Source organism: Heteronotia binoei, chromosome 7 (genome assembly GCF_032191835.1).
Source record: "Heteronotia binoei isolate CCM8104 ecotype False Entrance Well chromosome 7, APGP_CSIRO_Hbin_v1, whole genome shotgun sequence".
NCBI lineage: Eukaryota > Metazoa > Chordata > Lepidosauria > Squamata > Gekkonidae > Heteronotia > Heteronotia binoei.
This window is the reverse complement of record NC_083229.1, coordinates 117,966,326-118,110,504: the sequence shown is the minus strand read 5'-3', so window position 1 is coordinate 118,110,504 and position 144,179 is coordinate 117,966,326. Positions and strand designations below refer to the sequence as shown.

The following is a 144,179-nucleotide window of genomic DNA, read 5'->3' as shown; positions in this document are numbered from 1 at the left end:
AGCTCCGCCCCCGGGCCTGCTGCCTTCTTGTGAGTAGACTCGCAAATCAGTGTGGAAGAGGCAGGACAGGTGAGCGGAGGACAGGGAGGAGGTGGGATGGGCAGGAGGATGAAGGGAATCAGCGGGGAGGAGGCAGGGCAGGCAAGCGGAGGACGAGAAGGGACGGGGACGAGGCAGGGCGGGTGGGAAGGTGAAGGGAATACGTGGGAAGGAGGCAGGGCAGGCAAGCAGAGGACGAGAAGGGACAGGGAGGGGGCGGGGCGGGTGGGAGGACGAAGGGAATTGTCAGGGAGGAGGCGGGGCGGGCAAGCAGAGGACAAGAGAGATGATGAGGGGGATTGGTGAGGAGGAGGCAGGGCAGGTGAGCAGAGGATGAGAAGCAAGGAGGGGAATGGGTGGAGGAAGAGGCAAACTAGTGTTTTGTCTACGGCATGGGGGGGGGGGGAAGAGCCAAATTTGCCGCACCCACCCTGCCTAGTTTGCCTAGTGGAAGGGCCGGCTGTGAGGGTGGCAAATGTACAGGTTTGTTTGAACAGCATTTGGAAAACCAAGACCTGTGCACAAGGACCCAGAAGTGAATACGGCCACTCAGCATCTCTCCGATTAACAACAGAAACTTTATGAGCTGTAACAATCTAGAAATCTATTAATGTTTGGAAGACTTGCTAATTTGAGTTGAAGTTGGTGGGAATGATCTGACCCCAAAGAATGTTCTCTGGAGGACATCTTTTTTAGAAATTAAAAAAGAAAAGAAAAGAATTAAGCTACTTTTATTTTTTGTGTATCCCTACTAAACATAAAAGTTGAGGCTGCTGCAAGAAAGATTCATCTTAGGCACTTAATTAATGTCAGGGTATAGTGGGAATCCTCATTAGGAATTGGGCACTGGGAGTATATGAAATCTGGACCTAAACAGGAACCAGTCTTCATTCATAAGTAAGTAAACGCTACTGCAGCTGGTTTCTTCTAAACCCAGACTGTATGCAATTAGTGAACTGACATCTGGGGATGAACACAGTAAGAACAGTCTTGAAAGTTATGCTGCCACCGAAGAAGGACCCTAGCACTTCCTCGAGCTACATTTAAGTGGAGTAAAAACTAGTATTTGACTGGCACATTTGTATTCCTAAAGCCTGAATTACAGCAGCATAAAAGCCATCTCTCTTATGCAGCTGACAGAGACAAACGTGAAGGTACGCATAATGAAGACATTTACAAAACACTTCTAATACTAACTGCCTTGCTTAAATAGGATGTCCTTTGTCATGGACAGAAACACTCTCCTAAGCATTGCTCAGTGAAGAAAAAGTTCCTTCATTTCCCTTTAAGATACACAATTGCTAAAAGCATACTTCATTACTCCTACACTGAGAATTTAGGATCATACAGGTACGGTTCTGCCATCAAGGATTTCCGTATATTACATAATATAGAACTTGATTAATACAATATGAGGGAAAAACTTCACAAAAGTTACTCTATACCATCAGGAGTGGGAAAGATTAGTCAAAATATTCAGTGTTAGACAAGACCCTAAAGACTGGGCAGGAGGAAAACCCGAGTTAATCTCCAGGACTGCATTCTTAAGGGCATTTCAAATATTTATTCTCTGAAAGGGTGCTGTCCTTTCACTCAGTTTTTGGAACACCTCAGATTCAAGGGGGAGGGCTGCTCACTTAATAAGCTCCCCTACGTCAAAGCCACACGCTTAGATTACCGTTTCCCCCCCCGCCATCTCTAAAAGCCACGCTTGGCTACTTCCCCCGTAAGTTGACCGACCACAATTCACAGAAGGGGCCCACGTCCCAAGCAGCAACTGCACAATTCATTTCCTTGGGTAAGCACATTCCCCCTCCTTACAAGATCTGAGGTGGAGCAATGGTGTGGGAAGCCACAGAACACATCAGAACCAGCCCTTAGATCAGGATAGACGTCACTGAATCAGTCCTTCACCACTGCTAACAAAGGTATTAACACGCCACAGCTGAATTAACGATGGTCCAGAGTCGATTTAAAGGAGGCCACTTGAGTTCTGCTCCTTCAAAAGGCTCATTTCTAAGGCAACAATCTGCTTATTAGTTCAAAGCACAGGGGGTGGGGGTAGGAACGCAGTCTTCTTCATTCGCACTTTTGCATAACCTCATTTTCTAGTGCTATACAGTTATTTCCTTCTTTCACCACAGGGGACCCACTCCTCCTGTCATGTACACTGTCTATTCAGATGAGCCTTTTTCAGGCCAGAAAGGGAGTCCCAGTTTAGCAGCAAATCAACTTTTTAAAGCAACGCTCACATTCAGTCCATTTTTTCAGATTTCTCCTTTTGTATCATGCAGCGGCGAACTATGCTGTCAAAGCTGGCTGTATAGTACTGGCCAATGATGCGGAAAATACCTGTACAAATGACCTAGAAGTCGAGAGAGGGAGGGAAAAAAATAGCTATCTTATTCAACATGCGTTTGCCAGCGAGGTACTTAAAATGTTGTTCTTAATGTACTCAGCTATGTGATCCATCAGTTACTTTTTCAAAAGCAGATGTAAATCTACTACAGACAGAACTTAAAGAGTTGCTTTTCTATTGTTTCTAACACAGACCGAACTTGAGTTCCTTTCCTTTCTAACACTAAAATGGATAGATTTTAAGTTGCTACAATCTCATCTACCTGTTTCACTATAACTTTTTCCCACTGGTTATCAATCTGCAACAGTTTTGCAAGTGGACAATATCCATGCTCAGCTGCAAAGGTTATGGCCCAACATATTCAAGCTGGGAAGTCAGTTTCAGAGGGGCAGCCCCATCTCTATGCTCTTAAAACTAGGGGGAACAGAGGATTGCCTGTTCTTAGTTGAGCAAGTGCAACATTTTCAATTTTAACACAGTCTGAGTCCAGTGGCACCTTTCAGAACAATGAAAAACAGGTTTCCTACCTGTAACTGATGATCTTCGAGTGGTCATCTGTGCAGTCACACTGATGGGATATAGGCGCCCGCGCCGATCTCGATCGGTATTCTTGAAAGCTGCGGATTTCCACGCCCAGGGCCCAGTGCGCATGCGCAGAAGCCCCACCGCGCATGCTCACAGGGACCGTAGCGGACATCCCGCCAGTTCCTTCTGACCGCTGCATAAGCCCTAGAGATGGACCGGCAGCAGAGGGGAAGGAGGGCGGGTAGTGTGACTGCACAGATGACCACTCGAAGATCATCAGTTTCAGGTAGGAAACCTGTTTATCTTCTTCGTGGTCTCTGTGCATCACACTGATGGGAGATTAGCAAGCCAGAGTCCTACCTGGAGGAGGGTGCAACGGTCCATCAGCGAGAAGCCTCCTGAAGAACAGCACGGCCCACCGATGAACACCGACACCAGTTCAGGTCCAATGCATAGTGCTTGACAAACGTATGCGAGGAGGACCACGTAGCCGTGTCGCAAATGTCTCTTAACGGAACCCCTCTCATAAAGGCTGCCGACGCCGCTAGGGCTCTAGTAAAATGAGCTCTGATCTGCCTCGGCAGGGGTTTCTTATTCAGCAAGTAGCATAGTCTTATAGTCTCCGTTATCCATTTAGAGATCCGCTGTGATGAAACTCTAGCACCTTGCGATGCTGGGGAATACGAGACAAAGAGCCTAGAGTCCTTACGTCCTGATCTTACTCTGTGTAAGTAGAACGAGAGTGCCCTCTTCACGTCCAGGGTATGGAGTTTTCACTCCAGGTCCGTACTTGGATTTGGAAAATATATGGGTAGGCATATTTCCGAGTTTAGGTGGAAGGCAGACGTCACTTTCGGGAGAAAGGTCACATCAGGGCGCAACCACACTCCTTCAGCACTGAACTTCAAATACGGGTCATCACAACGTAACGCTGCCAACTCGCCTACCCTACGAGCGGAAGTAATAGCCACCAGAAAGGCTGTCTTCCAAGACAATAGTTGCAGGGAACACGTTGCCATGGGTTCGAAGGGTTTCCCTGTTAGGGCCTGTAACACACCCGGAAGGTCCCAGGCTGGGGCTGGGTCCCGTACCGCTGGGTACAACCTCAGAAGACCCTTGAGGAACCATTTGGTGTCAGGGTGTGAGAACACCGAGTGGCCTTCCAGCTGTTCGTGATTAGCTGATATAGCTGCTAAATACACCCTCACTGAGGATACAGCCAGACCTTTATCTAGCAATGAGAGTAGAAAGTCCATGATTAACGGGAGACCTGCTGTTCTCGGTTCTCTGCCCGTCCCAGCCACGAATTGGGCAAACCTCGTCCACTTGTACTCATAAGACTTCCTGGTGGAAGACTTTCTACTGTTCAGCATGACGTGTAGGGCTCTGACAACCTCGTCACCCCAGCTTCCAAGCGGTCAATTTCAAGTGAGGCACGTCGTGGTGAATCACTCGGCCTTCGTGGGACAGCAGAAGATCCGGGCTCATCAGGAACTGATGAAACGTTCCGCAAGACAGCGTCAACACCGGGGCAAACCATTGTTGTCTGGGCCACCACGGTGTGATGAGGATTCCTCTGGGGCGTTTGCGGTAAATTTTGTGAACTACCCTCGTTATTAGAGGGATTGGTGGAAATAGGTACACATGTCTGTGAGTCCAGGAGATCAGTAGTCCATCTCCCAGGGACAGTGTGCTGGAAGGAATGCCCTGCAGGCCTGTGAGTCCAAGATGGCTCCTATGAACTGCACCCTTTGGGAGGGTTGCAGTGCCAATTTCTTTAAGTTGACCTGTAGGCCTAAGTTCTGTAGGAGGGCTAGGGTGACCTCTATTTGACGTAATAGTAGAGGTTTGGAACTTGCCACTAGCAGCCAGTCGTCTATATAGGGAAATATGGTAATCCCTTGTAGTCGTAAATGTGCTGCTACCACCACCATAGTCTTTGTAAAAACTCTCAGTGCCGAGGAGAGGCCAAAAGGTAAGGCCTTGTACTGGTAGTGGGCGTTTCCTATGGAGAACCTGAGAAACTTCCTGTGGGACTGGTGTATGGTTATATGAAAATAGGCGTCCTGCAGGTCCAAGGTGGCCATCCAATCCTCTCGGTTGAGTAGAGGCAGGATGTTTGGTAGGGAGATCATTCTGAATTCAGGCCTCGGAGGTCCATGATGGGTCGGAGGCCCCCATCCCTTTTGGGGATGGTAAAGTATCGGGAGTAGAAGCCTTGGCCCACCTGGCTGGTTGGGACTACTTCGATTGCATCTTTTTGAAGGAGAGATTGGACCTCTGCTTGTAGAGTGGGGGATGCTGGTCCTCTTGACTAAGTCCCCATAGGATTTCAGGTCCTCAGAGGGAGATATAGGTTGTTCTTCATCCACTTTGTTTGATGGAGCTGGCTCCTCTGGGGAGGAGGTGTCCTGATCCTCCTGAAGCGAACCCTCCTCTGATCCAGGGGAACCTTCCCTCGACTCTGAGCGCTCAGAGGAATGTTTAGGAGTCTCCGGGGCTTTCGGTGACTCTGGGGTCTTACGCCGTTCCGAGCTCCGTGAGCGTGGCGAGATCTTTTGTCTCTTGGGAGATGTAGTGGTCGGCGGTTTTGACATCGACGCCGAGGGCGCGTGTCGTGGGCTCCAAGAAAGGATTCTACCGACCGTGGCGAAGATCGACTGATCCGAACGGCGGTCAGAAGAGAACTGGCGGGATGTCCGCTACGGTCCCTGTGAGCATGCGCGGTGGGGCTTCTGCGCATGTGCACTGGGCCCTGGGCGCGGAAATCCGCAGCTTTCAAGAATACCGATCGAGATCGGCACGGGCCCCTATATCCCATCAGTGTGATGCACAGAGACCACGAAGAAGATGTTTTATTCTGGCTATAAGCTTTTGTGTGTGTGCACGCTTTCATCCAGGCATTCTAAAGCTTATACACCCAGAATTAAACCTTGCTGGTCCTAAAGGGGCCACTGGCCTAAAAACGTTCCGCTTCTTTGGACCGACACGGCTACCCGCCTGTTTTCATTTTGATTACTTCACTTATACCCACCTTCTCCTCAAGGGGAGAAAGTGGCTTATGTTGTTCTCTCCTCCATTTTATCCTCACAAAGGGCCCTATGAGTAAAGTTAGGCTGAAAGTGTTTGAGAGTGCGTGACTGGCTCAAGGACACCCCAGCAATCTTCCACAGCAGAGTCCAGATTCAAACCAGGGTCACTTGGATCCTAGGTTGACAGTCTAACCACTACACCACAAATTTTAGCCATATGTAATGGCCTCTATTCCATTTGCTCTGGTGTATGGGGAACTCTATATGTGTGTGGTAAAGGTAGTCCCCTGTGCAAGCACCAGTTGTTTCCAACTCTGGTGATGTTGCTTTCATGACGTTTTCACGGCAGACTTTTTACAGGGTGGTTTGCCATTGCCTAGCAGCCTCGTGGAACAGAGTGGTAAAGCTGCAGCACTGCAGTCTGAATTCTCTGCTCACAACCTGAGTTCGATCCCCACGGAAGCTGGCTCCAGGTTGACTCAGCCTTCCATCCTCCCGAGGTGGGTAAAATGAGTCCCCAGCCTGCTGGGGGGAAAGTGTAGATGACTGGGGAAGGCAATGGCAAACCACCTCGTAAAAAGTCTGCTGTGAAAACATCATGATGCGACATCACCTCAGAGTCGGAAACGACTGGTGCTTGCACAGGTGACTACCTTTACTTTTTTTAATGACCTCTATTCCCTTTGCTCTGGTGTATGGGGAACTCTATATGACTGTGTAGAAGCAAGTAAACATAAATGCATGGATTCACCCTTCACTAAAACACACCACTGTCTACAAATAGAAGCCTGAAAGAGGGTAGGCTACTTGCCGTGCCCCACTCTCAAAGTGAGTTATTTGCATGGCTTGCTGAAAACATTGGGGGCAGGGGGGAATCAAAGAGGTAGTCAATCTTTCGGTTAAATGACTGACTGCCTCCACAAAAAAGGAAAGCACATTTGGAAGACTTTGGTTTATCCAGTAAACTTACAGGAAATAACGGCCTATATTCCTTACACCTGCATTTCACTGGACTTTCTCACCAACACAACTCTTAATGACATTGCCGCAAAGAGCTGAATATTACATTTGTATTAGAAAAATCTGATGTTTGCCTTACCGCTTCTAGGGCTTCACCAAGAGAATTCATTGGCGACATTCCGCTAGTTATGACGTTCAACATGTGGCCATCAGCACCAACAGTACTGCCAAATTTTCCTTGCTGGGTGGGGTAAAATAAATCAATTGGTTACTGACTAATTCTCCCCAAAACAGGATGTATGCAGATGCCAACAAAACCTTGACCAACATAAAACAGTGTTGCACTTACCTTTAACTGATGTTCATCGGGGTGTCTTCTGTGCAGACACACAGTGGAATTGCAGTGGTTCAGGCCAGCCACTGGAGGCTCTCTTACAGCTATTCTCGCATATTTTTAACACTCAAAGGGAGCCCCTCCTCTGCAGAGCTCTCTAGAGCAGGGATGTCAAACATGCGACTCAGGGGCCGAATCAGGCCCCCAGAGCGCTCCTATCAGCCCCCTGAGCAACTGGCTGTCATCTACTTCCTTCTCCCTATATCTTGCTTCCTTCTGAATAACAGCTTGCTTTGCAAAGCTTGCTCAATCGCACAGCAGAGCTACTGAGCCAAGCCTCTCTTCCTTCTATTGGCTGAGGCTCCTCCCCTCCCCCCAGTCCCTTTGCCCAGTTCCCTGGATCCCATGGGAGAAATATAGAGAAAGTATCTTTAAGACCAATGAGTGCTAATGTTTTAAGCATGTTTTGAAGGGTTTAAAAAAATCTTTAATTGTGTTTTGCCTGTGTCCTTTAAAAAGTTTATACCTCTGCTACCTTATCTTAAATAGATACGCACATGGCCCGGCCCAACAAGGTCTCACTTATGTCAGATCTGGCCCACATAACAAGTGAGTTCAACACCCCTGCTCTAGAGGCTGTCTTCTCACCTAACAGTCATGTGCTCTAAAGGGAGGAGCCCCTTTCCTCCTCAGTCCTCCTGAGCCGCTGCAAACACCATGAATCTTGCTACATCCGATGAACTCAAATGGGGGGGGGGGGGATGAGTGTCTGCACAGAAGACACCTCAATGAACAACAGTTACAGCGAAGTGCAACACCGTTTTCATCTTCAGTCTTCTGTGCAGTCCCACACTGGGAGACTACAGAGCCCCTTACCGTGAAAGCGGGATGAGTTTCAGTGGAACAAAGAGTGCAGCACAGCTCTGCCATCCATTGAATCTCTTCTCACATTCACGCCCACCTAATATTGCTTACTTAATGAAGGTGTTTGATAATGACCATGTTGTTGCATGGTGGATGTCCTCCAAGGGAGTGCCCATGTAGAACGTGTCTGAAGCTCCAGAGGACATAGTAGATCGGCCTGCTCATACCCTAACCAAAATAGCCAAGACTCTCCATCTGGAAATGAGCTATCAGAGTAGCAGACAAAAGGCACAAGAACTGCTTGAAACCTTTTGCTCTGTCTAGGTAAAACAATAAAGACCTTTTTTACATCTATGGTAATTTTTTTTTTTTTAAATCTCTGAAGTATAATGTCAATGGAAATTAGAAACCACCTTAGGTAAAAATGTAAACTAGGCCTCAGAACTGTACGACTAGCCTGGAACTTAATAAACAGAGCTGCCAACTCCCACTCTTCTGGCTCATGTGATTGCCACCAAAAATGCAGCCTTGAAAGACAGGAGTCACAAGCTACAGATCTGAATCAGGTTAACCTGAGTTGAGAGAAAATGACTGACAAGGACTTCTGTGGCACTACAGCTGGCTGTGGGGGAAACAGATGAGACAACCCCTTCAGAAAACTCTTGGACGCTGGGTGAGAAAACAGCATCCTGCCCTGGATCTTAGTATGATAGGCAGATATAAAGGCTAAATGTACCTAAAGGGAAGAACCTGCCAGACCAGATTCTTTGAGATACAACAGATATTCAAATACTAAGGCAATAGGGCAATTTTCTGCATGAATTCCCTGTGCCCTGGCCCAGTTAGAAAAACAGACTCATGTATCCTAGTAGAGCAGAGGTGTCAAACTCATTTGTTATGAGGGCCAAATCTGACATAAATAAGACCTTGTCAGGCAGGGCCATATTGAGCCAGGTCGGGTCATGTCGGACTGCGTCATGTGTGTACCTATTTAAGATTAGGTAGCAGAGACGTAAACTTTATAAAGAACACAGACAAAATCAATTAAAGTTTTTTTTTTAAACCCCCCCCCCCAAACCTTAAAACATGCTTAAAATATCAGCACTCACTGGTCTTAAAGGTGCTTTCTTTGTAGCTCTCCCATGGGATTCAAGGAACTGGCTCTTTCCTTCCTTCCTTCGGGGATGAGGGGGAGGAGCCTCAGCCAATAGAAGGAAAAGAGGCTTGGCTCAGTAGCTCTGCTGTGCAATTGAGAGAGCCTGGTAAAGCATGCTATCCCTCCTCCCCAAGGAAGGAGCCTCAGCCAACTGAGAAAATAGAGGATTTGCTCTGCAGTTCCTATGCGATTGAGCAAATCTTGCGAAGCAAGCTGTGATGCAGAAGGAAGCAAGAGAGAGGGAGAAGGAAGCAGATGACAGCCAGTTGCTCGAGGGCCTGATAGGAGCCCTCCGGGGGTCTGTTAAAGGAAGGTGTATGTAGACTCCCTCGGATGACTCTAGGAGGACCTGAAACCGGACTTGACTGCACCAAAAAGGAGTGATCAGGATACGCCACATGCGCTCCTCTCGGATCTTGGTCAATGCCTTGTGAATGTAATCATATATTTGATGTTCTAAGCATGTTTAGGAGGAAGGTGGTGGACAGAGACCTTGTTGTATATATCATTGGTACAGCAAACTTGCTTATCTAGTTGTTATAGCAACGGGTCCATCTCGCCTAAGAGTGTACCGTGACCTTGGGGCCTAAGAAGATGCCTCGCACCTTCCAGTACCAACTTTCATGGGAACCAACGGACCATGACGATGGGGGTAATATTAACCTGTGCTTTTTGTTGTCTATAATTGTAATCACTTTGGCTACTGGGTCATTCCTGGCAATGACTTTCTAGGAGAAGGTTTACTCTTGTATCTGACTTTTAATAAATCCTAACCATATTCACATGAGCATCGATTTGTTGGGTCAATAACTGGCAGAACCTTACAGTGACATATCTCACGCAAGGAGAGAGCCCAGAAGAAGAGAAACTTTGAGAAAAAGCTCATGATGGAAGAGAACAGGTATTCAGAACACGGTGGCAAAGAAAGGACTGAGGGAAAGGGGGGTTCTTCCCTGCAGAACATCTGACTGTTAGGTGGGAAGATGACCTCTAACAAGTTCTGCAGAGGAGCGGCTCCCCTTAGAATGTTAAAAATATACCAGAATAGGTGTGAGAGAGCCCCCGGTGGCTGGCCTCTGCAAGTGCAGTCCCAAAATGTGCCTGCACAGAAGATTGAACATGAAGCACAGCTGCCCTTGCACAATAGTGTCAAGGTTACCACTATTACTCTTCTTCTAGGAAAAACAAAGATGGCTGCTATCCACAGGGAAAAATAGTTTTAATGAAATATGACCTAATATTAGCTGGTTAAAATGACCTCCGCTTAAGATCAGTAGGATTTAGAAAATAATTGTATTAGATGTATATCCAACCCTTCACTGAGTCTCAGAGCAGCTCACAATCTCCTTTATCTTCCTCCCCCACAACAAACACTCTGTGAAGTAGGTGGGGCTGAGAGAGCTCTCTCAGAAGCTGTCCTTTTCAAGGACAAGCTCTGAGAGAACTTGTGGCTGACCCAAGACCATTCCAGCAGGTGCAAGTGGAGGAGTTGGAGAATCAAACCCTGTTCTTCCAGATAAGAGTCCACACACATAACCACTACACCAAACTGGCTCTCAGATCTGGCAAGTTAAATTATTATTTAGCAACACTCAGCCTATACCATTTTCTTGAAAGCCAGTATGGTTAAGGACAGAACTGGATTCAAATAATGCTCAGTGGGGGCATTCTCTCCCTTCTCCAGCAGCCCTGTGGGGTAAGTGAAGACAGGTGATCCACACTGACTGCCCTCAGCTCTTCAGAGGACAGGTGAGGAGGAGGGAACCTTCCCAGAGTGACTAACTCAGAGCTCTATTCCTGTTCATGAAATCTGCTCTGTAGATTTCTCTTGCTTCGGTTAAAAGTGAAAGGACTGGATCCAAAGTCTTTGTTTTGCATGTCTTTCTTTCCATCTGTCGCTGAGGCAGTTCTCCACCCCGCTCCCCCCCCCCCCCCCAAAAAAGAAAGAAAAGCAAATTGCAAATTTGCTAATTCCACTAAAAATGGAAGTACCAAATGATATGTAGTCCAGCATATTTAATTCCTGGGCCAACTGGTCCACTACGGAGATAGACTGAATTCTAACTGCCAACCCATGGCAAGAATTACACAATTCGGCTGTGAACCAATAAAGCAATTCTGGTCTAGTAACCAGTGGTTAAAAGCTGTCACTTAAAGTCAGGTTGTGAACCACTGAAATAATTGTGGTCTAGCAGTGAGTGTTAAAAGCTGTCATTAAACCTGTATAATCTCAAAACAGTAAAGAGATCCCTAGATTTTCTGGCAGAGAGAAACAGGTTTGTGAGTTAAGCACAAATTGAGACATTTCTATTATTCCACAGGCACTCTGCAATTAAGCTCCCAAACAGCTTAACTTTTGCCAGATTTTTGAGCCGGCGCACCCGTACTGCACCAGGATCCTCCCTCACTTTCTCCTTGCTGTCAGCCCCACTGATTAATTGTGGGACTTCATCAAAGAGCTAGTATCACATCAAGCCCATCCTCTAAAAAAGGTGTCATACTGTATGCAGAGATAGTTCTTCAAATGTAGATTACACTGCACATATAGAGGATACCTAAGACGTATTCTCTAGAAGACCAGGCACCATTCACGAAACAGTAAGGCCAAAAGAATACAAAGCCTAGTTCTCCCCCTGCCCTACCCCCAACACCTTCCCCCACAAGCCTCCTGTCAAAGAAGGGAAGGATAATTATGACTGCCATGGACTCTGCTTATCCAAAGAAAGAAAATAAAAAATGGATTGTTTGTTAGAAATCAAGTGAAGCAGAGAGAGTGGAGAAAGAACAATTAATTATACATACCGCTGCAATTGGACCAGTTAGAATATTTACTGCATTTCTCCACATCCAACCCTTCCCACATGTCCCTCTTGATTAATCTGCCCGTTGACTCTTAGATTGCAAGCTCATAGGAAGAAAGGACATATTTGTTACCTAGGACGTCCTGCAGGGCATTTTTGACACGAATGCTGCAACTAAAAATCAACTAAAGCTACAGTAGAAAGCGTCCAGTGTTTAATAACAGAAATAAACACAGGGTTTTATACAGGCAAAGTTTATTGCTACAAACTAGCAGAACACATTGATCGCTGTAAGAAGTATTTTACTTACTATGGCATCTTTAACAATGATTCTAGCAACATAATCAGGCTTGCAGACAGGTGATGCTTCTGAAATAAGTCTGGTCTCTAAAAGCTTGAATAAAAGCAAGTATAAATACATGGTTACATAAACATAAGAAAAACAGAATTCTATGAATTCACATAGTCTAGGATTGCCAGTATCATGCAACTGTTGCCCATTCTTTTCTATTTATTTATTTTTGTTCATTTCTAGTCCACCCTATCCCACGAGTGGGCTCAGGGTGGATCACAACAGACTTAAAAAATAACAATTGGCAATAAAATTAGAAATAAACAATTAAAACAATAAAGCAATAAAATTACTCCATGGTCTATAAAGCAAGATCTGTATTTCAAGAGCAATTCAGCATCTTACAGTTGTGATCAAATGTGAAGAAGAAGATGAAGATATTGGATTTATATCCCTCCCTCCACTCCGAAGAGTCTCAGAGTGGCTCACAATCTCCTTTACCTTCCTCCCCCACAACAGACACCCTGTGAGGTGGGTGGGGCTGCAGAGGGCTCTCACAGCAGCTGCCCTTTCAAGGACAACCTCTGCCAGAGCTATGGCTGACCCAAGGCCATGCCAGCAGGTGCAAGTGGAGGAGTGGGGAATCAAACCCGGTTCTCCCAGATAAGAGACCGCACACTTAACCACTACACCAAACCGGCTCTCCATGTGAATTCAGAGAAGGGCAGTATATAAATCTAAATTATAAATAAATAAATTATACAGTCACTCGGCATTACAGACGATTCCATGAGGACATTTTGCCTATAATTAAGGATAGGATGCCTTTGTCTTGTGGTTAAACAGTATTTATTATTCTATAAAGTTCACTTGCCTTTATGATCATGTGAGGATTTTCTGGATATGGTAGTTTACAAAACTAATGATGACACTAGAGACAGACAGGAATCCCTATTTACATTTTCATTCTTATGCTAGTCATCTCTAAAATAATTTGCCTGTGGTTGAAAAGGAACTCCACCTTCTCTATGGATTTTGTTAGTGAAAGCAATAGACTGGCTAAACAACAACAATAATAATAATAAAAAGATGTTATCCTCCACTTATCATTAGCAGTGCTGTAGAGACAGTGAGAGCAGTGGATCACAGCCATTCATTTAAACTGAAAGACACGGTCCACAGGGGATGTATTACTTGTGCATTTGTTACACTCTCTTAGTCAAAAGGAGTATTCACAAACACTGGGATATTCCAGGTTGCCAAGAAAGACTTCTTATCAGATTTAGGAAAAAGACAGGTTGCTTACCTGTAACTGTAGATCTTCGAGTGGTCATCTGTGCATTCACACTCATGGGATAGTGCGCCTGCGCCGATCCCCGAATCGGTATCTGAAAAAGCCCGGGATTTTTCCGCGCTCGGCGCCAACGAGCATGCGCAGGCGACCCACTGCGCATGCCCACCAGCGCCCGCGCGGCAATCCCGCCAGTTCCTCCCTGACCGCTGAAAGCCCCTTACTGAAGAGAGACCGTCAGCAGCGGGGAAGGAGGGCGGGTAGTGTGAATGCACAGATGACCACTCGAAGATCTACAGTTACAGGTAAGCAACCTGTCTATCTTCTTCGTGGTCTCTGTGCCTCACACTCATGGGAGATTAGCAAGCAAAGCATACCTGGAGGCGGGAAGACGGTCAGCCTGAAGAAACAGCTTGCAACACCGCAGCTCCCAACCGAGTCCTCTGCTGAGCATGCACGTCCAGCGCGTAGTGCTTCATGAAGGCATGCGGAGAAGACCAGGTAGCCGCCTTGCAGACATCGGAAAGGGACACCCCCTTCAGGAATGCCACCGACGTGGCCATCGCCCTTGTGGAGTGTCCACGAACAGGTCCAGGCAAAGGCTTCTTAGCCAACAAATAACAAAGTTTGATCGTCTCAGTAAGCCATTTGGACAGTCTCTGAGAGGAAATTTTGGACCCTAACTTTGGGGCAGAGTAGGAAACAAAAAGTTGATTGTCCTTACGAAAACCCCGTGAACGATTCAAATAAAACAGGAGGGCACGCTTAACATCTAACGCGTGCAGTCTGCGTTCCTCATCCGAGGAAGGACTAGGGTAAAAGGTGGGCAACCAAACTTCTAAGTTAAGGTGAAACTGGGAAACCACCTTCGGGAGAAAAGTAATGTCTGGAGCCAGAGAGACCCCAGCCTCCCTAAAGGCAAGGTATGGGTAGTCACAACGCATCGCTGTGAGCTCCCCCGCACGACGTGCCGAAGTTATGGCAACTAAAAATGCAGTCTTCCAAGACAAAAGTTGCAGGGAACATGTCGCCATAGGCTCAAAGGGACGACGAGTCAACTTGTCCAGAACCAGAGTCAAGTCCCACAGCTGTGGAGGGGATCTAGACGGGGGATGAAGGCGGAACAACCCCTTCATAAATCTCTTGGACTGCGGGTGAGCAAAGACGGAGTAACCCTCAACTGAACCATGAAAAGCAGAAATAGCTGCTAAATAGACCTTAATGGATGAGAATACCAGCCCCTCATCCACCAAGGACAAAAGAAACTCAAAAACTGTGGGCAGCCCCACAGTGTCAGGTGACATTGGAGAGTCAGCCACAAAGTCACTAAACCTTTTCCACTTCCTCTCGTAAGAGGCACGGGTGGAAGGTTTCCTGCTACTCTGGAGCACTTGCTGAACCCTGGTGGAAAAGTCTAGTGGTCGATGAACCACGCTGTCAGCTTCAGGTGCGGCACGTTGTGATGGAACACGTGCCCTCCCTGGGCCGACAACAGGTCCGGTTCTGCCGGGAACTGGTAAAAGGTCCCCTTCGACTGCTGGAGCAGGATCGAAAACCAGCTCTGACGGGGCCACCACGGGGTCACCAGGATGCAACGTGGCTTCTCCTGCACTAATTTGTGGACCACCCTCGTTAGCAGAGGTAAGGGCGGGAACATGTACAGGAACCAGCCCTCCCACTGAAGTAGAAGTCCGTCTCCCAAGGAAGCCGGATCCGCACCTCCCCTGGCACAGAACAATGGGCACTTCTTGTTCTGCGCTGTGGCGAAAGCGTCCAACTGTGGGTAGCCCCAAAGTTGGAACACCGGCTCTAGGAACCTCCAATGCAGTTCCCATTCGTGAGGGGAGGCTCCACCCCTGCTGAGCGAGTCCGCCTGTATGTTGAGGACCCCCGGCAGATGTGTAGCTTTTACAAAAATGTCCCACTGGAGGCACTCCTCCCAGAGGTCCATCGCCAGCGAGCATAGCCTGCGAGACACTGTCCCCCCCTGTCGGTTTATATAACACAGGGCAGTGGTGTTGTCCGTAAGCAATGCCACAGTCTGTCCCACCAGCAGCGGGCGGAACGATCGAAGGGCAAAGTGAACTGCTAGCAGTTCCAGATAGTTTATGTGGCACCGGCTCAGTTTCGGTGGCCACTTGCCCCCCACACATAGCTCTTCCAGGTGGGCTCCCCACCCCCACATGGAGGCATCGGTAGCGATGGTTACTGTAGGGGTCGGCAGATGAAAAGGGGCCCCTTGACGGATATTGCTCTCTGTTCCCCACCATTGCAGGGAGCGGAGAGTCCCGGGTGGAATGGTGAACCTCTTCCGAGGTGAGTCCCTGAGAGGTCGAAAATGGCGCAAGAACCATATCTGTAGGCCTCTCATGTGCAGTCTTGCGAAACGTAGCACGCTTGTCGTCGCGGCCATCAGCCCTAGCATCCGCTGAAGCTGCTGAGCCGTGCCCCACTGCCGCCTTTGAAGTAGCTGTACCAGAGTGATAATGTCCTTCGCTCTCTGCGAAGGGAGGAATGCTCGATGTTGTTGAGTGTCCAACAGAGCCCCTATGAATTGAACTGTCTTTGAAGGAGTGAGATGGGACTTTTCCAGGTTGACTTGCAGGCCCAGGGTGCCAAGAAGACGCAGAGTGATAGCGATGTGGGTTGCTAGACTCTCCCTCGACTTCGCCACAAGAAGCCAATCGTCGATGTATGGAAAGACAACGACTCCCTGCAGACGAAGATGGGCAGCCACCACACTCATCAGCTTCGTGAACACCCGAGGAGCAGTAGACAGTCCAAACGGCAGGGCCCTGAATTGGAAGTGACGAGCACCCACTGCAAACCGTAGAAAACGCCTGAACGCTGGATGGATGCTGACATGAAAATAAGCATCCTTGAGGTCCAGAGTCGCCATCCAGTCTCCCTGATTGATGAGGGGCAGGATTGTTTGCAGCGTAGCCATTCTGAACTTCTGGTACAGAATAAATTTGTTCAGACTCCGAAGGTCCATGATAGGCCTTAGGCCTCCGTCCCTTTTGGGGACCAGAAAATACCGGGAGTAGAAGCCTCCCGTCCTGGCCTCCGGTGGAACTACCTCTATGGCTTGTTTCTGTAGGAGGTTGTTCACCTCCGCCAGCAGAGGTGGGGAAGGGGGAGTGGTGACTACCACGGACTGGTTCGGGGTCTGAACAAACTCTATTTTGTAGCCCTCTTCTATGATGGACAGAGCCCACCTGTCTGTGGAGATCAACTCCCAGGCCGGTAGGAAAGGGCGTAGGCGGATGGATGAATTCCCAATGGGGGCGATGACGCGTGCTTGGAAGAAGTCAAACCCCCTGCTTCTGGGAGCGAGCCCCCTTCGACTTGCTGGGCGGTTGTGACCCGTAACGGTTCCTGCCGTTGCCTGAGTAGGGTGATCGTTCGGATTGGGCAGGGCGAGGACGCCACTGCTCTGGGGAGAACTTCTGGTAAGGCTTTTTGGTCCAGGGTTTGGACCATTGCTTGGATTTGGAAGCCTTAGCAGCAGATTGGACACCCAAGTTCTTAGATGTCTTAACGCTCTTGTCGAACTCCTGGAGGGCCGAGTCAGTCGTTGTACTGAAGAGCCCGTCACCCTCGAATGGCAGATCCTCAATGAAGGTCTTAGTGTCCTGGTGGAGCGTGGTAGACCTGAGCCAGGAGTGCCGTCGGATACAGACTGCAGACGTGATCTGTTTGGCTGAAGCTTCCACCATATGTTTTGCTGCGGCCAGTTGTTGTCTGGCCACAGCGAGACCTTCTTTCTGTAGCCTGGTTGCAGCAGCTCTCTTGTCCTCGGTTAACGAGGAAAGGAAGGGGGAAAGTTGTTCCCACATGGCATACTGATATCTAGCCATGCAGGCGGCATAGTTAGACACCTTTATGCCGAGTGCCCCCGCGGAGTAGACCTTGCGGCCCATTCCATCGATCTTCCGCCCTTCTTTGTCCGGTGGGGAGGAGTGGACCTTCCTTGCCTTTGAAGAGGAGGAAACTACCACCGAGTTCGGGCGCGGATGGGTGAACAAAAATTCAGCCCCGGGCTCCTGGACCCTATACATATGGTCCAGTCGTTTGGATGAGACTGGCGTCGAGGAGGGTCGTGCCCAAGGCTCCTTGACCACTTGAAGGATCACCTTGGTCACTGGCAGAGCCACCGCAGTGGATGTGTTCCGTTGCATTATATCGAACACGTTGTCGTCCACTACAGGCTCTGGTTGCGTTACAGGCAGCTTGAGGGTGGCAGCAATCCGCTTCACAAGGTCCCCATAGGACTTCAGATCCTCCGACGGTGAGATCGGAAGATCCTCGGCCGTCTGGGAACCCGGTGAAGGCTCCAGTCCCTGGACTTCACTCTCCGATTCCGACGACGAGGAGTCTCTGTGTGAAGAGTGCTCCGAGAGCATCGGGGTCGACTCTCGCGGTGGAAGGATTGGTGTTCTTCGATCCGCATCTACCGGAACCAGCTGTCGATCCGGGGGAACCGATGCCGACGCAGAAGCCTTTCGGGACCGATGGGAAACCCTCGAGACCGATGAAAATTGGGATGCCTGCTCCCAATCGGGGTAGTCGTCCGGGTACCAACGACAGGTCTCGAACCGGGAGTAGGGAGGCTGCCACCTGCGTTGCTCCCACGATGGTATCGGGAAGCGTTGAGGAGGGTAGAAAGTTTCTCGCCTGACTCGGGGCTTGAATGGTGGATCGATCACCGGTGCCGACGCGTCAACCTCCGAGGTCGATCCGCTTTCGGAGCGACGACGGGAGCCCGAAGACGAAGACCGCTGGGTCAAGTCGATTTCCGGCTCTTGTTCCGACGCCGACAGGCGCTGCTGGTCAGCTGGGCTACGGCGCGGAGGCGTCCGAGGTTTTTTCGGGGGTTTTGTCGACGTCGATGCCGACGTACCGCCCGATGGGGAAGGAGTGCGGGGTCGCTTTCGCTTCTCCTTCGACTTCGCCTTTTTCGGAGGTCGGGTCCCCGAATCCTCCTGGCGCTTTTTAGCAGGCATATCCACCGTGCCCTCGAGGGGACGTTTAGTGGAGCCCCGCTCTTCCGGCAAGTCCAGAGTCAGTATCGGAGCCGCATCGACCGATGCGAGCTCCAGTGCCGGGGTTTCGGACGACTTCGGTGCCGATGCCTCCATCGGTCGATGGGGTCTAAGCGCCGATTCGATCAGTGCCGCCGATAAACGAGCCGCCCGGTTCTTTCTCGTCTGCTTCGAAAAGCGGAGACAATGCGGGCACGCGTCTACTCGGTGGGCCTCTCCCAGGCACAGTAGGCAGAGGGAATGACCGTCTGGAGGGGCGATCTTCTTCCCACACGCACGGCAGCGTTTGAAAAACCCCCAGCGACTTTCCATAGAAAGTAGCCGCAAAAAAAAAACTCCCCAGAACAATCTGAGCGAGAAAAAGAAGAGCGGGGGAAAAGCGCGGGCGAAGCGCCCCGAAGGGCCGTAGCCTGACGAACACAAAACGCTTTTTTTTTTTTTTTTTTAACTAACTAACTAACAACTATAAACTACAACTAACTACTAAACAACAATATTAAACGGGCTAACAAGAAGAAAAGGCGAAGCCAAAAACTTCTCACCGACCGGGGAAAACGGAAAGGTAAACCTCTCAGCGCAGCGGTCAGAAAGGAACTGGCGGGATTGCCGCGCGGGCGCTGGTGGGCATGCGCAGTGGGTCGCCTGCGCATGCTCGTTGGCGCCGAGCGCGGAAAAATCCCGGGCTTTTTCAGATACCGATTCGGGGATCGGCGCAGGCGCACTATCCCATGAGTGTGAGGCACAGAGACCACGAAGAAGATCAAACAGTATTAGAAACATTATGATCAAATTTGATGTTAAGACATTGCCGATGCCAGGGTCATCTTCAATAGGACATCGTTGTTGAGGGGGCTGTACAGTATGCCCACAAGTGTGGGTCACAAACTAATTAAGTATCCCAGAAATAGGATTTGAAAAAAGGACTGTCTGCTTTTACTAACTGTGCAACAAAAAGAAGTCTATATCTTATACAACGTGAATGTAAACTGCAGCATGTTGGTCTTTCAACATGTTCTATGCATGTTAGCATAGGGGAACATCAATCACATATCAAACATCAGATTACAAAAGCCTCCCTCAGCCAGCATTGTATTGATCTTAAACATAAATTTGATTTTAGATTTTTAGTTCTTGAGAAATTTGTCGCACATCCATATGACAAACAGGATATTCATAAGTTGTTGCTTCTTAAAAAAGCATTCTAGATTCATTTTTAAAAAACATTTCTCAAAAAACTGGCGTGAACCAGTCTACAGAGCACTTATTTCCTGTGAAATGGTCTCTTTAAGGTTAAATGGGGTGATGGACATTGCAAAACTGCTTTAAATTTCACCTAAACTATTTAATACAGAAAACGGGATGTTTACACACAAGGCTGTATCATCAATAGAAGGGTTTGATTAATTCTCAGCTTCAAAATTTGGAATGGCACCCATACATGAGCATATAAGAACAGAAGCAGAATTATTTACGGTAAGAAATTTTTTGCATAATAGTTCATAAATAAGTTTCGATATTGTTTAGTGGATCATACATCATTCTTATGATTCTTTTATCAGAAAGACTATCACTCTTAATTCAGTTGGAATTTAGCTTAAATTAGTAATAATTTAAATTGGGTAAGCGGAATAGTTTTGTGGCCCTGCTAGTCCATGTTGCATTGTATATTTGCAAGGCAATAAAGTAGTTGTATATCTTTTTAGTCTCACTTGAAGAAGCTTAAATATGATAAACATGGCACATTCTGATAGATTTTGGTGTTGGTCTGATGCAGCGGAACAAATTTGATTTTACTGGTGCCTTTAAGACCAACCAAGTTTTATTCAAGGTATAAACTCCTGTGTGCATCCACCAGGAAGGAGGGAAGGAGGAAGACTGCAATTTATACCCCGCCCTTCTCTCTGAATCAGAGACTCAGAGCAGCTTACAGTCTCCTGTATCTTCTCCCCCGCCACAACAGGCACCCTGTGAGGTGGGTGGGGCTGAGAGGGCTCTCACAGCAGCTGCCCTTTTAAGGACAGCTACCAGAGCTATGGCTGACCCAAGGCCATTCCAGCAGCTGCAAGTGGAGGAGTGGGGAATCAAACCTGGTTTTCTCAGATAAGAGTCCGCGCACTTCACCACCACACCAAACTGGATTGGTGAGGAAGTGAGGAAGACAAAGTCCCCTCCCACAGCATGCCTTTCAGCCTAGAAGCCCTTTGTGGCCAGGCTTTGGTGGTAAAGCGCGGTCAAACTGAATAAGCTCCAATGTTGTGGGCCTCTCCTAAGCATAGAAGGCAAAAATTAATGCTCATCACTGTGCATCGTTTTTGTTCCATATTTCGAACATTTTTAAAACAGTGCCTTGGACCCCAAGACATGGGACCAGAAGCACAACACAACGGGGGTGGGGGTGTCCCCAGTGAAGGGGCTGGCCCCCCACAAACAATGTTCCCTCTAAGCTGCAGAGTCTTGTGAGCGAAAGCTCTACTTTGTGAGCTACTGGCATTAAAGTTGTGAGCTACTGCATAAATTAGGGTGCTCTGGGGTCATCCTTCCTGAGCAAAGAGAAAAATGTGTGAGCTGGAAGCTAAAAATCTATGAGCTAGCTCACGCTATCTCAGCTTAGAGGGAACACTGCCCACAAAGTAGTTTTTCTCATCCACAAAGATGAAGAAGTAGAAAAATCAATGGAGCGCACTAAAAAACTTTGTATCCTTGCAAAGGCGAGAAAGGAACTGAGGGAAGAGGACACTTGCTCATGGAGCATAAGGATGGGAATCCTGTGCATGAACCAGCTCTACAGTTCTTTACCAAGAAACAAAATGTCCCCAGCTGGCCTGAGCAGGTGCAGTTCCAATATGGGCTGCATGAGAAGATGGAAGATGACGCTGGTGAGAAGATGGAAGATGAAGCTGTTTGCTGCATGAAACCATCTGCTGTAAGGCATAAGCCAGGGGTGTTGGAAGTCATTTGTTATGAGGGCCAGATCTGACACAAATGAGACCTTGTTGCCTGGGCCATGAGTGCCATAAAACATAATGCCGGGTAGCAGAGATATAAATTTTATAAAGGACACTGACAAACACAATGTGTGTGTCTGTAAGCTGCAAACCAACTTTTGATTTATTGACATTCATTACAGAAATCTCATGGTCAATGCTTTGAGCCTAAGACCCAGGGGAAAACATGAAATGGCTGGGCATTGCGAGCTTTTATACATAAGTTGCTTCATGTGCTTGTCAGCCAGTGGAGAAAATAAAGGCTTTGCTCTGTAGCTCCTGTGTGAGCAAGCCTAGCAAAGCAAACTGTGATGCAGAAGGAAGCAAGAGAGAGAGAGAGAAGGAAGCAGATGACAGTGTGTTGATCGTGGGCCTAATAGGAGCCCCCTGGGGGCCTGATCTGGCCCTCAGGCCGCACGTTTGACACCCCTGGCATTAAGCAATTGTGTTGCACCTGCACGGAAGACCTCTTTATGGATAACTTTGTGCAAAACTATCAAAGTGTGAGCCAAGGAGTCTCTTAAATAAAAAAAAAATCAGCAGCTTCCCTAATTCAATACTTCAGCATGACATAGAAAAAATCAGGATGCAGTTTAGTTAAGTCAATGACAGAACTTTTGTTGATTATGATGAAGCTGAATTGTACTGCGGGTATTTTTTTAAAGGAGTCTAGTTCAAGACTGAACCACAACTATGTGAAAATCAGGTATTTACCTGTCCCATCACAAAAGAAATGAGCAAGATCTTCGCATACAAGAGTGGGACGAAGAAGCATAGTTCAACGGCAGAGCTTTCTGTGAAAAAAAAAAGACCCACAATCTCCAGCACAAAAACTAAAAGGAATCTTTTCCATTTTTTATTTCTGTACCTTTAAAATAAAATAAAAATCTTTGAAAAGAAAAAAAAAAATTAAAAGGGATCCTTGGCTGAGAAGCATAGGTTAACCTGCCTGCTCATTTGGATTATATATTCCAGGTATAATGTAAAGACCTACAGTTTGTATGGTGAATGTTGAATTTACACTCTGGGAATGTTCAGAGGCTCATCCAGTCAAAGGGTTTCCCTTCTAAATTCTGGTGTAAATGGTGTTAGATAGAATAAAGGACCCTTCCCATGGGACTCCCAGGTGCTGCGGACAGGCAATGAAGACTGGCAGAATCTCTAGGAGTAAAATTCCATTAGACACTGGGAAGAGTCTATAGGGTTATATAGAAGAATCTCTGTCCTTAAACAGAAAGGGAGATTTTGGACAGAGGCTCACAAGATAGAGGGGAAAAGATAAAGGGACATGAGCCAAATATGAAAAAAGCCTAAAACGAAGATTATTCTCCCTAACTTGAAGTTTCCAATCATAAGGGATAATTTTTAGAACCAATGCATGAAGATACTTGTATCATACATTGGGTCGGATCCCAACAGAGATCTGAAAGGTGTGAGTGCATGTTTTGTTGTTGTTCAGTCGCACAGTCAAGTCAGACTCTTTGCGACCCCATGGACAAAGTCACACCAGGCCTTCCTGTCTTCTACCGTCCTCCGAAGTTTGCTCAAATTTGTGTTAGTTACATCAGTAACGCTGTCCAGCCATCTCATCTTTTGCCGTCCCCTTCTTCCTTTGCCTTCTGTCTTTCCCAGCATCAGGGTCTTCTCCAGTGAGTGCTCCCTTCTCATTGGGTGGCCAAAGTATTTGAGCTTCAGCTTTAGCATCTGACCTTCCAGGGAACAGTCTGGGTTGATTTCCCTTAGGACTGACTGATTTGATCTTCTTGCAGTCCAAGGGACTCTCAAGAGTCTTCTCCAGCACCACAGCTCAAAAGCATCTATTCTTCTGCACTCGGCCTTCCTTATGGTCCAGCTCTCACAGCCATACATGACTATTGGGAATACCATCGCTTTGACTATACGGACTTTTGTTGGCAGTGTGATGTCTCTACTTTTTATTATCCTTGCGTGCATGTAGACGCATGCATGTGTAAAGTCTTTGCTGATTCACTGCTTCCATGGTGCCCCCAACCCCTCCTTCATGCTGCTCCAGTCCCTCAGGAGTACTTCAGGGACATGTCGGGCTGCTACGAGAAGAGCAAGGCAGAGATTATGTGCTTCTGTATTTGGAAATTGTAGACTGGTTCCAACCCATTCTATTTTTCTTTCATTAGATGTTATTAGGCAATCGCTACTCAACTAAGATGCCTTCCCTTTGCGTAACCAATGACTGCCTACGTAAGTTAAAATGACCTTGTTGAAATTAGTGTTATGGGATTGGTCTCTGTATTAAACAAAACTGTGGCTTGGAACACAATTACAAAGACACAATGGGAGGACAGGGAGATGCCTGCCAGGGGAAGGAATTGCTGTAATAAGCAAGATTTCCAAAGCTCTCCCTACATCCACAGTGTAGGCAGGGGAAATCCTTAATGGGAACAAAAGGATCTCATAGAACACACACACACAGAGGATCTGGGTTGCAGGTTACTAGACAAATGTCTCTTTAATTCATAGCTGGTGGCTATGAAAAGGAATCCTGTATGTGATACGAGTGGGAAGGGGCAGAATAAAACGGAAAGGGTGAACTTCTCACTGAGGTCTTGCAACCGTGACCAGGGCCAGGTGGGTAAATTCTGCAAGGCCTGTTTTGCTTTGGTATGCAGTGGGCAAAATAAAACCTGACATTATGAGAAGCTGCTTTTTGAGTTTGAGCCCGGCGGAAGCTGGGTTCAGGTAGCCGGCTCAAGGTTGACTCAGCCTTTCATCCTTCCGAGGTCAGTCAAATGAGTACCTAGCTTGCTGGGGGGAAAGCGTAGATGACTGGGGAAGGCAATGGCAAACCACCTCGTAAAAAGTCTGCCGTGAAAACGTCGTGATGCGACGTCACACCCCAGAGTCAGAAACGACTGGTGCTTGCACAGGGGACTACCTTTACCTTTTTACAGTTTGAGACACCAGATGCCAAAATGCTAATGCGGAAGAAGGCCGTTAGTGAAATCACTTCAGGTATGAAGGGTAATACAAGAAAGAAAGGGATGAATGGGAGATGGCTCAAGAAAAATATACAGGCTACCCCTAATCAAAGTTAAGCAAATTGCACATTTAGATCAAAGAAATGAACAAGACGAATGTGTTAACAGCAGTCTGAAGATTCTGTAAGAAGATTTTATTGGTGTTTCAGTTTTCCCTACTCAGAGCAGTGAAATGTGGAACAGAATAAACTTTAAGAATGCTCAAGGTAATACAGGGGTGTCAAACATACAGTTCGGGAGCTGAATCAGGCCCCCAGAGGGCTCCTATCAGGCCCCCGAGCAACTGGCTGTCATCTGCTTCCTTCTCCCTCTCTCTTGCTTCCTTCTGCATCACAGCTTGCTTTGCAAGGCTTGCTCAATTGCACAGGAGCTACAAAGCAAAACCTCTAATTTCTCCATTGGCTGAGGCTCCTCCTCGGGGAGGAAGGTGGGGAGGGAGAGCTTGCTTTGCCAGGCTCTCTCAATTGCACTGCAGAGCACTGAGCCAAGCCTCTCTTCCTTTATTGGCTGAGGCTCCCCCCACCCAGTCCCCTGGGGAAAAAAGGAAAGAGTCAGTGCTTCCTTTGCCCAGTTCCCTGGATGCTATGGGAGAAATACAAAGAAAGCATCTTTAAAACCAATGAGTGCTAACGTTTTAAGCATGTTTTAAGTTTTTTAAAAAAAATATTTGTGTTTGTCTGTGTTCTTTATAAAATTTATATCTCTGCTACCTGATCTTAAACAGGAACACACATGGCCCAGCCCGGCATGGCTCAGCCCAACGCAACATGGCCCGGCCCAACAAGGTCTCATTTATGTGAAATCCAGCCCTCATAACAAATCAGTTCAACACCCCTGCAGTAAGAGATTAACTGAAGAAAGACTGCACAACGCAGACACACAAACTATGAAGTAGGACCGCATACCAGTTCGAAACACGGCTTTAAAATTAAGGAGCCTGTAATTCTGCTTTAAACATGCCCTGCACCCCAACTGAGATATTCTGAAAGCCTCTCCCATAACAGCTGGGAAATTCAGGCTCAAATTTTTACTCATCCATAAAACAGCTATGGAAGTTTTTGGTGACTTTATTCTGACATTAGAGGGAAGATACTGTACACCTCACGGTTTTATGTTGCCCCTTGATCTGATCCGATAAGTCAGGAGAAAAATGTGCCAAAATGACAAAAAGGGGATTTTCCCCCTGAACTTGGGGGAACCACCTCAGGGTTACAGAAAAAAACAACATTTTAAAAATACATTTGGGGGGAGTAGTTTAACCCCCCCCCCAAAAAACCACAACCAATTAATGAACAGGCACAGAGTACTTCAAGAAGAAGATATTGGATTTATATCCCACCCTATACTCAGAGCGGTCACAATCTCCTTTATCTTCCTCCCCCACAACAGACACCCTGTGAGGTGGGTGGGGCTGAGAGAGCTCTCACAGCAGCTAACATTTCAAGGACAACTCTTATGAAAGCTATGGCTGACCCAAGGCCATTCCAGCAGCTGCAGGTGGAGGAGTGGGGAATCAAATCCGGTTCTCCCAGATAAGAGTTTGTGCACTTAGCCACTGCACCACTACCCTGCAGTCAGTGCAGGGCAAAGAGCGGTGAGAGAGAGAGGCAGACTGAGAAGGGATGGGGGGAAGAGAAGGGAGAGACACTGAAAGGGGATTGGAGTTTGAGGGGGGCCCCTTGTGAAGAAAGGAAGGATATGAAAGAAGCAAATAAATAAGGATGTGGGCAGGTAAAGGTAAATTGGTGGGTGTGAAGGAGAGAGGAAAGCAGGGAAAGGTGAGGATGTGGGAGTTACTAGAAGAAGCAATGCACGACTAAGTGAGGTGCCTCACAAGTCCTTGCAGATCACACCCAGCGCAAACGGGTCCAGCTCAGAGGGCACAGGGGCCAATGCCAATGGTTTCAGAGAGTCAGGAATACTAGTCCTTCACCATCACATCTAATGACCTGCCAATGGGGCACCAGATCCTGCAGAGCTTCCTGAAGCCAATCAGGGTCCATTTGGCTCTGCAGGCAGCCATGAATCGCTTGCTGCCTACACAGGAGGATTTGGCGTGCCCACCAGACCTTAGGCAGTCGGTACAGCAGCCAGATAGCCAAAGATGTGCTTGTGGGTCCCCCTCTAGTAAGTACAGAATGTTTGAAAGGAATTAACGTGTTACCTTCGTCTTACTTTCTTCTGTGAAGCCAGGTGTGTCTGTATCTGGAGGATAGGCAACTGTTATATAGACATTATAGGGCTTTACCTAGTTTAACAAAAAAAAATAATAAAATTGGTTCACGGACACCTAATATGAAGGTATAACATGAAAAAAATGTGTATATTAGCTATCTAGCTGTCAAGATGGATATTAACATAACACAGTTTAAAAGGTACAATACTCCAGAGTATGCATTTAACTATACACAAATCCACATTTTTGTTACTTTGTTTATATCTAATGTGCAAAGATCTTAGAGCATGTGCAGAGAGTACCTCTCCTTGGGATTCGAGTGTCACCTCTCAGCTCTAGAATTTTTTTGAAGCTATTTGGGCACCGCACATGTGGAACTACACAAAGAATGGAAACTGTTTCAGCCGCAGCTGCATCACTAACATACATTACAGCTAAGGAGAACTACTGCCACATTACCCGGAGCTGCTAATTTGAAAAAGGTCAAAATCAGTAGTAACTGATAGCTCAGCTGCTGACATTCAAACAGTGTGAAGCAGAAAACTGAACGTCAGTGCGTTGGAAAGAATGGTCGTTACATCTGATTAAACATAAGGGAGCAAACTACAAGAACAGTGGCAAATTCAAAGGTTTCCCAGCCATAAGGATGAGAAAAGGGCAGCCCAACATGGATGTATAAGACTATTTTATCTATCAGTTCAGTATTACCTTCCCTCAAGAGCACTGAATCACTTGCGTGTGTGTCATTTAAAGGTATTCTCGGTAAGAACATAAGAGAAGCCATGTAGGATCAGGCCAATGGCTCATCCAGTCCACACAGTGGTCAAAAAATCCAAGTGCCTTCAGGAGGTCCACCAGTGGGGCTAGAAGCCCTCCCACTGTGCCCCCCCCCCCCCGCAAGCACCAAGAATACAGAGTATCACTGCCCCAGAGAGTTCCAACAATACCCTGTGGCTAATAGCCATTGATGGACCTCTGCTCCATATGTCTATGCTTGCAGCCGCCCCACCTCCTGTGGCAGTGAATTCCACGTGTTAATTACCCTTTGGGTGAAGAAGTACTTCCTTTTACTTCCTGGCAGCAGAGAAGTTGAAAGCTGACAATTCTGCCTTTTGTACAAAGTTCCTAACCTATATTGCAGGCGGTGCCTCTGCTTCCAACCCAGTTCTAAAACAGCTGGCTTTTTGTTACAGTGGGGCCCCCGCTGTGAGAGAAACTTCTGAACTAAAGGCACACCAAATCTCTTCCCCCGCCCCAAAGACACAACACAAGCAGATTAACAGGTAATCGTACCTCCATTTGCAAAGCTTCCGCTAATCCTCGAAGCGCAAACTTTGTTGCAGAATATGCCGTGTAACCAAACAGCCCGACTTGCCCAGCCTGGGATGACACAAACACAATCCTTCCCATTCTTCGCTCCTTCATGGTGTTAATCACCGCACGAGCTGGGTAAACACTTCCCAGGTAGTTAACAGACATCAGTCCCTGAAGGAACAGACACATGTCTGAGACAGAGTCAACAGATTTCAGAGTAGCAAGTGATGATGACATCCAATAATCCATGCGCAGTTCGTGCAATCATCAGTTTAGATGGGTGCAACCTATACATTTTGACTAGCCCAGCTTCTGCAATTTTAATCCACTTCACCATTAAGCCTAATGGAGTGCAAAAAGTCCTGCTTGCACATAAAAACAGACGAACTGCCGATGCAATGCCTAGACAACTGGCAAGTGCTATAATGCAAGCTTCTTCCGTGAACATGTTGGAGCACATCCCCCTTGGCTGTAACTGTTAATACAAGCAGTGGAATGCTGTTGAGTAAAAGATGTCACCACTTTGTGGGATCCGTGTTAATTAGACACACCAGTCAAGGACCATGGTGATTTGAAGGAAGGTTCAGCTACCTTCTCCCCTGCCATGAGAACCTCAAGAGGGAGAGGCAGGAGAAAGAGAGGGGTCAGAAGCTAATAAGGGACGTTTCCAATCAAAACGCTACAATATGTTTCGAATGATTTCTCACACTGCACCGCTATCCCTGAACTACAGGACAGGGGAACAGAGGACAGAAAATGATCCAATTTCTCCTTTTATTATTATTATTATTGTATTTATGAACTACTTTTCTGCTTTTAAAAATTCCTCAGGAGTCCTGCAATAAGAACATGAAAAGTATATATTGGGTTTAAAACGACTGTTTGCAGTAGGTGCCTTCTGTGCTTATCACTGACTTGGGCGAAGCACATGAAAAAGCAAGTGGCAACGTTTGCTTAAGCTGTCAGGGTTTCCAGCAAATTGTGCTGCCTTCTCTCCAATGTTCCCTCGAAGCTGCCGTCTTGTGAGGAAAAAAATCTGCTTTGTGAGCTACTGGCATTAAAGTTGTGAGCTACTGCATAAATTAGTACGCTCTGGGGCCATTTTCCCTGAGCTAAGACAAAAAATGTGTGAGCTGGAAGCTAAAAATCCATGAGCTGGGTCATGCTAACTCAGCTTAGAGGGAACACTGCTTCTCTCTTGTCAGGGCAATGCATTTCTCAACTATCCGTGTGTGTGGGGAGAACAGAAGAAAGAAATTGCAAAGAGCTGAATGCTGGACAAGTTTCTCTCCCCTTCCATCAGGACAAAAATGTTTGTTTAATGGCCTTGCTTTCCAGGGCTTCTAACATTTCCCCCTGTGGGCAATCCTCGGACCCTCGCTGAGAGCCAAAACAGACACGATGGTGCCCATATGGGGGTAACTAGGCCTACAGCTCAGCAGGCTGAGGTATTCTTTCTCCCCATCCCATCTCCATAATCTTATCAAGTGCTGAAATAGCTCTTTTCCCCCCTGGTTATTTCAGCACTTGCTATTAGGATTGGGCCCTCACAACATTTTTAAATGGCTTTAAAATGGGATTTGCTGCAAGGTTGGAGCGCCACAGAGCTTGGTTGTGGGCCTGGTACTTTCCAATATTTTTATCGGTGATCTGCTCATTACATTCAGAGACGACACCAAATTGGAAGGAGCAGGGAACACACCAGAAAATACAGAATTCAACAAGATCGGAACACGCTGGGAAAGTGGATGGAAGTGAACAAGATGCAATTTAACGAGGGTAAGTGCCGAGTTCTACATCTGGGTAACAAAAATGAGGAACGTGCATACTGGATGGAGAGGGCTACACTTCTGGGTGGCAGCGTGCGTGAACAAGATCTTGGGGTACAGGTGTGCTGTAAGTTAAATATGAGCAGCCAGTGGGATGCAGTGACAAAAAAGGCTAACACAATCTTGGGGTGAAGCAACAGAAGTATAATACTCAAATTGCAAGATGCCACAGTCAGGCCACACCTGGAGTATTGTGTGCAGTTCTGAAGGCCCCACTTCCAAGAAGAATGTGGGCAGAACGAGGGTGGGTACAGAGGAGGCCAATGAGGCTGATCGGGGGTCTGGAGACCAAGCCCTGTGAGGAAAGACTGGGGGACTTGGGAATGTTCAGTTTGGAGAAGAAGAGGTTGATCGGGAACATTCCCACTTACCTCAAAATTCTTGATATCGAGATCTTCAAATTTTCCAGTAACTGATGTTCCAGCACAATTTACAAGCATATCGACTGGACCCAACTTCTCTTGAGCCTAGAAAGGGTAATCTAATAAATCCAAGGCAGATACACTTCGGCAACAATGTCGCTCATGCAAAAACAAACAAAACATAATAAAGGTCCCAAGTTTCCTTACTTGCTTCAGGACCCGTTCCACATTTGCACAGTCTTTGGAAACATCTACAGAGATGCAGTGTACAACCTAGGCAAAAGAGCCAGGGGAAGAGAAGAACAGAAAAATTAGTAATAGTGCAGTATTGCTGAAGCTACGTGGATTTGGATCTGATATTAAGGAGACCACAGGAAGCTTTTGCAAGTTTCTCAAAGTTCCATAAAGAAAAAACAGGGTACAAATAGATGGTGTTCCCTTTAAGCTGAGTTAGTGTGAGCTAGCTCACGGTTTTTTAGCCTCCAACTCACACATTTTTGTCTCAGCTCAGGAAGGGTGGCCCCAGAGCAAAGTAATTTATGCAGCAGCTCACAATTTTAACACCAGTAGCTCATGAAGCAGAATTTTTGCTCGCAAGACTCCACAGCTTAGAGTTGAGTAGGCAGACTAAGTGTATAGGAAAACAGGTCCAATTTATATTTAACTTCTGCTAACTATAACAGCACTGAACTATTACAAGCAACCTGGTTGACCATTTCTCTTTTAAATTACTGGGAGTCATTTCTGCAGCCATAAAGCCTGTGCTCAACTGCACTACTTTGTCTTACTAGGAATCCTTGCTGTTAAGACTCAAATATCGTACTACATACCACCAGGGGTGGAATTCTAGCAGGAGCTCCTTTGCGTATTAGGCCGCACCCCCTGATGTAGCCCATCCTCCAAGAGCTTACAAGGCTCTTTTTTTGTAAGCGCTTGGAGGATTGGCTACATCAGGGGGCTGTGGCCTAATACAAAGGTGCTCTTGCTAGAATTCCACCCCTGCATACCATCATCATACTTGTAATCTTCTTTTGGTCCCAATGAGAAAGATGGACTATAAAATAAATAAATATTCAGAATATTTTTTTAAAAAAGAACCATTTCTCTACTTTAGATTGTGACTTCCTGGTCAGATAAGAGAGCTCTGCTGCGGTGAAATCTTTCATCATGTTGCTGACCACCTGTGGGCCACCTATGCGACAGTTATGCATAACTGAAGCCTAGCACGATTTACAATACTGTATAACTTTCTTAAGGTATCTCTGAATTAAGTTTATAGAAACATAGAATGGAATCACAGAGTTGGAAGGGACCTCCAGGGTCATCTAGTCCAACCCCCATGCACTGGCCCATTTAGCAACTGGCCTCCGTGTTGTTATAAGGCAACAGAATATTTTCTCTTATCTGCACATACTACCTCACACCTAGGGCAGATCAACTATTACAGTTCCAGATGGTAAGCTTACCTGCTTATCGTTAACTGCGCATTTTTCAATTTCTTTCTTTGCCTCCAGCAGCCTAGCCTGAAATGAAAGACGCACAGTTGGGACATTCTAACAAAGTAATTTACCACCACAATTAAACTCCTTTTGAAGTAATATAGCAAGTCATGCCTTCGTTGCAGATCCACAGAGAAGTATTTAAAAATATAATTCAGCACTTAGTATTGCACTTGAGAAATGTTTTATTTATAACCCACCCTCCCCAAGAATGGGCTCAGGGAGGGTAACAACATATAAAACTTAACAGACAAGACATTTCAAGTTAAAACATCAGATAAAATTAATTACAATACCAGGTTGGCGACAGAGGGGGAAAAAACCCATAACTGGGCCAGGACACAGACGTCAGTAATCCTATGGACCAACAGCTAAGGACATCTGAAGCAGGGAGGCAATGTGAAATTTCATCCATGCCTCAGCCAAAAGCTTGTATAAAAACAAAAACAAAAAAAACCTGTGGAAAATTAACGAATAAATATTAAAGATGAATTTATAAATATAAATTGATTATTCAAAAATATTTCGCAAAATACATATCACTTCACAATATACAAGTCATACGTTCAAAATTCCAATGTGCGAAGAATGTGTCAATTTCCGACTTAAAGCGCTTGTAGATCATTCGCCCGCCTCCGCATAAAGCAGCATAAAGCAGGGGTGGCCAAGGGTAGCTCTCCAGATGTTTTTGCCTACAACTCCCATCAGCCCCAGCCATTGGCCATGCTGGCTGGGGCTGATGGGAGTTGTAGGCAAAAAAAACATCTGGAGAGTTACCCTTGGCCACCCCCGGCATAGAGCTTTTACCCGCGGAGGAGGGAAAAGGATCTACAAGTGCTTTAAGTTGGAATTTGACATGGTGAATGGGAAACAGCTTGGAACTTTATTCTTCGCACGTTGGAATTTTGAACTTATGACTTGTATATTGTGAAGTGATATGTATTTTGTTAAATGTATTTTTGAATAATCCATTTATATTAATCCATTTACCTTTAATATTTATTTGTTAATTTTCCAGGGGTTTTTTTACACAATCAGCCAAAAGTTTGGCAGAACAGCTTCATTTTACAGGCCCTGCAGAATTGCATCAGGCTACGCAGGGCCCTGATCTCTCTTGGGAGCTTGTTCCTCCAAACGGGGGCCAGGACAGAAAAGGCTTGGCCCTGGTCAAGGCTAAGTGGACCTTTTTTGGGCCAGGGAAAACCAGTAAATGATGACCACTGGAGCGCAAAGGGGGTATATGAAAAGAGTAATGTGTTCCTTTTTCTTCCCAACAGGGCTCTAAAACAACTTACATCATTCTCTCTTGTTTTACCCTCACAACAACCCTATGAGGTGGGCGACCCAGGGTCACCCAACAAGTTTTTATGGCAGAGTATGGATTCGAACCTGAGCTTCCCAGATTCTTATTCAGCACTTTAACCACTACACCATTATGGCTCCATTAATATACTTTTACAAATACTGGGTTGGATCTAACCATCCTCCAGTGGAAAGAAGAGTCATGTTGCAGGAAGACATCATTTCTCAATACCTACCCTCAGCTTTCTGAGGAAAAGGCTCAGTAGAAAAGACAGGACCAAAAATAATGAGAAATGATACACTGAAGCTGGAGGAAGACATTACAGAAAGGCAGCAAGATACATACATAGATTCAGGGGTGGAATTCTAACAGGAGCTCCTTTGCATATTAGGCCACACACCCCTGATGTAGCCAATCCTCCAAGAGCTTACAAAAAAAGAGTCTTGTAAGCTCTTGGCGGATTAACTACATCAGGGGTGTGTGGCCTAATATGCAAAGGAGCTCCTGCTAGAATTCCAGCCCTGCATAGATTATATTGCAGGCAACAAGATACATACATATATACACCTTGAGCAATCAGGGTTCGTCTCTAGTAACGTCCAAGAAGTGCTTGATTTAACTGATCATGTTAAAAAACATAAAACAAAAGCAGCTTTTATATTCCGTGATGTTTCAAAGTCATTTGATGGGCTTGAGACTACATTTTTGATAGAATGCATAAAAACATTTGATTTTAGCATTTACTTCACTCAATGGGCAGGAATTGCATATGCACATTCTGAAGCAAGATTAAATACACTGGGTATGCTTTCTCCCAAAATGCCCATTACTAGTTTTACTTTTTTGCTTTTGCTTTAGAACCATTAGCTAGTCTCACCAAGAACTCTCTTGAGATTGAGGGCATTGGATCATGTCAATTTAAAACAGAACTTTATGCAGCTAGTTCTTCGTTGACATGATTTTAGCTCAGCAACCAAGTGCAGCATTTAAAAAAGATGGAGCCATCCATATGCTAGGTTGGGAAAAGGGATGAGGGGGGGGGGATCGGCTTCCGATCGGCTTTCGCTGAAGAAGAAGGAAATTGTTAAGAAAACCGCCATCATAAAAGCAAACACAGCACTAGCACTCTTATTAATTAATTTTAAAAACTTAATCAGGATTTTAACTAAACTGCTGAAATGTAGTTTTATCTAATTTTGTATAATTAATGTATGAACTATGTTGTTAGCCGCCCTGAGCCTGCTCCGGCGGGGAGGGAGGGATACAAATAAAATTTGTTGTTGTTGGGATGTAAAGGAAAAATAATTTTTAAAAATCAAAAAGCTTACTCCCCCCTCCCCTTTGAAAGACAACATTGAAATTCTAACAAGAATGCAAGGTGGAATGATGGAAAACGAAAGTGAAAGGAGCTTTGCGGAGGGAAGTTCAACAAGGAATCCTAACAACATGGTGGAAAAACTGAGCGGGTGGCGCCTTCCCTCAGCTTCAGGCATGTGCACTGCCTGCCTGCTCCCCAGGGGAGAGAAAAGTGCACCAAAATATACGATGTGGAGTTTTTTTAAACTCCAAGGTTGGCTTCTGTGTGGCACAGTGCCCCAAGTGTGGGACTGCACAGAGACCACGGTAAAGATCTTCATATTCAGAACAACTAAACCTTGTTTATTTTTAGTTGAGTCATCGTAGTTTAATTCTTGCACTTTCCTACAATCCCAAATAAAGTTATTTCATTCTGCCAATCTTTCAGAATGCTGTTAGAATCATAACAGGCACATTGCATAATAAGTAATTCGTTTTTCTATCACTTTGTCACACTCACAGCACTTGTACAGCTGAGTAATAAAAATTTATGATTTTCACAGGTTAAAGTTATTTTTCACTTCAATGAAAGCCTCTTTAAAGTTGTTTCAATAAAGCTCTACATAGTTTGTACCAAGCTTAACTCCCAGGGAGGTTATAAACTGCCGCTTGATCTCCTTTTAAACGACTAGGGATGGGCACAGACCAAAAACCCTGAGGTTCATATGGGTCCACCATGCATGGGTTTCCCAGACCATGAACATTCATGAGGAAGTGAGAGATTGTATGATAAAATGGGCTCGAAATTTGGTTTACAATATTGAAATGCGGGTTTGGGAAACGTTATGGAAATCACATATAAAACTTACTAGAGCTGTTACTTCTAAAGTAAATATTTATAATGTTTTATAGATGGTAAACTGTCTAAAATGTATACTGCTGTCTCTAATAAGTGTTGGAAATGTATTTCTCAAGTGGGTATGTCTTTCCATATGTGGTAGACTTGAGGAGTTATGAAAAAAAAAGGATTATGGTGCATGAAATGCGACAAAAGATACTGAAAACACATGTCCACTTTAAACCAGAACTATTTTTATTGAATATATTACCAACGGACCTCCCAAGGCAGAGCAAACATTTGATGATACATATCATAACTGCAGCAAGACTTTTGATAGCACAACGCTGGAAACACCACGAAGCTCCAAAGAAACAAGATCTGATTGACAAAATATTAAAGACAGCAGAAATGGATATACTTGCACTACTGAAAGATGGACAAAATCTTTGGAAACCTTTTTACGAATGGCTTAATGCATGAACTTGATTTTGTATATCACTTGTTGCACTTTCCAATCTATTCCTCATTTTGATACGGTTGAATTTATAGCAGCAAATTATTTAGCATAACCTATAATAATAATAAGCTTTTATTTATATCCCGCCTATAGGCTATAGACTTGTTAAGACTAAGATTATGTAATCTAATGATTAATGTATAAATGTATGGATTATGGTGATTAATGTATGATTGATTAATGTATGATGAATGTATGGATAATATTATGTAATCTAATGATGCAGGAAAAATGATGTTGACTCTATTTAACTTTTACCCCTTTTCCCTTCCCACTTCTGTATTCCTTTATCCCTCCCCTTTCTCAAAATTTCAATTAAAATATACATATATAACAACATTCATGGGTTTTGGCCATTAAATGGACCTGTCTGGGGTCCACAGATCTGTGACTTTTGTACATGACAGAATGCCCCCCCCCCGAAGGGCTAAAGATGCCAAACTTGCGAGTCTCCAGCTGACTCTCCTCTACCTACCCTCTAAGTTGCATGCAGACTGGCTTGGGGCAGGGGGAAGATCCTAGTGTCCAATGTGCAAAAGGGAAGGTCTATCGAACACTGCCCCCCAGAACCTGGAGGCATGGAAGTCGCAGACCTCCCTGGGATGCCCCTCTACCTGGCATCCTAGTGGCATGCAAACTGGCATTGGAGGAGGGGGAAAAGATCCTAGGATTCAATGTACAAAAAGGGGAAGGAGTTTGTCAAACAGCCTCACCAAATGCTAGAGCCATGAAAGTCGCAGCAGACCTCCCTGGGATGCCCCTCTACCTGCCATCCAAGTGGCACACAGTGTGGGATTGGAGATGGGGGGAGATCTTATGGTCCAATGTGCAAAAGGGGAAGGAGTCTGTCAAATGCCCCCCCGCCCCCGCCCTTCTCCGGTTGCCTGACAGTGCCTCAGCTCCAGGTTGTCTGGCCCACAGACTGCTCCCATGGACCAAATGGATTACTTGGAAAAATTCATAGTGTGTGAGTGTTCTGTTGAAAAACGTGATTGCATGGATTAGGCAAACAATCCACAACACCCCCCATCCCCCCACCATCATGGATTGTGGTTGACATTTTGGTTCCCGCCCATCTCTATTCAAGATACATTAACAGGGATTGTCAACTCTACTGAATACCTTTTCTGCATCCAAGAAGAGAAATGACACTCTACACTTACTGCACTGGACATTATTCTCTTAGGTTTAAAACTTTTCTTATATTTGTGGGTGCAGATCATTCTGGAATGAAGCCTGTCCCTTTCAGAGATACAAATTTACTAATAACCCCTCTGTGTCTAGATGCTAGGAAAGAAGTTATAATCTTATAATTATAATTGATGAGAATAATAAGGTGATATCATCTCACATCAGAGGGATCTTTCCCTGGTTTGGGTATTATGTAGGAAATTCACAAATACCTCCCCCTCCCCAACACTCCAGTGACATCTGCTCCGAGCTCAGAAGACGGCAAAACAAATGAACAAACCCTCCAGAATCCCTGGCTAAACATTCCCCCCCAGATACCCTAGCTCAATACTCCATTATAGCCTGTGGGGACCATTGATTATAATTATAGCTTAAGGAGACCATTACACGCACAGGATATAATGGAGAACTCACTGCTTGGAGCCCACGTGCAGACTGGCTTGCAAAAAGCTGCACCAAGTGAACTCCAAAACAGCGGGAAGGCGTTTAAAAGGAAAGGCAATCCTTTTAAACCCCAGCTATCCAGAGGAATTTTTCAGGGCAGCCATTTTCAGATAGCTGAATCAGCAGCCTACTTGGTAACCAGCTGAGAAAATACCCGATAAATAATTGTTAAATAAGAATGGCAGAAATTTACCTCGTTTCTTGCAAGTAGTGTTATGAAAGCACCTTGCTTAAAGCATTCCACGGCAATACTTTTTCCAATGCCACTGGAGCCACCAGTTACCTTTAAAAGAGAAGAACTAGAGTTAATTATTATGACTAAACTGTGATTCCAAGCCTACCTTGGAGGTCAGACTAGTCAAATGCAGGAGACTTCAGTTAGCTCATATGTAGCAACCCATCATTTTTCCTCCAATGAGAACTTTGTGTTCATCATACCGTCCACGGCAGCCACAACCAGACATTCCAATAATGACAGTGGGTGCTGCAGCCAAAACCACAGTGGTTGCTGCCACCACAGAGTGACTGCAAGCAGGTTCTGTGATTGGTCTGGTCCTTTAAAGAATCGTTATGCTATAAGGGCTACAAAGAGTGGTGTGAGGATTGACTGAGGAGGGTTACTAGTGCATGGCTCATGACCTTCAAATTCTGGCTACGCTTGCACTATAACTCTGAACCGGAGAGCTATATCTATCAAATGCTCTTTGAGCTTAGCTTGTCAAATTGGTCAGTGCATATTTAGAAAAAAAAATCAAACAATGGGCTTATCTCTAGAAGCTCAGAAAGTGGAGAGGTGGGGTAACTAATAGAGATCTACAGGAAGGAAAGACCCCCCAAAGAAATGACTGTGGCACGATTTGGGAAGGAACCCCAGGAGGAAGGGGGGTGTTGGAGGGGAGTAAAAAGGAGTCCCAGGCAGTGACTATGGAACAGTGTAGGCAGCAGAACCCCAGATGGTGGTAGGGTGGGTGACAGAGATGCAGAGGAAGGAGGTAACTCTAATGCAACAACTGTGTAACAATTGAAGGAGGAAACCCAGGAAAAAGTGGGGTGTATTGAAGAAGTGTAGAACGGGAATGTCAGGCAGAAGAACACCAGAAACTGGTGGTGGGGTGGGTGTTAGAGAGGCAGAAGGAGGAGGAAACCCCAATGCAATTATGTTGGAAGTATTCAGGAGAAAGTGGGGTGCATGGGAGCACAGCAGAAAGGAAACTCCAGGCAAAACCCCAGAAAGTGGTGGGGTGAAGTGGGTGATGTAGAGGAAGGAAGGAACCCCAAGGCAATGACTGTGGAACAATGCAGGCAGGAATCTCAGGGGAGCAGAAAGGAAGCCCCAGCCAGTGATTTCCAGGAATGCCAATTGACTTGCATGGGCTCCACTGAAATACATTACAGCACAAAAAGAGTTGCAAAGAAAATGAAGAATGGATTTTCCATTAATGTCTCTGAGCCCACAAAGACTACTCTGGGAATGGACTGACAGGCCCCAGAGTGGAATGACAGCCCCTGGGAGCAGCAGAAGTGTTATGGGAATGACATTCCCCTAGAGTGGAATAACAGGTCCTTGGAGTACAGACGGTGCTTTGCAACTGGAATCACAAACTTGTACAGCAGAATTAAAATACTGTACATTTTAATTAATATTTCTGTAAGACGTGTAGCTATTGTCAAATCTGCTCCACCTCAATAATTATCTTGCCTGCCAGCTCCTCAGTTTCCTTACAAATTCATGAGGTTGAGGTGAGCCACCTCCTCTGTTCTCAGTTATAAATCTTGCCCTTGTCCCTCTTCTAGTTTCAGTGAACAGTTCTATTGCCTTCCTAACCTCCATGTCCCCATTATGTCATACTTTGCCAGAATTCCTTGCACACTTTTGCCCAGTCTGTTGACTACTGACCCACAGCAGCCCCTGCATAGTCTCTCTGTGAAAAATCCCATCCCACACTCAAGCTCAGGAGTCCCCAACATTTTTGAACCTGTGCCCCCTGTGTAATTCTGACACAGAGTGGTGGGTACAGACACAAAAGGACTGCTGCAGGAGATGCAGCCTGTAATTCCAGCCCCAGAACACTTCTGCTACTTTCAGGGGCTGTCATCCCACTCTGGGGGGCTGTCACCCCTGTCCCGGAGCATTTCTGTTACTTCCAGGAGCTGCCATTCCATTCTGGCAGCTGTCATTCCAGTCCCAGAGCGCATGTGCTACCCACAGGGAGTCATTCCGCTCTGGGGCCTGTCATTCCAATCCCACAGTAGTCTATTTGGGCCCAGGGACCTTAATGAAAAATCCATTCCACAATTTCTTTGTTAACTCTTCTTGTGCTGTAATGTATTTCAATGGAGCCCATGAAAGTCAATTGGCATTCCTGGCTCCCATTATTTCCATTGGGCCTTTAAGCCTCTCCTATTATTTCCAATGGACAATCCAGTCATTCTTTTTAGTACATCTCCCTGGAAGGTGGTGGGGTGATGGCTGCTATTCGCATAGTAAGATTCAAAAGATTCTTCTCAAAAGCACAGTTTAAACACAAAAATAACATAGCTTAACAGACTGGTTGAGTAAATGTCGGATATCTTATAGCTGCAAAGAAAACTTCCAAGAATAATTATAATTGGTTGAAGGCTATTCTCAAATAATTAGGGATTATAACGAGCCTAAATGGGCTACAGTTCAAAGCAATGGAGAAAGAAAATTTAAGAGGGAAAAGGAAGGAAAAACTGACCCCCTACAAAAATGAGGAGAGAAAAAAGGTGCAGTTATTTTACTTAAACTAGGATTGTTTCATGGAGAAGATCCCCTCCCCTTGAAAAATCAAATATTGACTTCCGAGAAGCAAAAGAGATAGTAAAAGACAACATACAAGTTGATATAGTTGACAGAATACAAGTTACATTACATTTTATGACACACATGGCCCAGCCCGACAAGGTCTCATTTACATCAGATCTGGCCCTCATAACGAATGAGTTCGACACCACTGCTTTAGAGATTGTCCAGGGTGTGTGAGCAACAGATACAAGTTGATAAGCTGCAAGGAAGGCAGGAAGGAAGACAAACAGCTGGGGAAGGAGGGGAGGGAGAGGTGAAAAGAAAGCAACTTTAACTTGAAATGCATTCTCCAAGCCACTGGCTGGCTTGGCGAAGCGATTTAAAGAGACAAAATACCTTCTTCAACCTGGCCAATGGGGACGGTGGGGGCTTCGAGAGCCACATAATATGTGTGAAAGAGCCACATGTGGCTCCCGAGCCACAGTTTGGCCACCCCTGGCCTAGGTCAAGAAGGGAGAACCCGATTCACAAAGGGTGGAACCCATAGGAAATTTGCCAGCTCCAACTGATTCTTGAAAACAGTCCTGGGGATGTTAATTTTCTCTTGGGAGTTAATTTTCTCCTGGGATTTACTGAGAAAACCCCTGAATTCATCTGACCTTTCCCATCAAATATTTTGTTCTTTTTGAATTTTAAAAACATCTCAAGTGCCATTATTAGTGGTTTCAGTTAAAGAAAGCGCCTGATCTTTCCCTTAAGTTCCTGGGCTATGCCAAAAAGCCAAAATACTGAACTGTCAACGGGTGGGACAACCAGGCTTCTTAGCTAAAGAAGATGACACATTATGTGGGCAGTTCAAGTCACAGAGAGCCAGTTTGGTATAGTGGTTAAGTGTGCGGACTCTTATCTGGGAGAACCGGGTTTGATTCCCCACTCTTCCACTTGTAGCTGCTGGAATGGCCTTGGGTTAGCCATAGCTCTCACAGGAGTTGTCCTTGAAAGGGCAGCTTCTGGGAGAGCCCTCTCAGCCCCACCAACCTCACAGGGTGTCTGTTGTGGAGGGAAAAGATATAGGAGACTGTAAGCTACTCTGAGTCTCTGATTCAGAGAGAACGGCAGGGTATAAACCTGCAGTCATCTTCTTCTTCTTTTTCTTCACAGAGGGAAACAGAAAAACAAAGTGAAAATTTTGCCTCTGAGGGAGGGAAGAGGAAGGAGTCCTTCATGCCATCCTTTATGGGGTCTTCTGAAGAAGAATCACAAGTGGGAACGGGTCCCAGAACAGTCAGATGCAATTGCACAATTAAAGCGAGATCTGGCTCAGGCTCCAGCTTTGGCATACGCTCAAACGGGGGAGCCATTTGTACTCCAACTGGCACCAACAGATCTAGCCGCTTTATAGGGGCCACTTTAATTCAGAATGAGGATGGGAAACAAAGAATGATAGCCTACGCATCCAGAGCTCTCAGCAGAGTTGAGCAAAAATTCACTCCACGTGAAAGGGAATGCCTGGCACTCTTCTGGTGTCTGCAGTAAGGGAGAATGTAGAGGGAGAAAGTGAAGTGATAGCTCAAACTATCCACTACAGTATGTGGTTAGCAGAAAAATTCAGGATGGTCATGTTGGTAATCCTAGGACAGCACAGTGGACCCTAGCCTTAGCAATCAGAGGAATTCAGATAGACAAAGGGAAAATGTTATCACCAGCTCCTCATGGAAAAATCATTTAGCGAGAGGAACATGAATGTCCATTGCCTATATGTACACATAAATCGGGCATTGACATCAGGACTGACACCGGAGGAGTCTCTGATGAAAAACTATAAAATCTAGTTTGCAGACAGGCTTTCTTATAAAGAGAAAGGGAAAGCTAAAACAGGTTACGGGATCATTAGGATTAACGATAGCCTTCAACTCAGGACAAGCTGCAGAGGTTTCAGTTATGAAAGAAATGTTTGCAGCTGAATTTAAAAGAAAATGCTGCAGTATTTACAGATGCTGATTGGACTAGGCAAACCCTGTTTGGCTTCCAATCCAGAAATCTGACGGTATATGCACATCAAACAGCAAGTCAGTAATACATTCAGATTTGTAGGCTGGGACTGCTGATCTCACATGGAAATGACAAGTAGTTATAAAGTGATGCGTGTAAAAGCTCATAAGAAAATTAAAACTAGGGAGTCACACTGGAATGTCGAGGCTGACCTATTAGCAAAAAATGTCAGCAAAAGCAGCTGAAACCCCAGAGGAAAAAGAGAAGGCAACAACAGTAGCCATGAGATCGAATAAGAAACCAAACAAAAGGATGACATGGAAATTCAGAAATTGCTTGAAAAGAGACATAACCCCTGTGGAAAATACGCAGTTCATAAAATTTGAGAGGTAGTATGGGCTGAAGGAAAAGATTCCAAACTATGGGTGGTACCTGAAATAGTCAGAAGTGACCAAAGTTCCCTCTAAGCTGCAGAGTCTTGTGAGCAAAAATTCTACTTTGTGAGCTACTGGCATTAAAGTTGTGAGCTACTGCATAAATTATTGTGCTCTGGGATTATCCTTCCTGAGCTAAGACAAAAACGAGTGAGCTGGAGGCTGAAAATCTGTGAGCTAGCTCACGCTAACACTGGAACACTGGAAGCAACTGCATTCAATTTGTCCATGAACAGGGGCATTTTGGTGGAGAAAGAATTCTAGAACAAGTCAAGAGTGTAGGATGGTAGCCTCTTATAAAACAGGATGTGAAACAGCGGTGCTATAATTGTCTGCGATGTGCTACGGTGAGCACAAATGCCAGGATTAATAAAGGAGCCACGAGGCACCAGAGATCAAATGGAATGGGTCAGATGTCTAGATAAGACTCCATAGGCCCACTGCCAAAAACTAAGAACCGACTGTTTAGTTTCGGTAGACAGCTTTTCAAAATGGGCTGAGGCCCTGCCCAACAGGATAATACAGCAAGAACCACTACCAAACCATGGTTTAACTGCATATTTTCAAGATTCAAATTGCAAAGAGTTTATCATCAGATATGGGAATGCAGTTTGCTGGTCATGTGATGCAAGAATTATCACATCAGCTAGAAATGAAGCAGACATTTCACAATACATATCAGCCAGAGTGCTCAGGATTGGTAGAGAGAAATAATAGGGTTATTAAAGAAGCCTTGAAGAAAGTGGTGAAGGCAGATGGGAAAGATTGGGATCAGAAGCTACATAACTCCGATGTCCCATCAAGCTTCCACTGCTTTTATGGGTAGTCACTATTTGAAAGGAATTAAAAATTAATCCCAAAAAACTGGATCAAGTACCAAAAAGATAAGTTAGAAGAAAAGAAGAGATTGGATTTATACCCCACCCTTCACTACCCGAAGAAGTCTCAGAGTGGCTTATAATCTCCTTTCCCTTCCCTCCCCAGAACAGACACCATGTGAGGTAGATGGGGCTGAGAGTGCTCTTTCAAGAACTGCTCTCTCCAGATAGCGTACTAGTTTTTAACTTGATAAATGTTTTATGGTTTTATATGTTTTATGGAATTGATTGTTTTTATGATACTGTAAGCCGCCCTGAGTCCGCTTGCGGAGAGGGCGGGATATAAATGTAAAGTAATAAATAAATAAATAATAAATAGAACAGCTTCTGACAGAGTTATGAGTGACCCAAAGTCACTCCAGCAGCTGCATGTGGAAGAGTGGGGAATCAAACCCGATTCTCCCAGATAAGAGTCTGCGCACTTAACTACTATATTAAGTTGGCTCTCCGAAACCAAGTAAAGGGCCAATTGCTAAAAACAATTGTACTAAATGTAATCAAAATGTAATCAAAACACATGTATTTATCAGGTGGTTAAAAACATTTATGAGCCCAACTGTAGCCTTACAGAATAAAAATACTATACATACACACATGTGGGAACTATTGCGACCTGACGCATTTCAGCCCAGATAGGCCTTCTTCAGTGGTCAGCAATATTGGTACACATAGACACGACACAATAATAAAACAATGTACAAGTTGATGTAGGACAAAAAAAAGGTTTTCTAATAAAGACTCTTCAGCATTTATGGTACAATGGCTCTGATGGTTTGTCTACACTTGTATTTTCTGGACCAAAATTGGAAGGCATACAACAGCAACATCATTCAGCATGTACGCATGTGAATATGGCACAAGGCTAGACTCTAGGAGGCCTCATAAAAGCTTTCATGCCTTGTGCAAATTGATCTTTAATAGAAAACACCTTTTTTGGCCTTACATCAATCACATTATTTCATCATGTGCCTGTATGTACAAATATTGCTGACCACTGAAGAAGACCTATCTGGGCCAAAATGCGGCTGGTTGCAATAGTTCCCACTTGCATATATGGTATTTTTTGTTCTGTAATGAGACATAAGAACATAAGAGAAGCCATGTTGGATCAGGCCAATGGCCTATCCAGTCCAACACTCTGTATCGCACAGTGGCCAAATATATATAATAGCCACTGATGGACCTCTGCTCCATATTTTTATCTAACCCCCTCTTGAAGCTGGCTATGCTTGAAGCCGCCACCACCTCCTGTGGCAGTGAATTCCACATGTTAATCACCCTTTGGCTGAAGAAGTACCTCCTTCTATCCGTTCTAACCCGACTGCTCAGCAATTTCATTGAATGCTCACGAGTTCTTGTATTGTGAGAAAGGGAGAAAAGTACTTCTTTCTCTACCTTCTCCATCCCATGCATAATCCTGTAAACCTATATCATGTCACCCACAGTCAACTATATAGAGACTATAGTTGGGTCCACAAATGTTTTTAACTATATGATAAATACATGTATTTTTAATTACATTTAGGATACAGGCCTAGGACCTATCTATCTGCGGGACCATCTTGCCCCACATGTTCCCCAGAGAGCACTTTGATCAAGTTCTCAAAATCTTTTGGGCTAAAAGAGGCTAGGCTTAAATCCACCAGAGCAAGAGCCTTCTCGGTTGCAGCCCCAATATTCTGGAACACCCTCCCAGAAGCCATCAGGGCCCCGTGGGATCGTAGTTCCACAGGGCCTGCAAGACTGAACTGTTTCGGATGGCATATAACATCTAACGGGAGAGGGCTGCCACCGCATCTAGATCTATTGCGCTCCAGTACTAACTGCCTAGGATCTGTAAACATTGAGAAAGGAAAATATTACATGATCCGCCTGAATAGATGAAGTATCACCATTGCAATTTTATCTGATTGTTTTATTGTTTTAATATTGCTTATTGTTTATTGACCAACACTGAAGTCCTCAAGAGGGCGGAGGTTACAAGCATCGAGGCACTGCTGTTGAAGACGCAGCTGCGCTGGGCAGGGCATATTTCTAGGATGGAAAACCACCGCCTTCCCAAGATTGCTCTGTATGGCGAACTTTCCACCGGCCATCGAAATAGAGGGGCACCAAAGAAGAGGTACAAGGACTCCTTGAAGAAATCCCTTGGCACCTGTCGCATCAACCATCACCAGTGGTCTGACCTAGCCTCAGATCGCAACGCATGGAGGCACACCATCCACCAGGCTGTCTCTTCCTTTGAGAACGCACGCACAGCTGGTCTTGAGGACAAAAGGAGATTGAGGAAGAATCGCACTGCTACAGCACCAACCCCAAATCAGACTTTTCCCTGCAGCCACTGTGGCCAGATCTGCCTGTCCCGCATTGGTCTTGTCAGCCACCAGCGAGCCTGCAGCAGACGTGGACTACTGCACCCCTCTTAAATCTTTGTTCGCGAAGTCAAGCCGAGAGAGAGAGAGATTTTACGTTGTTAGCTGCCTTGAGTCCGCATAGAATGGGCGGGATATAAATATAACATAAGTACATAAATAAATAAATATGTTTTACCAATTGGCCCTTTATTCACCATTCAAAGCCATGACAGGAAGGTTAATGAATATCCCCTAACAATGGTGGCTAGATACTGATAGCCCTGATGAGCGGCAACCCAAGGCGTTAACTGATCAATGGATACAGCGGCTAAGTGAAAGACTGAAGGAAATACACAGAGAGACAGCCAATCAATTGGGTGTGAACATTAAAAGGATGGACAAATACTTGGGGTGGGTGAGGAATCCCACAGAGCAGCAGATGGGAATCAGGGTGATGCACTGGGATTTTTTCTAAAAAGAAACAAACATTCTTTAACTCCAAAAGGATAAAGACCATGCTACATAGTAGATAGGCCTTCACCCACAGTGTATCTGATAGAGATAGAGAAGGGATCAGAATGAGACACACACAAAAAGTGGTTCCATTCATCCCCACCAAAAGTCTGGAAAGGGGATCAGAATGGAAACCAAAGTGTACAAAAAGAGAGAGACATATATGATACAGATAGATGGAATACTGACTGAGAACTTTATACATAGTAGTGTATGTGTAATTTGATTTTAGGAACATATTGGTAATCCTGGTAAACTGTGAGATGAATGAAGAGGAGTTTGGACCTAAGGACCTAAATTTCAAGCCATCATATTCTCCCACCCAGCCTGCTGATCTAGGGAATTCCCAAGCTCAAGATGCACACCCAACCGGAGAACCTTCTAGGGGTTCTGGATTTCTCAATGAGTACAACGTGAGACTTCAGAATGAGAGTTCCATCAATAGTGCTGGGAGCAGCCCACCCACTGGTTTGGTGATAAAATGGGTTTGGGTTTGATTAAAATTAAAGATAGAGGTTGTTCAGAAAAGATTTATAAGAAAATAGGCCCAAGAAAAAGGTGGAGAGTGCAAATGTTCACCTGAAACAGCGGCAAGCAAGTTAAACGACATGGAAAGGAACTGGCAGAAAGACAAATCATACTTTCATCTATATAATTCAAATTACTACTGTTTATCATAATTGCCTGCATTAAAGGTAAGTGATTTATTTCCACAAATACTTATATGAATATATGTGTAAGTATATATGCAAGCATATCTATAAACATGAATAAATGCATATATAGAGAGTATCACACATAATCGGCACCAAGTAATCTCTGTAATTTGTTTCCAGGAAAAATTGAACACGGTGACGGATGAGTGGCAATATGTCTGAAATGTGGGCACTGTTCTGGTTTTGTTCTGCTGTTTGTCCTGTTGTTCCTCTTCTGGGTCATTCACCCCCCCCCCCCCCGCCACCAAGACATTCCAGAAGCAACACAAGTTTCTCACTATATTTCCCATCTATCAGAATGACAACCAACAAATAATGATCTTATTGAGCCCTACCAAGTCAGATGGCCTGAAATGGTACTTGATATTGTCTGGAATTTAGGAAATATAGGACAGATTACCCCTGCAGTTCAAGTAAGAAGAATAAATTGTGGAACCCAAGAAATCATGAGGATTTCTAGAAGGTAGAGATAACTTTTGAATACCATAAAGGAATATGTTCAGCTGGTATAAGACAAAAATCAAAAAGCTGTTATTTATCCCAGTGGGTGAATCAGAATGTGTGTAGGAATCAAGGACCAAGATCCAGTTTTAATGGATGCGGTGCTTCGGGAGGATGCGGATGGGAAACATATATTGCAGTGTGCCCTAGATGGAGAAGATGAATTAAATCACTGAAGCAGGCAGGTAGAATTAGAAGGAGATCACAATTCCAGTTCTCCCAGATAAGAGCAACCCCATAGCAGCCATAAAAGTTTCAGTGGATCCACCAAATCCACATGAAAGGGAACCACCCATGAGATCTGAAACTGTGTCCATGGAGCAGGGTTGGAGAGGGAAAGTGAATCAAAGTAATTTACCTACAGGATGGGTGTGCACGTGAGATTCACTTACGGTGGTAGTAAAAGTTGATGGGTTTAACTGTACAGGAACTCGGTCTCGCCTTCCTCAGGATATGAGAGTTATTCTTTCTCAAAATGAAGTTTGCTCACTGACACTGTTGTATGGAAATGCAGAATGATAAATTATCATGCCAAAATTTGGAGCAATTTACATCTTCATAGAAAGAAGAGTGAATGGGCCTTATCTGTTGGGAATACAAACAGAGAGAGAATATTCCAGTTGGGAAACAAATCTGTCGAAATGTGAGGCTGAGATCCAAACGAGGAATTAAGGTAGAAGTGGATGGATGGGTGGGTTGAAAGAATACACGCCTCAGAAGGAGGTATGTGTTCACTCAGTGGCAAGTTACAGACACAGAGGAACTGTCCCCCACTACAGAAGTTCCAAAAGAACTGCCAATTCGACAATCAATGCAAGAATGTTCATGATCTAATGACCAAGGTATCTGTAATAGAACAAAAGGACAGGACCAGATTTACATGTTTTTTGAGGGGGGGGGGGCAAAATTAAAAAATGACACCCCCTTTTGGGCCATTCTACCTTATGGTCCCATAGAGCACAATGGACTCCATACCCAATTTGGTGCCCCCCCCCTGCATGTTGGGTCGGGCCAGCCGGAGCCCTGGCCAGCCCAGGGAAACTCTGCTCCTGTGGGCTCTGGCAGAAAAAAAAAACCCTGTGTTTTGTTCTGAAATGTGACGTTCGTTTTTACTTCTAAAGAAAGGTGAACAATACTGTTGCGTACTGCATTTTGGTCCCTGAATTTCCAACACAGTGCTGCCTAGTGCACACAGGGGAACCGTGGGCAACCACGGGTCACCTGACTAGGGAAGGACTTAACTGACCACCTATTAAGAACTGTAGTGCGAACTTTAACCGCCCACGATTGGACTGTACTTAAGAGGGGATTGTTCTGGCTGCATGCATATAAGTGGGGACCCAGCCCCACCATGTGGTGTGGATGTGAATAAAATATGTTAGCTGTTGAACGTCTCCAAACCCAGTACTTTACAAATACCTTTGAATGTAAACAGAAAAAACTAAAAAGGAATTTGTTTTAGAAAACATACAGTTTCTTCTAGAGAACTTGAAATTAATTCTCTTTATCAAGAAAAGCTTCAGTCAATGGGAAAGACAGGCATTTTCACATCCTAAATGGGCCCCCAAATCACACATGCGGGTCATTATACTTCAGTCATCAAAAGAAGACCTCTGAAGACTATTTAAACCAGAGGTGTCAAACTCATTTGTTAGGAGGGATGGATCTGACATAAATGTCACTTTGTCGGGCTGGGCCACATCTGCATAAAATGTAACACGAGGTACTGGAGATATAAACTTTATAAAGATGATTTCAGATGCCAAATGGCAATAGGCTTGATTGGATTTGGAGTGATGCAGATGGGTAGTAGGCATGGAGATACCACCATTGGTAATGAGACAGGAAACCTAGGTCTCAGTTTGGTCCAGGAGGATGCAAAGAATAAATGGACATAAATCTGAAGTGAGCAGTGACTCACAAAAACTCATACCCTGTCACAAATTTTGTTAAGTTTTCAAGGTGCTACTGGAATCTTACTCCTTCTACAGCTATAAGAAACCGCAACATTCAAAAACCTGTGGAGTTTTAACCATCCAGGATGTTCAGTTGCTGACCTAAAAGTAGCAGTGCAAAGGAATTTCCAAGGGAGATTAAAAAGAGAGACTGCTGAATTGCAACTGATAATGAAGCTCAACGCATCCTCCTGGGCTGAATTGAGACCGAGGTTTCTGCTCACGTTACCAATGGCTGCTAGTGTTGTTTGGCGTCTGAAATAATTTTGCTCTTCAAGATATAAGGACAGGTGGGCTCGCATTCTAACTGTATCTGAGGAAGTGAGCACGACACCCGAAAGCTCCTGCCCAGCCACAAATGTTGTTTGGCATTAAGGTGCTACTTGCTCCCTTCCACTAATAAAGATTGCAAGCTGTGCTGTTAGGTTTCTTTTATTATCATTTTTACCTGTTAGAACTGGAGCGCCAAGTAAAATAATGTGTTGCTTTCAACCTGGACAAACTCCACTCACTGCTAGTGATGATAATAAAAAGTTTAAAAAGCAAGGGGGGGGGAGGTTAATGTGAAGAAAGGCAGCCAGCGAGGTGGGAGAGGAGAGAGGGAGACCACCTGTTGAACTGGAATATATGGAACCAGACATGTATTTTTAAGTACTTAGCCATCATCCACTTCCAGCCATTAAACCACAGAATCCAATCAATGTTCCCTCTAAGCTACAGAGTCTCGTGAGCAAAAATTCTACTTTGTGCGCTCCTGGCATTAAAGTTGTGAGCTACTGCAGAAATCATTGTGCTCTGGGGTCACCATTCCTGAGTTAAGACAAAAATGTGCGAGTCAGAGGCTAAAAATCTGTGAGCTAGCTCATGCTAACTCAGCTTAGAGGGAACACTGAATCCAATCCAAGTGTTGTAATTCCTAAAGAGTCTTTTTGAAAGAAAATAAAATCCCAGCGATGCACATAGAAATCTATCTTTTATTTTTTTTTTTCAAAATAAGCCAAATTAACTTCCCTTTAATTCCCCTTATCCCAGATGCATCTGTTTCTTGCACTCCCCCCTTCCTTTTTTTAACAAGGGTGCATGAGCAATCAGGACTCAAAGAAAACAGCAGAGCAGGGCTTGACAGAAGAATCTCCTGCGCATGCACAGGAAAGTTTATACCTGGAATAAAACTCTGCTGTTCTTGACAGTGACTTGTATCCTTCCTTCCACTTTCCTCCCTCCCTCTCCAAACTAGGGAAGACATGCCTGGCGACACAGGAGCAGCCCCAGTGGAGGAAGAAAGAAGAGAGCAAGGGGAGCTTTTCTCTGGTGCACGTGCGTACGCTCTTTTTCCTTCCCCCTCAGAGAGGCTTTTCCACCCAGCAGCAGTAGCGGCCGGGAGGATGCAGGAGATAGCCAGTTGCTCCTGGGCTGGGTAGCAGCCCCGCAGGGGATGGTGTGGCTCATGGGCCGCACATTTGACACCCCTGATTTAAACACATAGAATCACAGCGTTGGAAGGGACCTCGACAGCCATCTAGTCCAACCCCCCGCACTATGCCGGAAATGCACAAACATCTCTCCACACCCAGAACTTGTCACAAGCAAGTATACCTTAAATACAATTATTGTTCATTGCCTTTAAAGTACAAGCAAACCCAACGATCAAAGACAGAAGGGCTGGTGCAGTTTATACCCTTTTGGCTCAGTTTGGAGAGAGACGAGCTTCCCAGAAGTCAAATTCTTTTCTACCTTGGGTAGTAAATCTAAAGAAGATGGACATCTCAGCCCCTCCTCCTTCATTCCACCCATATTATCTGCTCCGCCAAGAAGAGAGAGTTCTTGCAGTCTTGATCGCTGTCTTTCTTTATTCCTCCACTTTTTTGGGAGGGGGGATTTCTGTGCTGCTTTTCCCTCCCAAAGAGACTTTAGAAAAACATTTTAGACATACAACTTCAAACAAACAAAACAAAGAAGACACATATATGTCCTGGGCTGGTCTTGGTTGAACAAGCTGCCTAATGCAGGCCTCGGAATAAGAACTACTTTTAGAGCTTCACTTTCTGCTTGCAAGCAGAAGAGAACAACTCTTACCTGTATAAAAATTCAACTACTTCTAAAAAAACCTAGCAGATCTCTCCTCCATTCCTCTCACCCCCACTATGCATTTTTGGAACTATGCTTTTCAGAATTCCGGAGTATCTGGGGCCCCTAGAATTTACCCCTAACAAGGAAGAAAGAAAAGACGGACAATGCAAGAATTCCTTCTCTTCTGAATTTTATTCCCCTGTTGTGAGGAAAAACCCCTTACAGAACATCGTGATTACCAACTTGGTTGCCAGAGCACCCGGAGAAGTAGCTCACACACGTCTGGCCAGAGAGTGTGAGCAAACCTATCCAGGGGTGAAAGGGACTTATGCAGTACTAACAGCCACAACGCTACAAAGGCACTTAAGACCGGTACAAGAGTGCCTGCCAGGAGAACGGAGGGCCTTCCGCCGCTCTGTATGACGTCCATCTCAGCCGTGAAGCGGAGGAGACTGAGCCACCAGGAGCTATGCAGGCAAACGGTTTGAAGCACTGACCATGGAAACCACCGTGGAGGGCTAACACCACACGCAGCTATTTTCCTACCAGGCCAGACTCCATTCCAGCGAAGCGAACGGCTCATGTACTCGCCAGATGTCACTTGTGACTGTAGGCCATCAACCCACCCCAGGCGTGACTAATTGCCCAACCGTCACTGTCTTTGTCCAGCGGAATCCAAGACAAAGACTAGTACCAAGAAGAAGACAGAAGAAGAGGAAGACCATCTTCAGCCAGAGCCAAGTTCCTTTGTTTAAACCGGGTGTTACCTTAGATAACAATTTGGCTCTCTATTGTCACCTTTTTAGATAAGTGTGATAAACTCAAGCACACCTCCACCCAGTGATTTCCCCCATTCTTCTATAGACTATCCCCTTGGAGCATCCCCACCCTGGTCCATTTCAACCTGAAAGTTCACTCAGGTAACCAGGATCCAAGTCTGTTCATTGGTCAGGAATGGGCAACCAATTAGGTGCTACCAATGGACTTTCTAATGGCTCTAGCAGTAGTCCAGTCCTTATGGTCACTGCGAAGACTCCCCTTTTTGTGAGGTCATGCATCAGCTGACCACCTTCCTCCTCCCTCGTACCTCCCATCCCCTAAGGGCCTAAGATAGTCCTTATAACCTGTGGACTAGCTACCCACAGGTGTGCCTCTAGCAGTATCCCAATTCCGCTGTCTAGATCCATCCCCGATTCTAAGGCCAAGTTTCAGGTCCCCTCTCCCACTTCCTCGCTTGTCGCCATTGGAGCCTTCCTCGAAGACTACGATCGGTAAATATCACCCTGTTCACCCATGTGTTTCCCTATCTCTCTCTCTATTTTCCTTAGGACCGTATGAATGATTTTATGAGCATTTTATCTTGTCTGTAAGTCTATATTTTTCTGGAATAAATTTTAATTGTTTTACTTAATTAGAGTCCCTAATATTTTTAAGCATTAATTTCTGGACGTGGAATCCTGTATACACAGGTAAAAGATCCTGATTAAGCCAGGTGCCCACCTGACAATTCCCCAACCTCGTTTTGAGGGCATTTCGGCTTACACTGTAGTATGGCAGATAAACGGGGGTGAAAAAAATGTGAGCATCTATGATCATAAGAAGAGCCCTGCAGGATCAGATGAATAGTCCATCTAGTCCAGCACCCTGTCTCACACAATGGCCAACCAGTTCCTCTAGATGGCCAACAACAGGGCATGAGGCCTTCCCCTAGAACCCCATGGGACTCTGGATGACATCAACAGGTATGTCACGGTATTCTGAGCTCTCCAAGAGCTCTAACAAAACAAGTTTTTTCATGATTCATCCCAAGTCATTGCATTTGTTTGAGGTAGAATCAAAGGCAGGCTGGGAACAGACTGACCTGCCTCTCGTTAGAGGCCCGTATCTCCTCTTGGCATAAAGGCAGGGAAGTTACTATATATTCATGCAATGATTCAGCACCTAACAAAATATCCTCAGGAACTACATTTGCCTGGAACCATTCTCAGTCTCACTGAATTCTGTTTGTCAAACACCCCAGATGCAGGAGGAGACGACACGACTAACATTATTATTAAAAACAAAAGCATCTTTAGAAGTCTCAAGCAACTCTTGGTACTTCCAAGACCATATACTTTTATGATATCTTATGCTAAACATCCCTAGAAGAAGAGCATTCGTTTTACTACTCGAATAAAGGGGATATAATATATCCTGTTTCTATACATGAAACACGCAGTCACTTTTAACACAATTTAAAAATATGAATCCTTCATATAATCTCCCCAGCCTAGCATGGATTAGTTTGATATTCAGAAAACAAGCAAAAATCTCACTGAACAGAGAAAAAAAAATCCAAAAAGCAGAAACAAAGCTCAGAAAATGGAGAAAAGAGTGGGTTTGTTAGATATCTACCACTGTGGTACTGATAACAATGATTTGAGCCCTACAGGACAATTAGATTCTTACTGTCCCCCTTGGTAAGGTAACTTTTAAGATCTCAGCACCAATTGCTGAAATATTAACTTATCTCTGCTTTCAAAGGTTTCTGTCCCTCACTTCTGGTACTTACAGAAAACACCATTTCCTCCAGTGCAATCAGTTTGAGAAGAAACGTGCAACTAAGCTCAGTGCTGACATACAAAGACAAATCGCTGTGCATGCCTTTCACCTTACACCAAAGGTCTGCAAGGTTTTCAGATGTGAGTGGTGAACAATGTGAAGGGGGCAGGTCCTGATATCAACTAATCCACATGACATCATTTAAATCGAATTGTCATTGAAAAGTCTGTGAACTTTCTTATTCACATAAGGTCCATCTGAACCAATCATTTCACCTTACATCATGGTTGCATCCAGCCAGCTCTTCCAAGTTCAACCTGCAACTCTACCCCACTTAGGCAGATGCCATGCTGGGGAAAGCTCAGTCCAGGTGGGTGACCAAGGGAGACAGACCTAGGCAGCACAGCTGGGCTGCCAGGAGGTGCCCCACAGGTGAGTCAAGTAGCCCCACAACTGCACAAACTCTCCTTGACATTTCCCTTTGCCCCTTCCAAAGTGAGGGGGCATTCTCTCACCAGTGTTGGCCAAGAGCCTGCTTCAGACCTCCATGGGAGGGGGATTACTGGGACTCTTGCTAACTGTCAGTTGCCCAAGGATTCGTGACAGGACTTGGCCCCTTTAAGGAAGTGGACAGAGTGCCGCAGGCATGAAGCAAGCATCCCTGGCCATGCCCTTTCCTGGGCTGTCAAGTAAGAACCATGGTTTGAAATTGTTGGTAAACAATGGAAAACGGTGTTGCACAATAATACTATGTCTTCCTGGTTGAAGCAATTCCAGCTACAAAGTGTTTGCACTGTGTCTGCTTGAATGAATATAAACTGGAGCTTCCATAGCCAACAGATATTCATGATTGTAACGGCTGCAGGTGGAGCCTAAAAGTTGAAGGTGTTTTTACCAAAACCAATCCCGAGGTTCTTGATTTGGCTGCAGCGTCCATTCCTTTGTTATTCTTCAATGATCCACTTCAGGATAATTTTGGAATAGTACTTGGACCGTGCACTGATATTGTTCATGGACATTATTTGTTTAATCTTACGGACAGTGCCTACTTGTCGGCTGCATTTATTTCCTTTATTACAGTATACTAGAGGTTCCCTGGAAGGCCAGATGCTGAAGCTGAAGCTCAAACACTTTGGCCACCAAATGAGAAGGGCCTGGAGTGACTTTGTCCATGAGGTCGCAAAGAGTTGGACTCGACTGTGTGACTGAACAACAAGAGGTTGGATACAGAAATGGTTGTCATAATTGTTCCTTATTGACATAGTATTATTGTGCTACAACAGTTTTCCATTGTTTACCTTCTTGGGCTGTGACAAATGCTGAGCCAGGCCCCTCGGTCTGCCAGGTCCTGATTGACTCGCCTGTCCATCACGCTCCCGCTGTCACACCGCAATGCCCAGTTGGGACAATACGACACAGTTGCTGGGGACTCTGGCACAGTTGTGGCCCCAAAAACCAAGCTACAAACTTTCTCCTGTCGGCCGGCCCGTCACTAACAAAACCCTTCAGTAAGCAGACCAGCAACGTCAGTTAGACTGGCAGCCAACTGCTGCAGCACAAGAAACTCTTGGGATTATGCTGCCTGTAGCTTTACGTACAAGGGTTAACAGCTTTTCTTTCTTCCAAGAGATACATTGGTATATAGTAGTGTCACCGCTAAATAGTTCTCTCCTCTCAGGCATTGGCATAGAACAGTTTTAGTCAGTCATCCCATCCTAACCCATCCTGAAGTCACTATGTCTGCCAGTTTGGTGTAGTGGTTACGTGCGTGGACTCCTATCTGGGAGAACCGGGTTTGATTCCCCACTCCTCCATTTGCTGCTGCTGGAATGGCCTTGGGTCAGCCATAGCTTTCTCAAGAGTTGTCCCTCTCAGCCCTACCTACCTCACAGGGTGTCTGTTGTGGGGGGGGGGAGGTAAAGGAGATTGTGACTGCTCTGAGATTCTGAGATTCAGAGCATTGGGCAGGATATAAATCCAATATCTTATTCTAGCAGAAAACTGGTTGGCATCCACAGACAACAAAGGAGGACTGCCTAGGAGAGCCAACAAGATTTTCAGAATATAAGCTTTAGAAAGAGTCAAAGCTCCTTTCTGGGTATTCTGGCACAAGCTCTGATTCCCTAAAAGTTATATCCCAGAAATCTTGTTCGTCTGCAAGGTGCTACTGGACTCAAATCTAGCTCTTTTACTGCACACCAAAATGGCTATCCTACTGAAACTATCTACTCAGGAGTCTCGAGGTACAGAGGGAAAAAAAGAACCCTTTTTTAAAAAAACTGGTTTGATGGGAACTAAATATGCTTCAGCAGTACAGGATATGTCAACAGCATAAAGAGTGGGAGCAGCAATATGCCTGCTCAAGCCTTTGAAAGCACAGGGAATCCTGGAAGTCCTGGATCTTCAAGTTATTCTTCATCTCCCACAATTCCACACAAGCTTGTTTGCATATAACAGGGACCTCTCTTACACTGATGAGGCTGTTCCAAGAGATTATGATATGAAATGTTTTGAACGCAGCACCTAAATACAGCACAAATGTCATTACCTCCTTGAACGGGTCAGACAAGTTCCCTTTAAGAGATGCAGAGAGCTGTAGGGGTAGCACAAGCAAAATCTGCTCTCCACCAAGCTAAGGACCAGGTCTTCTGGCAGCAGCAGGATTCCTTCTAGAAATGGCACCTTTTGATCCAACCCCATATTGGGGACAGAGCACATGCAGAACCTCAAATAGTTCCCCCTAAAAAAGCTAGTACCCAACTTCTGGTTATTAGGGCAACAAACACTCCCAAGACACTGTTTCTTTGGAGACCAGCTTTCAAGCCTAAGGCCATACCGCAAGTGAAGGGCAATTTCTTACCTACCATCCTGCAGGAATTTTAAGTTATACACTAAACTTATCGTCTGCTTTGATCTGTTCAGCCTGGTCTGAAGGCTTGAAAGCTGGTCCCCAAAGGAACCCAGGGAAATAAGCTTCCTCCCTTCCACCTTGTGGTCTTTCTTTTTCATTTTTTTCTGTTGGAAATATAGATATATATATATAAAAATGAAGGAACAATGAAAAGGAATTCCTGTGAAATATTTTCTCTTTTAGAATGACTAAAATGCATCTTAAGACAAGGTGCTTCACATTAAAAATGTACAGCTTGAAAGAATCTGAGATGCCTGCAGGGATGGCACCTGGGTCCTCCTGGAAGAAAGTCTCAACTTGTCCCTTTCCTCTGAGGCTTTCCCAGTCGAGCTGAAGGAGGCAGTGGTTGGTCTGCAGTTAAAGAAACCAACACCGACTCCTGTGGTCCTGGCCAACTACCACCCAGCTTCTAATCTTCCATTTTTGGGTCAGGTAGTTGAGAGGCTGGTGGCTGAACAGTTCCTGGCCTTCCTGGATAATGCCTCCATCCATGATCCATTCCAACCCAGTTTCCACCCTGGCCATGCCCTGGAGACAGCACTGCTTGCCCTAACAAATGACCTCCAGGAATGAAGTGGGTAGGTGCTGCTGTTGCTTTTAGACCTAACGGCAGCATTCAACACGGTTGATTGTGACTTTATGACCCACCGCCTTGCCAACGTAAGAGTTCAGCAGACCACCTTACAATGGTTTTCCTCCTTTCTCCATTATTGGGGACAGAGGGTGGTGCTCAGGTCTCTCCCTGATACCCACTTGAATGTGGAGTGCCACACAGGGTGATCCTCTCGCCAAAGCTGTTTAACATCTGTATGTGACTCCTTGCCCAGTTGGTCCAGGGGGTTGGCCTGGGTTGTCGGCACTATGTTGCTGGACAGCTGCCTGGACTCTGACCCGGAGGATTTGGGCAGGGTACTGGATGCTGTGGTTGGGTGGTTGCAGCAGAGCCAGTTGAAACTTAATCCAGCAAAGATGGAGGTCCTGTACCTCCTGTACCTCATTTGGAGTACTGTGTGCAGTTCTGGTCGCCGCACCTCAAAAAGGATATTATAGCATTGGAGAAAGTCCAGAGAAGGGCAACTAGAATGATTAAAGGGCTGGAGCACTTTCCCTATGAAGAAAGGTTGAAACGCTTGGGACTCTTTAGCTTGGAGAAACGTCGACTGCGGGGTGACATGATAGAGGTTTACAAGATAATGCATGGGATGGAGAAAGTAGAGAAAGAAGTACTTTTCTCCCTTTCTCACAATACAAGAACTCGTGGGCATTCGATGAAATTGCTGAGCAGACAGGTTAAAACGGATAAAAGGAAGTACTTCTTCACCCAAAGGGTGATTAACAGGAGGTGGTGGCGGCCACAAGTATAGCCACCTTCAAGAGGGGTTTAGATAAAAATATGGAGCACAGGTCCATCACTGGCTATTAGCCACAGTGTATGTGTGTATATAAAATTTTTGCCACTGTGTGACACAGAGTGTTGGACTTGATGGGCCGTTGCCCTGATCCAACATGGCTTCTCTTATGTTCTTATGTTCTTACCTGAGACGGGAGTCGGGAACTGATTACCAACCTTGGACTGGCCCAAAAGGTGAAGCACCGAGAGGTGACCCTGGATGCCTCACTTTCCACAGACCCAGGTCACCAGTTCCCAGGTCAGCCTTTTATCATCTTCAGCAGATCAGGCAATCTCTCCCCTCAGGTCTTGACTGCAGTGACCCATGCAATGGTCACTGCCAGGCTTGAGTGCCATAGCTCGTTTTACACAGGCTTGCCCTTGAGGCTGATCCAGAAACTCCAGCTAGTGCAAAATACAGCGGTGCACCTACTGCCTGCATCACCTGCATAGGCATACATTCGGACGGCGCTACGTCGATTGGATACCAATTGTGTACCAGATCGATTTCAAGGTGTTGGTACTAACCTTTAAAGCCTTGCATGGCTTGGGATTGACAATATCTGAGGGACCGCTTCTCCCCATATATGCCCCACAGAGCCTTGCACTCAGCTGACCAACATCTGCTGGCTGTCCCTGACATAAGGGACATTTCCTTATCTTCGACTAGCGTCAGGGCTTTTTCTGCCCGGGCCCTGATGTAGTGGAACATGCTCCACCTTGAGATAAGGGCCCTGCAGGACCTCTTGCCATTTTGGAGGGCTTGTAAACCAGAGCTGTTCTGCCAGGCCTCTGGATGAGGTGGTGGCCTCCCTTGATGAAGCTGCCCATCTTTATGCAGCCCAGAGGAAGTCGATTTTCTAAGGCCCACCGGCTTCAGTTCCTGCAGTTAGACAGTGCTACCTGTTTTAACCTACACTTGTTTTTAACTGTTTTAACCACTGAATTGTTTCATCTACTTGAGGGGCGGGTGTATGTAGTTGCTGTGATCTGCCCTGAGCCTGCTTGAGGGGCGGGTGGAATAGAAATCAAAAACAAACAAACAGACTTTTCCAGTTTTTCAAATGGAAAAAATCAGACAATTCTGGGGAGCACTGAAAAATGCAGAAACCGCCTATAATGTAGACATATGATACTTTCAAGACCTTTTTTTTTGTTTATATGTACATAATTTTAGTAATAATCAATAGGTTACGTGTTAAAAATGAAAGTACTGTATTAAAGGGGCTAGTGTTTTCAATGCTTTAAAGTTTAGCTGAACATTCAAATATCCTGACAGTCCTACTTATTGGGACTTTATTAAAGAGGTTCTGCCTAAATATAATATTTTTTCATTTCCTGAATAATTTGTTTTATACCTTCAACTTTTACTTTTCCCTACTTCTCAAACTGCAAAAATTAAGGATTCATTAACGCTGGTAGCATAGGGTGCAGCAGTTTGCAACTCTTTCTAAAATATTGGATATATTTGCTATTTCTCTTAAGATATTTATACTTACAGTCCAATTTTATATACTAACTGTGTTATAAATAATTCATTTCAAAGCGTTACACCAGCTTTTCAATTTGATAGGAAAGTATCATATATTTCAATTTCCCCCAAATATTCCTTTGTTCTCCCCTCATGGTTTCCAAATTTTCAGAAATTATACATCTCAAACAATCCCCGTCGCAGGAATGAGATATATGCAAATCACACAAAAATAGGTCCCAAGATGATCATGAAAGCTACTGTAGTCTTTCGATTTTAACTTTCTCCCTAAAACTCACTTCTCACACATGCCAGGCACTTTCTTAATGATTATTATTATTATTATTATTATTATTAGTTTATTTATATTCCGGCCATTCCCCCATGGGAGCTCAGAGCAGAGTACATCAAATATATGATAATAAAACAAACAATTAAAAAGATAAAATCAGTTACAGCATTATGCTCATTACCGGGGGGGGGGGTGTTTTCCAAATAAGATATAGCACATGTCATATTTATATAGACATCTGAAACTTACAACTAGGGAGAAAAATCTTGTGTTTGATTTGGAAGAGTACTCAAACATGTTTAGCAATGCTAGAACAATGGCAAAACAGAACCATTTTAGCATGACTCAATCACCTGCTATAACAATGGCAAAACAGAACCATTTTAGCATGACTCAATCACCTGCTCCTACCAAAACAGAGATTAGCAACAATTACCTAGAAACTAATGTGGCAGAATTTCCTCCAGCACTAATATTGTTACAATCAAAGTTCAGTTAGTATGGTCAAAGTATGACTGTGGCAAAGTTTTCAGTTGATGTTCAATCTTCGCAAGGCTAAGACTAGAAAACTATTTCAGCATCTAAAGCATGAGGCTACTTTTTGCAGTTGCCTGTCCTCTACAGGGCAATAGGAAAGAGCCAAATTTACAAGGCTCCACCATCTAATTGCCCTGTTAAAACTTCTTCTGTTGTTGGGCTCAAAAGATATAGCCTTAACAATGTCACTCGTTTTTACAGGGGGCAAAAATCACTTGAGAAATTTTTAAAATATCATGAACTTGTCATGAAGTGATTCTTTCCATGACATTCCTACACACAACAGACTTTTGCCATAAAGGGTACTACTTCTGGGCTGGCCATGTAGAAGATACAGTGGGTATTCTGACCTTCAGGGTCATCTAGTCCAACCTCCTGCACAATGCAGGAGACTCACAAATACCTCCCCCTAAATTCACAAGATCTTCATTGCTGTCAGATGGCCATCTAGCCTCAGATGGCCATTCAGCCTAGTGTTTAAAAACCTCCAAGGAAGGAGACCCAACCATCTCCCAAGGAAGCCTGTTCCACTGAGGAACCGCTCTAACGGTCAGGAAGTTCTTCCTAATGTTGAGCCGGAAACTCTTTTGATTTAATTTCAACCCGTTGGTTCTGGTCCTACCTTCTGGGACCACAGAAAACAATTCCACACCATCCTCTCTATAACAGCCCTTCAAGTACTTGAAGATGGTGATATCACCTCTCAGCTGCCTCCTCTCCAAGCTAAACATGCCCAGCTCCTTCAGACTTTCCTTGTAGGATTTGGTCTCCAGAACCCTTACCGTCTTCATCTCCCTCCTCTGGACCTGTTCCAGCTTGTCTATTTACTTCTTAAAATGTGGTGCCCAAAACTGAACACAATACTCCAGGTGAAGCGATACCATCACTTCATGTGATCTGGACACTGTACTTCTGTTGATACAGATATCAGGCTAATGGATAAAACACTGTTTAGGAGCAGCCATGTGGCAACATTTCAAGACCTGAAAGCAGTGTTAAGGAATCAGCAGAAAGCTAAGAGTCTTACTTACTTGGAAAATTTATGCCACCTTCCAGAAAAACTGCTTGAGGTGACATACCACATCAAACACATAAAATAATGTCAGTTCAAAACAGCCAACTCAATAAAGCTAACTAAAAAAAACCTCAAGCCAGCAGCCATAAAAACCAATTGTTCATCAGTAATGTGAGCATTATAAAACGACTGAGGACTTGAGGCAATTGCTGAAAGTAGGTTGCTTTCACTTTCTTTGCTCCATTCCTTCCCACACAGGGATGAGAAACTGCTGCTTGTGTCTGAGGTTGACCAAGGGTGCGTTACACGCATTCTTTGGGGTGAAGGTTTATGAATTTTGTTATGAAGGATCATTTTTATAGTTATTAGTTATGTAACAGATGGGTGGGAAGCCACTAGTGATCCTGTACTAGTTCAGACTGAGAGAGATGAATAGTGAACTAGCCACAAAAGACAATGGACTGGTTGTAAGCGCAAAAACAACACAGAAGCCAGCCAAAACAAACATGAAAACAAGACAGACTGCAGCCCCTAAGGTTCACAACGTATTAAAACTACCAACTAAAGTATGTGATAAAAGGGAAGAACCATTTTTGTTTAACCCAAGGGTGGCCAAACTGTGGCTCTTTCACACATATTGTGTGGCTCTTGAAGCCCCCACAACCCCATCAGCTGGCTTGGAAAGTGTCATGAGCCCTGACGAGGAGCTGGAAGGGTTAACAGACCTGGAAGAGTTGCCAGCCAGTTCCTCAGCTGAACAAACAGCAGCTGGCCCATCAATCACTCTCCAGGCACCAGTGTCAGCTGTTGTCAATCTCCTCCAAGCTCTCCTCCTCCCATCTCAAGAGTTTGAAGCAGGCTCCGGAAAGAACTTTCAGAGCAAAGACCTGAGGCATGCTGATGCTTCAGATCTCTCAACCCTGAGTTCTAGCAGAGTCACTGCCACCCAAGGAGCAGGCTGACTGAGACTCTCATATAGCTCCCACCCAGGACCTGGTAACCTTGTGGAAGCAACAGCTCTATTCTCTGGCTTGCATCCACGCTCCTTCCTGATTCCTTTGTTACACCTCAAACAACTTTTTATTGGGGAATATTAATATTTCTTAGCTCAAAATGGTAGGCCTACGAGAGGTGAGGTGTATGGGATCTATGTCTTTGTCTACGGAGATAGACCACTGAAAATCCTTTGGTTAATGATGGATTTTATTATAGCATAGGTTTTCAAATAGTTACATCCCAATCCAACAATTTCAAGCATACAAGAGGAATACAAAGAGGTTAGCTGAATAAGCAGGATGGGGGAGGGTGATACAATACCTAGATCTTTGCAGGGTAGACTCAGTCAGAGGAAATGCAAGGATTCTGGAGGGAGATTTCTCTTGAGAGGAGGGGGGTGAGGGTAGGAAGGGGGTGGAGGGAGGAGAGGATGAAGGGATTCCCTTTTTCCTTCCTTTTTCTTCTTCTGCAACCAGCATCCACGAACCCTAAACCTGACAGGTTGGGTTGTCTGTTTTCTAGGGTAAATTACGTCACATCACTCAATTCCACTACCCAATGAGGGGGCAGAGTGTCACACCAATGGAAAGTCGGGGTGTCATATGTGTAATATCCAATCAGAGACCATTCGTATCATAGATCCATACCCCAACATAGGCATTTTAATTACACTGGCCAAATGACTTTATGGCCTTGTTTTTCCCAAAACTGGTTCCTTTGAAGCTCCCCAAAAGTGATAGATTTCTCTCTTAGTGTCAAACATGGATGGGCATCCATCAAGTGGTCAGGGGACTGAATGACTTTGATGGCCTTAGCAATTGATTAAAGAAAAATAGAAACTTTGTTAAAAGTCAGAATTGTGAGATCAGTTTACAGGTTATAACACACATTCACACCAAAAGGAGTGCTTGGCCTCTAACCTCGTGTTTCTGCCATCTTGTCCTGAGGATTACCAGATACAAGCCATTTATTTTTGTTGGAGGTTTCCTGGGTCATTCTTATTTCCTTATGCTTTGATAACAGGACTTTTAAAGGTTGCCAAAAGTGAAGGAATTTTTATGGCACTGCCCACACCACCTCTCCGAGCCCGAAACTTTTTCACTCCCAGGAGCAGAAAGATGGACGCTTCTCAACCTTTCAGCTGGCCACATGTTGTTCTGGCTTGTGTACCAGAATCACATTACAGACCTGCTTTGGGGTCAAGAAGGAACTGGATTTGTCTCCCTTATGTGCAAGAAAGACCATTCCAATTCAAATGGGCATTGCTGTATCCAATTAATATTCTAGGGTTACATTGCAATATCACATTCCAGGGGTGCATGGCTTGGGAATAAGTACAGGGGTGTCTTCCTGGGTATCACCTTATCCTGACCTGCTTGATTTCCTTGGCACCCTGACTTTTTGGCCTTTGGACATTGACTTCTGATTCCGGTTTGTGATTCTGCATTGGTGACTTGGTTCCTGCTTGGCTTCCTGGACTTTGACCTTGGACTGGCTTTGGACTCCTGCCTGCCTGCACCCTGAGAACGTGACGGAAAAAGCATTTTCTTCTTTAAATCACTTCGCCAAGCCACTGGAGAATGCATTTCAAGTTGCTTTCCCACCCCTCCCTCCATCAATCTTGTAGCTCTCAAACATTTGACATTCATGTACTGTGGCTCTTCAACACCTGACGTTTATTCTTCATGGCTCTTATATTAAGCAAGTTTGGTCACCCCCAAAGACACTTTTAAGGTGAATGGCACACGATGGCGATACAAGTTCTCGAGATTGCCAAGAAGGAGCTTCTATAGTCTTTCTATGTTCCATGAGCTCCTGGAAGCCATGCTAGATGTGGGGAAAAATCAGATGGGACTGAGGAATTTTCACAACTGAGTAGTTTTCCCCTTACATCTTGTTAGAAGTTGTAAGTCCCAGTTAGTTAATTCCGAGAAAGAAGTCAGGACATCACGTATCTTGCTCGATGGAAGAACATTCTTGACTTCCTGTGGTGAGAGTAGGGTCTTGCACCCCCTCTCCCCTAACAGAAGAGCAACCATAACCAAATATGCCCTTCTAGAAATCCCAGAACATTAATTCTCAGAGTGTTATGGTAATCTTCTCCTTTTTCTCCCACAGCAGAAAAAAATGTAACAGCAAGCATAACTGAGGTCTCATATGTGCAGTCAAGATGCAGATACCATCTTGGATTTCTTATAATGAGATTGTAACACCAATCTCTATAAACAAGAAATTCTGGGTTGTTTCAGTCACACACCTCTTACTAGTAGCAATGATATTGTGGGTGTTACTGGAAAGAGCAAAGCGTTGGAATATACCCAAACAGAAAGACAACCAACAGTGCAATCCTGAGCAGAGTTATTCCAGATGTTAACAGGCTTCAACCAGGTCAACTCTACACAGAACTGCACAGTTAGTAACAAGGATAGCTTTACCATTTTACAGAACATAGAAGCAGTTTGTTTATTACGTATGAGTTATATATAATGGAGACTAACAGCAAAGGAATGGAAAACAATTTAAGTATGTGACCTAGTTGGATTCTCCTTGGTGGTGGAAAGTGCCGCCAAGTCACAGTTGACTTCCAGTAACCCAGTAGAGTTTCCAAGGCAAGAGATGTTTAGAGGCTGTTTGCTACTGCCTGCCTCTGCATCCCAACCCTCATATACCTTGGAGGTCTTCCATCCAAATACCAGCCAGGACCGACCCTGCTTAGCTTCCAAGATCTGACAAGATTAGGCTAGATTGGGCTATCCAGGTCTTCGGAGACAGACCTGTATCTTAAGTGGAAGTCTATCTCCAAGCAGGATAGGACAAGTCATATATTGGTATTCTTTTTGGCGACTGTATCATGTATACTGTGTCAAAAGATTTCAAGGCAATTCATGTGACCAGAAATATTCAAAAGATATTGTAGGATGGATAGAATATGACCTTTGAGCAACTCAAATCTTCATACACTATTCAGACCAACAAAGAGAACTGAGGACGCCTACTTAAGTTTCTATAGACATAAAAAAGCTTTACTATCATATATCCTCCCAGAAAGCCTCGCCATTGATATAGAAAATAATCCAAACAACTTCCTCCTTGAGGCATCAGTTCTTCTACTGCAGTCTTACATAAATAAAAATCTACACTGAAAAAGAAATACGCATATGATACCTTCTACTTCTTAAGGAAAACTGAACTTACAGGTGAGAGAATTTCAAAGTGTTTAGGCCTTGGAGATATTATTTGCATTTTTAATATCTGCATAGGATAGAAAGTATAAAAATACCTCCCATCTTCTCCCAACTACCCTGGGGTATTGCAGGCACTACATATTACAGCTATGAAACTGGAGCTAAAGAGGCACAGCATAGTTCAAACACCTGTTTCAGTAGCAAAAATCTACACGGAAAAGCAAACACAGGAACACCCTCTTTATCACACAGATGTGCGACAGTTTCCATTCCACTCCCCCCCCTAAGGTGTGTGAGGGAACCAGCCCCCATTACTTTTGGCAGACACAAAGGAAATCATGAGATGGTAAATATTGCAAACTTACTCCACCACCACACATTGGATTAAAGATGGAAGGGGCGGGACTATGAAAATAAAAGTCCTGGTTAGGCTAGGACTAAGTTAAAACCAGCACAATGGGGACCTTTGGTCTAAGCCAGGTAGAACTTTAACCTAGTCGCCAGAATTCCTCTTCACCCTTCCTGGAGATAAAGTTTGTCTACATACCGGGCTGGTGTTAGATGCCAGCACCTTAGTATGCATCAAAGCACCGACATAAATAAATCTGCATCCTTTGCACATAGTACAAACCCTCACATGCCCCATTCAGATTAGCTGGTTGTACTCGCACACAATGCTTCCAGCAACATTGCAGGCCAGACTTGGTTCTTCTTCTAATCACAACTTTCTAGAAGCTCACACAAGATGCTATTTAAACCTACAGGCAATATAACATGCACCTTAATTACTTTAACACATATACTTTATAGCTACCTCAAAGAATCAAAATGATTGTTTTAATTAGAGATTTGGCCCAAAGTAAACACAATTGAGGGAGGGGGGGAGTTTTAAAGCACAAAAGAATATAACCTTTTCTATTCTCACCCGCTTCCTTCTTCCTCAAAAAGGGGGGGGGGGGAGAAATAAAGTGAATTCATTTACTTTTAGGCTAAACATAACTCTTGTTCTTTACATCTCTTATAAATTCCTGGTTAACTTTATTTGGGGGGAGAGGAAGGAAAAAAGGGGACAGTTTCCTTCTCCCAATTTAACGCGTAGTCCTTGACAGTCACAAAATGAGTTTTCTTATTTTAAAAGGATTAAAACAAACCAACAAGCAACCGGAACCAAGTAATTTGAAAGATGAAGCCAGCGAGGAAATGAAGTGGAGTTTGTTAAAAATGCTAATGACCTTTTAGCCGCTTGAAAATATAATAAGACGTTCCAAGATCATTACTGTAATGCAACTAAAATTTATGTTGTATTTAGGTTGGCAGCCTCCATTTGGGGCCTGGGGATCTCCCGCTTTTACAACTGATCTCCAGCTGGCAGAGATCAACTCCCCTGGAGCAAATGCAAACTGTGTTTACATCTCATATCTACTTTATACTGCCAATATGTGCAATATATGTACACTGTAAATGCTAAAACACACACACACACACATATATACACATTTATTTTGCAAAAGTTTTAATTGTACCTTTTCCCCACGTACGTATTTTTGAAAGTTTTAATATATTTCTTATAAAAATTAAATGATAGCTTTATAGTTGTGGGTGGGCGGGCCCCCTATGTCTCCTGGCAACCAATATTTTTAGACCCAGTCCGCCACTGCATATTGTCTAAAGTTTAAGAGGGGGGGGGGCACTTCATCAGGGGCCCACTTGTCATTGGGCAAGCTGACACCCCGCTCCCTTGCTGGACTTTTTATACAAGAAAAAGCAGTGATGTCTGCTGGGCACTCCATTACTCCCTATGGAGATCGATTCCCATGGAGTATAATGGAGTTTTGATCCATGGGTATCAGAGGGGCTGTTTTTTTTGAGGTAGGAGCACCAAAATGTCAGCAGAGCATCCTCAAAAATGCTCTCCAAGTTTCAAAAAGACTGGACCAGGAGGTTCCAATTCTATGAGTCCCCAAAGAAAGTGCCCCTATCCTCCATTATTCCCTATGGAGGGAAGGCATTTAAAGGAGCACAGTCCCTTTAAATGTGACCCCCCCCCCCGCCAGCTACACCTGGGTTGCGGTCGTCCCCCCCTCCCTTCCCCAAATCGCCCCCCCGTCCTCCTCCTCACCACGACGTGCGCGCCAGATAACGACAGAGGCTTAGGGCTCGTCACCAGCGACGCGATGTAGAGCAACATGAGGAAGGCCGAGATGAGGGCGATCCCGCCGGCAGCCAGCAGGAGAACGAGCCAGGGCATCTCTCCTGCAGCTGCCGCAGCTTCCTCCGACCAGACGCAGCGACAACGGACGGGACGGAACCGCCGCCTCTCCCGCCCTGACTGACCAGGTCAACCGACAGACAACTAACCACCACCACCACCACCACCACCCCGCAGCCGAGAAGGGGAAGAGGGCGGGGTCAGACCGGCTGCGCCCGCCATTGGCCGGCGTTCGACGAGGGGAAGACCCCATTGGCTGCCCGCGCGGGGAGGGAGAAAATAGGAATCGAGAAAAGTGACGTCTTCGCGCGTGGATTGGCCGCCCGCGGCGCCGAGGAGAGAGGCGGGTTCCGGCGGGACGGAGGGATCGTGAGGAGAATTCGCGCGCTGTCTGCCGTTGGGCCTCGCGCCGGGGGCGGTTAAAACAGCCGTTAAAACGGGGAAGGGCGGAGGGGGCTGTGGCAGGCGGCTTCCGGCCCAGCTGGCCTTCTATGGTCTCCCCCTTAAAACGAGTGTTGCGCAGTGGTTGAAGGTGTGGGGCTGCCGCTTGAGGGAACTCAAATGATGACATTTGGAACAAACACCTCCCCAAGACTGGACGGGGATATTGGTTTTTTATATCGTAACTTACCAGGACTTTTTTTTTTGTAGAAAAAGCCCAGCAGGAACTTATTTGCATATTAGGCCACACCTTCTGACAGTTCACAAGGCTTTTTGCAGGGAAACAGCCCAGCAGGAACTCATTTGCATATTAGGCCACACTCGCTGTCGTCATTATTGCACACAGGGCTTTTGTGGGGGAGAGGCCCAGCAGTAACTCATTTGCATATTAGGCCACACCCTCCGACGGCATTATTGCACACAGGGCTTTTTGTATAAAGAACCCAGCAGGAACTCATTTGCATATTAGGCCACACCTCCTGCCAACAAGCCTGTGCATTCCTGCTCAAAAAAAGCCTTATTACATATGATAAACCAACTCTCACTGAGTATAGCTGTACATCCACAGTATTCCAATGTATTTCTCTTTTAAAACTGTGTATCAGAATATTGGAGGGTTTTTTTGTATTGACATACTCAAATAAGGGGTATTGGCTGTTTATCTTATTACATATTACCCATCTTCCACTATATTATAATATATTCTTTTTTTTTCTAATGGCAAACTATAATGATGTTACAACCTCTTGGGAAACTAATGCCCTCTATTTAAACCCAGAACTAACAAAGCCAGAATGATACCGAGATTTATGACATTTCACACCTATGACATCAATTTGCTTTTTATCACCCTCCACTGTTGTTTCAGCCCAGTTAACAACACAAACACAGACCCCAATTTGTGATTCTTTTAATCTGCTAAAAACATTTCTGTGACTGCATTCCAACTCACTGCCCACTTTCTCTATATTTAGGACTGCTTGCCATTCCATTTTTGTCTGATGAACTCTGCTTAGACTTAGAGCATACGAAAGCTTACATTCTGAATAAAACTTAGTTGGTCTTAAATGTGCGCTTGTCTACTGCTTTGTTAAAATGCCCATCAATCGCGAAACAGATGGGCAACCTTGGGCATTCTCTCTGGTTCACGGACTTCAAACAGGCGTTGTAGGATTGCCAATCCCCAGGTGGGGGCAGGGGATCCCCCGGTTTGGAGGCCTTCCCCCCGCTTCAGGGTCATCAGAAAGTGGGGGCAGATGTCTGCTGGGCATCCATTACTCCCTATGGAGATTGATTTCCATAGAGTATAATGGAATATTGGTATCCGAGGCGCCACAGGGGCTGTTTTTTTAGGTAGAAGCACCAAAATGTCAGCATAGCATCCGATGCCTCTCCTCAAAATGCTCTCCAAGTTTCAAAAAGATTGAACCGGGGGTTCCAGTTCTATGAGCCCCCAAAGAAGATGCATCTATCCTCCACTATTTCCTACGGAAGGAAGGCATTTAAAGGAGCACAGTTCCTTTAAATGTGACACCCGGAACTCCTATTGGAGTTCTATCATGCTCCTGGCTCCACCCCCCAAAGTCTCCTGGTTCCACCCTCAAAGTCCGGAGATATTTCTTGAGTCAGACTTGGCAACCCTGGGATGCTGTGAGGAGAAAATGGGAGAGGGGAAGAACAACATATGCAGCCCTGAGCTCTTTGAGGAAAAGGAAGGTGAAAATTGTTCATCCGCTACTTATTTCAAAGATTAATCCAGGTGGACAGCTGTGTTGGTCTGAAGCCGTAGAACAAAGCAAGAGTCAAGGGCACCTTTAAGACCAACAAAGTTTTATTCAGAATGTCAGCTTTCATGTGCTAGAAGCACACGTCATCAGACAATAGTATGTCTGATGGAAGTGTGCTTCTAGCACATGAAAACTTACATTCTGAATAAAACTTTGTTGGTCTTAAAGGTGAACTTGACTCTTGCTTTATTTCAAAGGTTGATTCAGGTGGGTAGCCCGGTTGCAGCTTTTAAGACCAATGGAGTTCAATTCTTGGTATAAGCAGACTTCTTGAAATGGAAGTTGCCAGTCCATACATATAGGTAGAGCAGCAAATTAGCTTACAGGTTAATAAAAAAGCTTTTTTTTTTTTTTTTAGCAGGAATGCAGTTCTGGCTGGCTTGGCATCAGGGGGTGTGGCCTAATATGTAAATTAATTCCTGCTGGGCATTTTCTATAAGAAAAGCCCGTGTGAAACAATGGTGATGCCAGGGAGTGCAACCTGATATGCAAATAAGCTCCTGCTGGGCTTTTTCTACAAAAAAAGCCCTGGATGGATGCAAGGACCAAACTGAAGTAACAAGCTTAATTTATATGGTAACCATTTGTGTTTAATTGTGGGGAGAGGGGGAGACACAAGGCTGTTACCAGCAGGCTGGGAGACAACGTGAAGGAAATAAATATATCAAAGGTTGTAAACGCTTCCTTTCTACTGTACAAAAAAAATTGTTCTTCATGGTGGATAGGTCTATCACAGGGGTGAGGAACAGTGGCTCTCCAGATGTTTTTCGCCTACAACTCCCATGAGCCCCAGCCAGCATGGCCAATGGCTGGGGCTGGTGGGAGTTGTAGGCAAAAAAAACATCTGGAGAGCCACTGTTCCCCACCCCTGGGCTATCAGTACCTACTAGCCATGGCAAGTAAAGTAAGTAAAGTAAAATTTTATTTGTATCCCGCCCTCCCCGCCAAGGCAGGCTCAGGGCGGCTAACAACATCTTATACAATACAGAAGGAAAAATCAACTATGCTCAATTGTTGCACCTCCAGAAGAACTGGTTGGCCACTGTGAGAGACAGGGTGCTGGACTAGCACTGCAGTGATCCAGCAGAGCTCTTGCATTCTTATAAGGCCTTCAATTATATTGAACACAGGGCCGACCCTGCCATTAGGCAAAATAGGTGATTGCCTAGGTCACTGGCCTTCTAAAGGGCACCAAATTGGACATCCCCATGTGACTCAGTGATGTTATCAGTGCAGGGGGGCGCCAGAAGTTAGCCTTGCCGAGGGCGCCAGGCAATCTAGGGCTAGCCCTGATTGAATAAAACTACTAAAGCTGCAGATTCGAGCAGAACAGCACAAAACAAAAAGGTATAATTCAATTTAATTCTCAGTCAACAACCCGCACAAATCTCATATGCAAATCTCGATTTATAAAAGTTAGAATGACATTGAAAATATTCGAATAAGTATACAGATGATCAGTATGAGATCAATGTAAATTATTAGGGATAAAAAAAAATTAAAATTGTGATAGTTAAGATAATTTAAAATCCAATAACTTATTAATGTTTTGCTTTAGTACATATCTGTGGATTTTACAAATGGCTGAAAAAAAATTGCACATGAAGCTATAATCTGTGGATTGGGTCCCATGAGAAACTTCCTAGTGATCTCAAAATCAGAGTGACCTGGGAATCTACTGATCTACTGGGAATCTACTGGCCTGGGCCGATTTTTGGCCTACCACAGCCTCATGCTTATGATGGGCATTCGTTGTGTCTCGCCCATATACATAGGCAGAACAGGTTCCTCAAACTCGCATCTTTTATAGTCGCAAACATTTGCCATAAGTTAATGTTTCCATTCATGACCTCATTTTGAAGACAGGCATGAGAGGTGGGTTGTCAATACAAACACCTTCATCGTATTCAATCTAGACCTATTTGTAAACTTCATCACAGAATTATGGAGGGGGGAGCGGGGGAAAAGGATATAATGCAAATTAGCAACAAAAGTTATGTAGGGAAGGTATCAGTCAGTTAACGCCTGATTCCTATATGCAGTTCCTGCAGTATTATTCCAAGTTCCTTTAATACGGGATAAAACAAGCACATAAACATGCATGCTGCTTAAAATAAAAGGAAACTTTTATTTTATATAAATATGTGATATTTATATTTTATATAAATAAAAGGAAACGTGGCGCAGAGATTAAAGCTGCAGTACTGCAGTCCTAAGCTCTGCTCATGACCTGAGTTCGATCCCCGGATTTTCAGGTAGCCGGCTCAGGTTGACTCAGCCTTCCATCCTTCCGAGGTCGGTGAAAGGAGTACCCAGCTTGCTGGCGGGCGGGGGGGAGTGTAAATGACTGGGGAAGGCAATGGCAAACCACCCTGTAAAAAAAGTCTGCTGTGAAAATGTTGTGAAAGTGACGTTATCCCAGAGTTGGAAATGACTGGTGCTTGCACAGGGGACCTTTCCTTTCCTGCTTAAAATAAAAGCAAACTTGCCTGAAACACAGCAAAAAAGGCCAGATGAATGGCTAACATTTAGCTTAATATATGTGACCTTGTTCTATGAAGGTTATCTTCATACTGTAGTATTTTTAACCTGCAATTTGTCTTTACATACTACACATTTTGCCCTCAAGCAGTATGAATTAATAAACTGTTTATCTGAAATCCAGCAGCCTAATCTTAAACTACACATCTTGCTAACATCTTTCAGATTACATTTAAACAAAACCTGCAAATTCTCAATGTACTATTGAAAGCCCGTCTCACAGTAGTATAATTTCTAGGTTTGCACATGTGGGATATTTTCAACCATCTTTAAGCTGACATGATGGGAACACAACGTTCTATCACATAGTCACTTATGGAAATTGTTTTAATGGATGTAAGTTAAGAACTCAAGGACAACCTGCAGGGGCATATCTGAGCAATGAATTCATGTTCACTTTATATTACTCATACTGTAATGGCTCTTCCTTCCCCAAATCCTATGAACTATTGTTCAGTATGTTACTGAAACACATCATAAGATCCTCACAAAAGTACAGCTCCCAGGAGCCCCTGCAGACAATGAAAACGAAACCAAGTTTTGGAACTATATAGCTCCAAACTACAGCTGAAGGGCCTGGATGCAGCAAGTTTACACTGTGAACTAATAAGTATGCTTATTAGTTAACCTGGGGTCAGGTCAAATTACTCGCCTCCGTCATTGGTGTTATGCAATGCCAGGTCCATCAATAATAAGACCTCAGTCCTTCGGGACTTCCTGTGTGAACAGGAAATGGACCTGGCTTGTGTGACTGAGACCAGGAGAGAGACAGGGAGACAATAGCTGTCTTCCAGGTGGCTCCCACAGGATACTCAGTCTTTCACCAATTGTGGACTAGCGGGCATGGGGGAGAGTGGCCCTATTCATACAGGAGGCTTACTCCTTCCAGGCCCTCCCATCTCCAAAGATCAATGGCATTGAATGTGCTGGTCTGGCGTGGGATGTTGGGGAGGGTTTGGCGATCTGGCTGGTGTACCGACCGCCTAATGCCCCAGCCAGCGCCTTACCATCCCTGATGAAGGCCATAACAGGCTGGGCATTGGAACACCCAAGGCTTTTGATCCTGGATGATTTCAATGTCCATGCCGATGATACAAACTCTAGTCAGGCAGTGGATCTGGTGTCATCCATGGCGACACTAGGACTCTCCCAATTTGTTACAACACCCACGCATCAGGCCGGACACATGCTGGATTTGATCTTTGTGACGGGAATCTCAGTGGACCGGATCACTGTGGAAGCAGTGCCATGGTCAGACCACTACATCCTGAAGACTCGTATGGATGTGCCACCCCAAATCTGTTTAGGCGGCGAGCATATTTTAGCTCACCCACGGAGCCTGATGGACCCAGTGTGGTTTCAAATGGCCCTGTGGGACCCCTGGCGATTCTCTAGATGACCTGGTTGAGACCTGGCAAGGCCAGCTCACCAGGCCATTGATGAGATCGCTCCACGGCGCCCTCTGCACCCTCGTTCTAAGCTGGCGCCATGATACAACCCGGAGCTGCGGCTGAAGAAACGAATGCTCAGACAGCTAGAGTGGTGGTGACGGCATACTTGAGACGAAGCGACCAAAACATCTTATACAGAGTTTATGAGATGGCAGTCAAAGCCACAAAGAAAGCTTACTTCGCAGCTAAGATTGCATCTGCAAATTTGCGCACAATTATTTAGTATCATTCGGAATCTTACAACTCTGCTAGAAGGCAGACCAAACTGTAGGGAATTGGATATTGGCTGTGAGGCTTTTGCGACTTTTTTCAAATATAAGATCTTGACACTCCATAACGACCTCCCTGCCACTGTTGAAACAGTAAAGGAATGCGAGGCTCTGTGCCTTTTTTCCGAAACAGCTTTGGATCGTATTACAACACTCAGCCTGGAATTAGTTGACAGAATCCTCTCTACTGTGCGCCCAACTACATGTGATCTGGACCCTTGCCCATGCTGGCTGATTAAAGCTTGCCGGTTGAAGCTACGATATCCTGTACGGGATATTGTAAATAGATCCCTCTCTGAGGGGCTCTTCCCAGGGCCCCTCAAGGAGGCAGTGGTCCGCCCTCTCCTGAAAAAAACAACACTAGACCCAGCTGAATTGGCACACTATCGGCTGGTCTCGAATTTGCCCTTTCTGTGCAAAATTATTGAGAAGGTAGTAGCACTATAGTTACAGAGTTTTCTGGAGGACGTTTCTGTCTTGAACCCCCATCCGGTTTTTACCCAGGTCAGGGTGTGGAGACAGTACTGGTCGTCCTGGTGGATGATCTCCAGTGGCATCTGAATCGAGGTGGTTCAGCAATACTGATGTTGTGGGACCTGTCGGCTGCGTTCAACACAATCGACCTTCAGTCGCTGATCCTCCACCTCGCCAACGCAGGGATTCAGAGATTGGCCTTACAATGGCTCTCCTCTTTTCTCCATGGTCGGGACAAAGGGTGGCGATCGGGGGACAGTCATTCCAGAGGCACCCACTTAATTGTGGTGTGCCTCAGGGGGCGGTGCTCTCCCCGATGTTGTTCAACCCCCTTGCCCAGATTGCCAGGAGGTATGGGTTGCCAACAGTATTTATTTATTTTATTTATTTATTTATTTAGGATTTATATCCCGCCCTTCCCACGAATGGCTCAGGGCGGCTTCCAACAATTAATCAACTTAAAATTAAACAATTTCAAATATAAAACAGTTAAATAGTTAAACAGTTAAAACATTAAAACGGAGTAATTCAGTTTCCTGTAAAAAGATGGCTGGCCAGTTTCCTCAGTTGTTATACTAGCTAAATGTAGGCTAGGTATAGGCCAGCCGGAAGAGGGTCGTCTTACAGGCCCTGCGGAACTGCGCCAAGTCCCGCAGGGCCCTCACCTCTTCCGGCAGCTGATTCCACCATACGGGGGCCATAACGGAGAAAGCCCTTTCCCTGGTGGCTTTCAGACGGGCTTCTTTTGGCCCGGGGATAGTGAGGAGATTTTGTGTTCCTGACCTCAGTGCTCTCTGGGGAACATGTGGGGAGAGACGGTCCTTCAGGTAGGCAGGTCCCAGGCCATATAGGGCTTTAAAGGTAATAACCAGCACCTTGTACCGGACTCGGCATATCACTGGAAGCCAGTGCAGAGTCTGGAGACCCGGCTGGATGTGTTCCCACTTTGGGAGACCCAATAACAGCCAGGCCGCGGCATTCTACACCAGCTGCAGTTTCCGGGTCCGAGACAAGGGCAGCCCCATGTAGAGGGCGTTGCAGTAGTCCAACCTTGAGGTGACCGTAGCATGGATCACTGTTGCTAGGTCGTCGCGCTCCAGAAAGGGGGCCAGCTGCCTTGCCCGTCTAAGATGAAAAAATGCGGACTTGGCAGTGGCTGCTATCTGAGCCTCCATCTTTAAAGAAGGCTCCAATAACACCCCCAAGCTCCTGACCCTGTCCGCCGCCATAAGCGGCGCACCATCAAAAGCCGGCAGGGGGATCCCCCTCCCCGGGCCGCGGCGGCCCAAGCAAAGGACCTCTGTCTTCCTAGGATTTAACTTCAGCCCACTCAGTCTGAGCCACTCAGCCACGGCCCGTAGTGCCTGGTCAAGATTTTCCGGGGCGCAGACAGGCTGGCCATCCATCAGTAGATAGAGCTGGGTGTCATCAGCATACTGGTGACACCCCAACCCATACCTTCGGGCAATCTGGGCAAGAGGCCGCATGTAGATGTTAAATAACATCGGGGAGAGAACCGCCCCTTGGGGCACGCCACAATCAAGTGAGCGCCTCCGAGACAGCTCCCCCCCAATTGCGACCCTTTGTCCCCGACCTTCCAGGAAAGAGGAAAGCCACTGTAAGGCCAACCCCTGAATCCCTGCGTCGGCGAGGCGGCACGTCAGTAGCTGATGGTCGACCGTGTCGAACGCCGCCGACAGGTCTAACAACATCAGCACCGCCGAGCCACCCCGATCCAGATGCCGTTGAAGGTCATCCACTAAGGCAACCAGCACTGTCTCCGTCCCGTGTCCCAGGCGAAAGCCGGACTGAAATGGGTCGAGGACGGAAGTGTCATCCAGGAAGGTCTGTAACTGCTTCGCCACTGCCCTCTCAATAAGTTTACCCAGAAAGGGCAAATTTGAAACCGGCCGATAGTGTGTCAATTGGGCCGGATCTAAAGATGGCTTTTTTAAGAGGGGTCGGACCACAGCCTCTTTAAGTGGCGTTGGAAAGTGCCCTTCCGTTAGGGATCTATTTATGATATCCCGCAGTACACTGATGACACCCAGCTCTATCTACTGATGGATGGTCGGTCTGCTTGTGTTGAAGGCCGTGGCAGGGTGTATTAAGCTGAGTTGACTGAAGCTGAATCCAACAAAGAAAGAGGTCCTTTGCCTGAGCCGTGGCAGCCCGGGAAGGGAAATCCCCCTGCCAGCTTTTGATGGTGCGCCACTTGCAATGGCGCCCAAGGTCAGAAGCTTAGGGGTGCTACTGGAACCTTTATTGACAATGGAGGCCCAGATAGCAGCCACTGCCAAATCTGCCTTTTCCCATATTAGGTGGGCAAGGCAGTTGGTCCCTTTCCTTGACCGTGGCGACTTGGCAACTGTGATCCATGCTACGGTCACCATGCTACAGTCACCTTGAGATTGGACTACTGTAATGCCCTCTACATGTGGTTGCCCTTGTCTCAAATCTGGAGGCTATAGCTGGTGCAGAATGCAGTGGCTAGGCTGTTATTGGGACTCCCCATGCAGGAGCATATACAGTCTGGGCTGCGAGAGCTTCACTGGCTGCCAATAGTGTACCGGATTCACTACAAGGTGCTGGTTATTACCTTTAAAGCCCTATATGGCCAAGGACCCATCTAACCTTAGGGACCGTTTCTCCCCATATGTTCCCCAGAGGGTACTCAGATCTGGGACACAGAATCCGTTATTGATCCCTGAGCCGAGGGAGGCAAGTTTGAAGACCACCCATGAGAGAGCCTTCTCTATAGCGGCCCCCTGTTGGTGGAACCAACTTCCGGAAGAAGTAAGAGCCTTGCAGGAGATATTGGAATTCAACATTAGCACCAAACTATTTTAAAATGTTTTAATTGTTTATGCTGTTCAATGTTTTAATGGTTAATGTTCAGTATTGTAAATGTTTTTATTGATGTAAGCCACCCTGAGCCTGCTTCAGCGGGGAGGGTGGGATATAAATCCAATAAAATAAATAAACTATACAACTTCCACCCAAATGGCAAATTACACACCCTCATTTTTCCAAAGAACTGCAGGACAGGCATGTGGAAATGCCCTTACCTCATGATTGGAGGCTACAGATCTATCCATATAATTAGAGCCACTGGTCTGTGGAAAGCATTGCTCAAATCAAACCAGTATGTCACCCCTCTCGGACACAATTGTTGAAGTTTACACCCCCAACTGCGAATGCCAATGAGGAAGTAATTAAAAGTTTTTAATGTAAGTATACAGGAAGAAACTGATCACACACCTAATGAAGATGTGCTGATAATCATAGGTGACTGGAATGCAAAAGCTGGAAACAAAGCAGAATCACATATTGTTGAAAGATTTGGGCTAGGAACACAACATGAAGCAGGAGAGCAACTCATAGAATTGAGTGAAGACAACAGTTGGTTCATTGTGAACACATGCTTCAGGCAAGCAAACAGATGATTATATACATGGACATCACCAGGTGGCCAAAATAGAAATCAAATAGATTACATAATCAGAAGAAGAAGATGGAGAAGTTCTATTCTCTCTCTAAAACAAGACCAGGAGCTGGCTGGGGTACAGACTGTGAATTGTTAATTTCAAAAATTACAATAAATCTGAAGAAAAACACCAAAACATTCATAGTGCCAAAATACAATCTAAGCAACATTTCTGAATAGTTTAAGGACTATATAAAGAACAGATTTGCATTACTAAGTTCAAGTGAATGGAAACTAGAAGAACAAACTATGGGGTGAAACCAGAGGTATTATCAAGGAAGAATGAGCAAATACTATTCTTGTAGCCAAAAGAACTGAAAAACCTCGATGGATGACTAATGAAACTCTTAAAATTGCTAAAGAGAGAAGAAGCAAATGTAAAAGGTGACAGAAATAGAATCAGAAGGCTAAATCTAAATACAGCATTCCAGCAATCTGCAAGCAGAGACAAAGAGAACTACTATAATAACCAGTGTAAAAACAAAAAAAAATGAAGAACAAGCTGTTTCACAAAATCCAAGAAATCAAGGGGAAATTGAAGGCATGGTTAGGTTAGGTAAACTGAAAGATCAAATACATTAACTGAGAACAGGACAAAATAAAGAAAAGATGAGTACAGTACACTGGATAACTATACTAAAGAGATGAAAGGATGACAGATTCCTTCCAAGGAGATTCTTGAAGAAAAACCTACAGTTTTAGAAACTGAAGTGAAAGCTGCACTAAGAGCAATGGGGAGAAACAAATCATCATGAGTAGATTGGATATCAATAGCGCTATTTCAAGCCACAGAAACAGACTCCATCAAAACCTTAACAAGAATATGCCAACAAATATGGCAAACAAAACAATGGCCATAGACTGGAAATGCTGGATCTACATTCAAATCTAAAAAAATGAGACTGTAGCAACTATTGAACCATTGCATTAATTGCATGAGTAAAGTGATCCTCGAAATCGTACAAAGACCGAATGAGAAGTGCCAGATATTCAAGCTGGATTCAGAAAAGGAAGAGGCGCTAGAGATCATATTGCAAATTTATGTTAGTTCCTGGAGCATACAAGAAAATTTCTGTAATTCATGAAATATAATCGTCTTATATTTCATGAATTACTGCAAAGGTTTTGACTGTGTTGGTCATGAAAGGATAGTTGTTTTTAAAAGAAATGGGTCACCAAGCATCTGATTGTTTTGATGTGCAACCTGTTGTTGTTGTTGTTAATTATTCAGTCATGTTCAACCCTTGGTGATTCCAGTGCAACATGTACTGTTGCTACTGAATATAGAGAAACAGAATGGTTTCCAGTTGGCAAAGATGTCAGAAATCTTTGATGTCTTTAATTTGTATGCAAAACATATTGTAAAGAAGGCTGGATTAGATTTAGATGAAGGTGGAATGAACATTGGTGAAAAGAGCATTAATAATTTTATATGATGACAGCTCATTACTGGCAGAAAATTAGGGAGGACTCGAAACAACTCTTGATTAAGTTTAAAAGAGAAAGTGGCAAAATGAGATCACAACTGAACATCAAGAAGACAAAAATAGGGACTTCTGGGAAATAAAACAACCCTAAATTTGAGAATGAAGAGATTGAAATCGTTAAATGTTTTCTATTCCTTGGCTCAGTCATCAACCAAAAAGAAGACTGCAAGCAAGAGATCAGAAGGAGATTGAGACTGGGAAGGGCAGCCATGAAAGAGCTAGAAAAGCGTCTTATGTGTAAGCATATGTTGCTGGTGACCCAGATCAAGATAATTTATACTGTGGTATTCCACATGACTATCTATGGGTGTGAAAGTTGGACAGTGAAGGATGCTGACAGAAAAAAGTTGATTGTGTGGTGTTTGAGCAGACTTTTACAGATACCGTGGATAAACAGAAAGACAAATAAGTGGGTTCAAATCAAGCCCGAACCCTCCCTATAAGCCAAAATGACTAAACTGAGACAACTGTAAATGGGCCACATTATAAGACGAGTTGCTGGAGAAGACGATGCTCGGAGAAATTGAAAGAGGAAGCAGGAGGAAGCAGGAAGACCCAACTGTCAGTAATGGAATCTATCTGAACACAGTTTGACAGCTCTGTTATGACAGCAGGTGATCTAGCTGGCATGCTAGGTCACAGTGACCTTATCTACAGGCCGGTTTGAGCCGGCTGAAGACAGGTGGAAAGGACCTGCTGAGTCAGCATGACTGTGGACTGCCAGGATTGGCTGATAGAACTATAAATGGACTGTGCTTGAAATGCACAGGTCTCTCTTCGCGAGTATACTTGCTGGCGGAGCACTTTGGTCCTGTGATTAATGTATATCTATGCACTAGTGAGCACGAACTGTATATACTGTAAATACACTGTTTTAGCACTAGCTGCAGGTGTCTGGCTCACTTCTTTACTGGGGCTCACCGTTGAGCACATCACACAGCTCTCTCTGCTTACACCCGCACCGACACCAACATGAGATAGATTGCCTCAAAGAAGTCACGGCCCTCGTTTTGCAAGGACTGAGCAAGGTTGTTAACGATAGAGGACATTTTGCAGGTCATTAATTCATAGGAAGGAGCCCTGTGGCGCAGAATGGTAAAGCTGCAGCACTGCCGTCTGAGCTCATGACCTGAGTTCGAGCCCGGCGGAAGCTGGGTTCAGGTAGCCGGTTCAGGGTTGACTCAGCCTTCCATCCTTCCAAGGTCGGTAAAACGAGCGCCCAGCTTGACTGGGAAAGCCAATGGTGCACCACCCTGTAAAGACTTCCGTGAAAACGTCGTGATGTGATGTCACTCCAGAGTTGGAAACGACTGGTGCTTGCACAGGGCACTACCTTTACCTTTTTTTTAATTCATAGGATCAGCATGACTTGAAAGCAGTTTGATGGCACTTAACACACATGTGCCATCATCATCTGGATAGGCGCAGCTTCCATGGTTGGTCTGCAGACCTCTTTTTCAATCAGTTTTTCAAATATCAATTTGGTTCCATGTCTATAAGGTCAGTGAAGTGAAGCCACTCAGAGTCAAGGTAAGCAGCAGCTGCACGACAAGTGAATTTTCCAGGCGTGCAGAAGGGGGGGCAGAGTTTATAAATTGCAAGAAATTTGACCATTCCATGGTCTGAGCATGATTACTACCTCTGCAAGAAACGTAGAATGTTGTATGTTGTTGATTATCACTTAAAAGGGTAATGGGTGAAACTGGCTCTTTCTTTCCCAAATTCTTTACAGTTCTAATATCTAATTCTAATATCTAATTCCCACTGTGTGGATTAGACTGGGCCACCTAGAGACAGGGGACATATGAAGGAAACCTGCTCACAGAACAATCTGAAAATATATAGAGAGGGCATCCGCCCCTCCACTCACGTAACGTGACATCTTTTATTTATTAAATTCAATTTATTGGGCTCCCTTCCCTGCAAGCAGGGGCTCAGGGCGGCTTACATCAAAGAAATACGACAAATATTAAAAATGGAACAGCATTAGGGTTGCCAATCCCCAGGTGGGGGCAGGGGATCCCCCGGTTTGGAGGCCCTCCCCCCGCTTCAGGGTCGTCAGAAAGCAGGGGGGGGGGAGGAGGGGAGGGAAATGTCTGCTGCGAACTCCGTTATTCGCTATGGAGATTTAGTCCCATAGAAAATCATGGAGAATTGATCCATGGGTATCTGGGGCTCTGGGGGGGGCTGTTTTTTGGGGTAGAGGCACCAAATTTTCAGTATAGCATCTAGTGCCTCTCCCCAAAATACCCCCCAAGTTTCAAAAAGATTGGACCAGGGGGTCCAATTCTGTGAGCCCCAAAAGAAGGTGCCCCTATCCGTTATTTCCCTTTAAATGTGATGGCCTGAACTCCCTTTGGAGTTCAATTATGCTTGTCACAGCCTTGATTTTGGCTCCACCCCTAATGTCACCTGGCTCCACCCCAAAGTCTCCTGGCTCCACCCCCAAAGTCCCCAGATATTTATTGAATTGGATTTGGCAACCCTAAACAGCATTAAAACACCAGAATCAGTAGTTAAAAAAAAAAGAATACAATCCAAGATTGTGGTAAAATGTGTACTCTTGGTATAAAAAAGTACAGGGGAAAAAAAGTATGATTCAGCCATGGGAGAGGGAGAGGAAGGAATCACTGGAGGGGCGGTACAATGGGGGTCAATAGGGAGAGATGAGTCACCACTCATAGGTAGTTAAAGAAAGTTAGGATTCAGACCTCATAAGATACATTCCTCAGGGGTACTCCCTTAGGGTTGCCAAATCCAATTCAAGAAATAGCTGGGGACTTTGGGGGTGGAGCCAGGAGACATTAGGGGTGGAGCCAAGATCAAGGCTGTTACAAGCATAATTGAACTCCAAAGGGAGTTCTGGCCATCACATTTAAAGGGACGGCACACATTTTCAATGCCTTCCTTCCATAGGAAATAACGAAGGATAGGGGCACCTTCTTTTGGGGCTCATAGAATTGGTCCCCCTGGTCCAATCTTTTTGAAACTTGGGGGGGATTTTTGGGAGAGACACTAGATGCTATACTGAAAATTTGGTGCCTCTACCCCAAAAAACAGCCCTCCCAGAGTCCCAGATACCTGCAGATCAATTCTTCATTATTTCCTATGGGAATAAGTCTCTATAGGGAATTATAGAGTTCCCAGCAGACATTTCCCTCCCCTCCCCCCGCTTTCTGATGACCATGAAGCGGGGGGAGGGTCTCCAAACCGGGGGATCCCCTGCCCCCATCTGGGGATTGGCAACCCTATACTCCTTCCCTTCCACCAACATTTCCAGTATCTCCAAGCCAGTATTGATAGAATTTCCACCTCCTACCACACAGGTTTGGGGCAGAAGCCACATCATGCTTATAGTGCTACAGTCCAAACTACAGTGCTAAACCTTTGAGGCCCTGCAAATGTAGAGGCTCTTCATACCTGCTTAGTTCTTGTAAAATGCTGGAAGAAAAATACTACTACTCCCGCAAATTCTAAGCAGTTCTTGACAGTGTAAAGATTATTTTTAAGCATTTAAGTATTTAACTGAAAGACTTGCACTGTCTGCCCATCTGTTTCCAGACACAATTCCAAGTGCTTGTTACATGGCTTGGGGCCAGGGTGCTTAAAGGCCTCCTCCATCAGCTTCCTCACAAGACTGGCACTCCAAGCCCCCAACCTTTTAGGGATTTGGTGGGTAATGACCAGAGTTGGGGCTTTTTCAGTGGAGGCTCCTTGAGACTCACCTGGAACCCATGCCGCTCTCTTTTAAGTACCAAACTTGAACGTTTATTTTTATTCAAGCTTTTCCTTAAGGGAGTGAACTTTTAAGGTTTTGGCATCTGCTTTTAGCCTGATAATTGTGTGAGACTCCTTTTTAGCTGCTCAATGCTTTATCTTCTGCTTGAGTTGAATTTGTGACCGTTTATGTTTTGAGTCATCTCAAGCAGGGTCCGCGCAGCAGCAGCATATAAATTGTCTAAAAGGGATGGGGTGGGGGGTTGTGTGTAGGAGACAGAAGTATATAAAGAAACTTGGTTCAGATGCCTGTATATTAAAAGGCAGTATGGTTTTGACCAGGAGAGAATGGACTTTATTAAAAATATTTTGGATAATCTTGGAAACAAATATGTTACAGATTTTTAAGTCACTAAAGCCAGGCTTTAATTGGACCTCTTGGGGAATATTTTGTATACCTGGATCCCAAATTGACTTGTCTCAAGACAGCCAGTTTGATGTAGCGGTTAAGTGTGCGGACTCTTATCTGGAAGAACCGGGTTTGATTCCCCATTCCTCCACTTGGAGCTGCTGGAATGGCCTTGGGTTAGCCATAGCTCTTGTAGGAGTTGTCCTTGAAAGGGCAGCTGCTGTGAGAGCCCTCTCAGCCCCACCCACCTCACATGGTGTCTGTTGTGGGGGGAGAAGATATAGGAGATTGTAAGCTACTCAGAGTCTCTGATTCAGAGAGAAGAGCAGGATATAAATCTGCAGTCGTCTTCTTCAATGCAATCACCAATTTAATTGTCAGGAACCTACAGATCTTTGCTCTCTCCAAGTCCCAAAGGGAAAGACTGCTATTAAGCTAAGCTAATATTTCTGTTATTTCTAATATTTCTATTAAGCTAAGATAATATTTCTGCATAAGCTAATATTTCTGTTATCAGATATTGACTCTATGGTTTCTTATAAGGTAGCACTTTTTGCTTTGGCTGTTAGTAAAATCAGGGCAAAGGCAGTATCCAGTAGACAGTAAAATGATGTTGTTAACTGGACTATCGCTTCTCAGCCTTTTGGCTAAGATCAAGTATAATATCTGGGGACAACACATGATCCTTATTATTCACTTTCTTCTTCTCTGAATCCTACATGCATGGTAACTGGGGGCCATGCACGATCCTTATTATTCACTTTCTCATTATCTTTGCCTTTAAAGCGACAAACATTCTCGAAATAAAGTCAATCTGTTCTCTAGCTGGACTATTAGAGCCTGATTACGGAATCACGGGGTTGCTGTAACAGAGATATTGAATAATCTAAATTTGAATGTGTTAATCTTAGAGTCCTTGACTGCTTTTAACTTGTAAGTTGCTGTAATTGCAATGGCCGATGGCTTTACGCAATAGATTTTTGTACTGAACTGAATGACTATTAGTTCGAGTGTGAAAATAAATACAAGTTCCCTCTAAATTAGATACCCATCCACAGTAGAGTAGCAGCAAGCTGACCTCCCTACAAGATTGCAGTTTGTGTACTTGTCCAAAATTTGCTTGAAAAAAAGGAATACAATGAAGCAATGTAATAATAAGTCCATTTAATATGACAATTTGATTGTTACGATGAAAGCAGGAAAACCTTACCCATAAACAGTGTAAAGGTTAGGGATTTCCCAGATATGCAGAAAAATATGACATAGCAATTACCAAAAAAGAAAAAGAAAAAGGCCTTCAGAATGGTCTAACAAGGATATAATGCAGTTGTTAGGGCTGACAGCACAGCTGAGAATCACTTAAAGGAGGGAATAGGAGGCAGATAAGAAAAGTGGCTCATAAACCTAGAATTCTGGAGAAGATGGGGTAGGATTTTCAGAGTTTGTCTCTGATTTGTAGTCTATACAAAGGACTGATCTGTAGTCCATACAACATGTGCCAACTGATTCTTAGGCTGTGCAACATGTGACAACTGAGCCGCCATTCACGTTTTCTTATTTCATGTTGTTTTTATAATGTTGTTATCCGCTCTGAGCCCTCCTTGGGATAGGGCGGACTATAAATGACCTCAGATAAATAATTTTCCCCTCCCCGTTTCCTTGCAGGCTCCCCCACCCTTGTATAATCAAGGATACAGTAGGCATAAGAACTTGGAAGACTGGGTGCTTTTCCTTCCTGAACTCTAAATTTATGCTTGCTAAATGCTTGACTGAAGAGGCTGCTTTACACCAGGCAGGATTAAGTTATACACTTTACCCTTCCAAGTGATGTAGACGTACAGGCTGCTTTCACACAGCTAATTTGGGCTCTCCTTCCTAGCCGCAGGAACAGCCAGGGGAGCAGCATTTGTGCTTGAACGGCGTGACAGCGCCTCTCAGGCACACACAGCCTGTCCCCATTCTGGGTGCCATCTGACCATCTCGGGGCGCTTTACTTTATGCCAGCTTACTTCTACAACGAGTGGCTGCTGCCCCAAGCCGCCAGTGTTGCAGCTGGAGACAGACAACTCACTAACTAGGAAGGACCTCACAATAAGAGAGACTTGATGTTCTCTCTCAGAATTTAGCCGAGTGGATGCACAAAACAACTGATATAGATTTCAGTCTCCACAGAGCTTTAAAATTATAGCTTTAGCCAGCCGCCTGGACTGACTCTGTGCTTTGCCTTCGAAAGAAGGTCGAGGAGGAAGAACTAGTACAGGGTTGAGAAAGCATTCATTCTTATGAAGAAGATCCTCTTTCTTTTTGTTGGGCAATTTAACCATTGTAAGGATCCATGGATGAAACGTGTGAAGTCTCCTGGGCAAAGATAAAACAGGTCAACATAGAGATAAGGATGGGTGAGGATCAACCCATGAGGTCAGCAGCTTGGTTTTATACGTTTAACTAAGATATTGTTGAGATAAGAGGGCAGTTTACAAACTTCAAACAAGGGAAGCTATAGATTTTATGTCATACTAGTAATAAGGCCCGCTGTGGGGAGAAATGCAATGGGCATGAGAAATTTGCTGTGGGTAAGTTTCATGGCCTTGGTAGGGGGATGGAGAGGGAAGGAAAAGACAGAGGGAGGCAAGGTATGTCAAGAAGGCAGTGGTTGGGAAGAGAAATGGAGAAAGTGGGGAAATATGGGGTAGGTTATCAGAGAAGGGAGTATCTTCAGAAAGAGGGAGGTGGGGCAAAAGAGATGGGGTAGATGGCTTTCCAATTCCTCCCCCCTCCCTGCAGCCTCTATCTAGGAAAAGCGCAGTCTTTCTTCAAATTGGGGACCAAAGCAACTTACATAATTCTCCTCTTCTCCCTTTTGATCTGCACAACAACCCTGTGAGGCAGGTTAGGCTGAAAGCCTTTGACTGGTCCAAAATCACCCAGTCAGCTTCCATAGCAAGAAGCTGGGTCTGCAGACCCTGCTCGGAAGTGCCAGCTGCGATGCCACACTGGCTGTTATAGGGGGCTGACTCAAAGTGTACCATTTTCTCCTGGGGAAGTCATATCTGCCCATTTGGAGAGCAGTTGTAGTTCTGGGTGATCTCCAGGCCTTCCGAGTACTCCAGGCCTTGCCTGGAGATTGGCAGCAATGGTTCCCTGGGAAGAAATGGCTGATTTAGGGGTGGAGTCCATGGCATTGTATCTGAGTTCCTACTCTTCCTCAAACCGCACCCTCTCTAGGCTCCAGCCCTCAAATTTACAAGAATTTCCCAACCTGGAGTTGGCAACCATCTCTCCTTCCTCTCTCTACCCCCCCCCCCTCATCAACCTACCTTTATCTGACCATCAACCATCAACCTACCTTTATCTGACCCCTGACTTCAGCTTTCCATCTCCTTGCCCTGTGCCAGTCTTTCTCCACAGTAAGGACCAAAGCACCTTACATAATTTTCCTTTCCCCTTTTTGATCCGCACAACCTTGTGAGGTAGGTTAGGCTGAAAGTCTGTGATTGGTTTGAAATCAGCCAATCAGCTTCCACAGTAGGAACCTGGGGCTGGCAGACCTCGCCCTGAAGCACTAACTGTCACATCACAGCGGTTGTCAAAGTGATTGTGGGCTGAAACCGTATGTCATACCTCCACTTCAATGTACTTTAAATATGATAATTTTAAGAGATGAACTGGACTCTGTTTCTTACATTTACTAAAGAATTGCAGCCCCATCCCCTTCAATGATACATGAATGAAGTACTTGAAACATTTTAAAATCATACCAGAAAGTTATTATTTCCCTGAGGATCTAATGGAACACCATTTATGAATCTTTACTATATCCAAGACACAGCTGCATGGAGTAACAGAGATTAGTTTTCAAGCTTTTTGGAGAGAGCATTTTTGCCAGTAGAATTCAGAAGGTTTTTGCATCTGGTTAGAAAGAGGTTCAGGGGACTACCTTTACCTTTAATATAAATGTGATGCAGAGAGCATTTGGCCACCGAATCCAGAAGGCTTTTTGCATGGGAAGAGGTTTAGGACTGGCTTGCTCCCAGTATAAACACTTAAGTGAGATTGAGGGGTAAATTTTTGATAAAAAAGAATATTTTTTTTTAATTATTCACTTAAAATTTTTTAAAAAGTTATCCACTTCCATCCAGCTTTGTGTTGTAGCTTGCTATAATCACTGTGGCTTATTCCAGGATGAGAAATTCTGAAGAAAATGTTTTACTAAATATAATGTTAGCCAGCGTATCACAGCGGTTTTTTTGTTTGTATTTTCTGAACAGGAGCAAGCATCCAGGTCTACTTAAGTCATACCAGTCAGGTGGCATCAAAATAGGCCTGGAAAGGGCCTCCTCCCCCTGCCTCTTATTGACAGAACCAAGCTGCGTCAAAATCTATATACCCCATGGGATGAACTAGTACAGGTTTGAGAAAGCATTCAATCTTATGAAGAAGATCCTCTTTCTTTTTGTTGGGCAATTAAAAAAAAATGAAAATACAACATAGCTGTTCCCCTGAATACTGTCTTCATTTCCTTGTCCACCAGCAGCTGACTGCACTTCCACTAATAAAAGTGAACACACACACACTCTCACACAAAGCAGCCAAATACACACAGTTTGCAAGAACACACTTTTGTGATCTCACTGGAGCAATTTACTCACCAGAACCATCTGCTGTATTTCAGCCAACTTCTCCAAACAAACAGAAGGGTTTTGCCCACATCTCTTCCTTTTAGACACTCACCAGGAAGATCTAGGGGCCCTCAGTCAATTGGGGGAAGGCTTTTTGTAGCTGTTTCCCTCCCCCCCCCCTCAAGCCAATGAAATACAACAGACCTTGACTGATGGTTTGATGCAGTACAGTCCCAACCAATCAGGGTGTTTGCCACCATGAAAGGGCTTTTATATATAACAATATACGATGCCTCATCTCTGTGGATGACTGACCAGACATTAACTTCAGAGGCCAGATGAAAAACTATTCAATTTATATCCAGTTATTTGAAAACACTGGAGAAATGCACTATGCAACACAAGAGATGTTACAGCCAAATGTTTTCTTAGCATTTTTCTCTGTACGCTGTTAAAATGATAGTATCGTACCTGAAAATCCTGCACTGTTCTGGAACTGTAATGAAAGAACAGTCAAACTACCTTGAACTACTGAAGATCCTGAATGTTTTCTGTTAGCATTAACAGAAAATGGGGAGGGACAGTGGCTCAGTGGTAGAGCATCTGCTTGGGAAGCAGAAGGTTCCAGGTTCAATCCCTGGCATCTCCAAAAAAGGGTCCAGGCAAATAGGTGTGAAAAACCTCAGCTTGAGACCCTGGAGAGCCGCTGCCAGTCTGAGAAGACAATACTGACTTTGATGGACCAAGGGTCTGGTTCAGTATAAGGCAGCTTCATATGTTCAATTAGGGTGAAGAGAGCACTTTCATTAGAATGGGGGGGGGGAATATAGGATCTAGCTCACACAATACACCCCTGGAATACAACGCTGCATAAACTGGTACTTTAGCACAAAATCTTCACAAGTAGCTGTTCAAGCCAATGGAATTGTAACACCAAATTTATTTTGTTTTGGAATTTAAGCCATTACAGAAGAGCTCTGATTGTGATCTACAGCCTACACGATCCAAGTGCCAAATGCTAACAATATTACAAGATGAAACTCAACTTGTGTTGCAATCAAGTATCAATCTTTAGCTCTTTTCAGTGTGTGTGTATATATATATATATTTGGAAAACAGGTACAAAACAGCAGGCACTAGAAATAGCTGTATGGAATTAGGTGGGATGAGTGCTAGGCGCACACAATGCATTAACAGGACAGACAGGATACTGTTCCGAAAAGTGTTTCAATGGTATAGATACTGAAATACTATGAAAATGACACAGTGCAGTGAAGAACTGTAAGTAAAGTGCACTTTAAGGAGATGTTCAAAAGTTCTTTCACCAAATTGGAGAATACCACGGTTGGCATCCCGCCTCGAACACCTGTGGGGTGAGGTGGAAATTCCTACCAATTCATTCTTCCTGAAGCAGCTCAAAATCCATTCTCCCAGGATGCTCCCTCGGAAGCTGGGGGAGACGGAATCAGAGAACTCATGGGAGGTGGAAATCAGCTAGAACGCCCTCCCTGCACTCGTGAAAATTCTAGGCAGGATCCAAGCCCGTAACAATGCATCATTTTGAGCAGAATAGTCTACATGTCTCAAACGACAGTAAGAAACAAAATATTTTGAGAATGTAGAAAACACACTTTCTATCTAAAAGGGGGGGGGGGGGGAAACTCTAGAAACAAAAGTGTGTGTTGTTATCGTAACATTTTACTTCATTCCAAAACAAATTTGCACCTGTCCTATTTTAGAAAGTACACAAAGTATGTACATAGGAAGGAAACCAAGCCCATGAGAAAGTAGCCATTGCGGTTCTTATTAAACATGGAAATTTATAATGCACAAATCATCTACAGAGTACAGATCGAAGCAATAATGCAAGGTGCTGCATTACTGATACTACAGTGGCTTCTTATCTACAACCGGGGCAAACTTGCAAGGCACAAACCCAGTGCCGACACCGTAGCATTGTAAGTTACATTCAGACACTTGCCTAAGATGTGTGAATCTTTTGCAAAAGGCCTCTGGAAAACAGTCTGCGCTACTATTATAGTGTGTTTAGACAAATGTCAACTGATTTCCAAAACAGCAAGCTCAGATATTTATAAAGCAACCTGGAGTAAGAGCAATTTCCCTTGGTAAATCAGAGGTATTGACGAGGCCCTTCCGTATTTGGTCCTAAAGTTCCTTTTTGAAGTTAGATTCCTTTCCTTTCTACCAGTGCCAGGCTACAACCTTGCCATATGTTTTTGTATGTTTGGTTCAAAACTCCTATAGATTAGAGCAAAGCTAGGTGAAAACCACAGAGAAAGAACTTTAATCTGTAGGATTTTCATGTCAAGTATCTTCACTGGTAGACTGCACAGTGATAGGTGTCTCTTCGTGAGTTGTTAAAAACGATGCTTGCAGCTGCTTAAGGCAATCTCCAACTACAACATAGTAAAGGGGGAAAGGAACTGCAGCTCCAAATCAGTGTTTTTGACGCAAGAATTGGCATCATTCAGTTTCTTTCTTTCCTGATCCCCACCCGACTCTTTTTCTGAACTTTATCATAAATTATCTTCTTTAACTACAAGTATACACTATCACCAAATTCTGCAGCATGATTAAAAATCAATTATTTTCTAGGCAAATGGATGTAAACTGAAAACATTTGGCAATCAAACAGATCTTATGCCACCTTTCCAAGTCATGTTCTTTTACACTTGAAGAAGTTTATAAATATTTATTATAATAACTAGGGCTAATAATATATTACCTAAAACCTGACATTATAAAAAACTCAAACCGGGAAGGGCTGCCAGTTTTTAAAACGTATTTATAATCTGTTTACCTTCTTTGCCATAAGATCATGCTTTCAGAAGACAATATTTAAGAGATATTTCTGGAAAGTGAGATACAAAAAGCTCAAGGGTCCTTGCAAACAGCTCTTCATTTCCATGAAGTGATTCATTTATTGGCAATAGAGAGGCAAGAAATCCAAAGAATCTTCTAAGGTCAAATCAGTCTTTAGATTAACCTTCCTGTCCAAAGTCTTCTGTGAACTTCTTTAACTTTTCCAGGTCTTGTTCATTCACGGTGGGTTTGTTGTTGGCTAATGACCTCAGCATATCAGCCTGTTATATAGAAAAAGAAAAATATGCAGCTCTTTACGATCCTTTAAGAACACACACAGGCATAAACCTCGATTCAGTGGCATAGCCGTGATGGTCCGAAGCAACAGAACAAAGTCTGAGTCTAGTGGCGCTTTTAAGACCAACGTACGTTTAATTCTGGGTATAAGCTTTCGTGTGCATACACACTTCTTCAGATACATTGAAACAGATTTTATCAACCATTACATGGAGAGGGGGGTGCTTAGTTGCCAGGAAGGGTTGCTAATTAGAGTCAATGTGCATAAGTAACTGAGCAGTAAGTATAGCTAAGATTGGATTTAAGCAATTGGGAAGAAGAAAGAAGAAGAGGAGGAGGAGGAGAAGAGGAGGAGGAGAAGAGGAGGAGAAGGATTTATACTCCGCCGTCTCTCTGCATCAGAGACTCAAAGCGGCTTACAATCTCCTATATCTTCTCCCCCCGCAACAGACACCCTGTGAGGTGGGTGGGGCTGAGAGGGCACTCCCAGCAGCTGCCCTTTCAAGGACAACTCCTGCAAGAGCTATGGTTAACCCAAGGCCCGTGAATAGCATCAAATGAACACACCGTTAAGAAACTAGTTAAGAACCTGATGCAAGTTGCACCTTTAAGACCAAAAAAAGTTTAATTCTGCGTATATATATCAGAAAGTGAGTTAGCCCATGAAACTGGAGCAACGACCTTTCAAACAGTGGTGGTAAAAAGAGCAGGGAGGCTGACCTTTAGGCCACAGGCGGCAGAAAAACGGAACACACATTAGTATCTCTCCACGTATTTCAGAAGACTGGGAACCAACACTGAACGGAAAGAAAACTGCACTTCCGATATAGCATGTTCAGCGGTCAAAGGGCTTCACATCCCACTATTTATTATTTGCTGAGAACGTTTTTATGCCACATTAAGAGGGACTAAAACACAGCATTTAAAAAGCCTCAGTCCAGCATAAAAACGGACCACAGAGAGCTTATAGCAACAGTTTCTAGGCTAAAATAGCGTGTGTGTGTTTTTTGTTTTTTTAAATCAACCCTTAATTAAAAGACTGGGTGAACAGAAACGTTTTGGCCTAGCATGTAGGAGGAGCAATATGGGAGCCAACCGAGCCTCAAGGGGAATGACATTCCACACGCAAGGTGCCACTACTGAAAAAAGACCTGTTTCTGGCTGCCACCCACCTCACCTCTGAAGACAGGGACAAAGAAAGAAGGACAGGACCTCGAAGACAGATCTTACCCAGAGGCCCATACGAAATGAAAGGAGACAGGCCCCTTCAAGTATCCTGGCCACAAAACCATTTAGGGCTTTAAAGGCAGGAACCATCATGGACCTTTGCAGTTTCTCTCTGCTGAAATTGATTCATAGATGGCATTCCACTCCTTTAAGGTTGGCTAAGATCTATAACACTGAAACTAGCCAATGCTGATTCCGTGAAGAAAACGAGGCAGACTTATTTCATATGTGGTGGAGATGTACGTGAATTGCCCTGGCTACCAACTGAGTACTGTACCTATTTCAAGGTGCCGGTACTGCCCTTTAAAGCCTTGCATGGCCTGGTACCAACATACTTAAGGGACTTCATCTCCCCATATGTGCCCCAGAGAGCTTTGGGTTCTGCTGAGCAAGACCTGCTGATTATTCCGGGCCCTAGGAATGTCTGTTTAGCTTCAAACTAGGTCCAGGGCCTTTTCTACCTTGGCCCCAGCCTGATGGAACATGCTCCCATGTGACATCAGGGCCCTGCGAGACCTTTTACCATTCTGCAGGGCCTGCAAAACGGAGCTGTTCCACCAGGCCTTTGGTTGAGGTGGTGGATGTCCAATGGCAAAGACGGTCTTCCCCTGCCGAATCCACCATCTGAAATTACTTCACCTAACGAATTCTGAAGTTCAACACCACAGTGTGATTGCTTTAATGTTTCGGCTAAATATTAGGAATAACTTCCTGACAGAGCAGTTCCTTGGTGGAAGAGACTTCCTCAGGAGTTGATGGGCGCTCCTTCCTCTGGAGGTTTTTAAACAGAAGCTAGATGGCCACCTGATAGCAATGCTGATCCAGTGAACTTAGGCAAATGATGAGAAGGAGGGCAGGAAGGGTTGCATCAGTGCTTCGTTCTCATGGCCCTTACTTACACGCCCAGGAAAAGGCTGATTGCCACTTTGGGGTCAGCTGGCAACTTTTCTCCAGACCAGTTTGGCCAGGGATAGTAGAGGGTTTTGCTTTGTTTTGCCAACCGGGCATGGAGCAGGTGACACTGGGGGTGCGTGGGGGAGGTATTTGTGACAACAACAACAACAACAAATTTTATTTGTATCCCGCCCTCCCCGCCGGAGCAGGCCCAGGGCGGCTAACAACATGGTTCAGAGTTAAATTATACAAGTAAATAAAACTACATTAAACATTATCAGCATTTAGTTAAAATCTGGTTAAGCTTTAAAATTAAATTAGTTAATTTTTAAAAGTGCTAGTGCTATGTTTACTTTTTCTGATGGCGGTTTCCTTCGCAATTTCCATTTTCATCAGGGAAGGCCAGTCTGAAGAGGAAGGTCTTGCAGGCCCTGCGGAACTGTTCTAGGTCCCGCAGGGCCCGCATTTCCTCTGGAAGTTGGTTCCATAGGCTCGGGGCTATAGAGGAGAAGGCCCGGTTACGGGTGCTTTGCAGCTTCACCTCTCTCGGTCCGGGGATAGTCAGCAGGTTTTTCCCGGCTGACCTCAGTGCTCTCTGGGGTTCATATGAGGAGAGACGGTCCCTAAGGTAGACAGGTCCTCGACCATATAGGGCTTTAAAGGTAATGACCAGCACTTTGTAACGAACCCGGTATGTAACTGGCAGCCAGTGCAGTTCGCGCAGCCCAGGCTGTATGTGCTCCCATTTAGGGAGTCCCAGCAACAGTCTAGCCGCTGCATTCTGCACCAGCTGCAGCTTCCGGGTTCGGCACAGAGGCAGCCCCATGTAGAGGGCATTACAGTAATCCAGTCTCGAGGTGACCGTTGCATGAAGCACCATTGCCAGATCTTGGCGCTCTAGGAAGGGAGCCAACTGCTTTGCCCGCCTTAGATGGAAAAAGGCTGACTTGGCAGTGGCTGCAATCTGGGCCTCCATTGATAATGCAGGCTCCAGTAAAACTCCCAGGCTCTTAACTCGGTGCGCCGCTTTCAACGGCGCCCCGTCGAAGACCGGGAGAGGTATTTGTGAGTTTCCTGCATTATGCAGGGGGCTGAACTAAATGACCCAGGAAGTACCTTCCAACTCCATGCTTCTATTACTTAAGACACACATTCCTTAGCCTTTCTAGTTAAATGCTCAGGATAACCTCTCGCATGAAAGTGACTAGCTAATTTATTACTGTCTTGCATACAGTCAGTATGCCACGACTGCCCCCACGACAGGCTGACTCCTCAGTACTCAAGCAAACTCTTGTCACTGCACAGCAGCAAATCAGTCTTGTCTGGATTGAGCTTCAGTTTATCCATCTATCCCAGGGGTCCTCAAACTTTTTAAATAGGGGGCCAGTTCACTGTCCCTCAGACTGTTGGAGGGCCGGACTGCCGTTACTGTACAAGGCCGCGGGCTGTCAGTTCTCCGTCTTCTGCATCTCTCTCCCTTCCCCACACCACACACCCTGGCCTGGGAACTCACCTCACTTCGGTATCACCTCACACTCTGTCTCCGCCGCCTCAGCCCAGTGCCGGAAGTGTGCGTTGCTAACGCGAGTTTAGGTCGAACGTCACTTCCGGTCTGATTTTGCCATAACCCGGCGGGCCGCATAAACGTCCTCAGCAGGCCGCATCTGGCCCGCGGGCCGTAGGTTGAGGACCCCTGATCTAGCCCATTCAGTTTACCTTCATCCCACTACCACTTTCAAGCATCAACTCAGGACTTCCACAGGTGATCCCTCTCCCACCCCCTTGCTGTTAAAGAGAACAGCTGGGCGGGATCTGTATATTGGTGGCCCTGCACTCCAAATCCCTTGGTGATCAGCGGTTTTGTGTAGATGTCAAATGGCATGGGGGACAAAAGGGAACTATATGGGATCTTATAGCAAGAGCACCACTGTAGAGAGATTTGAATGGGTGGCCTCCTGGATCCAGCTTCTCAACCTCTACATTAACTCCATTTGGCAGAATCTCTCTCGACACCTATCATTATGCATTTGCATGTAACAAACAAACACAAGCCTTTATTGGCATATATCAGATTATGACTAGGGCAAAAAAGAGATACAGAAACAACAAAATAAACCAGTCATATACAGCTACACGCAAGACAATCGATCATTGATTACCGCATTCAAGAATACAGCAACCTTTTCAGTTATTTCAGATGACATATCATTCAGAAGGTGGCAAACCTTTGCAGCATCTGAGCAACTTGTCATATTGAGCAGAACTGGGTCTAGAAACCTAAGGCGTATAGTATCATTTTGGGAGCAGTAAAAAAGAATATGGGACACGCATTTGCATATATGCATTACACTATATGCGTTCGCCTATTCACAGTTTAGCAGCCCCGTGGTGCAGAGTGGTAAAGCTGCAGTACTGCAGTCCGAGCTCTCTGCTCATGACCTGAGTTTGATCCCGGCAGAAGCTGCGTTTTTAGGTAGCTGGTTCAAAGTTGACTCAGCCTTCAATCCTTCCGAGGCTGGTCAAATGAGTACCCAGCTTGCTGGGGCGGGGGTAGGGGGGGGGAAGAAGCGTAGATGACTGAGGAAGGTAATGGCAAACCACCCCATAACAAAAATCTGCTGTGAAAATGTCATGATGCGACGTCATCCCAGAGTCGGAAATGACTGGTGCTTGCACAGACTACCTTTACCTTTTTTTATTCGCAGTTTGCTATTGCTAGGAAACATTTATTAACAGCGAAGGCAGGTTAATGATTTTTAATTCCCAGGTGATTTACAGTCTGCACCATCAGGGGCCAAAAAAAGCAAAAATAAACTTATATATGTTTGGCTTGCATTAAGTACCCAAAACACATGGCTTTCTAAACCATAAAAGGGATTTCTTTTCTAGTTACAAAAGCTGTATTCAAACCATGTCATTTTTTTAAAAAGCCATTGGTTTCAATACTCATTCCTTAGATTTATTATGACTCAGTTAAGTATAGAACCAGGCAGAATCGTAAGACGGCTTCTTTGCAAATTCATGTGCAAAACCCACATCTACCATGTGCTTTCCCATTCAGCAGGATGAGCATGAAGGTTTAGGAAACTGAGTGGGAGTACGAGCCTGCAACTGGTTGCAAGATGCTTGCTGACCTGAATTATATAAGCGGTGAAACTATTTAACCTCCGCAGAAGTAATCCTGACCAGTGGAGCAAGAATCAAGGGCAATTTTAAAAATTCCTAGGCCCCATCACTATCACTAATCCATTTGGTTTCTATGGCGTTATCTTGAGAGCTCAAAACACCTTCGCTATTTACAAGTTGTCTGGAGCCTCTGTTGTGTGCAGAAGTCTGAAAATTCAGGAGGTCACCTTCAAGACCTGCCAAGCAGGAAAATGGGTGGACAGAAACTCAAACTGCAGCAGTGCCGGGATATGTCCAAGGACTCCACTACCGTTGTCACTCAGCAGCTGAGGCAGCGGCCATGTTTTCAAGGCCTGGTTCGTATGAAAACTGGGTGGGATTTGATTTAAAAGCACTAGAGGAAGACTTGATTTAATCATGGGTTTCTAAGTACAAATGTCCTCTTGTTGGCATCTATAACTGTAATAGCACGCCAATTTGCAAAGGGACAATGGGGTTGAGATCCGGTATTTAGCTCTCACCGGTATATATATATCATTTATTTAAAACCATATATGCTGCTAAGGGGCGTGGAGACACAAATCCAGTCTGAGAAGTGCAAAACTAAGCATCTCTGAGGTCTCGTCTAGACCAAGCACAGCGTCCCCGTGGGAAACCTAAATATAACCTATAAAGAAGCTTCTGGAAAGCCCATAAGATTGGGGTTCTTGAATGCCTAGAACTCATTTGCAAAGTTTTCCTTCAAAATGCATTCAGAATATTTAGATTATTATGATGGATGAGTTCGGGTTTTTTTTTGGCACAATAATGCATGTGTTCAGCAAGTGTTTTTTGTGGGGTAAAGTCTTTTACTCAGCTCTTATACTCAGTATTGAGTGAAGAATGGAACACAGTTTGGTGTAGTGGCTAAGTGTGTGGACTCTTATCTGGGAGAACCAGGTTCGATTCCCCACTCTTCCTCCACTTGCATCTGCTGGAATGGCCTTGGGTCAGCCATAGCTCTCGCAGGAGTTGTCCTTGAAAGGGCAGCTGCTGGGAGAGCCCTCTCCAGCCCCACCCACCTCACAGGGTGTCTGTTGTGGGGGAGGAAGGTAAAGGAGATTGTGAGCAGCTCTGAGTCTCTGATTCAGAGAGAAGGGGGGGTATAAATCTGCAGTCATCTTCTTCTTCTAATGTATTTGAAAGGTAGCGGGGTGATAACTCTTTCCTTTCACCACCATCGTTCTGAAGAATAACCAAATCCTAATCAGTTGCTCCTTTAATGAGCAGTATTATGTGTTGGCACAACTGCCAGCAGGTTTCACTCGACTTCTTTAGGTGTGCTGGTGTGGCAAAGCTTGAGCTCTTTTTCCTTGCAAGAACATACACTGACGAGCCTGCATAAATGCTTCTACTGACTTATCGATCTGCCAATAATAAATTCGCCATGGGGCAGCTTGAGCAACAGATCTGGAGATATTTACAGGCAAGGAACTCTTCCTTAACCGTGGCAAGCGGAAGCGAGGTTAACAACCAAAGGCCCGTCAGATAAATCATTTGACCAGGGGTCCCCAACTACCAGGCCATGGACTGGTACCAGTCCGTGGCCTGCTAGCAACCGGGCCGCAGAGTGAGGCAGGGCAGCCCTGGATTAAAGAGGCAGCACGGCCTCACTCCAAGGCTGCTTCCCCTTGCAGGGTCCCGGACCAGAAGAAGGGGCAGCACTGCTGTGACCTTAGCCTACCCCTCATTTATAGACTCTTTAATTGGGTCTTTAAATGGGAGGGGGAGGCAGAAACAGCCCCAGTCTCCCCCCCCATTAAAAAAACCCCATGGGGGGCAGGGATGTGGCATGGGCAGGGGGGAACCTGGGGTGGCAAAACCCCGAGTGCTGGCCCCCCGCCCCGGTCCGTGGAAACTGTCTTCCACAAAGCCGGTCCCTGGTGCCAAAAAGGTTGGGGGCCGCTGCATTAGGCCACCGTCACCTGCATTTGTTTCAACTCGTATTAGCGGTTTTTAAATTAATTTTTGAAGTAAACAAGTAAATATCAATATTAATGTGTGTATACAATTAATCTTATCAAAAGCAAGAGATAACCTAGCACAAATACTTAAATACATATAATAAATATCGAGGAAGGATATTGAGTTACATAAATGTAACTAGACAGGCTAACCGTTCTCTACTCAAGAGGAGAGGTCAAGATGAGTATCAAGATACAATCAATCAAAGAAATACTTGGGATTGTATTATAAGTCATATATATTAATTCCTAACTGCCTAAATATATTCTATACGTACTATGCACGTTATTAAAAAAAAAATCACTATTCGGTAATTGTTTCAACTCATGGATCCTATTACGAAGCACAGAATTCTGCTGCGTGTTTCATCAGCAAGTGAGAAGGAGATTTCTGTGCTCCAACCCCCTCCCCCCGGAACGTATCCAGATGTCTTGAGTAACCTGGTAAGGAGCACGTGATCCAGCCAGATTTACTGCGTGGTTAATATGGAAATTGAGGCACCTTTTAATTAGCAACTTAAAAGACAGACAAAGCAAAACAAAGACTGACCATAGAAACAATAGGCTCCATGAGTTTATCCCCGGGTACATCCATCCATGTCATCTCAATGGCACCGGGATCTCCTGGAGAACACGGCGTGAGCAGATCTACTAACACGTTTGGATCAGACAATGATGGGCCTTTCACCTGCGAAAAAGAATACGACCTCAGTCACAGGGCTGAAAATATTTAGACGTTCAGAGAAGCAGGAAGTTTTATTTATCTCAGCATCGGAGAGGAAACAAATAAGCCAGCGTTGTGTAAACTGGGCTGGATGCAGATTGCTATGCACCATTAAAGGTGAAGCCTTCTTTTTTTCTAATTTAAATGTTATTAATCTTTACAAAACTACATAAACAAATGCATAATGTCAAAACAATTACCAAAAAAATGCTGTTTCACAAGAGGATATTTACGAGTTATTTATACTTTTTTAGCCGTAACACCGTTATTTAAAAATAAATCAGCTTACGATATGGGGAAAGGAAAGGTCCCCTGTGCAACCACCAGTCGTTTCCGACTCTGGGGTGACATCGCTTTTATGTTTTTACGGCAGACTTTTACGGGGCGGTTTGCTATTGCCTTCCCCAGTCATCTACGCTTTCCCCATATCATTTGACTGACCTCGGAAGGGTGGAAGGCTGAGTCAACCTCGAGCCGGCTACCTGAAAACCCAGCTTCCACCGGGGATCTTGATATAGAGGATCGCTTGGTAAAAGCGTAATCTGCAATAAATAACTAATAACCAGCTACCATGATCTTACTACTTTTTTATCATATTGCATAGGAGAATTATTTGATAAAGAAGAGGCTAATTTACTTAAAGTAGTCCCAAATTTTGCTTAACCGGAGATAAATGGTTGGTACTTCGTTATCTTTCCATTTCAGTGCGATTAACGATTGTAAGAAGGCGATGCCTTCTGTTGACGGAAGACGGTTCTGTTGGACAGAGGACTACTTTCACGCGGCCTCTTTCCAGAACACAGGAAACCCAATGGGGCTACAGGCAGCACACGGTACAGTTGAAAGCCAGCACGGTACAGTGGACGGAGTGTTGAACTAGCATCTCGGGAGACTCGGGTCTGATTCTCTCTCGACCAGGGAAGCGTCCTGGGTGCCCCCGGGCCAGGCACACACTCTCAGCCTGACCTGTCACTCTGGGCTGATAAGCTGGAGAAGAGGCGAATGTTGAAAGACGCTTTTCATCTCCGCTGGGGAGAAAAGCAGAGCACAAATGGTGCCGTGTGGTGAAACAGATGCCAAGACAGCCCATGGACCTTCCTTTATGCCACAGTCAAAACTTGCACTCCTGCCTGGTCCACAGCTCAGCAGACTACAGGCAAAGCCACTAGATTAAAAAAAACCCCATAAATGAAGAGGAAGACTGCAGATTTATACCCTGCCCTTCTCTCTGAATCAGAGTCTCAGAGCGGCTCACAATCTCCTTTATCTTCTTCCCCCACAACAGACACCCTGCGAGGTAGGTGGGCTTGAGAGAGCTCTCACAGCAGCTGCCCTTTCAAGGACAACCTCTGCCAGAGCTATGGCTGACCCAAGGCCATTCCAGCAGGTGCAAGTGGAGGAGTGGGGAATCAAACCTGGTTCTCCCAGATAAGAGTCTGCACACTTCACTACACCAAGTTGGCTCTCACACCAAACTGGCTCTGATGGTAAACAGGACTAGGCAGCATAGCATTTAAACTGCTCCACAAAAAACCCACCAAACTGGGTCTCTGTTGCAGCTTGTTGTTATTTTATTTGCTTCATTTATACCCCACCTTTCTCCACCATGGGGGCCCAAGACAGCTTACATCCTTCTCCTACCCTCCAGCTGACCTTCACAACAATCCTGTGAGGAGGTGCGTATGACTGGCTCAAGCTCACTTGGCAGTGCAGGGATCTGAACCCGGGTCTTCCGGTTCATATACCTACAGGTGAGAACTAAGATTCATTCTGCACCTGGAATTACATGATAGATTCAGGTGGGCAGCCGTGTTGGTCTGAAGCAGCAGAACAAAGTTTTGAGTCCAGAGGCACCTTTTAGGGGAGGGACGGTGGTAGAGAATCTGCTTGGTAAGCAGAAGGTCCCAGACCGAGGGTCTGATTCAGTATAAGGCAGCTTCATATGTTCATAGATTCAGGTGGTTAACTGTTTTATTTATTTGGGAGGGACTGTGGCTCAGTGGTAGAGCATCTGCTTGGCAAGCAGAAGGTCCCAGGTTCAATCCCCGGCATCTCCAACTAAAAAGGGTCCAGGCCAATAGGCGTGAAAAACCTCAGCTTGAGACCCTGAAGAACCGTTGCCAGTCTGAGTAGACAATACTGACTTTGATGGACCGAGGGTCTGATTCAGTAGAAGGCAGCTTCATATGTTCATAGATTCAGCTGATTAGATTCAGGTGGTCCCAAGTTCAATCCCCGGCATCTCCAAAAAAGGGTCCAGGTCAATAGGTGTGAAAAACCTCAGCTTGAGACCCTGGAGAGCTGCTGCCAGTCTGAGTAGACAAAACTGACTCTGATGGACCGAGGGTCTGATTCAGTATAAGGCAGTTTCATATATTCATATGTAAGGCCAACAACATTTTATTCTGAGTATCTAAGCTTTTCCGCAGGCGCACGCTCAGCCTTTTGTTCTGGAGCCAGGTGAGAGTCAGTGCATCTCACTCCACCTAAACTGTCCCGCGAGGGTGGTGAAACCCATTCTTTGGTGTTGTTGATGGTGTTGTTACGATGTGAAACCCAGCTTAACTTGTGGTTAAAAGTGATCCCCAAGTATTTAAAATTTTTTGTTTGCTCGATTGTTGAACACCATCAACTTGGCTAAGTGTTCAGCTGCTCAAATTAAACAGTTTTTCTTTGCAAGGGGCAACCAATTAGTTCCAGCAGCTATTAAAGTATTCAAAGCCAAAACGCTTGCCCAAATCCTCTATGGTATCCCTATATGGATCTCAGCTTTTACCAGGAAAGTGGAGGGCATTCAAGCCTCATTCTTTAGACAAATTCTTGGTTTGCCAAAATGTGTGTCCTACTTTGCTCTCTGCTCTGAAGTGGGTCAGTCTTTGGTGGAGACAAAAGCCTGGATTGCAGTGTTTAAATTCTGGCTCAAAATTCATTTTAGAACAGATCCCAACAGCCTTCTTGATTGTATGAAAAGAGACCCATATATTTCGTCCTGGACAGCAGTGCTTCTGTCTAAACTCAATCAATTGGGGTTAGAGGTAGATGATTTTTCTACCTCTGAAGAGTCATATATCTTCAGATGTATTAAACTGAGACTGTGGGAATTGGAGGAAACGAAATTACGGCCAACTCTCCCTTATACTTGCTCTCCAGCTTCCTTAGGTCTTTATGCTTTTTGTGGCAAAATGCCCAATTATCTATCAGACCTAACCACTCCAAGTCATCGCAGGGCATTTATGTTGGCCAGACTAAACGCGTTTCCCTCCAAAGTTTTACAAGGGAGATATCAGCGAGTCCCTTTAGCCGACAGACTTTGCTCCTGTGGAGCGAATACCCCTGACTCAATCCAGCATATATTGCTTGATTGTTCTTTTTACCATAACCTCCGTAAAGATTTATTTGGCAAGCTTTCTTTTTCTCCAGATTTGTCTATTCTGCCACCCTGTTATTATTTATTGAGTGATACTGAGGGGGTGGTTAGTGAGGCTGTGGCAAAATTTCTGGCTGACATCCTTAAATTTAATTCTGAGCATGTTTGAATGTATCTGTAAGCTCGGTTTTATTTTGATTTTATCTCCAATGTTTAAATTTTTATATTCTGTGTATTTTTATCTGAATCTATTATGCCATTAAAGGTTTGGTATGGTATGGTTTCTGTTTGCTTGGGGATGACGACGCAGGGAGCAGGACAAGCAGGGCTGCAGCCTCAGCGGCCTGTGCGGCAAAAAACACCCCCCCCCCCCAGCCAAATCACCAACTTGGCAGTTTTGAAACAGAAATCTCTATGCTCACTTTTGCACTGCCACCCCAACATCATCGTAGAGCTCTGATATTATGTGATCACCATCAGAAAAGAAGAACTCGCTTATATTGAAATGGTACAACTCTGCATAATGGTAACTGTACTTTATTGGTTTTTAAATTGTAAATGTAAACGTTGTTCACCGCCCCGGGTCCGCTCGCGGAGAGGGCGGGATAGAAATTTAAGGTAAGTAAAGAAATAAAAATAAATAAATTTTGTGGCAGAAGCGGAAGAGAAACGTGCACACGGAGCCAGTTAACCCCTTTATGACCACATTCAATTACATTCGGTCTGTCCCATAATCTCCCCCCCCCCCCCCGGGGAACTTTTGTTTCTTCTTGTTTTCTCCTCTAACCACAGTGTTAAAGGAGAATACTGGACAGAAAACTGGCATGAAATGATTATTCACTAATAATAACTTATTTATTTGTCTATTTAGTAGGCTTATATTCCGCCTTTTCCCATAAATGGGCTCAGGGCGGATCGCAACACACAACAACAACAACGAAAGCCTACAGATCAGAGTTAAAACGCTACATTAAAATCAAACAAGTCAAACAACAAAACAGTAGCTAAAGTGCACCAGCAGCAGGAAGGGCACATCATACAAGGTAAACAGTTATAGCCCATATTAAATGACGGCAGTAGTGGTGAAAAAGCACTGCCGTGGGGCACAATGTCACTATACTCTTTAGGACAGGGGTGTCGAACTCATTTGTTATGAAGGCTGGATCTGACATAAGTGAGACCCGGTCGGGCCGGGCCAAGTCGGGCCAGGGCATGTGTGTACCTTTTTAAGAATAGGTAGCAGAGATATAAACTTTATAAAGGACACAGACAAACACAATTAAAATGTGCTTAAAAGGTTAGCACTTGTTGGCCTTAAAAGTGTTCTTTGTATTTCTCCCATGGGATCCAGGGAACTGGGCAAAGGAAGCTCTGGCTCTTCCCCCCCCCCCCCAGGGACTGGGGGTGGGGGGAAGCCTCAATCAATAGAAGGAAGAGAGGTTTGGCTCAGTAGCTCTGCTGTGCGACTGAGAGAGCCTGGAAAACAAGCTCTGCCTCCCCCACCCTTCCATCTCAAGGGAGGAGCCTCAGCCAATGGAGAAAATAGAGGTTTTGCTCTGTAGCTCCTATTGAGCAAGCCTTGCAAAGCAAACTGTTACGCAGAAGGAAGCAAGATATAGGGAGGAAGAAGCAGATGACAGCCAGTTGCTCGGGGGCCTGACAGAAGCCCACCGGGGGCCTAATTCGGCCCCTGGACCACATGCTTGACACCCCTGGTTTAGGACAAAGTTTGAGTCTAGAGGCACCTTTAAGACCAAACAAGTTTAATTCTCAGTATAAGCTTTTGTGCGCTCCTGCCACTCCCCAAATGTGGGATTAGGTCTAAAGCACTGAAGAGGCGTAATGCCCAGGGTAATCCACAACAAGGACTTCTTTACTGCACAGGTCTAAAGGGCTGAAGGAGTGTAACGTTCAGTCTTATGCACCCCTCCCCCCATGCAGAAATACAAAGGTTCAAGGAGGATCTAAATCAGAATTCTGGGAGTCACCTATGGCTCTTCTGAGCTCTGTTTTCCCAATGTGGCACCCATCCCATATTTAGGGGTTGCCAAGAGGCCCTAAAAAAAAAGTCACCTTCTCCCTTTGATAGCAGAGCCAGTTTGGGGTAGTGGCTAAGTGTGCGGACTCTTCTCTGGGAGAACCGGGTTTGATTCCCCACTCCTCCACTTGCAGCTGCTGGAATGGCCTTGAGTCAGCCATAACTCTTGTGGAGTTGTCCTTGAAAGGGCAGCTGCTGTGAGAGCCCTCTCAGCCCCACCCACCTCCCAGGGTGTCTGTTGTGGGGGGAGAAGGCATAGGAGATTGTAAGCTGCTCTGAGCCTCTGATTCAGGGAGAAGGGTGGGGTATAAATCTGCAGTCTTCTTCTTCTTCATAGAGGCTTAATATGAGGAAATGGGCAGCCGATGCTTGTTGTGGCATGGAATGCCACCTTGAAAATAACACCCATTAAGCCTCTATTAAAAGGAAATTTGAAAATAACACCCATTAAGCCTCTATTAAAAGGACAGGGCATTTTTCTCCAGGTCGAACTGGCAATCCTCCTGGTGTTTTACAAAAACAGGCGAGGCCACTGCTCAGTGGACTAGCAGTTCACACCTTGAAACGGCCACCGTCAGAGGTGCTGGAGGATGCCTTCCTCAAGCGGTGGGCTTCGTGCTGGAGATGGAAGTAGAGCTACTGTGCCTCATGCTGAGCAGAGAGCAAGAAGGCCGAGAAGGAAGCCCATCCCAGCCCTCCAGGCAACACAGGGTCTGGCAAAAATGCAACGAGTCATAAAAACAATGGTAAATGTAGTCCCTTGTGAAAGCACCAGTCGTTTCCGACTCTGGGGTGACGTTGCTTTCACAACGTTTTCACGGCAGACTTTTTACCGTTTGCCATCGCCTTCCCTGGTCATCTACACTTTCCCCCCAGCAAGCTGGGTACTCATTTTGCCAACCTCAGAAGGATGGAAGGCTGAGTCAACCTCGAGCCAGCTACCGGAAACCCAGCTTCTGCTGGGATCGAACTCAGGTCATGAACAGAGAGTTTGAACTGCAGTACTGCAGCTTTACCACTCTGCGCTATGGGGTTCTTCTAACGAGTGGTAGGGAGAACCAACCCAACCTGCTCAGTAATCTGGCAATTTAAAAAGGTTATATGTTTAAATAGTAATAGTTATAGCTTCAGTTATTGCATGGGCGTGTTTGGTGGGGTGGTGCACGTGATGTACACAAGAGCCGCGTGGCTCTTTTTGGGTTACGGGAATGGCAAACGGGCCTCTCCAAAAGCTACAGAGTGAGTACCAATGGCCTACATAAATCTGAGCCATCCAGAATAAACTCTCCAGATATTGAGACTACTAACACTCTGCACGTGCTCCTTCATTACACAGTGACCACACCCTTACCTACCAACCTGGTAGGGGATAATTTCTAGGGTAGAAAAACAGTTTACTGGCAGCCGAGGAATCTTCCAATTCAGTTACCAAAGTGGTGATTAACTGCCACCGCCTCAATGCCCACTGTTCCCAACTGTTTTGAACCTTGCCTCTTCAGCCTAACAAATGTCATCTACTAAAAGGTTTTAATGTGGCACAAAACTGTAATATTGTTGCCAGTTTGGTGTAGTGGTTAAGTGTGTGGACTCTCATCTGGGAGAACCGGGTTTGATTCCCCACTCCTCCACTTGCAGCTGCTGGAATGGCCATGGGTCAGCCATAGTTCTGGCAGAGGTTGTCCTTGAAAGGGCAGCTGCTGTGAGAGCCCTCTCAGCCTCACCCACCTCACAAGGTGTCTGTTGTGGGGGAGGAAGGTAAAGGAGATTGTGGACGCTCTAAGACTCTTGAGATTCGGAGTGGAGGGCGGAATATAAATCCAATATCTTCTTCATCTTCTTCTATGCAACACGACGTCACCAGATTCCACTCGGTGACATTGCTGGATCCTCACCCATGACGTCACCAAGCTCCACGCAGCGATGGGAACCTGGCAGCCATACCTCTCCTTAGAGAGCACATGCCCCCAGACTGTAAGACTTCTGGTTATGGGCCTGTAATGAACGGGCTATATTCGGGCCCGTCGCAGTAGATACAGCTGAACTCCAGTTAGCATGAGACTGGTCCTTTATAATAAGTCTGAAGGCTTTTAATAAAACGGTTGCTGTCGTCAGTTATACCTCTGCTGTTAATCGTGTCATTTTTAATAGAAGGGGAGGTCATTTTGTAGAAAAAGAGGTGCCGGAGCTCATTAGCACAACTCATCTGCATATGCCACACCCCCTCCGGCATCACCAGAAGGTCGACTAAATTCTAACAGCTCAGCGTCTATCTTAAAATGCTTCTTGAATTATAACTGTCATAATAAAACCTTACTCCCCTCATACTTTTTAAATTACTTTCTACTGTGTGGCCAGAGTGGCATGATGAAGATTTCCGTCCGTCTGCTTTATATGTTTTGGGTATTTCCCCATTCTTTGTGGGGAAATATATTAGAAAGTCTGTCAAATTTTAAGAGTGCTGCAAAATTCTCACCAGGGATTTGAACAATGGAAACCAGAAGCAAGCATTTAGGGGGAGGGAAAAGAAAGAAAGAGCACAATAAAATTTAAATCAGGGGTGTCAAACTCATTTGTTATGAGGGCCGGATCAGACATAAATGAGACCTTGTGGGGCTGGACCATTTTGGGTTGGACCGAGCCATGTTGGGCCCGGCTGCGTGTGTACCTGTTTAAGATTAGGTAGCAGAGATATATATTTTATAAAGAACAGAAACACAAATATATATTTTTAAAAACTTTAAACATGCTTGAAAAGCTAACACTCATTGGTCTTAAAGATGCTTTCTTTGTATTTCTCCCATGGGATCCAGGGAACTGGGCAAAGGAAGCTGTGGCTCTTTCCTTCCTTCACCAGGGGATGGGGGGGGAGCCTCAGCCAATAGAAGGAAGAGAGGCTTGGCTCAGTAGCTCTGCTGGGCAACTGAGCAAGCCTTGCAAAGCAAGCTGCTATGTAGAAAGAAGCAGGAGAGAGGGAGAAAGAAGCAGATGACAGCCAGTTGCTTGGGGGCCTGATAGGAGCCCTCCAGGGGCCAAATTCAGCCCCAGAACTGCATGTTTGGCACCCCTGATTTAGAGGTTCCAGAGCTCTGCTCCTGTGAGCTCCTGCCCAGAATGAGGCCTGAATGGAAGGAATAGCTGATGTAACAGATTCCACAGAACAGCACAAAAATAATCAGGAGAATGTAGGGAAGAAAAAAAGAGAGGTTCATTTACTCACTTTTTTAAAGTGCGTGGCTGATTGAACTGTCCTAACAGGCTGCATCAGTGCGTCTCGTACGATTATGTTGATATCGGCACCCGAATAGCCATCCGTTCGTTTTCCAAGCTCTCGGTAATCTGATTCGCTCAAGCTGTTGGGCGTGGACCCCAGATGAAGCTTAAACATGGCCGCTCGGGCATGGTCCTCAGGCAAGGGGATGTAGATGCGTTTCTCAAACCTTATCGGGGAAGAGAGGCCAAAACATCAGACAACCGGCGACAGTGCTACGTCACCCATACAAACTCAGGTTTGCCTGCTGTCCAGCAGAATTAGAGAGAAAAAGGAAGCCTTCTGCAACTTAAATAAAAATATTTAAAAAGAAAAAAAAATCACAAAATGCTGACACTTCTAATTTAACAGACTGCATAGTCAAGCTTCGTAAGATTTTCATATTTCAAGCATAACGTTATTTTGGCTTGCTGAGAACGAGTATATTCTACACAACAACTAACATCTTAATTAACTGTCCTAATTGTTCCACCAATGAATGTAAAACATGCTATCAACATTGTCATGATCCTGGGTCTTGTGAGGCCTGTAGGCTCCAGAGAAGCCTGCCTAGGAGTTACAAAAGAGCCTACATTTCCCAGGATTCCTTCTGCCCCTCTGATTGGGTGGCAAGGTTTTGCAGGGAAACTGGTCCAGAGAGGGGTGGGTGGGGCCTGCGAGGAGAACATAAAAGGGCCAAGCTCAAGCAGGGGCTGTTCTTTTCCTGGAAGGCTGAGCTGGAGGCAGGCTGTAGCCTAGAGAGCTTGCAGCAGGGGAAAGATCCCTTACCCAAGAGGGTGAGTGTTGTTATTAGAGTAGGGACTGTATAGTTAAACGCGTCAGGGTTTCTTTGCACCAACTTTTACTGTTTTCATATTCACTTTAGCACTAAATCTTTATCACCCACATTATTTGAGCACTGTAAATAAACTGTTGTGATACTGCTTGGGTCCTCACGTCTCCTTGGTCACAATTAGGAGGTATTTATTAATGAGGACGACAAGGGTGGTTGAGTGCTCTGGGCCCTCCATACAGACCCTTACCAGAGTGGCGGCAGCTAGCAGAAGGCCCTGCTAGGCCCAGCTATGTGACAAACATGTAAATGGCAGGATACTGATAGGACGACAGCTTGTTCAATCAAGTAACATTCAATGTGCTTCTTACTAGTGTTCCCTTTCAGCTTGACTTTTCTCTCTTCTCTACTCTAAGGAGACTCAAAGCGGCTTAAAGTAATCTCTGTTTTTCTCTCCCCACAACAGTTGGCTAGTGAGGTAAGCGAGGCTGAGAGTTCTGAAAGAACTGTGAGTGGCCCGGGGTCACCCAGCAAGCTTCACGTGGAGGAATGCTGAATCATACCTAGCTCTCCAGGATTCAAATCCACCGCTCTTAATCACTATGCCAAACTGACTCCTGGTAAAAATTATGCAATACTCACATACCTTGCCATTATTTCTACCAGGGTAACACGTCATTTATAAAATACAGCTTTTCGCATTCCTATAGAGGCAGCAATGCAAGGAACTTGTCAAGAGCAGTATTTTATGCCTGCAAAGTTTAACAAAACGGTCCAAGTCCTAGTTATCTTTTGCTACCGATGCTCCTCTCCCGAAAGCTCTAAAAGCAAAGTGCCAATACGGGGAACTGAATTGAACTGAATTGTGTAAATGTTGACAAGGAAGCGATGCACATTTCAGACATTATAGAGTTAGCGGTTATTGTTTATCAGAAAAGACGGATACAATGTACTGTAGCTTAGATCCAATTAGGAACTCTCTTCTAAGCCAGGGAAAGATGTAACCACTGTATTGGTCAGTTGACACCTTGTGGGTGAGAAGCTTTGATGTTGTATGCAAGCTGAATTGCCTGTCTTCCTGTTCCAAATGCTCTCTGGGAACAAGAAGCCAGGAGACAAAGATGTAGCATGCAGAAAGCAATGTTTATTTCTTTTTGCTCCCAAGTATCTTTTCCTAATATTTTATGCCAGTAAACGTTATTTCTTTTGATAAGCAACGGTCTTTGACTCCTTTACACAAACTCCTCACCTCTCATTCAAACGGATATCCCAACAGTTATACATTACCTTCTTCTGATGGCAGAATCTAGAACCCAAGGTATATTTGTAGCTCCCAGAACTAAAATTCCATCATTTTCTACTCCGACTCCTAAATTGGAACGAGTAAATTTAAAATCAGTGTCCATGACTTTATGGCTTTTAAGTAAGGCACAGCATGGAACTCCATGCAAGATTATGGGTATTAAAATGATTTAAATCGGCAGGTAATACTGGGTTATCTGACATGCGCTGTTTCTTGCAGGCAAGCCTATTTTTTCACCCATGCCTGGAAAGCCATAGCCTTACCTTGCATCTGAACTAGAAACTCTGTTTTAATCCGCCTAGCAGCCTCACTTTCATTTTCACTTCGGGAACCACACAAAGAGTCAACTTCATCAATGAAGATAATGGAAGGCTTGTTTTCTCGGGCAAGTTGGAAGAGATTCTTCACTAACCTGTGAAAGAATTGCAGTTCTTACACGAGGAGAGAATTCACAGTAATACAGCACACACATTATGCCTTCCTCAATATCGGTCACCAGCTAGGAGTTTTTTGCTGGTGGTGGGGTAATCTCAGTTAAGAAGCGGTGGGAGAAAAAAAAAATGGCAGTGAAAGCCAGTTTCCCAACACACTGATATCACTTCCTGTGCAACCAGAAGCGACGGCGTGTCACCAGTGACCTTCCAACATTCAGGCAATGCTCTATGGTGAAATCATAGTTTGGCCAGATGCTACAGTTGTTGGTGAACTGCTGACATTTTCAACCACGCAGGAAGTTACATGGGTCAGTTGTTGGGGAGTTGTGCTCCCCCCAGTTGTAGCCTCATGATTTTTGCTTCATTCCACATAACAAATGCTCTTTGGCCAACCGTTTCATTTGTCAGAGCTTGTATAATGTAGTTCTTAGTCAAGCTTTTAGTTAAGAACATAACAGAAGCTATATTGGATCAGGCCAATGGCCCATCCAGTCCTACACGCTGTGTCACACAGTGGCCAAAAAACCCAAGTGCCATCAGGGGGTCCACCAGTGGGGCTAGAAGCCCTCCCACTGCACCCCCCAAGCACCAAGAATACAGAGCATCGCTGCCCCAGACAGAGAGTTCCAACAATACACTGTGGCTAACAGCCACTGATGGCCCTCTGCTCCATATCAATCCCCTCTTGAAGCGGTCTAGGTTTGTAGCTGCCGCCACCTCCTGTGGCAGTGAATCCCATGTGTTAATCACCCTTCAAGTTGCCAGTACTTGAAGAAGCACTTCCTTTTATCAGTTCTAACCTGACTGCTCAGCAATTTCATTGCTATTTCATTCATAGTTGATCACACGAATACAACTTGCTAACTAGAAATTCCAGGAAACTTTGCAATTCAAATATGTGGCTGAAGGGAAAAAAGGCTTGGTAGTTTCATTACAGAAGGATTTATATTCATGAGTGGCATTATTATAAAGCAGGTGGGGTACAGAACTCTCCACGTCCAGCTGCTGCTTGCTGCCATTTCTCTTAGCCCAGCCAACTCCTTTCAACTGTGCTCTTCCTTCTCCACCTTCCATTCCCACCATGGCCTTTGCTATTTCTGCTCTCCTGTCAAAATTCCACACACGGGGGCCACACCTGAACAGCAGTGCAATTTCTGAGCAGAGCTGGTCCAAAGAAACAATTGTGCCAACTAAAATCAGGTAATCATGAAAGATTACCAGCTCCCCATACGAGCCCCGAAGACTGCTGCGATCGGCCAACCAATATCTTCTGGCCATCCCCAGGGACGTCCAGCTTGCCTTGACCAGAGCCTGGGCTTTTTTGGCCCTGGCCCCGGCTTGGTGGAATCAGCTCCCTGTGGAGATCCGGGCCCTACAGGATTTACTTCTGTTTCGTAGGGCCTGCAAGACGGAGCTGTTTCGCCAGGCCTTCGGTTGAGGCAGGGGGACGTCCTTTCATTCTACTGCTTATACATCTATTGCCCTCCCCCACAATGGGCTATAAAACTACGAGCTAGAATATTTGTTTTATCTGAAATACGTGCCTGCCCGCCTGTGTATATTTTTGTAGCGTTGTTTATTGGTATTTTATTACGCCATTGTTGTATTTTAATTGTTTCATTACAAATGTGATCTGCCCTGAGCCCGTATGGGAAAGGGCGGAATGTAAACCAGCCAAATAAAATAAAATAAAGATAAATTCAGAGATGCATAATTTCATTTGATTGCAGAAAATCTGGTGGAACCAATTACCAGAAGACGTACGGCCTTGCGGAGCCTTAACCAGTTCCGCCGGGCCTGAAAGACCACCCTCTTTCTTGTTGGTTTTAAATTTGATAGTTTTAATTGATGGTTTTAATATAATAGTATATTTTAATTGAGAAATATAATTGTTACATAATTAGTGTATTTTATTATTGCACTATTGTAATGCCTGCATTTTATGCCAAGTAAGCCGCCCTGAGCCTGCTTCAGTGGGGAGGGCGAGATATAAAGTAAAAATTATTATTATTATTAAAATCTGTGCATTCAGCACCTGTTCAGTGAGCAGCCATATTAGTTTATTGTCAGGGTTCAAGCTAAGAGGCGTTTCCTGGGGCTTGAGGGTTGGCAATCAAGAGTCTGTTACTTCATCAGATACCAAAAGAACACCTTTTGACGGCCTCCAGACTACAGAAGCCTCACCTCTTTGCTCCAGATGCAACAGGGTTGCAGTTACCTGTAACTGTTGTTCATTGAAGCATCTGTTGTGGAGGCACAAACTGGGGGCTAGGAATCGCAGGCCAGCCAATCAGAATTTTCTTCTAGTTCTAGGATACTTAGAGGGGTGCCCCCTCCCCTTGGAGGGCAAGTGATTATTTTCCTGCCCAAACCATCACAGGTTCCAAGGGGGAGAGCATCCCCAGTCTCTCAGAGATTGAACCTGGGACCTTCTGCTTACCAAGCAGATGCTCACCACTGAGCCACCGTCCCTCCCTTTCTAATAAAAGTTGAAACCACAGAGAACTAGTATAGGTCTGAACCCTCTACTTTCTTTTTCCTCAAGGAAAAACCTGGAAAAAAAATCCAAAAGGGCAACTGGAGTTTCTAATTTGCTGGAATGCAACCTTGAGCATTAAGGAATGCAACTACTATAATTCAGACACAGTATTATCAACAACTGAAGTCGCCAACTGAGCGAGTGGAAGCTCATGAGACGTCAAGAAAATCCAGTAAAAGAGGAAACACTACGGTTCCAGGTGCATAAGAGTAGCCTGCTTAGAATTTTGTCTGTGCGCATCAGTTCAAAGGAAATCAGTCCTACATCCAAAGACCGGACCATGCAAAGCATTTGCTCTGAGAACCACCTCAACCACCCACCTCTGAGTATCACAGAGCTAGAAATATCTTCCATTGGCTGGCCTGCATAGTCCCCAGTGTGGGACTGCACAGAAGACTGAAGGTGCACAGCCTAGTGCTTTTTGTGTTGTGCCGATGTTGGCCATTACTCCCTTATGAACCACCCAACTTCCAAATGAACCACCCAACCTCTCTTCTCATCTTCAGAGGCCCTGTTTTGGGTGCCCCTGCCATGTGAGGCTAGAGAGGTGGCAATCCAAGAAATGGCCATCTCAGTTGTGGCACCAAAACATGGGAACTCCCTCCACAGGGAGATTTATCTGTCTCCCTCTACTGTTGTCTTCTGTCAGAGGGTGAAGACTTCTTTTGTTTCATTTCGCGCTTCCTCACTATTATTAGCCCTTCTCCTTGGTTGTGTGTTTACTTGTTGTAATTGTTTTAAACTCACACACACACTTCTAATGTGGCTTTTAGTGTTTAAAAGGTTCTAATGTTTTAATGTTCACTGCCTTAGAGAATGAGTCAGGTCAGAAAGCAACATAGAACTGCTTTAAACAAACAAGATAAATGAAGGTACAAATGTAGGCTCAGAGTCTAAAGCAGGGGGGTCGGATTCATTGTTATGAGGGCCGGATCTGACATAAATGAGACCTTGTCAGGCCAGGTCATAAAATGTAATGCCATGTAGTGGAAACATAAACTTTATAAAGGACACAGACAAACACAATTTTTTAAAAGCTTTAAATAAAACATGCTTAAAAGATTAGCACTCTTGCAATATTTTATTTAACAGTCTCTGATAACTGAAGGAAGCAAGAGAGAGGGAGAAAGAAGCAGACTTGCTCGTGGGCCTGATAGGAGCACTCAGGGGGCCTGATTTGGCCCTTGGGCTGCATGTTTGACACCCCTGTTCTAAAACCTCTGACATTTGAAAAATTAACAAAGTGAAATACTTACTTTTCACTCTCCCCCAACCATTTTGAGACAAGGTCGGAAGATTTCACGGAGAAAAAAGTAGAATTGTTAGCTTCTGTTGCAACAGCTTTTGCCAAGTATGACTTCCCTGTTCCCGGAGGTCCAAACAAAAGAATTCCCCTCCAAGGGGTTCTCTTCCCTGAAAGAGAAACACAAGAGAAAACAAATTGCTCACGAAATTGCCCTACTCAGTTTGGAACAGGACATGTTAACCAAAGTATGACCTGGAATCTTTTGACTGCCACAAAGATCATAGTTGCCAAAACCTGGTACTAAAATTTCCCTTGAGCCTATTTCTGAATGGAAAGCAGCTCAAATGGCTCAATTTACTAAATTTGTTCATCTGAAAAATGAGGCAGAATGCTTTAATCAAGGTTCATATATATTTGTTAATTTTAGGAATATGCATCGTAGCAAAAGTAAAAGATATGTGAACATATGAAGCTGCCTTATATTGAATCAGACCCTTAGTCCATCAAAGTCAGTACTGTCTATTCAGACTGGCAGAACTCCAGGGTCTCAAGCGGAGGTTTTTCACGTCTATTTGCCTGGACTCTTTTTAGTTGGAGATGTCGGGAATTGAACCTGGGACCTTCTGCTTACCAAGCAGATACTCTACCACTGAGCCACCGTCCCTCCCATGGAAAGTTACAGACATGTTCCATCAGTGTGATGGCAGTGGAAGACCGGTAACTGCATCACAGAGAAGCCCAGCAGCAAGAAAAATTTCAGCGTATCCCGGCTGAGTTGCCTGCTAAAACTGGTGGCTGCAAATCAGACGCTGGGACAAGCTGCAGTTACCTTGCACCAGCATTGCTCATGCAGCTTGAAGCGTTTGCCTTCCCTGCCTTGATCACAGAGCTTGATCTAGAACCCCCATTTTCATCAGATGGCTGCACTCAGGTGATGCAGCAGAGGGGACGCTGATCAAGCTACCAGCCTTAAAATCAAACCGCACAAGAACGGTGAGGAGGGAATGTGGAAACAATCTTGATTTTATACGCCAGCGCAATTTAACAGTGGCTTGTGGCAACAGCTAGAACTAGGTCATATCTGTGTCCCATTAGTGTATCATATGATCCAACTTATATACTCCCTTCAGATCTTCTCTCATCCTGTGATTGATATTAAGACTGCTTGTTGGCCATTGCTTATTTGAATAGAGGAAGAAGAATTGAAGATTTATACCCCGCCCTTCTCTATGAATGAGACTCAGCAGCTTACAATGCGTGGGCATTCGATGAAATTGCTGAGCAGACAGGTTAAAACGGATAAAAGGAAGTACTTCTTCACCCAAAGGGTGATTAACATGTGGAATTCACTGCCACAGGAGGTGGTGGCCACCTTCAAGAGGGGGTTAGATAAAAATATGGAGCAGAGGTCCATCAGTGGCTATTAGCCACAGTGTGTGTGTATATATAAAATTTTTTGCCACTGTGTGACACAGAGTGTTGGACTTGATGGGCCGTTGGCCTGATCCAACATGGCTTCTCTTATGTTCTTATGTACAATCTCCTGTCTCTTCTCCCCCCACAACAGACACCCTGTGAGGTGGGTGGAGCTGAGAGGGCTCCCCCAGCAGCTGCCCTTTCAAGGACAACCTCTGCCAGAGCTATGGCTGACCCAAGGCCATTCCAGCAGCTGCAAGTGGAGAAGTGGGGAATCAAACCGGGTTCTCCCAGATAAGAGTCCATGCACTTAACCACTACACCAAACTGGCTGGATCCAAACATCTTTTCCACTTAATCTCAACCAAGTTCCCTCCTTACTGCAGTCCCATCGCACATGACTTTGGGTCGTGCAGGCCCGCAATTCCAAACCAGAAACAACGCCGAGACTATGCGCTGCCGCTGAAAATAAATTATGTGGGCTGTCGCGTTATGTACACCATAAAACATCGATTTATTCCAAAGTAATGTTGTAAATCTTGTCTTTTTTTCAATATACAATGAAAGTTAATCACATATAGTTGTTATCTGTAAAACATTAGCCTGCGGCAATGGCTGGAACACCGATCGTGCTCATGGGCACTAGAAAGCAAGATACAAAGTCGAACTGATGGCACACAGGCACATAAATATACATAGCGTACTCCGTGCTCACGGGCACCTCTAACATAAATGTATTCCAGTCCAATCCACATTAATTCCTGAAGAATAACAAGAGCAATAATGAGTCATCATCAGCCTGAAGATGAAAGCTTTCTCCCATCCAGTAGCTCATGTCTTCTGGGACACACAAAATGTGTCAAGACGCGCACCCTAGGTATGAATCGCATTTTGAATCAGTGTACCTTCTTCACATCAAGTAAACCAGGGTTTTCCAAACTCCCCCCCCCCCCCGGTGGCCCAGATTTTCCCCCATGGTCCTGGTGAAGGACGCTCAGGGAGCGATACATAGACTGTGCGCTGGCCAGGAGTTTTCCCCGCCCTCTCTGATGTTTCCGAACATCAGAGCGGGATGCGGGTGGGCTTTGGCCAGTGTGCAGTCTCTGTAGCACTCTCTGAGCATCCCTCACCTGAAGGACGCTCAGAGTACTACAGTTGGCGGTGGCATGGGGGAAGGGGCTGAAGTGTGCTGCCGCATTGTTGCGCAGAAGATAAATAAAGAGGGAAGGGGGTGGGGGCAGTCAGGCCGCCCCTCGTGACCCGGCATTGAGGCTTGCGTGGCCCGGTACCAAATCGTGACCCTGCAAATGGGAAATGCTGACGTAAACAATTTGCATAGAACCAGACAAGACACAATTCGCAGATAGAACCCAGAATTTCAAATCAAATGAGAGAAATACTTATACATTTACCCCGGGGGGGGGGGGGGATTAATTTCTCATGTCTCACACAACAAGTCATGAATTTTAATCCTGGTTAAATTCTCACAATGATACCTTAACAACTGCAAATTAAAGGCTTCACCTCCAACTGAACTAAAGGTGGTAAAGAGAAGCCATTAAAGAGAGACACTCCAAATAATACAAAGACACTCCAAAACTCAAAAATAAACATAGGAATTACATGTAGAAATCTTATTAAATGTAGGAGGAGAAATCTAAACTTAGGCTTAATGCATGAGAGGGAAATGGTTTTAAATCATATATAAACCTTGTCTCTTTTTGCTATAAAATCCTGCATATCAGGGGTGGCCAACGGTAGCTCTCCAGAAGTTTTTTGCCTACAACTCCCAACAGCCCCAGCCATTGGCCATGTTGGCTGGGGCTGATGGGAGTTGTAGGCAAAAACATCTGGAGAGCTACCGTTGGCCACTCTTGCTGTATATAAAAGATTAGCATCCTGTGACTTATAAAGTGGAGGATTGTATTTGTGAATCACACAAAACCTGATATCTTCAGCTGTATGGCCATTTTGGATATAATGCCCAACCATGGGGGCCTCCCTGATTTGATTTCAAATTCTAGAATGGTGTTCAAGCCCCCATGTCATGATGGCTCTTTGTATTGGCTAGATGTGAAAACTGAAAGGCACATGCTATGTTCTTTCTTTCTTGTTTGTCCCAATATTTGAGTAAAGGTAAAGGTAGAGGTAGTCCCCTGTGCAAGCACCAGTCGTTTTCGACTCTGGGGTGACATTGCTTTCACAATGTTTTCACAGCAGACTTTTTTACGGGGTGGTTTGCCACTGCCTTCTCCAGTCATCTACACTTTGCCCCCAGCAAGCTGGGGACTCATTTGACCGACCTCGGAAGGATGGAAGGCTGAGTCAACCTCGAGCCGGCTACCTGAACCCAGCTTCCGCTGGGATCGAACTCAGGTCGTGAGCAGAGGGCTCCGGCTGCAGTACTGCAGCTTTACCACTCTGCGCCAAGGGGCACGCTGCATTGGACTCAAATAATAATAATAAATATATATATATATATATTTGAGTAGTTGTGTCCAATTCTGGCTGTCTGCCTTGCTCCCCAGCTCAGGGGTGTCAAAAACTCATTTGTTATGAGGGCTGCATCTGACATAAATGAGACCTTGTCGAGCCAGGCCACATTGGGCCGGGCTATATGTGTGCCTATTTAAGATTAGGTAGCAGAGATATAAACTTTATAAAGGACATAGACAAATACAATTAGATATATTTTTAAAAGACTTAAAATAAAGCATGCTTCAAACATGAGCACTTGATCTTAAAGGTGCTGTCTTTGTATTTTTCCCGTGGGATCCAGGGAACTTGGCAAAGAAAGTTGTGGCACTTTCCCTCCCCAGGGGAATGGGAGGGAGGGAGCCTCAGCCAATAGAAGGAAGAGAGATTTGGCTCCGTAGCTCTGCTGTGCAATTGAGAGAGTCTGGCAAAGTACGCTCTGCCTTCCCCCCTTCCTCCCCAAGAGAGGAGCCTCAGCCAATGGAGAACATAGAGGTTTTGCTCTGTAGCTCCTGTGAAACAGTGCAAGCCTGGGAAAGCAAGCTGTAATGCAGAAGGAAACAAGAGAGAGGGAGAAGGAAGCAGATGACAGCCAGCTGCTTGGGAACGAGATAGGAGCCCTCCGGGGGGGCCTGATTTGGCTCCTGGGCCACATGTTTGACAACCCTACCTCAGATGATATGCAGAGAACAGCCTCTATCCAGAAACTGCCTCTCTAACAATCTGGTTTCCTTAAAGTAATCAGCAGTCGAAGAGGAACTGCTTTTGGCCAGCAGGAACTACCCATAAGGAAAATTTATTCTTAAACGATAAGGGTGCTTGGAAGAAATGGCCGTACGGAGAACCTCTAAGTGGGGAATTAATTGCCTAGGTACCTGTCTAGAGCCCAGAGTGCTGAATTCCCTCTTTATGGAAACACAAGTATGCAGACAGGTAATTCAGAAAGTAGCGGTAACAGGTTGGATCCAAACCAGCCTTTCTGCTGGCAAGAAAGGGAGGACTCCCCAAAAAGACTTTATCAGAGCCAGTGTATACAAAAGCCATATGGAATCAGGGCTGTAGGAAAGAGGTGATGCAGATGAGATGGAGTGAAAGAGCTGGCTGGATCCAACCCAAATCTTCTGTCAACCACATTCAGAGGTGACTGTGAAGATGGCAACTTTCCTATGACATGCACCTTAAGTCCCTAAAGTACATTTAGGAGTCTGCTCAGGTAATATATAAAAATTACATAAGAACATAAGAGAAGCCATGTTGGATCAGGCCAATAGCCCATCCAGTCCAACATTCTGTGTCACACAGTGGCCAAAAAAACCAAGCGTCATCAGGAGGTCCACCAGTGGGGCCAGGACACTAGAAGCCCTCACACTGTTGTCCCTCCCAAGCACCAAGAATACAGAGCATCACTCTGCTCCATATGCTTATCCAATCTCCTCTTGAAGCTGTCTATGCTTGTAGCCACCGCCACCTCCTGTGGCAGTGAATTCCACGTGTTAATCACCCTTTGGGTGAAGAAGTACTTCCTTTTATCCGTTCTAACCTGACTGCAGTTGCACAAAACAACAAACTCACGAATAAAATGAGCAAATACTCTTTGAGGGGTTAAAATTAGGAATGGGCACGAACCAAAATATGAACTGCAGTTCGTCACAAACCGGGAGCTGCCCCCAGCAGAAAGGAGGGAAGAGCCATTAATCTGAACCAGGGGAGGTCGGTCCCTGTTTGTGTGATCTCACAAAATGGGATGAACCTCCATTTTTCCCAGTTTGTGCCTGCCCCTTGGTACTTCTGAAGCATCATGTGTGAACCTCCCATACTGATCAAGACACACAGCTCAAGCGCTAAAGAGAGCACCTTTCCCAATAGTTCCAATTCAGCCTACCTGTAGCAACTTTCAGTGTTCCCTACTTTCTCAGCCAGACGTTTCACCGTCTTCTATGTGGTTTACAAGAACAGCTATATAATCATTTCTCTTAGCCCCTTGATACAATTGCCAGCTTATGATAAGTTTAATTGCAACAGCATCTTTGGCAGAAAGCTTTCACCACCTCATATGCCCATCGCAAGAAAGATCAGAACATTCACAACATGGTCCTTCAGTACCAATATCATGACTACGCAGCAGAAGTGCTACAGAGCCAGACTGATACGCCTACACACTGCAGCAGGAACGAATCCAAAAGCACTCCTACACAGGTGCGTTTGAATATTGAACGAAGCCAAGAGTGAGGCAATATCTGCTGTAACCACAACCGTTGTGTTTACATTTAATTACAGTAATTCTGCATAATTACCCTTTTTTTGTGAAAACAAAACAGGCACATGTCGGGAAGCTAGCCATGTCCGCAACCGAATTACCACTCATTAGCTTTATTTTCGCCAGCCTCCCACTCAACTCGTTTTACGACTTTTGTCCCACATTCTGCGTTAACAGCAGCTCCGAGACAGCCTAATACAGATTCCCTCCAAGATAGCTGAGGGATAACTCAGACACCCTCAAAGCCGGACACTTGAGGATCGTACTCCAAAGGCAACGCACGAAAATAAGCCCATAAACAAACAAGCTAAATATACCTTAACTGGTTTTACCTGTGAAAAGGTGTGGAAATTTAATAGGCAATATGACTGCCTCTTTAAGCGCTTCCTTTGCTCCCTCTAAGCCGGCAACGTCACCCCAATTGACATTCGGCCGCTCCATGATGATGGCACCTGAGAAACAAGACGTTAAAGCTGAGAAAAACCCATTCCTCCTGAGAGGTTAAAATGAGAGAATGTCTGGGGGGAATAGGCTGCGCATTTCCAAGGCTCCTAGTGCTGTCCAGGGTCCATATCTGCTTACTGCCATTATAAACATTGGCTCTCTAAGAGAAAGCTTTCTAGCTGTGATTGGAAGGTCAAGGTAAAAGGTAAAGGTAGTCCCCTGTGCAAGCACCGAGTCATTACTGACCCATGGGGCGACGTCACATCATTACGCTTTCTTGGCAGACTTTTTACGGGGTGGTTTGCCATTGCCTTCCCCAGTCATCTACATTTTCCCCCCAGCAAGCTGGGGACTCCTTTTATCGACCTCAGAAGGATGGAAAGCTGAGTCAACCTGGAGCCGGCTACCTGAACCCTATAGAATACTAAATGGAAAAAGCCTCACCAGTTGAATTAACTCTCTCTCACAATAATGTGCGTAAATAAACTTTTAGTGCAAAATCGTATGAAAAGTGAATCCGTGCAGCAACCAAATAGAAAGAACGCACACTCTCTTCCAACACCCCCCCCCCCAAAAAAAACCCAGTCCTTTCAAAGTCCCAAGTTTTTGAGGCACCGAAACTTGGGACATTGAAAGAACTGTTCGGGGGGGGGGGGGTTGAAAGAGAGTGTGCGTTCTATCTATTTGGTTGCTGCACGGATTCACTTTTCATATGATTCTGCACTAAAAGTTTATTTACACACGCTATTGTGTGAGAGAGTTAATTCAACCGGTGAGGCTTTTTCCGTTTAGTATTCTACAGAATACACCGGGACCTGTGTACTGTTAAGAGGCTACCTGAGCCCAGCTTCCAGTGGGATGGGACTCAGTTCGCGAGCACAGCTTGGACTGCAGTACTGCAACTTTACCACTCTGCGCCTTGGGGCTCCTGTGACTGGAAGAGTACCACTCAAAATGCACCTAGGTGAACTAGCCTTGGTCCTATGTGGTATGAACGTGACATTCTGCTTGATTAGCACGATAATTAAGAGATTGATTCTATAATGAGCTTTCAGTCCAAAAACTGTTTCTTATATTTTCATACTGTGGCTGAGAAGAGCCCCGTGGCGCAGAGTGGTAAGGCTGCAGTATTGCAGTCCAAACTCTCTGCTAATGACCTGAGTTCGATCCCGGCAGAAGCTGGGTTCAGGCAGCCGGCTCAAGGCTGACTCAGCCTTCCATCCTTCTGAGGTCGGTCAAATGAGTCCCCAGCTTGCTGGGGGGGAAGTGTAGATGAGCGGGGAAGGCAATGGCAAAGCACCCTGTAAAAAAAGTCTGCCGTGAAAACGTTGTGATGCGACATCACCCCAGAGTCGGAAACGACTGATGCTAGCACAGGGGACTACCTTTACTATACTATGGCTAGGTTTTTCATCCAGGGTTTTAATGCTTTATGTGCGGGTTTTTTTTTTAACTGCCTCATGAAGAGTCCATGAAGAGACATAAAAATTCTCAAAAGAACAAGTAAGGAACAAACGAGAAAAGAGATCTCTACTGATTTCTAATTTAGTTCCAACTCACATAAGCCCTACAGTCTGGACAGTTGACCGTTCCTGTTTGCCAAGTAAAGGCCTCTACAAGCACTTGAATTTTGCAAAATGCAGGTTTCCACCTACAGTGATGAAATTACACAGCACTGCTAGCAGATATACTAATATGGACCAAATGCAGACCTTTACCACAGCACTTCATCTAATAAGCTATAATTATTTATTACTACTTTATAATGCCCTCATTGCTTGATGTTATCCTTTTTTTAAAAATTGACCAAGTTTTGGACTAGAGGTGAGCTTAAACTGGGGATGCTTTCTATGAAAGATCTTTCTGAGCCCAGCAAAAAAGTGATCTTTCATGACAGTGCATGAAAAGAGGTGGAAGAGCATGCATAACAATATCAACAAGCCCACTAGGTCAGGGGTGTCAAACATGTGGCCCGGGGGCAGAATCAGGCCCCCAAGCAACTGGCTGTCATCTGCTTCTTCTTCCCTATATCTTCCTTCCTTCTGGAGGAGCTCAGGGCACTCTGAAAACTACCTTTTCATCTCAAAGGTTTTACAAGACTAAACTCCTCCCGGACGTCATTTTGATAATGTGTTTGATAATGCTCTGTTCATAGGGTTTAGTATAATGAGCATTTTTAAAAGGTCCAGATAATGTTGCTTTCTGGATCCCCAGATGTGATCTTCAGCCTGATCATTTGAGAGGATGATTCTGGTAAAGACACAAAGAGCCTGGTGCGAAACTACCTTGTAGTTGGTTCTGCAACTTCTTTTTCTCAGGGTCATCTGACTCGCCTTCTCCGTCGCTGTCATTCCTAATTTGGAACCAACGTTTATGAAATTCAAAGAACAGCAACCAAAAAAAAAGCCTCAAAATCACAGATGTGGCCTATAAAAAGCAGGAAGGTCAGATATTTGTACCAAATGCACAGTAAAACAAAAGTCCATGTTGAGTAGGCAAGTCCTATAGACAATACTCACTTATGAGTAAGTATTCCGATGCTTACAAGCTAAAGCAAGCTGCTGCTACAGGAAGCACAATTTAATTTTGGACCATTCATGTGAACGTCTCCTGTAAAGACTACTGTAATGAGCTCTGTGTAGGGCTGCCCCTGAAGGCACTCCAGAAATTACAGGCCGTCCAGAATGCAGTGGTAAGATTGCTGACAGTTTTCCCTTGGAGGGATCATATTTTTCCTGTCTTGAAACAGTTGCACTGGGTACCGATTGAGTTCTGAGTCAAATTCAGAGTTGCTGGTGATTACCTTTTAAAGCCCTAAACGGCCTGGAATCTTAACAGCTGGCAGACCACCTCTTCTGACATGTTCTCCCTGCCACTGAAATATGTGTTTTTCAACCCAGAACCTGCTTGCGGAATGTTTGCCTGGCATCTACCAGAATGGGGGCCTTCTTATTGGTGGCCCCTTCCTGGTGGAACCAGCTGTCAGAAGATACATGGCCCCTGCGAGCCTTATCCAAGCTCCGCAGGACTTGCCAAGCAGAGCTATCCCATTTAGCTTTTTATTAGTCGGGTCTGTGTATCTGGGTTGCCTTTCAGTTTTATTCGCATTATGTTTTTAATTAACGTCTATTAATATTTTAGCTGCCATTAGCTGCCTTGAGACCACTTGGCAAACAAATACAGAACACTCCGTGAGGGTTTTTACTAATGCATGTACCAAAACAATTTTACGCTAAACAATATTCAGTAGTATTCCAATTTTTTTTTTTTTTACAGAAAACTGTACACTGTTCTCTCTTTGTTTGTGAAGCTACACGAGGTCCAAGAAATTCCAAAATAGATATGACTGCTTCCCAAAACAGGTGTGGCTACGAATGGACCGCCATTTCTGTCCTCTTTTTGTCCAGCAGTCCGTTTGCAGACACACCTGTTTTGGGAATCAGTCATATCTATTTTGGAATTTCTCGGACCTTGCGTGGCTTTACAAACTAAGAGAACATTGTACAATTTCCTGTAAAAATTTTTTTGGAATACTACTGAATATTGTTTAGCACAAAATTGTTCTGGTACATGCATTAGTAAAAACCCTCACGGAGTGTTCTATATTCATTTGCCTATCTATACCTGTGAGCTCTCTATCTTGACATGCTCGTGTTGAGACCACTTGGCGGCAAGAGGTGGCATATAAATTTGACAATAATAGTTTTTTGGAATCTTGAGGAAACATAGGAGGAGGAACGACCTCAAGAGCACCCCTTGTTCTCATTAAAAAAGCAACAGAGCAGGGCTGTATCCATTTTAAAATACAATCTCCCTGAAATCGAATATGTTCCCAGAATAAATGACAGCAATTATCTTCAAATAAGTGTGGTACGGCCAGTCAGTTTATTATTTCCTCTCCATGCTGGGCCTGCAAGTATTGTACCAGGTTGAGAACTGTTCCTGGAACATAATGTTTGAACAGACCCTTGAACAACGTAAAGAACAGTGATAATAAAGCAGCGGCGCATCCGGAAGTGCCAGGAAAACCGTAATCACCATCAGCGTTGGGAACACAAATACAGAATGTAAGTTAAAGCCAGAACACACAAAAAGTATGCCTTATCCTTGGTAGTGTTCCCTCTAAGCTGAGTTAGTGTGAGCTAGCTCACAGTTTTTTAGCCTCCAGCTCCCACATTTTTGTCTTTGTTCAGGGGAAATGGCCCCAGAGCAAACTAATTTATGCAGCAGCTCACAACTTTAATGCCAGCAAGCAGAGTTTTTGCTCACAAGACTCCACAGCTAAGAGGGAGAACAGATCCTAAGATGACGCTATCAAGCAATTTTCTACAGCCACTAAAGGTGCTGAAATAGGTAATCAAATTGGGAAAATGCTGGAACAAGTGAAATTAACATACCCCTTTTCAGCAGTTGAACCAGATTCTTTCACTGGCTTTGGAGGCGCTTTTTCTTTCTTTTTCAAATACTCCTTCAGCTTTTCTGCTCTGTCCAGATACTCAGTGCACTTTGCTCTGATGCTTTGTTTCGCTTTGTCACCCTGTGCCTCATCTGAGAATGAGAAAGTCACAAGTCGCACCCTGTTTTCAGACCATGTGCATGAAAGAAAATGAGGCTGTCTGATCTATCTTGACAGCCTGGAGCAAAGATGAGGAATCTATAGAGCTTTCTATTAAATGTAGTGCCAAGCAATGTAGTACAGTTTTAAGACAAGATCTCCCTCTAAGTACAATTTTAATTCAATCTAATTTTGACCCAACTCCACCCCCGCCCCTTTCCGGGAGCTCAGGGCACCATGCATGATACCCCTTCTATTTCCACCTTCACAGCTGCTCTGTGGAATAGGGCCAGGCTGAGAGCAACTGGCCCAAAACCACCCAAGGGAGCTTCATCGTTGAGTGGGAATCTAAACCTGGCTCTTCTTGGTCCCAGCCCTCCCACACTCTAACCATGGCACCAGTTCTTAAATTCTACAGGTTTGCTTCAATGAAGCATTCAGAGAATTTCGATGATCTGGAAGTCAGAACAGCAGAACTTTCCTGCTCCTAGCAGGAATCCTTTAGTCTTTCATTGTAGCACGACTTCAGGTTTTTTTCTACAGGATTTTTTTTCTACAAACCTACAGAACTTTGGAGTTGCATTTAAGCCCTGAATATATCAGTATGTCAATAAGACAAGTGTCTTATTTGAGCCCCAAGAGAGGGTTCAAGGGGCACAGGATGTGGGAGCCTCACTGAAGAGCCTGGCTGCTGCCTAACTGGGGGACCTCCTGAGAATTCAACACAGGCCGGCTCAAGCTCCACGAAGGAAGGCAGAGAGAAACAACCAACCGACATTTTATTCATTTATTTAAAACATTTCTATATTGCCTTACCTCCTTGGGCTTGAGGTGACATTAAGGACCAGGGATATTATCAACCAACCAAAGAAAGATTCTTATATTTAGTACAGGGATTCTTACATTTGACGACATGGAGGAAATACTGCACAGCGTGCTGATACAGCTGGAGGGCTTCTTCAAAGTTGCCCGCTTTGTCCTCCTGTGCTGCTTTGCTAGCGATGTCTATGGCTTTCTGTAAAAACACACACACAAAGCAAAATAAATAAATAAATAAAGGGGATGAGGCTCAACATGCTACTGGATAACAACTTCTAGTACATATCAATTCCAAAAAGCACCATCCCGTGGTAACCGAATTCATGCAGGTCCAACAGAGCTGAGAACGGATCCAAGACTCCCAGATTATTTATGGGTACTGGGATCTGACCTAAGCCAGCCTCCTAAGACTCGCTAGTGGATAATGCCACCAATCAGAAAATTACCAGTCCCTCCCACCAAGTGACTATTAACGACCCTGTAAGTAACTATTAACGACAAACAGTTGGCACCGTCCAAACTTGTTTTCTTTTGCAATAAAGTTTGGCAAAGCGGAATGAGAGAATAACTCATTCTAATGTAAACCACAGAAATCCAAGATCCCTGATGCTGCAGGGGGAAATCTTGGGCCACATTCTTCTGTAATAATTCCACCTCTGTTTGGAAAACACTGCCCGTGTTTACATGATGATGCATCCTGTGCTACTGTGGAGAGGATGCATCGAAGCTGCCAGTCATCTTTCTCAATAGCTTGTAAGCATTTGTGGTTGTTTCAGTTGCTTTATGTATATAAAACAAGTATGCCAGATATTCCTTTTAAAGAGGCCCTAAAATTTGGGGGGGGGGGGGGGGGGGAGAGGTTCAGGAAGCTTTAAAAGAGAATTGGTGACGCAGGAGAAGTGAGCACTAAGAGCACAAATCATGTAATAAAGAAGCCATATAAATGTCCATCTATGGTCTGAGACTGCGCAAGAAACCCTTTTATTCTTCCAAACAGTAAGAGAAACAACATCCATTCAGGGACTAGAAATGTAATAAAGTGATGCCCCCCACAAATTAAACCAAATGACTATAACAGCCAGTAAACATGAAAAGAAATCACTATAGCTGACAGACGGCAATTAAGAGGATAGAACAGTGCTAAGCAACTATTTTTTTTTCTAGTTCTCTGTCTTGTAAGGTAGCTAAAAAACGATGTAAACGGAACACGTGCAAGCCAAATTACATGTGATTCTCTATGACAGGGGTGGGGAACCTCAGTCCCAAGGGCTGTATGCAGCCCTCGAGGTCATTTGGTGTGGCCCTCGGGGATTGCTGGGCCGAACCGAGCCATATGGCAGCCTCTCTGGGGCCTGGCTGGCCAGTGAGGATCGTGGGGCCCAGCTGTGCTATGCAGCAGCCTCCCCAGGGCCAGACAGGGATCACAGGGCCCAGATGTACTGTGCGGCAGCCTCCCTGGGGCCTAGCCGGCCAGCCGGAATTGCTGCAGGGCCTGGAAAAGTTATCGTCATAGTTCAGTTTGCACTTGATTATCCCAGATGGTGTGACTAATATACTAATGAGTGTGTGACCTAATATGCTAATATTAGCGGATGTGGTCTAATATGCTACTGAGTTCCTGCTGGGCTTTTTCTACAAAAATGCCCTGGATCTATGCATTTGCCTAGGGCAGCAGGCTGGGTGCGTGCGTGTGTGTGTGCCAGATTAGGCTCTCCCCACATGACTTCAAATAGAAAAACAATTATTTGTATTAATCTTGCCAGCCTGAATCGTTCTCCCTTGGCGGAGCACTGTTTTTTAAGTTGATAATTTTTTATGGCCCGCGAATGATGTTATAAATATCCATATGGCCCTTGGCAGAAAAAGGGTTCGCCACCCCTGCTCTATGAGAATCTGCAGGCATAAGAGAATACTGCAAGACTGACTCCCACGGTATACAAACTATTCCGAGGGAGGTCTGAGAAACTAATGTTGTACAAAGGGTCGCAAATGGGGTAGGAGGCATGGGTTATACAGGCAGATATGAAATTTCTAGGTATTTCGAAGCCACAGAGAAAAAAACCTCACAGACATTCTGGGGGAAATGGAAATATATGCAGAATTTGCAGGCTTATCAAACCTATACTTCTTTTACTGATTTAACAACATATAACAGGGGTGGCAAACGGTAGCTCTCCAGATGTTTTTTGTCTACAACTCCCATCAGCCCCAGCCATTGACCGTGCTGGCTGGGGCTGATGGGAGTTGTAGGCAAAAAACATCTGGACAGCTACCATTGGCCACCCCTGACAAATAAGGCATTATTTATAACTTAGCTATCTGACATATTTAGGAGACTTAAATCTCACTGAAAACTGCTGAACTCTATGCTATCATAGCATGTCTATCTTAATTTTTGCCATCTAGAGGCAGGAAAAAATAAACATTGAATATAGGAAACAAACATAGGAAACAAAAAAGTATATTATTTGGACAGAACCTTTTTCATAGATTCACAATAGGTAAGAACTGCCAGAATAGTTGGATGTTCAGTGCAAAAAAGATGTATTATTTGGACAAAAACTCCCAGAGAGCAACAATGGGTAGGACTATCAGTGTATTTGGATCTTATATTGTTGCAGAAGAATAGATGCTTTCGAGCTGTGGTGCTGGAGAAGACTCTTGAGAGTCCCTTGGACTGCAAGAAGACCCAATCAGTCAGTCCTAAGGGAAATCAACCCAGACTGTTCCCTGGAAGGCCAGATGCTGAAGCTGAAGCTCAGATACTTTGGCCATCAAATGAGAAGGGAGCACTCACTGGAGAAGACCCTGATGCTGGGAAAGACAGCAGGCAAAAGAAGACGGAAACGGCAAAAGATGAGATGGCTGGACAGCGTTACTGAGGTAACTAACACGAATTTGAGCAGACTTCGGAGGATGGTGGAAGACAGGAGGGCCTGCTGTGACTTGGTCCATGGGATCTCAAAGAGACAGACTCGACTGTGCAACTGAACAACATTGTTTCAATGCAAATAAAAATATTCTTGAAAATGCTATATATGCCTACAGTGTTGGTAATTATAATCTAATACTGTAGAGTGTCTTACATTAAAAAAAATTCACACTGTACATTTTGAGCTAAGCCTCAGGCTTCATAACACAAACGAGGGGGGGATTATAGGAGTTATTTTCAGTATTCCCTAAAAATTCCATTTTCTTCTATTGGAAAAGTCTATGGGGGGGGGGGGGAGGGAAGCACCATAATCCCATTTTTTATTTCCCCCTAGCCTTCAATTACACATAGTATATTCCTTCCACCAAAGATATGTAGACTTGCATTGAATAGGTTCCCTGAATAAAATCTTGGTTGAGCTCTGGGCTGCCAAAGTGGAATGAGAGAAGAACAAGAGAATCAAATCCCTAGAGAATGCATGGAAGCTTTTGAAAACCATATCCATTGAAGCCCAAACAGAATGCATTCCACAGGTGAGGAAAGGCATCACCAAGTCTAAAGGAATGCCTGCATGGTAAACAATGCAAGTCAAGGAAGCTATAAACAGGGGTGTCAAACATATGGCCCAGGGGCCAAATCAGGCCCCTGGAGGGCTCCTATCAGGCCCCCAAGCAACTGGGTGTCGTCTGCTTTCTTCTCCCTCTTTCTTGCTTCCTTTTGCATAACAGCTTGCTTTGCCAGGCTTGCACAGTTGCAGAGGAACTACAGAGCAAAACCTCTATGTTCTCCATTGGCTGAGGCTCCTCTCTTGGGGAGGAAGAGTGTGCTTTGCCAGGCTCTCTCAATTGCACAGCAGAGCTACTGAGTTAAGCCTCTCTTCCTTCTATTGGCTGAGGCTCCTCTCCCTCCTGGCCCCCTGAGGATGGAAGGAAAGAGCCAGAGCTTCTTTTGCCCAGTATCCTGGATCCCATGGAAGAAATACAAAGAAAGCACTTTTAAGAGCAATGAGTGCTAAGGTGTTAAAACATTTTTCAATTGCATATGTCTGTGTCCTTTATAAAGCTTAGATCTCTGCTACTTAATCTTAAATAGGTACACACATGGCCCGGCCCGACAAGGTCTCGTTTATGTCAGATCCAGCCCTCATAACAAATGAGTTCGACACCCCTGCTATAAAACATAAAAGAGGCTTCTTTTAAAAAGTTCAATGTCTGCCCCAATGAATTGAACAGAACGGACCCCAGGCTCTGGAAAGTCAATAATTAGTCTCACAAAAGAGAATTTCAGGAGCCGATTGCTAAAAGCATCAAGACATTTCTTTCAATATATAAATATTTATGTAAATATATACAAAGCAGAAAACCAGCCAGAGAAGCAATTGGGCCTCTGGATGGAGTCTGAAGAACTGAGTCAAACTGAAGAGATATGAGGATGAGATGACCGTGGATGAGACAGGAAGATGGCAGAGAAGCTCAATGAATTTTTTGCTTGCTGCAGAAAGTGTGGGGCACGTACCCATGCCACAGTCACTATTTCCAGGGAGGGAATCTGAAGAACTGAGTCAAACTGAGGTGATGTGAGGCTACCCATCTTCTCTGAGCCTCAGCTTCTGCTGACAGAGCTGTAACAAGGGCAAGGCTGGTGAGGCGCTTGCCTTGGGGTGCACAAAGTCAGGGGTGGAATTCTAGCAGGAGCTCCTTTGCCTATTAGGCCACATGCCCCTGATGTAGCCAATCCTCCAAGAGCTTACAAGGTTCTTTTTGTAAGCTCTTGGAGGATAGGCTACATCAGGGGTGTGTGGTCTAATAGGCAAAGGAGCTCCTGCTAGAATTCCACCCCTGCACAAAGCTAAGGGGTGCATCAAAGTACATAATGACTAAAATAAACGTTATTAGAATTGAGATGACAAGTTTTATACCAGTTGGGAAAACGAAAGACTGAAAAGTCTCTAGGTCCAGATGGCATACACCTGAGAATTCTTATGGAACTCCAATGTGAGATAGTTGGTCTACTAACCCAGATATGCAACCTATCACTAAATTCAGCCACTGTACCAGAAGACCGATGAGTAACAAACGTTACATCTATTTTTAAAAGGGGTCCAGAAGAAAACCAGGAAATTACAGGCCAGCCACCCTAACGTCTCTCCCAGACAAGTTAGTAGAAAATGCAATAAAAGATAAAATTATTAGGCAAAGGGAAGTCTTGCCTTGCCAACTTTTTGGAGTTCTTTGAGAAAGCATATAGACAATGGTGACCCAACAGACTTTATATACCAGGATTTTAAAAGGCTTTTGACAAGGTATTGCAACAAAGACTCCTGAGTAAGCTTAGCACTCATGTCAGAAGAGGATGGGGTGGTCTTATGGATTAAAAATTGTTTAAATGACAGGAAGCAAAGGGTAGGAGTAAATGGACATTTCTCACACGGAGAGAAGTAAGCAGTGGGGTCCCACAAGGATCAGAGCTGGGATCGGTACTATTTGATGTGTTTATAAATTATCTGCAACTAGTGGTGAGCAACACAGTGGCCAGGTTTGTGGATGACAAAATTATTCAGGATGGTGAAAACCAAGGCTGTCTGTGAAAAGCTCAAGGAAGATCTCTACAAATTGGATGAGTGGGCAACAATATAGTAAATGGTTCAATATTAGTAAGTGTAAGGCGATGCACATTGGGACAAAAGAAACAGAACTTCAAATATAGGCCAGGGGTGTCAAACATGTTGGCCCAGGGCCCAAATCTGGCCTCCAGAGGGCTCCTATCAGGCCCCTGGGGCAACTGGCTGTCATCTGCTTCCTTCTTGCTCTCTCTTGCTTCCTTCTGCATTACAGCTTGCTTTGCTAGGCTTGCTCAATTGCACAGGAGCTACAAAGCAAAGCCTCTATTTTCTCCATTGGCTGAGGCTCCTCCTTTGGGGAGAGAGTGGGGGAGGGATAGCATGGTTTGCCAGGCTCTCTCAATCGCAATCGCTCAAGAGCTACTGAGTCAAGCCTCTCTTCCTTCAATTGGCTGATGCTCCTCCCCCTCCTGGTCCCCTGGGGAAAGAAGGAACAAGCCAGAGCTTCCTTTGCCCAGCTCTCTGCATCCCATGGGAGAGATGCAAAAAAAAGCACCTTTAAGACCAACAAGTGCTAATCTTTTAAGCTGCTTTAAAAAAAAAAAAAATCTTGAATCATGTTTGTCGTGTTCCTTTATAAAGTTTATATCTCTGCTACCTAATCTTAAATAGGTACACACATGGCTCAGCCTGACATAGCCCGGCCGACAGGGTCTCATTTATGTCAGATCCAGACCTCATAAATAAATGAGTTTGGCACCCCTGGGCTAATGGGTTTGGAACTTGCTGAAAGTGAGAAAAAATATATCTTGGGGTTCTAGTAGATAGCCCACTGAAAGCATCAGCCTGATGCAGTGCTGTGGGGAAAAAGGTAAACTATGTTAGAGATTACAAGATGGGAGACCCACAAGAAACTTGTGGCCAGTGGAGCATTCGCCCCCCTTTCCTTCCCTCCCGCTGCCCGGTGGCCTTCTTTGTATCTCCCTCCCACTCCCTCCACCCAGCCCGGACTGGCCTACCAGCAGCTGCTCCCCGCTGAGTCAATCCAGCAGGGCTCTTCTAATTATCATATTGTTGGCTTCATCCGAAAGCCACACTCTTCTGCCCCTCTTAGGTCTGTGTGAGAATTTTTGTTCACCGTCCCTCAGTAGCTCTGGAGCCATCTGTTTTTGGCTGCCACTCCACTGTTATGACACTGCTGTCGTCATCAGGCCTCCATTTTCGGTTGCTAATTCTCCCAGGTCCTACCTTGACGCGCAACAAAGTTGTTTTCTTACATTCGTAGAAAGTCAGGAAACAGGATTTTGGTCATTAGCGCAACAAAAGGCAGAGAGTTAATAGCAGAAGTAGTACAGCACTTAATATGGCTAATGGGGAAAACAGCCTTTCCTGAGAGAAGGTGAGCTCCACATTAGCCCAAAGATCTTGGGGGAAATATACCCAATTCTTTCCGGTCTCTAACCTGAATTACACCTGCACAAGGGTCATCCCAACTGAAACTGGGCGGAACAGGAGAGTAACCGTTTCACTAATAAAACAGACACCCGCACACCCGTGACTCGCAGCACAGTCCTAACTTTTTAAAGGGAAAAAATGTGAATACCCCATTATCTTTAAAACCTAGCAAGAATCGCAGGGGTGGTTCCGATACATGATATCATGAACAGATTACAGGATTAAAGTCCATGCCCTCTCTCCGTATTGCCTTGATCCAAGTTCAGCCCCATGCTAGAGATATAAACCTTTTACAAGGAATGCTAGGAAAATGAAACCTTTCCAGAATAAAGTACTTCCTTCCACTATTAATTCTCAGTCACCAAACAACAGCTGAATGCTGATTCTCCAAAATTAGGAGGGGGAAGGGAGAGAAGAAGACTGCAGATTTATACCCTGCGCGTCTCTCTGAATCAGAGACTCAGAGCAATTTACAATCTCCTATATCTTCTCCCCCCACAACAGACACCCTGCTTGCTCCCAGAAGTTGCCCTTTCAAGGACAACTCTTGCAATATCAATGGCTGCCCCAAGGCCATTCCAGCAGGTGCAAGTGGGGAAATCAAACCCGGTTCTCCCAGATAAGAGTCCACACGCTTAACCACTACACCAATCTGGCTCTCATGAGAAAGCTCCCATGAACCAGAAAGCTGCAGAAAACACTAACAGTGCAATCAAAAGAATTCCTCCAGCATTCATTTCAATGGGCTTAGACTGAAGTAGCTCTGCATAGGATTGCACTATAAGTGCAACAACGATCCTCCCACTTCCTTCTTCTAAGATAATCATATACCTACATGCCCATATCAGGCACCTCCAAAAGACATTCCTCGTTTTTGAAATGGAAGGACATAAGCTGGCACAGTGGTTCCACCCACTGAGATTGGAAGTAGTTCTTGGTAATTTAAATAGGGGACACATAATGATGACCTTTTTGCCAATAATGCATGCTGTCAGAACTCTTCAGAATGCACGCACTGATTGGCTGGATCAGACCAGGTGTCCACCTAGTTCAGTACTACACACAGGAAGCTGCTTTATCTTGAATAAGAAACACAGGTCTATGAAGGTCAGTATTGCCTACTGACTGGCAACAGCTCTCCAAGGTTGCAGGCAGAGCTCTCTCATAAAGACAGTTTGGCGTAGTGGTTAAGTGTGCAAACTCTTATCTGGGAGTACCGGGTTTGATTCCCTACTCCTCCACTTGCAGCTGCTGGAATGGCCTCGGGTCAGCCATAGCTCTCGCAGAGCTGTCCTTGGAAGGGCAGCTGCTGGGAGAGCCCTCTTAGCCCCACTCATCTCAGAGGGTGTTTGTTGTGGGGGAGGAAGATAAAGGCGATTGTGAGCTGCTCTGAGACTCTGAGGTTCAGAGCGGAGGGGTGGGAAATAAATCCAATATCATCACCATCACCTACAACCTGATTTATTTGACTTGGGGTGCCAGGGACTGAACCTGGGGCATTCTGCACACAAATCACTGAGCCACAGCCTCTCCTCTTTAGCGGCGGTCACCCGAGATGCCTCTAAGAATCCCACAGGGACAGCAAAGTATTACTTATCTCCCATCCACTAGCATTCAAAGGCAACAAACGTTTTTCCATCATGCCTTAAACCAGGGGTGTCTAACTCATTTGTTATGAGGGCCGGATCTGACATAGATGAGATTTTGTCAGGCCGGGCCATGTGTGTACCTGTTTAATATTAGGCAGCAGAGTTGTAAACTTTTTAACGAACACAGACAAACATGATTAAAGATTTTAACCCCCCCCCCCTAAAAAAACTAAAACTAAAATAAAACATGCTTAAAACATTAGCACTTGTTGGTCTTAAAAAGGTGCTTTCTTTGTATTTTCCCCATGGGATCCAGGAAACTGGGCAGAGGAAGCTCTGACTCTTTCCCTCCCTCCCCAGGGGACCATGAGGGGGAGGAGCCTCAACCAATGGAGAAAACTGAGGTTTAGCTCAGTAACTCCTGTGCCATTGAGCAAGCCTTGCAAAGCTAGTTGAGATGCAGAAGGAAACAAGAGAGAGGGAGAAGGAAGCAGACAAGAGCCAGTTGCTTGGGGGCCTGACAGAAGCCCTTCGGGGGCCTGATTCAGCCCCTGGGCTGCATGTTTGACACCCCTGCCTTAAACGTTTCCTCCCCGCCCTTCGTATAGTCTGTTGAAAAATGCCAGGGAACTCAAAATATCTGTTTGGGGTGTTTTTCAGAGCACAGGCAGGAATGGCTGAGGCCGAAGCAGACTTTCTGCCCCCCCTCAGCTGAGCCTATCTCACAGTGGGTGTGATCACACAAGAGATGTGGCTTGACTGAGCCACGCCTCCCATTTGGATTTAATGTGCACAATCACACACGTGCATCTGCCTCCCAAGTCCTGCCCATCCTTGACTCATTTTAGGACGGGCTGGGACAAGAATAAATAGCTACCAGGTACTTCCTGGTAGCAAGTCTCTAAAGTGTATGTAGGGCGAGTTTCTCGGCTGCCTGAACAGCATGGGCATGTGATGTGTGAGCAGTCTGAATGCTCCTCTTGCGCGTGTGCGGCCTGTGCCTCTCCTGGCAGGAGGGCGGGGGCTGTGTGAATGGCCCCACATGCATCAAAGAATACCGGCTTTTTCAAAGTCAGGATATTGCCACACCAGATTCCTTGTGCGATTGCGCCCACTGTTGCTAAGGTACATAACACAGGAGAACCTGATCTGAGCACCATGGAGTGAGGACAGGATACAAAGATATATGTTTTAGAACAGATAAAAGGAAGTACTTCTTCACCCAAAGGGTGATTAACACGTGGGATTCACTGCCACAGGAGGTGGTGGTGGCTACAAGCATAGCCAGCTTCAAGAGGGGATTGGATAAACATATGGAGCAGTCCATCAGTGGCTATTAGCCACAGCTTATTGTTGGAACTCTCTGTCTGGGGCAAGTGATGCTCTGTATTCTTGGTGCTTGGGAGGGGCAACAGTGTGAGGATTTCTAGTGTCCTGGCCCCACTGATGGACCTCCTGATGGCACCTGGGTTTTTCCCATGGGATCCAGGAAACTGGGCAAAGGAAGCTCTGACTCTTTCCCTCCCTCCCCAGAGGCAGATGCACATGTGTGATTGTGCACAAAGTGTTGGACTGTATGGGCCATTGGCCTGATCCAACATGGCTTCTTTTATGTTCTTATGCCCTGAACTCTTCTAAGAAAGAGCAGGATAAAAATTTATGTTATCTTTCTTAACATAAAAAAGCCAGCATGGTGGAAGGGTTAAAGTATTGGACTATGACCCGGGGGACCCCAGTTTAAGCCCCCACTTGTGCCTCGGAAGTAGTGATGTCAGCCTCCAGGCAGGACCTGAGGATACCCTGGAATGACAGCTCATTTGCAGACTACAGAGATCAGTCCCTCTGGAGAAAATGGATGCTTTGGAGGGTGGACTCTGTGGCACTGGACCCCACTGGGGTCCCCCCGGCTCTATCCCCAAATCTCCAGGGGTTTCCCAATCTAGAGCTGGCAACCCTACACAGAAGCTTGCTAGATGGACTTGAACTAGTCACACACTCTCAGCCTAGCCTACCCCACAGGGTTCTTGTCAGGATAAAATGGGAGAGAGAATAATGATGTAAGCTATTTTTGGGGCCTCGTTAGGGAAAAAGACAAGATATGAACAAGTAAAGGATATATTCTGACTTCTAACAGGCGTAAACGCCCCCCCCCCGACACCCGCTTCCTTTGTCCCAAAGTGGGTTCAGTCAGCTCTTTTTAACAAGAACACGTTTACTGAGACACAGATGACCTCGGAGACAGACTGGCCAACTTGTTGGATACACGTAAGGGGGACGCCCAACACCACGAACCAGTCTAAACCGTGCAGGCTTGTATGGCATCCTTCAACCTAACAGGATTGTTGTGAGGATAAAATGGGGGAGAAGATAATGATGTAAGCTGGTTTTCGGTCCCCGTTAGGGAGAAAGATGAGATATAAACAAGCTAAGGATATACTCCACGTTTTCCTGACTTCTAGCAGGCGTAACCCGCACACATACACACGCCTCCCTGGTCCCAGTGTTATTAAGTGGGCTTGGTCAGCTCTTTGTCACAAGAAGATGTTTACTGAGAAGCAGACGACCTTGGATTGGCCAATATGTTGGGCACACCTAATGGGATGCCCAACACCCTGAACCAGTCTAAATAGAGGAGGCTAAACAGAGGAGGTGTCCTTCAATCTCACAGGGTTGTTGTGAGGATAAAATGGGAGAGAGGACAACGATGTAAGCTGCTCTTGGGTCCCTGCTGGGAAGAACGACAAGATACAGCAGGTGTGGCCAAACCTGCTTAAAGTAAGAGCCACATGGAATAAACATGAGATGTTTGAGAGCTGCAAGACATGAACATCAGGTGTTAGAGAGCCACAAGACAGGAAGGCAGGCAGGAAATAGATGAGGGAGAGGGAGGTGGAAAGAAAGCAACTTTAACTGCATCCTCCAAGCGCCTGGCTGGCTTGGCAAAGTGATTTAAAGAGAGAAATGCCTTCCAATGTGGAAGGGGGTGTTGAGAGCCACACAATATGTTTGAAAGAGCCATGTGTGGCTCCTGAGCCCCAGTTTGGCCACCTCTAAGATACAGGATCTACTCAGAGTTGCCCTGGCTTCTAACAGGCATAACCCACACATTGTTCCAATGTTATACAGTGAGCTCAGTCAGCGCCTTGTAACAAGAACACACGCTTATTGAGACACAGACAACCTCAACCCAGTCTAAACCCAGCACGCTTGTACGGCAGCCTTCAAAACGGGAGAGAGGACAACGTCCTAAGCTGGGAGAGAGGACAACGTCCTAAGGACGCCGAAGCATAAAAACCAGGACATACTCCGAGCAGTGTTCCCTCTAAGCTGGGTTAGCGCACAGATTTTTAGCCTCCAGCTCACCCATTTTTGTCTTAGCTCAGGAAGGAGGACCCCAGAGCACCATAACGGATGCAGGAGCTCCCAACTTTAATGCCAGGAGCTCCCAAGGTAGGATTTTTGCTCACGGGACCCTGCAGCGCAGGAGGAACTCTGACTCCGGGTTCTGCCAGGCAGACAGCGGCCTCCTCCCCTAAGGCGGCTGAAGCCTCTCACACATCTCGGGGCAGCGGATTCCGGACCTAATTACAGGTTGGGAAGGCAGAGAAGTCAGGCTGGGCCAGCGCCTCCCCCTGCCGGCCTTCCCGCCGTCCTCCGCCCGCCTCCCCTCTCCCTCCTCCGCCCGGCCGGCCGGGCTGCCTACCTGCAGGTTTGACGAGGCCGCCATGATGGGCGGGGCACGAGGCGCTTCTGCCGCCGCCGGGGAAACAGAAACGGCGGTTTTCTTTCAAAGCAGAGCGCTCCCTCAATCCCGTCCGCGGTCCCACAGAGGTGGGGCGGGGGGGAGTCCCCAAGGTCCAGGGCCGGAGCTACTTCCGCAAAGGAGCCTCAGCCGCCGGCTGGCAGCGAAACCAAACTTCCCTTCCGCTTCCGCTAGGCCCTGGTGACGCCACGCGCCGCGCGGCCGAGCCCCTCGGGGGAGGAAAGCAGGAAGGAGGCGGAAGTGACGTCAAGAAAGCGCGCAGGACGAGAAGAGGGCGGGGGAGAAAAAGGGGCTTCGATCGGTGCGCATGCGTAGACGCTGCTCCGTGCTCCCTTTCCCCTTCATTCGCGCCCGTGAACCTTCGCGGGGTTGTGCTGCGGTCAGAGTCGTCTCTGGTCGTGAAAGGTGTCTCCCCCCCCCCCACCTACACCTGCGGGATTTCGTCAGCTAGGAGTGTGTAGGCGGCTTTGGGAGTTCCTTCCTTCCCTGTTTAATAAATAAACGAGTTACTGGGTTTTGTTGGTATTGGGCTGCTGCAGCCACACACACTAAACTAGGGGTGTCAAACATGCGGTCCGGGGGCCAAATCTGGCCCCCAGAGGGCTCCTATCAGGCCCCTGAGTAACTGGCTGTCATCTGCTGCTTCCCCCCTTTCTCATGCTTCCTTCTGCAAAACAGCTTGCTTTGCCAGGCTTGCTGAATCGCACAGGAGCTACATGGCAAAACCTCTATTTTCTCCATTGGCTGAGCCTCTTCCCTTGGGGCGGAAAGCGGTAGGGAGAGCTTGCTTTTCCAGGCTCTCTCAGTCGCACAGCAGAGCTACTGAGCCCAGCCTCTCTTCCTTCTATTGGCTGAGGCTCCTCCCCCCTCCTGGTTTCCTGGGGAAAGAAGGAAAGAGCCAGAGCTTCCTTTGCCCAGTTCCCTGGATCCCATGGGAGAAATACAAAGAAAGCACATTTAAGACCAATGAGTGCCAAGATTTTAAGCATTTTTAAAGCTTTTTAAAAATATATTTAATTGTGTTGGTGTGTGTCCTTTATAAAGTTTATATCTCTGCTACCTAATCTTTACCTCCCTGGTCCCGGTCTGCCGGTGCTAGGGTTTTTGGTGCCCTAGGTGAGTTGCCCACCAGCGCCCCGCCCCTGAAATTTAATAAACAGAGGATTGTAGGAGAAATGAAGAAACTTGAAACTATTTACATTTTTAGTTTACATTTTTTATTTTAAGTTTTATTTTTTTTAATTTGTGAGATTAAGCAATAAAAATTGTGAGAATACCACTTGATCCTTTTAGCTGGAGGTGCCAGGGACAAGACCTTGTGCGTCTGAGAAAGATGCTCTTCCACTGAGCTATGGCTCCCACCCCAGGGCTCTGTTAAAGTAGAGTAGGAAGGAGGAGTGGCAGCAGACAACTTCAACAGGAGCCAATGTTTAGAAACTGTAATTGGCTCTTCTTCAGCTTTTACAATTGGTTAATTTATCCCTGCTGGGCTCCAAGGAGCACACTGCACAGGTGCTGTCCACATTTACATTTCCAGGTCTGTAACAGACTCGGGGGGGGGGGGGGGATGTGAAACCAGCCGTGCAACATCTGTGCTTCATGGAGCCTGTTTTTCATTTGGGAAGACAGTCTCCAAGGAGCGTACATGCTGCATGTGGAGAGAGGGGGAACCTGGCGGTGCCCCCTAGGCCAGGTGGCATCCTAGGCAGCTGCCTACTTGGCCTACTCCCATGCACCGGCCATGCCGGTCTCTGCTGACGTTTTCTCCAGGGATGCTGATCTCTGCCAACTGGAGATCAGTTGTAAAAGCAGGAGCTCCCCAGGCCCCACCTGAAGACTGGCAACGCCACGTCTTTCCTCCTCCTGCACTTGGAAAAAGTGCAGAAAAGGGCAACTAGAATGATTAAAGGGTTGGAACACTTTCCCTATGAAGAAAGGTTAAAACGCTTGGGGCTCTTGAGCTTGGAGAAACGTGGACTGCGGGGTGACCTGATAGAGGTTTACAAGGTTATGCATGAGATGGAGAAGGTAGAGAAAGAAGTATTTTTCTCCCTTTCTCACAATACAAGAATTCATGGGCATTCGATGAAATTGCTGAGCAGTCAGGTTAAAACAGATAAAAGGAAGTACTTCACCCAAAGGGTGAATAACACATGGAATTCACTGCCACAGGAGGTGGTGGCGGCTACAAGCATAGACAGCTTCAAGAGGGGAATGGATAAGCATATGGAGCAGAGGTCCGTCAATGGCTCTTAGCCACAGCTTATCGTTGGAACTCTCTGTCCGGGGCAGTGATGCTCTGTATTCTTGTGCTTGGGGGGAGGGCACAGTGGAAGGCCTTCTAGCCTCATTAGTGGACCTCTAGATGGCACTTGGTGTTTTTTTTTTTTGCCACTGTGTGACAGAGTGGTGGACTGGATGTGCCATTGGCCTGATCCAACATGGCTTCTCTTATCTTCTTATGTACTCCTCACACTCTTGATCCAAACCCGTTTCTGAACATCAGTGCTGTTTCTCAGTATTAATAGCTCCTAGGCACTTCCTCCTTAGGAACTCTGGATTCCTGACCTTTGAGCCGCAACGCAATAGAAAGTCATCCGTCGTGCTTAAAGAGTCATCCTAATTTGCTCTCCAATAGCCATTATTTCGACTAATTAAAGATAATGCGTTCCTGTCTGCAAACGTTCAGAAGGAAATGAATCAGAACACATGTCAGATTATAAACAAGTGCAACGTGCACTCCAGTATGTATGCGCTGGGTATGATTAACTGTTCGATTGTGCTTGATTTCGAGCTAATTGCTTTAATTAGAGGTCCGAAGGATGGTTTCAGGGTCATCTCAGTTACTGCAGCTCCCTGTGGGTTTTAGGCTCTTACATCCTAGTAAACAACTGTTGCTGCAGGGCGTGAGCAAGAACGTATTATTGTCCTAGATGGAGCACGGGAGGAGAGGCATAGCTTACTGATTGCCAAAGAGGCAGCCCTTCTGCCATACCATCCCGTGAGCGTCAGCGAGCGGTTTGGACAGGGTTGTGCTGCCCTCTGCATCTCTGTTGGTTTGACACTGCAACTAGCATGCTTTGCGATGGCAGCTGGACCAGGGGTCCCCAACTCCCGGTCCGTGGCCTGTTAGCAATCGGGCTGCAGAGGGAGGCAGAGACCTTTGCCTACTCCTCGTTTAAAGACCCCCATTGGGAGGGCAGGGATGGGGGGGGTGGCCGTGGGGGCAGCCTGGAGCAGCAAAAACTGTAGCACCCCCACCCCCACTGGTCCATTGAAAAATGGACTTTTACAAAACCCGTGCCAAAAAGATTGGGGGCCACTGAGCTAGACCCCTTCGATTTCCCTTTTCTGAATTTCCATGGCACAATAGTAGCAGCGCCCATGATGGGTGCTGTGTAGGGATGGGCACGAACGGAAGTACGAGTCGTGATTCCTGCCTAAAATAGCCGATTTGTGGTTCGTTTCAAATCGGTTGGGGGTACTCATGGTATGCAAGTCTTGCAAAACTAAGTGACTTGTTTTTTTGGCAGTTTGCCTGTGTCATTATCAGCAGGGGGGGGACACTTGCCCAATGTGATGATGTCACCCAGAAGAGATGCCGGGGCCGGATCTGGGGGGGGGGGGCAGAGGGGGGGACTTGTCCCGGGCGCCACCGGAGGGGGGCCCTCAAATTGGGTATGGAATCCATTCTATTCAATGGGCCCATAAGGTAGAATGGGCCATAAGGGGGCACCATTTTTTAATTTTGACCCCCCTCAAAAAAAAATGTAGATCCGGTCTTGAGTGATGCTGTTGTACCAGGCATACCACCCTGGCAAACGTGCCTGGTGTGATACCACCCCTTCCGGGTGACAGCATCTCGCCGGGCGTGTTCGTGACACGCTGGTACTTTCTAGCCCTCCCAAACCAAACGAACCAATGAACCACAATTCATTCAGAAAATTAAAAAAAAAACCGAACCGAACCACCAAATCAGGCAAACCAACGCACCGCAAAATGAAATGAACCACCATTTTCCCGTTCCTTCTCATCCATAGTACTGTGCTATGTCAGGATAGGCTTGCCAATCTCCAGGTGGTGACTGGAGTGGAGATCTCTTACATCCCAGTTTTAATTACAAGTTTGGAATTACAAGTTGATCTCCAGGACAACAGAGACCACCTCACTTGGAAAAAATGCCCACTTTGAAAGGTGGATTCTATGGCATTAGACCCCACGGAGATCTCTCCCCTTTCCAAACCTCACCTTTCTGAGGCTCTTCCCCCACAATATCCAAGTATTTCCCAGCCTGGAGAATTTTCCAGCCTGGCAACCCTATGAAAGGGCCCTAACACATGATGCTCTGAATTGCTGTACTGGTATAGCAGTTCATTAAGTCATTCCCCCTAAGTAACTTATTCAAGCATTTCCAAAGACAGGTTTTGTTTTTTTAAAAAATCACATCTTTTGTGCTTAGTTAAATGCCACACATCCTTCTTATAATCAGTAGCCAGGATTAAAGCACTGTGTCCTTGAGACATTTCCATTTGTATAGAGCCAGTTTGGTGTAGGGGTTAAGTGCACGGACTCTTATCTGGGAGAATCGGGTTTGATTCCCCACTCCTCCACTTGCAGCTGTTGGAATGGCCTTGGGTCAGCCATAGCTCTGGCAGAGGTTGTCCTTGAAAGGGCAGCTTCTGTGAGACCTCTCTCAGTCCCACCTACCTCACAGGGTGTCTGTTGTGGGGGAGGAAGATAAAGGAGATTGTGAGCCGCTCTGAAACTCTGAGATTTGGAGTGGAGAGTGGGATATAAATCCAATATCATCATCATCATCATCATCATCATCATCATCATCATCATCATCATCATCATCATCACTGTCGCCTCTGAGCAGGTATAATGACACCATCTTGCTTCCTCATGTGCTCCCCCCTCAGGATGTGACAAACAGGACCCCGCTCAGTTGTGACACCCTCCTATTTCATTTCCCT

The 144,179-nt window shown here is 45.3% G+C and overlaps 2 protein-coding genes and 1 pseudogene across 2 annotated transcripts; 1 reads left to right on the top strand and 2 right to left on the bottom strand.

The window, feature by feature from the left end:
* Window positions 1-1,993: 1,993 nt before the first annotated feature.
* KDSR (3-ketodihydrosphingosine reductase) lies at window positions 1,994-68,349 on the bottom strand. Its single transcript, XM_060243010.1, has 10 exons — window positions 68,106-68,349; window positions 37,662-37,751; window positions 31,844-31,900; window positions 30,585-30,650; window positions 30,387-30,482; window positions 28,166-28,357; window positions 26,861-26,944; window positions 12,381-12,464; window positions 7,055-7,156; window positions 1,994-2,404 (listed from the first exon to the last, which is right to left on the bottom strand). Exons 1-10 carry the CDS (start codon window positions 68,232-68,234, stop codon window positions 2,294-2,296), a joined length of 1,011 nt encoding a protein of 336 aa, XP_060098993.1. The 5' UTR covers window positions 68,235-68,349; the 3' UTR covers window positions 1,994-2,293.
* Window positions 68,350-84,885: 16,536 nt separating this feature from the next.
* On the top strand, window positions 84,886-84,977 carry LOC132575590 (U2 spliceosomal RNA; annotated as a pseudogene).
* A 6,686-nt stretch (window positions 84,978-91,663) lies between these two features.
* VPS4B (vacuolar protein sorting 4 homolog B) lies at window positions 91,664-139,463 on the bottom strand. The gene is made up of 11 exons (XM_060244275.1): window positions 139,144-139,463; window positions 126,989-127,100; window positions 125,928-126,078; window positions 123,816-123,883; window positions 121,419-121,538; window positions 114,949-115,105; window positions 110,983-111,131; window positions 110,704-110,785; window positions 108,594-108,813; window positions 99,798-99,935; window positions 91,664-91,981 (listed from the first exon to the last, which is right to left on the bottom strand). Exons 1-11 carry the CDS (start codon window positions 139,165-139,167, stop codon window positions 91,880-91,882), a joined length of 1,323 nt encoding a protein of 440 aa, XP_060100258.1. The 5' UTR covers window positions 139,168-139,463; the 3' UTR covers window positions 91,664-91,879.
* Window positions 139,464-144,179: the final 4,716 nt, after the last annotated feature.

What these genes read in the sequence shown, in the direction of transcription:
- KDSR (XM_060243010.1), bottom strand. Translation starts at nt 68,234, where the DNA reads ATGCCCTGGCTCGTTCTCCTGCTGGCTGCCGGCGGGATCGCCCTCATC. An exon ending in TGGAACGGGTCCTGAAGCAA is followed by an intron (nt 30,483 to 30,584) that starts GTAAGGAAACTT and finishes TACCCTTTCTAG; the next exon opens with GCTCAAGAGAAGTTGGGTCC. An exon ending in TCATTGTTAAAGATGCCATA is followed by an intron (nt 7,157 to 12,380) that starts GTAAGTAAAATA and finishes TACCCCACCCAG; the next exon opens with CAAGGAAAATTTGGCAGTAC.
- VPS4B (XM_060244275.1), bottom strand. Translation starts at nt 139,167, where the DNA reads ATGGCGGCCTCGTCAAACCTGCAG. An exon ending in TGGTTGGGGGAGAGTGAAAA is followed by an intron (nt 111,132 to 114,948) that starts GTAAGTATTTCA and finishes ATTCTTTCACAG; the next exon opens with GTTAGTGAAGAATCTCTTCC. An exon ending in GTTTCTAGTTCAGATGCAAG is followed by an intron (nt 110,786 to 110,982) that starts GTAAGGCTATGG and finishes GTTCCAATTTAG; the next exon opens with GAGTCGGAGTAGAAAATGAT.